Genomic DNA, 114,163 nt, shown 5'->3' with positions numbered 1-114,163 from the left:
TGGCTTTGCATAGACAAGTTATGAGTCAATGTAATTTGCGTGACAATTGTCACGATGCTTAAACTTCCGGGTTTCACTGCAGTTCAATGAGGGCCTGAGTTCAGTCATGAACTGTGTACCAAGGAATTATTTTCAATCGTGTCATTCAGGTGAACGGTACCAATTGAGGGCGTAAATATTGCTATCAGAACAGTCAGACAGGACCAGTTTTATAGGCTGTGAGATGTAGCCTACTGACATGATGAAAATAGAGACCATGAGCTGACAGTGGAGCTAGGACCAGATTATAGAAATGACAATGCGCTCCTTCACATCCGAAGTGCTAGGCTATATTGGAAAGGATACCGTCCCGATCCCGGGGGGTCACTCCCATTGTGGCCTGTACACCATCCGCGATAATCAACTTTTGAAAAGCACCCTAAACAAGGATTTAACCATTGGCTAAAACGATACCCTAAACACGGATTTTCTTCCTTGCATCAAATTTCATACCCTAAATTTCATTTCCGCGTATTATCAATTGCAATTTTGCTACCCTTTTTTCAATTTTTCATGTTTTTGACACCCTAAACACGTTACGCGCGTATCGTGCCTACCCACGAAAAACTACCCTTTTTACGTGTTTTCATTATCGCGGATGGTGTACAGGCCACAATGGGAGTGACCCCCCGGGATACCGCCCCGTCAAAAATTCAAGTTATGACCCCATATTTTTCCCACAACATGTGACCCCCACAATATTTGGGACCCCCTTCCGAAGAAAATGATAGCCAGCCCCTTACTAAAGATGCCGCATAGATGCATACACAAAACAGCTGCCTCAACACATCCGCACTGCCAGGTAGATAGCAACAACATCATCCTTTGCTGCTACTAGCAAAACATGTATCATTACAATGTATGCTGCTATGCTACTAGCGCTATCTACCCCTGATGCATCATAATTTGGCACAACGCATGCTGCTATTCGCCAGCGAAGTGTTACATGTAATCCGATTATCACTATGTCACAACTGGATCACGCTTTTGAGTTCTGCACCACGATCGAAATGATCGCAACACAAATGGCATGTACCATCAGTTCCAAAAGGTGTGTGATCATGCTTTTGAGTTCTGCACCACGATCGAAGTGATCGCAACACAAAGTCTATGGCATGTACTATCAGTTCCAAAAGGTGTGTGATCCAGTTACGAGGGAGTTACGTAACCACTTCGCTGGCGAAGCACAGTAGAGCTCAGTAGGCCTGTGCACCATTGTCACAATAGCTCGCACTGTTGCTGATAGCAAAGTACTGATGTATCATTGGCACTCTGTATGTTGCTATCTACCCCAGTGATATGTGGCACAATGGTATCATCTACCCCTGACAGTGGCGGCGCTACGGGCTAGGGGGAGGGAAGGGGTATTTGCCCTTGCCCCTCCCCCACTTTTGATGCAAAAACCCCAAGATTACGTAAATTTCCACTTTTTGCAGCAAGTTTGCGCCACTGACCCCTGATAGCAAAGTATGTAGGCCCTATCATTGGCACAATGTATGTTGCTATCTACTCCTGATAGCAAAGTGTGCATCATTGGAACTCTCTATCCCCGATAGCAAAGTATGCACCATTGGCACAATGTATGTTGCTATCTGACCCCTGATAGCAAAGTATGCATCATTGACACAATGTATCAGTGTTGCTTCCTACCCCTGATAGCAAAGTATGCATCATTTGCACAATGTATGTATCTACCCCTGATAGCAAAGTATGCATTTGACACTCTGTATGTTGCTATCTATAGCAAAGTATGCATTTTTTTGATACTCTGCATTTTGCTACCCCTGATAGCAAAGTATGTATCATTGGCACAAAGCAGGCTCAATAGAGCATTTAGCCAATAAGAATAAGCCCTGTGCATGTATCACGCACTGGTCAAGTGGCTATTGTAAAGTATTCAGGGGTAGATACCAATGACGCATACTTTGCTATCAGGGGTAAATAGCAGCATATAGAGTGTCAATGAAACACACTGTGCTATCAGGGGTAGATAGCAACATACATTGTGCCAATGATACATACTTTGCCATCTAGGGGTAGATAGCAACATACATTGTGCCAATGATGCATACTGTGCTATCAGGGGTAGATAGCAACATACAGAGTGTCAATGATACATACTTTGCTATCAGGGGTAGATAGCAACATACATTGTACCAATGATGCATACTGTGCTATCAGAGGTAGATAGCAACATACATTGTACCAATGATACATACTTTGCCATCTAGGGGTAGATAGCAACATACAGAGTGTCAATGATACATACTTTGCTATCAGGGGTAGATAGCAACATACAGAGTGTCAATGATACATACTTTGCTATCAGGGGTATATAGCAACATACAGAGTTTCAATGATACATACTTTGCTATCAGGGGTAGATAGCAACATACATTGTGCCAATGATACATACTTTGCTATCAGGGGTAGATAGCAACATACATTGTGCCAATGATACATACTTTGCTATCAGGGGTAGATAGCAACATACATTGTGCGAATGATACATACTTTGCTATCAGGGGTAGATAGCAACATACAGAGTGTCAATGTACTTTGCTATCAGGGGTAGATATCTACCCCTGGTGGCAAAGTATGCATCATTGACACAATGTATGTTGTTATCTACTCCTGACAGAGGGAGCACGGTGGCCTAGCGGAACGGGCACTGACTCATAATCGAAAGGTTGCGGTTCGAGCCCGGCGACGCCATCGTGTTGTGCCCTTGAGTAAGGCACTTTATCTCGATTACTCCTCTCCACCCAGGTGTTTAAATGGGTACCGGCATTCTTAAATGCTGGGAAGGTAACAGACTTCGCTGTAGAGGAGGTGTAGCGATCCCCTATAGCAACATTACATGGAGGAGTCTGGCCCAATCGCCAATGAAAGAGAGATGGGCACTCGATCACTGTTTATACAGGATCGACTCCTTTACTTTTTTTTTTCTTCATAGCACAGTATGTATCATTGACACAATGTATGTTGCTATATCTACTCCTGATAGCAGAGTATGTATCAATGGTACAATGTATGCTGCCATCTACCCCTGATAGCAAAGTATGCATCATTGGCACAACACAATGTATGTTGTTATCTACTCCTGATAGCACAGTACGCATCATTGGCACTCTGTATGTTGCTATCTACCCCTGATAGCAAACTATGCACCATTGGCACAATGTATGTTGCTATCTGACCCCTGATAGCAAAGTATGGGTACAACATTGACACAATGTATGTTGCTATATCTACTCCTGATAGCAGAGTATGTATCAATGGTACAATTATGTATGCTGCCATCTACCCCTGATAGCAAAGTATGCATCATTGGCACAACACAATGTATGTTGTTATCTACTCCTGATAGCACAGTACGCATCATTGGCACGATGTATGTTGCTATCTACTCCTGATAGCAAAGTATGCATCATTGGCACTCTGTATGTTGCTATCTACCCCTGATAGCAAAGTATGTATCATTGGCACAATGTATGTTGCTATCTACCCCTAATAGCAAAGTATGCGTAATTGGAACTCTCTATCCCCGATAGCAAAGTATGCACCATTGGCACAATGTATGTTGCTATCTGACCCCTGATAGCAAAGTATGCATCATTGACACAATGTATCAGTGTTGCTTCCTACCCCTGATAGCAAAGTATGCATCATTTGCACAATGTATGTATCTACCCCTGATAGCAAAGTATGCATTTGACACTCTGTATGTTGCTATCTATAGCAAAGTATGCATTTTTTTGATACTCTGCATTTTGCTACCCTGATAGCAAAGTATGTATCATTGGCACAAAGCAGGCTCAATAGAGCATTTAGCCAATAAGAATAAGCCCTGTGCATGTATCACGCACTGGTCAAGTGGCTATTGTAAAGTATTCAGGGGTAGATACCAATGACGCATACTTTGCTATCAGGGGGTAAATAGCAGCATATAGAGTGTCAATGAAACACACTGTGCTATCAGGGGTAGATAGCAACATACATTGTGCCAATGATACATACTTTGCCATCTAGGGGTAGATAGCAACATACATTGTGCCAATGATGCATACTGTGCTATCAGGGTAGATAGCAACATACAGAGTGTCAATGATACATACTTTGCTATCAGGGGTAGATAGCAACATACATTGTACCAATGATGCATACTGTGCTATCAGGGGTAGATAGCAACATACATTGTACCAATGATACATACTTTGCCATCTAGGGGTAGATAGCAACATACAGAGTGTCAATGATACATACTTTGCTATCAGGGTAGATAGCAACATACAGAGTGTCAATGATACATACTTTGCTATCAGGGGTATATAGCAACATACAGAGTTTCAATGATACATACTTTGCTATCAGGGGTAGATAGCAACATACATTGTGCCAATGATACATACTTTGCTATCAGGGGTAGATAGCAACATACATTGCATCATTCATTTTATATGTGCTATCAGGGGTAGATAGCAATGATACATACTTTGCTATCAGGGGTAGATAGCAACATACAGAGTGTCAATGTACTTTTGCTATCAGGGGTAGATATCTACCCCTGGTGGCAAAGTATGCATCATTGACACAATGTATGTTGTTATCTACTCCTGACAGAGGGAGCACGGTGGCCTAGCGGAACGGGCACTGACTCATAATCGAAAGGTTGCGGGTTCGAGCCCGGCGCGCCATCGTGTTGTGCCCTTGAGTAAGGCACTTTATCTCGATTACTCCTCTCCACCCAGGTGTTTAAATGGGTACCGGCATTCTTAAATGCTGGGAAGGTAACAGACTCGCTGTAGAGGAGGTGTAGCGATCCCCCTATAGCAACATTACATGGAGGAGTCTGGCCCAATCGCCAATGAAAGAGAGATGGGCACTCCGATCACTGTTTATACAGGATCGACTCCTTTACTTTTTTTTCTTCTTCATAGCACAGTATGTATCATTGACACAATGTATGTTGCTATATCTACTCCTGATAGCAGAGTATGTATCAATGGTACAATGTATGCTGCCATCTACCCCTGATAGCAAAGTATGCATCATTGGCACAACACAATGTATGTTGTTATCTACTCCTGATAGCACAGTGCACGCATCATTGGCACTCTGTATGTTGCTATCTACCCCTGATAGCAAACTATGCACCATTGGCACAATGTATGTTGCTATCTGACCCCTGTTAGCAAAGTATGGGTACAACATTGACACAATGTATGTTGCTATATCTACTCCTGATAGCAGAGTATGTATCAATGGTACAATTATGTATGCTGCCATCTACCCCTGATAGCAAAGTATGCATCATTGGCACAACACAATGTATGTTGTTATCTACTCCTGATAGCACAGTACGCATCATTGGCACGATGTATGTTGCTATCTACTCCTGATAGCAAAGTATGCATCATTGGCACTCTGTATGTTGCTATCTACCCCTGATAGCAAAGTATGTATCATTGGCACAATGTATGTTGCTATCTACCCCTAATAGCAAAGTATGCGTAATTGGCATCTACCCCTGATACTGATAGTAAAGTATGCGTCATTGGCACTCTGTATGTTGCTATCTACCCCTGATAGCAAACTATGCACCATTGGCACAATGTATGTTGCTAGCAAAGTATGCATCATTGGCACAATATTATGTTGCTATCTACCCCTGATAGCAAAGTATGCATCATTTGCACAATGTATGTATCTACCCCTGATAGCAAAGTATGCATCATTGTCACTCTGTATGTTGCTATATGTAGCATTGATACTCTATATGTTGCTATCTACCCCTGATAGCAAAGTATGTATCATTGGCACAATGTATGTTGCTATCTACCCCTGATAGCAAAGTATGCATCATTGGCACTCTGTATGTTGCTATATGTAGCATTTATACTCTATATGTTGCTATCTACCCCTGATAGCAAAGTATGTATCATTGACACTATGTATGTTGCTATCTACCCCTGATAGCACAGTATGCATCATTGGTACAATGTATGTTGCTATCTACCCCTGATAGCAAAGTATGTATCATTGACACTCTGTATATTGCTATCTACCTCTGATAGCAAAGTATGCACCATTGGCACAATGTATGTTGCTATCTACCCCTGATAGCACCTGGGCACCTTTAGACTATGCCATAGTCAATTTTTGATAAATAAAACATGTTATTAATCATGATGAAAGCATTTAGTTGAACTCAAAATTATACTGATAATAGTGATATTTATTACATCAAAATACTAGTATAAAATTGTTATGAAAAAGTTTATATAATTATATTAGTGACAGTAAAAGTAAAGTATACGTATACATAGGCTTATATTATTGAATGCAACATAATATGTCATAATTATATTAGCACTTCAATACTGAACAATTCTGATTTTAGAATCTACCAGTTTATTAATCGCGAAAGTCCCAGTTAAAAATCGACTATGGACATTGCATTTTAAACGGAACTTTGATCCCTAACACAACACTGTCAATCATACTTGTTTATCAATCCAATTTAACCGCACGCACAAAGCCTGGAAATACAAGACACGCTCATGTTCCCGCCAACACAAAGGCCGCATAGTTGTGTACCATGTAGTTATTAATGGTAATGGTAGGTGCCCGAAGGATTTAAAACATAACAAGATCTGGGCGACCAATCACAAGCCAGGTCCATTTAAAGATGCATTACATCATGGCCAATTTTAGTAGGCCAGAAATCTGACAATCTCATCCATAGAAGCTCATAGACAGCCGTGTTAAGCATGCAAACCGCAATCCAAAGTCAGTAGTCCACTTGGGAAGCTAACAAACAGAGGGAGTATGGTGACTGAAAAGATGATCAGTTGTGAAAATCTATCAATTGTGCACAAATTAATTAAATCATAGTTTTAAGCTTAGATGCATTATCCAGTGTATGCACAAGGCAAGTGGACTACGGAGTAGTTTAGGGCACCTTGGGAGAACAATGCCAGTGCATTGAAAGGTTAACCCAGGTTAAATAAGAAATAAATAAATAAATAAATAGCACAGTATGTATCATTGACACTCTGTATGTTGATATCTACCCCTGATAGCAAAGTATGTATCATTGAAACTCTGTATGTTGCTATCTACCCCTGATAGCAAAGTATGCACCATTGGCACAATGTATGTTGCTATCTACCCCTGATAGCAAAGTATGCACCATTGGCACAATGTATGTTGCTATCTACCCCTGATAGCAAAGTATGTATCATTGACACTCTGTATGTTGCTATCTACCCCTGATAGCAAAGTATGTATCATGGACACTCTGTATGTTGCTATCTACCCCTGATAGCAAAGTATGTATCATTGACACTCTGTCAGGGGCGTAGCAAGAACATTAGGGGCCCATGGACAAGGAGCAGTACGGGCCCTTTTAACCAGGGCGGGATTTAGCCTACCTTATGAGGCCCTGGACCAGGCTAAAATTTGGAGGCCCCGAACTCACGCGCCGAGGAAGGCATGTGCATTTAAGTCAGTGGCCAAGTTTTGGTTTAACTAAAGGGGTACTAAGGGGGGACTAACATATTTTGTTCAATCCAGTTCTTTGAATGCGCGCGAAGCGCGGAAAATTTTACAATTTTGTCCTATTTTGACCAAAAAACATGCTGTTATTGGGGTTAAAAGAAACATGCATAGGGCAATTTTGGGGCCCCAAAATTTGGGGGCCCAAAATTGCCCTGGACCCGGGCCCATATGTCCCAATGGTATAAAAATCCGGCCCTGCTCTCCATTATCAGCCCTTATTTAATTTTCGCTTTTGTGCTCGGGCCCCTGAGCCCTCGAGGCCCATGGACTTCGTCCACCCTGTCCCCCCGCTTGCTACGCGCCTGCACTCTGTATGTTGCTATCTACCCCTGATAGCAAAGTATGTATCATTGACACAATGTATGTCGCTATCTATGCTGATATCACAATGTAATCATTCTATAACAATTGCTTTGCCTGTACTTTATTATTCAACACACTTTATTTTTTTATTCCAAGATTCAGATAATATAAGTATTAATTTTATTTCCATATAAATATAGCTCATAAGACATATTGAGGGTTCAGAACCAGAAAACTAACTTACTATGACCAGCTCTCACAAAATGAGCATAAAGTTGGCTCCTTGCTTTGGTCTTCAAAAATCAATATTTCCTCCACACCATCTTTTGTTTTCTTTTGAATTTTGTCATGATTAATGGGCTGTATCTTCTATAGTGTCCTGGCGACTTTATGCTCATTTTGTGGGAGCAGGTGATTCTGAGTTGAGGCTTTCTGGCTCTCAACCCTCCATATATACAACATTGCATTGCCTTCATAAATTAACTTCATAAATCAATTTAATTGCACATCAAGAATTAACATACAATTGTATAGCTCATAAAAGGCATGGCAACACGATAAAAAATACCACTACATGCATAACAATAAATCATTAAAATAAAAATTAATTACAGGTCAAATTTAATTGAAACAAATGACAACATTAATTAACATAGCTCATGCAGCTCATATCCATATAACTTATTTTTTGTGTTATTACTTATAAAAAATTCTGGTACAATATATTTCACAAAATGTACATAAACTAGTGTGATGAGAGTTCATACAGTACCATTAATATTGAGTTGTGGTTAAATATCTTTTATACATCGTCACTCTGCTTCGATAAGTGCCCACCTCATTCTTCATTTTTTAAGAACAAATACAAAATATTATTCAAACATACATTTAAACATTTTATTCATCAATCTTTGCACAAGAACAAATGGTAATGAGACAAATTAAAAGAAATAATCAGAAATGATTAGGGTGATTACGTAACTGAAGCATGCTTAAACCATATTTGTGACCCCTCAGCACAACTGAGCCCGAAGTCGCCAATCATCATTTTTGAGATATTCAACCAAAATATTCTGCTTGAAATTAGCTTTAAAATGATGTATATCATGTCTATAGTACTTGACATTTAAGTAGTGAAAAATCAATAAAACAGTCAATAAATCCTTTGTTTCCTATTGTTTATTGTTAAGTTCAATGGAGCATATCTCAATAGTGGCACTGGCGACATCCGGGCTCAGTTATGCTGAGGGGTCACATTTTGTACTTGTTCTCAAAATAACAATGAGTTGAGCAATTATTGCAGCAGGGTGACGACATGTGATTCTTACTTTGAGCATTAGTTATTATAGGATGTATCAAAATGATTGGTACCCATCAGTTTTGATGGTGATTAACAAGCCTGCCTCTAGTAAAAACTGCAACCGATGGGTACCAATCATTTTGATACAGCGTGTATCCCGGAAACAAATAAAAAACATGGCTGTCTGCTTCAAGGGTAAAATAGTTGGCACACTATACGCTGGCGAAGTTACGCAATTAATCGGATTAATTACCATAGCAATAGGTGAAAACAATTTTGTACATATCGCGCTGCACTACAAGCAGGTTACACTCAATCACCTGTGTATGTCTGCAACCATAGATTGAATACAATACTGGTCTTTTCAAAGATACTAATCTTACAGGTGCAAGTGATCAGCATGATATGATTCAATACAGAGGTACAGTGTGAACGTACCAGTGCAGCGTGGTATATTCAAAAAATTGTTTTCACCTATTGCTATGGTAGTTAATATGATTATTACGTAACTTCGCCAGCGTATGTTGGGGTTCCGCATTGCCATTTGGAATTTAAATCAAGCACTGCCCATCTTCTTCCCTATTTCCTTCTATTCTTCTCCAATTATGTTGGATGAATGGAGAACCAAAAGTCCAAAAAGCACTTAAATTAAGGAGAGGAGTTGGTAATTTACACAAAGTACTCAAAAGTGTGTCATAACATCATATTTGGTCTCTTGTTAATTGTGACCTATTTAATAACATTTTTTGATTTGTAAAATGTCAACACAGAAGCACTAGAAACTTCCCAAGAAACAAAAAATGTTTTCGCAAACATTTAAAAATTAGAAAGGGTTACTAGAAAATATTTAAATGTCAGGTTACCTAAAGGGTATAAAACATTTTAATAACGTTTTTAAAAACATTTAAAAGGTGCTGCAAAACATTTGAATGAAATGTTCAGTTATAAAATATTTTTTGTTTAAACGTTTGGATTGGTTTTTTACAATAACAGTTTGACAATATTTTAAAAATGTTGTTGTATAGACTATGAAAAACATATTTAAAAGTTGCTGCAAAACATTTGAAGGAAATGTTAAGTTATAAAATATTTTTTGTTTAATCGTTTGGATTGGAAAATGTTATTGTATAGACTATGCCATAGTCGATTTTTGATATGATGAATGCATTCCGTTGAACTTGAAACTATACACATGTTTACCACAAGTAAAGTATTCAATAAATGGTCATAACAAAGGTTTATATAGTGACAGTAAAAGTAAAGTATAAGCATGCAACATAATTATAATGAGGGTTCACTTACTGAACAATTTTGGGATCTACCAGTTAATTGATCGCGAAACCCCATGTAAAAAATCGACTGTGTACTTTATGAATTTTGAGCATGACTTTTTTGCCCAGGGACTTTGTTCCTAACACACACTGTCAATCATACTCTTCATCAATTTGTTATCAATCCCATCTAACCGCAAGCACCAAGCATGGAAGTATGAGAAATACTTCCATGCACCAAGTGAAAGTGTTAACTTTCGCGCCAACACAAAGTGCCGCAAATTCCACTAAGTTGTGTATGCTGTAGTTAGTGGTAACAAGTCACAATTGATAATTGGTGTGTGTTACTTCCTTGCATCATAGGCATATTCTGCATGGTTGACTTTAACTCCTCCCCAGTCTAATATCATCTTATCTGGGTTTTCATCCCAATGACCTGGTAGCTTTACCTACAAAGAAAAACAAAGTATGAGACACAACATTACTTTCATGACAACTGTCAAACAATATTCTAACTTTGTCACAAACATAATGTAAGTTTTCAAAGTTACAAATATTTTCTGTACAATTGATTGGTAACATAGTTTCATTCTCGTAAAAATAAGACTTCTCTTATTTGGATAGCAAAAGTGCAAAAATTGGATTTACAAAATCAGATAGCTATTGGATCATGATGTCCGGCAATTTGGTTCACTGTCACATCAATATAATACAACTGAGTCAGATTTAATTAAGTATTTAATTAACACTATAGCGTGTGGGTGTCAACGCGAAACTCGTACACGCTATGTGAACCAATCGGATGTGTATAGCAATAACGGGATTGATCGATTTTAAGCCCTAGGTAGTTCCATGTAAAATGTAGGATTTTATTTGATTAAAATTTGGTATAGCCTACTTATGATATTTTTTATTTAAATTGAAGTGTTTAAGAATGAGAATAAATGTACTGTTTTTAGCTACTGTTGTGCATTGTTCGTCTCATATAACACAGGCAACATCATTATTTTGGCGTATAATGATGTCGCCTGTGTTATATGAGACGATAGATGCACTCCAACTGCTACAAACAATACCTTTATTCTCTCAACACTGTCCATAATTGGCTGTCACAACATGCACATCTAATGACTTTCCTTTTGGAACACACAATCAACATAAAAAACATCTCCACATCAGGAAGAAGGCTGAGGTTGTAAAATGAATTCCAAACCCGGGGGTGCCACTCATATACCATTGCATGTTGTCATCACTGACCAGACACTTTTATTTTTCACCCAAAACACTGACATGCCCAAGGGCTGAAAGGTAACCCTTACCACTGACCTGCTATGAAAAAGGATACCCAAATCACTGACCACAGCCATGGTGCAAACAAAGGTACCCATATCACTGACCTTACATGTCCCAATGACCCTTTTCACTGACGAAGGTAGAAAGCAATAGGCCTATTTACCTAGTGTATTTCCAATCCCTTTACATACAATTTCTGTTATAATATGAAATAGCCTGGAATATCATCCTTAACACAAAATTGTGGTCATACACAACAAACAAGCTGCAATCATTTCATTGGTATCCAATTAGTACAAGTACATCCTGGGAAAATCATACACCAACAGGTTATTTGTAGTGGAAAAGTTTTATTTCCTATTCTTGGCAATAAATACATGAACCATATTAAATTCACAATACTTTTGCATCTGAAATATAAAGCACTTTTTTCCCCCGTTTAACTTCGGTTTTGCGCGGGTGACAAACAGCGATGGCAAATGTCACTTCACGATTTCCAAAAGGCATGGTTCCTGTCATATCTGGTTCAGCAGTCAAGCGTATGTCGTAATCCATTCCGATTACACAGTATCTGTACCTTGTACAAAATTAAGTAGTCTCTACGCCTGTCTCTCACGCAGCCCGCTCGGCAGCATGCACAAACATCACCGAGTTTTAATCATGGTACAAGACCGGGCACAAGACTACAGGGTGTCCCAGAAAAAATTACCGAGTGAGTAAAATTGAACGTAAGTCGAGAAATATACATTAGAATCAAAATATTAAAAATGTAGCGCATAGCCTATTTTATTGTGCATCACATACGAAAATTTTATTTGATTCGTTTGACTGGTTGGTAAGAAATTAACTATTACATAATGCGCGCATCAATGCAGTTCATTCCAAGTTTGATCAGCAGGCGCTTTTTCATACTCGCTCACCGCTTCCTAAAGTTTGTGTATGTCATTAAATTTAGTCCACATTATCTATTTTATAATCCGACGGTGTTATATTTTTCATGCTTCCACTGAAGATCAATAACAGTTTGTCCGAGAAAACTTTGATTTCTACAATTGGAAGCTTTCTAACTTGAATTCTTTAGGTTGTGCAAATATGTTATATTTTAACTTTCCAAAGAACATTTTGTGCCAAGAATGACAATGATCAAGTGCTTGCAGTTTTACGTGTGATTTTTGATACCATGCAACATTAATTTTTTGCATTACAATTTCTTGGAAATATTCCAAAAACATTAATGTGTGTGAGAAATTTTTTAAGCCAGCTAGAATTCTCTTTACAATAATTCTGTATGCAACATTAATATCAACATTACCGAAAAAGGATATATACAAGTTCCGAGCATCATCGTACATGCAAGCTTTCATATTCAATATCGTGCAGGTTTTCAAATTTGAACCAAAAAATTAGATGTTTTGAAAGAAACAGATTGTTTAAAAATAACGAAAAGGATTTCACCAAACAAAATATGAAGCCCAATGACAGTGTTAACCACTAGTGCGCATTGTGTTGAATGATCTCTCTTTCAAACTTGGAATGAAGTGAATTGAGGCATGCTTTATGTAATCGCTCATTTCTTCGCAATCAGTCAACCGATGCCAGTAAAATTAGCGTACAAGATGCGGAATAAGATGGGCTACACCCTGATTTTTAGATTTTTGGATTCTGGTGTCTAATTCTCGACTTACGTCCAAATTCATTCGCCCGGTAATTTTTTCTGGGACACCCTGTATATATTACACTTACAGATCCGGAAGTAAGAAGTTGTTTACAATCAGGAACGAAAACAGCGGCTGACGTCAAATGCTGGACCTTGATTTTTCATGAACCCAAAACGCCGACATATCTATTGTAAAAAAGGTACCCTTTTTCCCAGAAAACACCAAAATTGAGACCCTTTTTTTAGCGTCCCGCGGACGTGGCCTATGCCTATGCTTAAAAGATACCCTTTTACATGAAATTTTGGTCGGTGATGACTTCATTGACGGTTCAACTGGCACCCCCGGGATTCCAAATTAGAGAACATTGGTTACAGACTACTACAAACTATTCGCAAACAGGTTAAGTCCCAGCATCACCCGTTAATGAGGGCTAATGATTCCATGAAGTGCCACAGACAAAACTGATACGCACATGCCGCTTATTTTTACGGTCTTTTGCGTACACATGAAACGCTAGCATGATTGTTAGACATGCACAATAGAACCATCGGCCCTCATGAATATGCGAGAATTTACAGCATACAAAGCATGGGGACTTTGGCTGTTTGCAAATAGTCTGTAGTAGTCTAGTTACTATTGTTACGAGTCGTACTTGACTCAAGGCCAAAATCACCTTTTACCCGAACTCACACGAATGCACAACACAAATACACTGTTTATTTAAGCTAACAAAATCTAAGTCTTTAATTGAAAACAGAGTATGATTGGTACATATAATAACAATATCGCATATACAATAAAATCACACAATGACAGTTTTACTCTATGACTACTTAACCAGCTGTCTTCTTGTTGGTGATCCTAGAGTTATTGCAATGTTCTGGACGACTGATGTAATATATCCTTATTAAGCTTGTCCTGCGAAGTCCAGTGTACACTTGCGCTTATAAATCCTTATGTATAAAATCCTCATACTGAAAATGATGATGCTTTCTCCAATCTCCTTTGCACTGTTATCTCCACAAATATATCTCCTTGCGCTGCTTTCTCCTCAAATATATCTCCTTGCGCTGCTTTCTCCAAAATGGTGTTTCTTTCACCAATCACTCTTTTCCAGGGAACCGGTTTCTTTAACACAGCTCCACTGTTTCTTGACAGATGCGTGGCCTTCACAAACCCAGCAAACTCCAGCAATTTGACAGAAGAACTTTGAATCCTTTGATGAGGAAGAGCACTTTTGTGTGCTCGCTGTCTTCTTCGTTGCTGTATTAAAATTAGCTCAATTATTGGCTATATAAACTGGTTAAATGTACTTCTTTTTTTTGAAGCACGAAGACCATCACACACATGTGGAGTTTTCAATCTCACATGACATTCTGTAAAGTCCCAACAAAAGCCTTCAGCTTTTTATATCAGTACTCATGCTAAAAAATCCCATCATCTATTAATAAACCATTACTTCAATCACATTTTCACAACATTGCTGCAATCTTGGGATTTCCCAATATTAATTATACACATTCACCTTTCACATTACATCACTTCCTGGGGGGTTTTCCTGATGGTGCAATAATGAACTGGGGCTTTCCAAGTTCCAAACATAGCTCTGACTTTGTTTACAATAATTTGGGGGAATTCCAAAATACAAGGGGGTTTCCCATCTCATGAAATACTTTCAGCTTGTAAACAAAGTTAAATAATTAAATTAAATCAAATTACTCAGGGCACATCACACTATGACAACTGAAGAGTCAAGCACCTACCTTGGAATGTTTTTCAGCATCTCTTAATTCAGTTTTCTTCTGTTTGCTCTGTGCTGTTTTGGCACTAGGATCCCCACAACCCCACACCTACACACAAGTAAACATGCAAAATATAGAAGAATACAGAGTATTAATTTTTCTGGAGATGTGTTTTAAAACTTCAATGTTCCAAATTGTATGGTCTGATATGTTTCCAATAGTTCCTGACAATCATGGGGTTGATAGAGCATATTTTTAATTTACGAATTATTATGTCAATTAGTTACTTATCATTAGAAAAAGTTTGAAGCCAATGATGCTCCAATTGTATTGGCTATGGACGGCGATATGTAAATTGGGTGATGATGTCACAGCTCATTAGAGTTTGTCACTCGGTCTACGGCAACTTGTTGTAATGTTTTCATCCTTGCCAAATAAAATCTGATGAATCCCACTGGCTACTGCTTAAGAGTTTGAAATTATTTAAAATCTTGAGTATTTTCTTTTCTCACCTCCATACACTTGATACGACTGGTTTGGAAGTTATGTGTGACAGTCTCGAAGCCTTCCTCTATATGGAGCTTCCTATTTCTACTATCTCGTCCAATCCATACACCTTTTGGTATATTCCTGGATTTGTCATTAAATACTACCATATTATCACCATCTAAGGAGCAAAACAAAATTGACATCCAAGTTATTTATTTTGAGAAACAAATTCATTCATTCATTCATTCATTCATTCATTCATTCATTCATTCATTCATTCATTCATTCATTCATATTTAAATCTAAAAATAACAAACATAATCTCAATTATTTACATGGCAAACATAGGATGTAAGCATGTCAGATAAATAAAATTAATTTTGAATATGGCCCAAATAAGCACATGACAACATGCAGGTACTTTTCAATTCAGTTATTTACAAGACATTATAACTGATCATATCTCAGAAGCTTTGATGTCGTTGTAGAGCACGACATTGGGGCCTGAATATGTTTAAAGCAAAACCTCCTACGTAACCTCTTTGCAGTTTTGTTTTAGACATGTTCAGGGGCCACAAGTACATAGAATGTTTTTCCTGACCGATGATGATGTGGCTTCCACTTCGATTAACCATGAGTAAATTGGGCCTCAATTTATTTGACAGCCTAATATATTACACATGCAAAAATCTTATTATGTTTATGGTGTTGATAAAGAGCTACACAATAAGTAACTTGTGCAAAGACAATGTAAAACTTAAATATTCTACTAATTCAACAATTCCAAGGGATATGCTGGAATACCAGTTATAATATGACTCTTGTAACTAACATATTGCTCACTGCAAATTGTACTCAAAATATGTGAAAACAAATTATAGATATAATGGTACTATTTACCTTCTAATATTTGGAAGTCTGGGGATATTCTTATGATGTGACAGTTAGCACCACCCCAAGGCTGGATACCGTCTCTGTATGTGTAAATAGAAGGACAATATGGGCATATCAAATAAGGATAACTTCTGAAATGAGCAACTGAATACAGCGACTCTCTACTAAATGCTACTACATGTAGGCTATTATGTCTTTCTATCATTATTACCTATACAAGGCATACTGAGCTTTCAGGCATGTCTAAAGTTTTCCGCTCTCACCGATGAAATAGGTTTACAGATCAGAGCACCCTGGAAGTTGCAAGTTAATATTATAGGTATGCCCATGATGCTTGCATTCGTAATTCCAGTTTACAATCACTTAATAATAAAAACTTAATGTTTTAGATTTGTTTACTTTGGTAAACATAATATGGCCTCATTGTGGTTACTATTTTATGATTTGTGTATGATGGAGATAAGCTTCAACACAACTTGTGTGAGTCTTTGCCCAGCCACTGAAACTGGCTTTGATGTTAATCAGTAGAGCTAGAGTGAAGACATGCTCACTAGCAATTGGTATATTTTGAGTTCTCATGTCTTTGTACGCTACCTATTTGTTTTGATGTTTACTAATTCACTGCAGAGAAAAGCAGTGTAACTTGGTTCACCTCAAGTTCGGTAGTGACATACGTGCATATTTTGCTTGTCACAGTATCGAATCACACACATAAAGGTTTATTGCTCTGAGTGTACATGCACGTGTACAGGGGCGGTTTGTCGGTACGCTTGTGGCGCAATCCGAAAAAGCATTAACGTCACTACAGAACTTGAGGTGAACCATGTTATAAGCCCTCTATGTAACTCTTACACATACCTCCATTCTACATCAATAGCTACTGCATACACATAGTCCCCATCACAGCGTAGTATAAGTACAGTAGGCCCTCTATAGCCAAATACATGATGCTTAAACCTATTGAGACTTAGTCCATGGTCTTCACTGCTATATAATATACTCCAGTGATATTCTTCTGCCACTTCCTTGAGAAATCACAAAATAAGGGATATTAAAAAGAAAATTAAGGCACAACACTAAGATAATTTTTCAGATGTATTCTTCTTTCACCATGCAAGTCTGGTAATCAGATCAATGTCCTTTTAATGCTTGACCTGCATATAAAGTTATTGTACAAAATACACATTGCCAGATTATTTATTCTTTGTGAATCATTTGATTCTCACAGAATATTTATTGGGTGGACTCTGATAATTTATGAGAGTCAAGAATACAATTTTATTCCCACAAATCTCAACACAATTCTGCCAAAAATTTTAACCTTGCACTGAAACAAAATAAGTAAAATTCCCTAGTATCTTTTTTTATCTGACCTAGGCTTATAAATCTGTATATGACTACTTGAATAACTGGTCACAACATTAGTCAATATACATAAACAGGATTGAGTTTGCTGCAAATATGTTTTGCACTCAGGTCTAATGACTGGAACACACCAATCTCCACCAGACAGTCAAATAACATCTCTGTTTTTTAAATCAATTCTGGCGATTCACAATACAATACGCTGCCAGCGGTTGCTCTTGCTAGTCTAATTTTTGACCTTCAGGGTTAACATCGCCGTTCTAGCCAACATTGAATTTTCACACGAGTGTGATAATAATTATGTTGGAAACAGCTCCACGAAGGATTCCGTGTGATCAATAGATAGAAAATGGATCTACTAAAATTGTAAATTACTGTTTTGCTGCGCATTCGCGTGTAACATCGTTATATTGATGACATTTAAACACATAGTGACATTATGTTCCTGTGTTGTGGGCTTTGGACATTTTCCCATTATGCACTGCATGTTTTCACCTTTCACCCAGCAAACGCTGGGGCGCATCTTATTTTGAATCGACCGAATTCTCAGAACTCATTTGCACCCAAATGTTTAGATTGTCTAGGATGTGCGTCATATATAGAGTGAAATCAGACTTGACAGAAATCAGTCAGAATTCGAGACTCACTCGACTACACTTTCAAATTTTCCTTATAGAGATTGTAGAGTGATTCAAGTCATTGTGGGGGTTTGATGTAAAACAAAGATACAAAACCAGTACCTTATTTTTGTCACCACTTGCTGATGCTGATGCTCCATCAACTTGTTCACTTTGACCTTGTGATTGAGAAAAGCATGATGGAAGAGTAGAAGTCAAAATCCACCACCTCGTCATAGATAATAAACGCCCTTCAAAGATTTCAGAATTGGTCACATTTGTACTATGTTCCTGTACAAAGAAAATGATATAAAGTTAGGAAACTTAACACTCCAGACACCATCACAAGTGAGGGCCTATTATTGCACTGATTACTGTATAAGTGGTAATTTTCGCGTACAGTTATTTTCGCGATTTGGAGTGAGAGACACATTTTCGCGAATGTTATTTTCGCGATTGGCTAGTCCTTCCCTCTACGTGTAATACATTATTGCATATATTCGCGAGGTGTTATTTTCGCGTTTGGAGCTCTAATCGTGAAATTCGCGAAAATAAAACCCTTGCGAAAATTACCACGTATACAGTTTATGCAGAATCTTAGCTAGGATTTGACAAGTGCCCACAATTTTTACCTAAACTGCCTGTTAAGATTTTACCCCGAAAATATAAACCAGACCACTGCATCTTTTGGGGTTCAGTCAGTTCAAATACCGTATTTCGTCAAATAGTCGCCCCCCTCAAATAAACGCCCCCCACCACTTTTTTCACCAAGATGTTTCAAAAATGCCGATATTTTCATGCTATCTTGTGTAGTAAGCTTACCAAGTTGCACACATGGTCGATATTATAGTGTCACTTTTTGGCGAAAATCTGGATTGGAAACCCGGAAGTGAACCAGAAGGCAGTGTTTCTAGTTCATAGTTCGTCATTTTAGCGTGAGTTTTAAGTTTACCTAATGATTTTAATGGGAATTATCGTTCTAAAATTGACCTTGAATAAATGCCCCCCATTTGGAAAATGTAACGCCCCCGGGGGCGTTTATTTGACGAAATACGGTAGCTATTGCTATAGCCTTGATTTATTAGTCTGGTCTTGTTTTGATTTCACAGAACTAAATTCAAGCAATATTTTTAGAATTTAGCATATCTAAAATGATGGGCGGACAGGTGGCTAGCTAATACAGTGGCCTAGCGTCATAGGGGCATTGATTGCAAAATTGATAAAATCCCATAGGAAAATGGTAAAAAAACGATTGCAAAATTTAGAAAAATAAAACAGCTTGTGTCCCCCCAATCAGACCCGGTGCCCCCAATCAAGGTTGGTGCCCCCCCCCCCAAATATGATGACCCACTACGCTACTGAGCTAATACACTGATTGTATGCTAGTTTTTCATGTTTTGATTCAAGTAAACAATCAGGACCTTATGCATTAGTTCACATATCAACTACATCTGGGCAAAATTATTCTTATTGTGAATTTTTCAGGTAATCTTTTTGCTTAAGATCAATCACCTCTAATGCAGCCAATGATATGGGGGCATTTACCAGAATTCACTTCACATAACATTGGACACACAGCAAACACACACATCTTTGGTTCCTTTCCCCCACCAGTGTATTGCAACCCCACATTGCAAATACTGTAGAGTTTCAGGTGTACAAAATCCTCAAGTTAAAAGTCCCGTGTTGGGAAATCCTAGGTCCTCATTTACTAGTCTTTACAAATGGTGCTGTATGTGTCTACACCATCTGATGTAAACAATTAACGGGTGAGATACTTGAACGGAATACTGACAGAGTCTGGTAGGGGATGTAAAATCAACCCATATTTTCAACCAGATCAACAAATCATAATTTCCCTTCCTTGGCAATATCAAAAATCTAGATCACTCTAAAATGCCTACCTCATCTTTGCCTCTGTAAATGTTTGTCAAGAAAAATAGGTGCATAGCAGCGACTAAATTTGGACAGTTTGTATCCATCCATGATAAAGCTGATGACTGACTACCTTTTGATACAATGGTATGAGCCAGCTCCTTGATAACAGTCTGTTCAATTTCTGTCCACTTGTGGAATGTTCCATTAGTTCTCATGGAGATGATGTATGCAGTTTCTAACAGTGAATGAACACCTACGAAATAAAAGAAACATTGAAAAAAGTTAGAAGCACATAGAATTAGGCATTGTTAATATGTGATCTTGTTTAACATTTAGCAGCATAAGAATTCAAAATTATCTGATTCTTGACATTTGCTCTTAGCAGAAATGCCCCCAGTCATAACCAAATTACAATTTGTAATTGCTTCAAAATTCAGCATACATTTTGGAAGGTCATTTGGGCAGTTTGTTCCATTTATTTCTATTAGCATACATCACAAATGCAAGTGCTGAGACCCTAGTTAACAATTCTGTATACCATGTAATGATAAATATAGAAAGCTACAGCAAAAAGTTGATGATGGCAAACTTCAAAAAGTGTAATGGCAGTGGATTTCAGGGGGGGCAAAATCAACAAATTTTGTGCAAAATTACTGCAAAAAGTGAAATTTTGGGTTTTTAATGGGGGAGAGCAACAAGATGGGGACAGGGACTTCTGATTTCCTCTCATTAGGATCCATATTTGCACACAACTCATAGATTGTGTTTTAATACCCAAGTAAGTTCTGCTTACATTTCCATTGTTATACTAACTTACTTTAAAATCAACAATATTGACCACATACAGATTACCTTAGCTTTTTCAAGGTACTTTAACTTAGCTTTTGGCTAATACAAGGTTCTCCCATATTCAAGTTCTCCCACAATCTATTTCCTCTTGCTTCAAGATTGTCCAGAGTAAAGTACTTTCTTTCTGGCGATGATAAGTATGCTCCAGACAGTTTGTCCTACACCATCTATCCATATTGACATTATCTAATGATATAAGTGGACTCATTTGCCTGTTCAGTGTAACCACACTTTTATCAACTCCTTAAAATTTATCATATCCATCAGTGTTGTAGGTCTCGAGACCAGGTCTCGGTCTCGAGACCATCTCGAGACCTGGTTTTGCAGGTCTCGGGTCTCGGATGTCAAGGTCTCGGTCTCGGACCTCAAACGTCTCGGTCTCGGATCTCAAAAGTCTCGGTCTCGAACGTTCTTTAGTTCGAGACCTGTCGAGACCTGAAGAAAAAGATATGATTTCTGTTGTTGTTCATTACTTATTCCTTACCCTAAATTTCAATGAATGTTGAAGAATTTGTTAAAAATAAAGATACAGAAATCATTTGTTATGATACTGACGTATGAGTTTAGGGATTTAACAATAAATGGAGTTATAAATGACTCATAAGTGAGATGTTCGGATGTGGGCTTCCAATTACAGTTCATGATTAAACATAGGTGGGCAGGTGGCGTCCTCCAAAAAAAAGCATAATAGAAGAACAAATAGAGCGATAGTTGCCCTGTGCAGTGTGCATCTTCTTTTCAGCACGAAAAACGCTGTGTTTTGGACCCAAATATGGTAAAATTGCTCAATTTTGCGCGTTTTGCGAACTGGCCCATTGTGTAAAATATACACTTTCATTTGGGTTCAAAAAGTCCAAAATTGCTTCGTAAAGCAAAAAACATCCCAGTAAAACCGAACAAAATATCCTGTCCCAACCCCTCCCCTAAATGGATGGGTCCTTTTTTCAAATTCTTTGTGGAAAATAGCCCAATTTTGCCGTCACTACATGTAAAACAACATTTTTGACATTTTCACACAATTTCGAGGAAAAATTGTAAAAATTAAGAGAAAAAGTGTTAAATTTGGTCCAAATTTCTTGAAAAATTGGAACATTGATGAGTCCCCTTTCAAATTCTCAGCGGCACACCCCTACCCAAACCAAACTTGAGTATCCCCGGAATTAAACCGATGTCTCGGTCTCGGTCTCGAAACTTAGAGGTCTCAGTCTCGGAAGGGGTGGTCTTGGTCTCGGAAGGTTTGGTCTCGGTCTCGGTCTCGATCTCGGATGGGCAGGTCTTGGTCTTGGTCTCGGTCTCGGACATAGAGGTCTTGACTACAACACTGATATCCATTGATACAAATAGAAATTGTTACAATACAGCATACTTTACCTTTTTCTGTTAGACCATCTGTTCCACAAAACACTCTAATATAAAATTCTAGTTGAGACTGAGTACTGGTCAATGATTGCACTTGTAGAAAAGCTTGATAACACTGCTGTCTATTGATAACTTCCAGTGATATGGAAGCATGTTCAGGGTTAATGTTTGTCTGGGCTATGTGGTTGAAGAAAGTTTCTGCTAAATTTTCTGCAAAATCTGGAAATTGGTTCTGTGTATTGGAAATATGCAAAGTTTTAAAGTTACTTTGGGTTGTCTAAAAATCACAACATACAACCAAAACTTAATTCTTTTAAATAAATTTAATAATATGTTTCAAAACCTGTGACCATATAATACTGAACTATAACACCCATCCACAAGCCACTGGCAGCCAGCTTGCAAAACTGATATCATTTTAAAAATACCCAGGCATCTGGGAAGTGTATTACAGTATTATACTGCTTTAGTTAATTACAAGTAATCTAAATTAAAGTAATTTTGCAGTCAGTGAAATTGCTAATTGGAAAACTGGACCTGCTTTTCATCTAATATTATTTTTAAGTCTTATCCTTACTTTTCTTCTTAAAATGTCAAAAAGGGAGTATTTTCCATAACAAAATAATACTGTATTCTCAAGTATATATACCCCTGTGAGAAACATTTCAAGTACGGTAATGAAAGCAGTCCCAAGCTTTACCAAATCTCTGTGATGAACTAAAAACTATGACACAGTGCTGTCAACTTTTTGGAATTGCTTGGAATGAGATATTGTCGAACATGGGCATACAGAACAGAAATATTGTTTGCTTACTGAAATTGTTAATTGTTGACCCCTAATGTTTTTCAGCAGGACGCTTAAGAACCTAAAACCTGGAGGTTGGGAGTTTCATCCACCAACAATATTTTGATATGCATGAGCTTTTACCACCTTGGTGTGAGTGTGTGAGAAAGTTCCCAATTGCATGAAAATGTTTGAGACTCACACCCTGAATGTGTGAGAGTTGACAGTCCTGTATAACAATAAAAGGTTCACTCTTCCATGCACCATTATCCCTCTACTTCAAGCAAGTGTCTGAAGATTGCTTCAGCTCGGTCAAAAAACTAAGATCCAACTCAAATGTAGCTGAGCAGATAAATAACACTCTGTGATTTTTACTTACCACAAAAGTAGGCTTCAGTATTTCTGACCCAGGCTGCTCTTCTTTTGTAACTTTCTACAAAAGGGAAAAAGTCAAACATGATATGCCTTGCAAGCAGGGTATTAGCTAGAAATTCAGGTTTGCCTGTCATTTGAATAAATTTGCCTGTCCCAATTTGACCTTACTTCTACAGCCCATTGGGGGTTCAAAGAGATCATATATGTGCTGCTATGGCCTTGTTTTACAAACCTGGTCTACTAATAAAGGTCAATAGACTTTCTAAACACCTACAATTATAATGTAGCATCTGTCAAAGGCATTAATTTTGCCCGTCCCAGGAGCAAACTCCCCGTCTAAAATGACGGCCAGACGGGTGGCTAGCTAAGACACTGCTTGCAAGTAATTTAGTCACATTTACTACTTTGAATGTAACATATTTTTGTAACACATAAAATGAAATGTTATTTAATAAAATTGTCATTAGGTGTTTTTTCATATCGTCAGCCTGCTACGCTAATTGCCTAAGTCATTCTTACATGTTTCTCATTTGCAATTTAGATTTTCTTAGTAATAAACCCATAAGTAATCACATTTCCAGCTGCATTTTTTATCAACTTGTGGAATACATCTCTTTTGATGCATTCCACAAGTTAATGAAGAATGCAGCTGGAAATTTGATTAATTATGGGTTTATTACTAAGAAAATCTAAATTGCAAATGGGAAACATGTAAAAATGACTTTGGCAATTAGCGTAGCAGGCTGACGATATGAAAAAATTACAAAAAGGAAGAAAACCAAAGTGTTGATAAAGCTAGTAGTTACAAGTGTCCATACAGACAGACTCTCCAACAATTACATAAATGCAACGTTTATTTGGTCGTATCTCTTGCAGAAAATAATGTGTTTGTTTTTTTTTGCTTTTTTTAGATTTTCTGATTGAATGAATCACCTCTAGTACCTTTAATAACAGGTATCTCAAAGTTTTGACGAGAAAACAGTTTCACAAAACAGCTATCATAATTTAGGATAATCTTTGAGAGTAAAAATGACACAAACCCAAGGAGAATAACAGTTTTTGTATTGTCAATAGTACTCACAGTCACCCAGTAGTATGCAATTAAACAACAAAAACTACTGGACAATGGATTGCATAAGTGATAAATTGAATGGACATTATTCCATTGAAATAAGATCAGGGATACATAAGTTCAAATTTCACTAAATTAAAACATCCTCATCCTGATATCTGTATTTGAATTTCCAGACAAAATATGTGATGTGAGAACTAACATTACTCAGGTATAAACAGTGATCCTTTATATAAGAGTGGAAACAAAATGTTTGTACCATTATGATGTACCCAAGTACTTATAAACTACCGTACTTAATAGACAGTAAATCACAACTTACTGATAAAAATAAGTCAAAGCGATGATCCCTTACAACTTCTTTAGCAGCTGCTGAATTTCCTGATTTACTTGCTTCACCACCCATAGTTTATTTAGTGACTTGCAACTGATATGAAAAGAACAATAATGTAAATATTATAAAACAAATTCTCATCTATACTTTGAGACAAGGCAGGAAGATGTGCAAGGCCAATTCAACTAAATTCAGCTTCAGTTCAGGTATGAAAAATGATAGAGCTGAGCTTTAATTTCAGGATTTACTTACTTTCCTTGCCTTGGACTTTTTGCTTGTGTACTACTTTTCCTATTGATTCTCAGACATATACATTTGAAAGCTACAAGTGTGATGATGCCTACAACTCAAACAAATTATGCCAATCATGCTTTTTAAAGCAACATTGAATGTTAGGCCAGCAGCCAGGAGCCAGTCGCTAAAACTTAAAGATTCTTAGAGATTCTGTGAAGTATGCACACGCCTTGAGCATGATGATACACACCTGTGACTTCAGAATTAAATATAGGATTGAATGAAAATGATTGCATGAGATGACTGCGCGTGTGCGCCGCACGAAAAAGAATCCCTAAAATTTGCATTTTTAAAAGTACTTTTACTATTATGTCGAGGGTTCAGAACCAGAAAGCCTTAACTCACCTTTTGGCCATTTTGGTACCAAAATAATCACACACACCCACAGATTCTTCCAATCATAAAACCAGGGTCTTAGCTAGAATTTCAGGTTTGCCCATCATTTGAATAAATTTGCCTGTCCCAATATGACCTTTAAAACATTTACCAGACTTTTTCAGCCCATTGGGGATTCAAAGAGTTCAAATATGTGCTGCTCTAGCCTTGTTTTGCAAACCTGATCTACTAAAAAGGTCAACAGACTTTATAAACACCTACAATTATAATATAGCATCTGGATCTGGATCTGGATTGGTTACTCCATATAAGCAGGTACCTGCATCTCAACAGAGGTCAAAGGCATTAATTTTGCCTGTCCCAGGAGCAAACTCCCTGTCTAAAATGACGGCCGGGTGGCAGCTATGACACTGCATAAAACTTTAAACAAATCAAACTTCATATTGCAAATATAACACAGTTCTACTTAGCCACATCTCAATAGAGCCAATTTCAGTCAGCCAGAAAGCCTCAAGTCTGAGTTGAGGCCTCAACCTGGACCACTTAGGGAACGCTCATAAATACCTTGGTGGGGGGGCTGGAAAATTTGTAGGGGGTCAAAAAGTTTTGACCTTCCAAAAGGGGGGGGTCAAAAAGTTTTTGACATGGCAAAAGGGGGGGGTCAAGAAAGTTTTGACACCCATAAAGGGGGGGTCCAAAAAGTTAAATACAAATTTAGCGCGCTGCGCACATTGTCACAATAAAGCTCTTTTCATCCCGATCATAGGCGTAAATAGAGTAAAATACAAAATTTTTATGCGTGTTACGCAGCAGAAAGTGAAGCATTTTTTAAAGCTCCGGTATATATGTATGTAAAGCAACTGGCACTGCAATTGTTTTTTCGTCTGTGCCGCAAAATGTCATCTCCCCACACCAAGAAAGCTGGATACACCCCTGATACATCCATGCAATAACTTTTGAGACCTTATTTGAAAGCAATTTATTTATATTTTATGATGTCCTGACAATTTAGGCCTAATAAGGCCTGTAAGAGTGACACTGATAAATGATTAATTTATTGCTGATCTGTTTGCTTGAATTTGTAACAAGGTTGAAACTGTATAAGTTTAATCCACTGTACTAGTAAAATAAAGCATTACCTATAGTGGAAACAAGAGTGGAGTATTTTAAGTACTAGTATACCTTCATTATGTGTGTGTGTGTGTGGGGGGGGGGGGTAAAAAGTTTGGGTGTTTACAAAAGGGGGGTCAAAAAAGTTTTCAGTCCATAAAGAGAGGGGGGTTCTAAAAGTTTAACATACAGACAGAGTGGGGGTCAAAAAGTTTTGACATACCGAAATCAAAATTTTCCAGCCCCCCCTACCAAAGTATTTATGAACGTTCCCTTTAAAGGTTAACAATTATGTTGAAGTGCCAGGCACTTCACACTAATCCATACTTTATTTGAGTGTAGTTACAGAACTATAATAGATAATTGAATGGTCATTAGCTTATATTGTAAAGAGATTAAAATAACACATTCTATCCACCATTGACAACATTGAAAGCTAGAAGCTGCAACTCCGAGATTGCAGATTTCAGTTAATGCCAGAAAGACGTAACTCAGAAATACTGGTACTAAAGAATAAATCTTAAATTCCATAATTGACATTTAGAATGAATAGGATACAACATCCGGTTATTACAGGCCCAAACTTGAGTTAAATCAGACACTGACTTACATTGTGAGTTGTACGTAGGTTTAGTTCGCAAAAATATTAAAACCTGTTTTTCTCTGAATGGCATTTTGAGTCAAGGCTTTCTGGTTCTCAACCCTCCATGTATTAATCGTCCATTGTGTTGAACAAGGACAAGGTCAAGGACAAGGTCCGACGGTTTACATGTATGCTTAAAATTGTGACGTGAGTACGAGTGTACACCAGGGGTAGCGCTAGGTTGCTTTTTGGGGTTCCGGACCCACCAAAATAGAGTTCGGACCCCTTGTTTTTAAATTTTCTTTAAAGTTCAGGGGTCCCTGCGGACCCCCCAGTTTTTCAATCTAGCGCTATTGCAGACATACTATTTATGCTGCATTTGTGCAACTCGGACTCGCCAATCTCTACTCCGGACCCCCTACTTTTTAATTTTCTGCAAGTTCGGGGGTCCCTGCGGACACTGGAGTGTTTAGTTCTAGCGCTACCCCTGGTGTACACAAGGAATACGCTTAATTTGGCATTTAATTTAGTACGCAAATTGGGTAGGAATTTAACATCTTCCGACAAAAACTTTATGAGGTCATAAATGATCAAGATAAATGGAATACAGACATGTCATGATGATGGCGATCTATTCCTTTAGACCACCCTCGCTATAGGGACTAAATTATTACTTTTGCATCAAGGTTTACTTTTGCATCTAGGTTAAATAGTTGCCAAACACTTTGAAGTCAAGGTTTAATGTATTGGAAGTAGGGCAGGGCTTCGATAAAGAGGGAAATTATGTGGTCAAAAACAAGGATAAAACAACTTTTTGTAAACAAGTGAAAACAGCTATTCTGCTAGGAAGTTTTTGTCTCAAAAAACAATTTAAAAATTATCAGAAAAGCAAGAAACATACCTTCATAAAATCAGCATCACTTCCATCACATAAAAAGATTATCAGATGAGTGGAAAGTGGCAAAGAATTTGTGAAACGAGGGAATTTTTTAAAGAAAAATTCATCATGTTTTACGAGTAATTCGCCATCTTGAATAAATGCAAAATTGCTTGAAAATGCTAGATACGCTAGCGTAAATCACTGTCAAAACAAGCGTACATCAAGTGCTCGTGCTACGCGAAAGTTTTGGAGTTTGGATCACCGGCCATTCAGCTCAAAAATTGTGATAAAAACGTTGATTTTGGAACAAAATAAAGCTTTTACAACGAAATAAAAGGTATATTTGTATAGCTAAGAACATGTTTAACCTCGATGCGAAAGTTAAATTTGATAAATTTGTAATTTTAACCTATAGCTCGGGTGGTCTAAAGAAAAGATCGCCAGTGAACATGAGTGATTTTAAAAAGTACTAAAAATTATTTGATTCGTGTACATCGTTGAACATCATCAACATGCTCTTGCGCATGTTGCGTGACTGTGCGTAGTAAGCTGTTGTACGCAGATAACCTCGCTAATATGGACGTGTAGAGTAGCGTTGTGCACTAATGTATTAGCATGATTAGTCGCGGAGTAACAAGTGTAGTTGAATGTTCCACGATGTAAAGTTGTTTTTTTAAAACTTCCGTGGTCGGGGTACGCGCTGGTGAATAAGCCCAATCGGCATTGGAAGTTTGCAATGCATTGTGGGACAGTTTTTGCAGTTTTAGGACACTTTGTCCTTTGACCTATCGGGAAAATTGCTGTAATTATTAATAATTTATTTATTATTGTCATAATGTTATCATTAAAAATATTTAAATAATTAATTCATTTAAGGGGGTACTACACCCCTGTGGTAAATTTGTGACTATTTTTTTTGAATTTTTCTCAAAAAATAATAACACACTGGTAACAAAAGTTATGTATAATATTGGGGCAAGGAATCCAAATACTACATGTACACTGAAATTTCAGTGACTCGAGACAAGCGGTTCGTTATTTATGATAAGAAATGAGGTACATCCTATCGGGTACCTTATTTCTTATCATAAATAACTAACCGCTTGTCTTGGGTCACTGAAATTCCAGTTTAGTAATTGGATTCCTTGCCCCAATAATATACCTTCTGAACCTTCTGAACCTTCTGAAGTTGTAGTCAGCAGGGCGAAAACCGCAAATCGCTAACTATTTGGTGACCTGCAAGCTAGAGGTTTTTCTTGAATATATCTAAAGATGGGGCTGATATAGTGGTTTGAGTGAGGGAATTCCATGCCCTTCCAGTTCTTGGGAAAAATGAGTTTTTATAGACGTCCTTCTTGATGAATGGAATTTCAACATGTAGGTGGTGGTTTCTTCTCAAACCCGCAGCAGAAGAAGTTTGAATATAGGCTTCTTTGTTGATTCCGACCAACTCATTTTGGATTTTGTAAAACATAGCTAAACGATTTCTCTCCCTTCTGACAGCTAGAGTGTCCCATCCGAGATCTTCCAGCATCTGAGTGACACTACTTTCTCTTTGGTAATCCCTTGTGCCAAATCTTGCAGCTTTTCTCTGCACACTTTCAATCTTCTTTATGAGTCCCGCCCTGTATGGGTCCCATGCACACGCAGCATACTCTAAGACTGGACGCACTAACGTTTTGTTACCACTGTGTTATTAGTTTTTGAGAAATATGCAAAAATAGACACAAATTTATCGAGGGGTGTAGTACCCCCTTAATAATAATGTTTTTTAAGTTTGTTTTTATTCTAGTAACACGTTTTAAATTATAATTTTGTACGCACAAAACCCGAATTTTTCTGAATTTTCCAGATAGGTCAAAGGGCAAAGTGTCCTAAAAAAACCGGAAGTTACAATAGCGATTTGGCTTATTGAGATCGCGTAAAAGTGACAAGGTCGCCTACTACGCGCCGAACAGACAACCAATGTGTCAACCGACTTGTTGTCAAGTGCGTTGATCAGCCAATCAGCGTGATTGCTTATTTTTTCTGTGTGTACGCTCGTAGACGCTTGGCGCACAGCTCGGACCACGGAAGTTTAAAGAAATTAACTTTACAAGAATTAAATAATTTTTCTATATTAAACATGAATATCGATAAATGAGGTAAGCTTAAATTTCAACAATGGAAAGGAAGTGTACACACTGCTTTTCCAGCACCCTATCTAGTAAATAGGTTCAGGATGCACACCAGGAAGTAATATTTTATACTTGTCAATACATAATTACTTGGATATTACCTAAATACAACTTGAGTACACACATCAATCGAGATGAGATTTGTTTACATCGCCGGCAAATAACCTCAGCTGACCTGAGCTGCCGACATCTTTAAAATTACCCACAAGTCTAGAGGACCGAATAACTTTCAATTAGCATCTACATATTATACCGCAAGCGATCAAAAACAACAATATTGATCAGAAGATGTTTCTAATTATATTAGTTTATCAGTTATGATATCATTTGTTAATCAGATATTAATTTCTTCCTGCAATGGGAATATTTTACCATACGATTTTTTGCACGAAGTACGATATTAATTATTACGCGGAAGACCATTCATGAAGTGTGTTGTTCGGTTTGTGAATGTCAATTGGTTTTCGTGAGAGACGATTTTGCGTTGGGAAAATAGATTTGTATTTAGCGTTTTTCGTGTTAAAATGGCATGTTGCTGTAAAAAGAAGTGCAAATTATCCACTAAATATATTCCTGTAACTGTAGCCTACACACTTTTGATAGGAACTACAGTGCTTTTCTTCGCTTTTCCGTAAGTATTTTGTGTTCATACGAAAATGAGCGAGTCTTGTGTGTTGCTGTGAATTTTTCTCATCATGTTCTGTACTGCTGTCGATGCATGTTGTTTACCTGCTTAGCTTTGCAGTGCAATGAGTGTTTTATAAATTTATGAACAATTGAACTTCAAAATTGTGTTTTGAAGTCTGTGTATAATTATTTTATTCTAATACTTTAACTTAAAAGGGAAATCTCTTGTTGTATGTCAGCCAATGAAAAGTATAATACAATAAAAAATGTAATAAAAAATACTCGATTCAATCAAAATCTGGGAATCACTGCCACTGGCATGACTGGGAATTCCCACAGCCTGCCAATCACATGATCATGACATGATTATCAGAATCGTATAATAAATTGATGTCTGGATAACCCCTCAATCATGTTACTTGCTGCTACGCCCACGCCCACGTAAGGATCGAATATCCCGTGAATCCATCGTTCCTACAGTCACTGACACTGACAAGACATGACTGAGTGAGGGCCGATGACACACATTCGATGGGTGTAACGGCCTGCCCCTGCCCCTGTTAAACTCGATTCAGATTCAGATTCCAGCACTGTCCGAGTGTCCGCATCGCAACATGATTGTGTGATGCTGCGATGCTTTTTACACCACACCATCGCAATATGTGCCCATCCACCACAAACTGGTCGTAAAGTCGGCATTTTCCATTTTGAGATGCAATCAAAAACAGTACATGGATTTCTATGTAAAGTATATTAGGAATTTTACCTTTTAGGCTTTGATGCCCAATAACTTCACTTCCAGATGTCCGACGAAGCTGGTTGAGGTGCTATTTTAAAGCTGAAAGCGCATTCTTTCAAAATCTGCAATAAGCAGAAAATGATTTAGAGCCGACTTTACTACCACTTCGTGGTGGATGGTCACATATGTTGTGATCGCGATGGAAGTATTGCTGTCCTGTTTTCATTCTACCATGTCCATGTAGTGTATGCTGACCTTAATTTTCTAGCACTAGTAGCCAAGCGATATCACAAGAACGTGATCAAGTTGAACAAATTTCAATTCCATTGTGCGATGAGAATTTTCACCGCGGAGCTCGTAAAAACCTGATAGGCAAAATATTTAATTCTCGATCAAAAAGCCAACTTGGGTACGCACATATAGTTGCGTCAAGTGTACTACGCAAAGACCAGTGTCCGAAATTTATTAAGGAAAATATGGCGGTTGTCCCGAGGACAACTAAAGCATGAATTCTGCTTGTCCTCAAAACATTTTGGTTGTCCAACTTGTCCCCAATATATATGTCATGTTTTTGAGTGCAAAGAATCCAAAGAATGGTTGTCCAGGGGATAAGTACATAGCACAATATGGTTGTCCCCAGTGATTTTTGGACAAGAGGATAAGTGCTTATTTCGAACACTGGCAAAGACACACGCTTACGGCGCAAGCACGTCTTTTGAGAATGGTCAATCACTGTTTCCGGACGCGCGATCGTGCTGTTCCAAGTAAAGTATGCTGACGCAACAATAGGCTACGGTAGCCCGTAGGTACGCAGAAGATACATCCTCTCATGATCGAGAATTAAATATTTTGCCTAAATAAAGCTCATCTGACTTTATGCTATAGGCAAAATATTAAATTCTCGATCATGAGAGCAAACTTGGGTACGCACAGATATTTGCGTCGAGCGTACTACGCAAAGACCGGTGCTTACGGCGCAAACACAGCTTTTGAGAATTGACCAATCACACGATCGTTGCTAGGCAAGGTCAAGGCGCGATCGTGTTATTCTATGAAAAGTACGCTGACGCAGAAGGTTCATCCTCACATGATCGAGAATTGGTTATTTTGCCTATAATTCAAATTGATCTTTTCATAAATGTTTTTGATAAAATTTAAAAAATAAAATAAATCAATAGACCGCAGTATGTGATGCGATCAAGCAAAATCAGTCAGAACTCAGAAATATTAAATTTTCAGTTTCTAGTAAGAGGCATTTACAAAGTTGCATTTTGCAGACCACCCTATTGAAATTGAACAACCAGTTCCAAAGATATGACTTGAGTTTCCAAAACAACAGGAAACAAAAGGACATATCCTTTGTGTGGCTACATGTATATCTCAAAATCAATTTTTCCGAGTTCCAACTGATTTTGCTTGATCGCATCACATAGAATTTGATGGAGCTTTCTTTTAAAAAAAATACACTTATGGACTTGTCTAGTAGGAGCTCAACAAGAAGCTCAATTAGAAATTGTCAGCTCTAAAATCACAGGAACAAGACAGAACACTTTGAGGCGCTTCCTTTGGAGTGATTGAGCTCCTGTTACGTTCGCTGCCACCATGTTACGTGTTTGCCGGCTTCTCTTCTTAGTAAAACTATGAAATCACACAATTATCACACCATCAAGCTAAGTTTTACAATAATTCTTAGACTTAGAGAGTCCTTTATTCCTCTCCCCATCCTCTCTCCTCTTTTCGAATCTCCTTCTTATTATTTTCCTCCTTCACCCTCGCGCAGCTCTTCCTCCAAATCAAACGCAAATGCTCACCGCGTCGCTCCCCGCACAACGCACAGCGTTACACCGCGGAAACCCTATTAATATCATGACAGCCCCTAATAAATAAAGGTCTGGACTGGTGATCCCATCCGATTGTTTGATGTGTTAAGCTGTGACTGTGTTTAAATGAAAGTTATGAAGCAAATAAAAAGTCAAAGCCTTGCCTCATTAATTTATTAATCTGGACTATTCTGGAGTGCACATTGATCAGGGCAAGAGAAGGTTACATGAGAAGTCTAGCTGCAAATTTGCTCAACAATTCGAGGCTATAGCTACAGACCTGCCAACTAGTATGTTTTTCCCGTATTTCATACAGGAATTCGTTAATAAACATTGTGTGATCGTAATTTTCAGAACTTTATGCAAGTTTTTAAAGGTTGTGCTGTATAGTTTTGGTCATGTTATTTGCATATTTATGAATATTAATTAGCTTATTTGCATGTACACCCTTGTAACTTTGATGTAAACACTTCTTTGTCACCTATTGATCACATGCCAACATGTGTGTGGGTCATGACCTCATATTGTGGTCTCAGTCAGATTCCCACTGTATCATTTTAAAAGAGAAAATTATAAGGATGTTATGGGTTTGGGTCATTAACATCTGTTGAGGTCAGGGAATTTTAAGAGAATGTCTGCACATTCAGGCCAGGGTTTGCGCCAGATCGCGTCTTCGCGTCCATGACGCTTTTTTTGAGCGCCGGACGCATTAATTTTGAAATTATCAAACCTTCTGCGTCCGACCGGACGCAATAAATTTCAATGTCAGTCTTCAGAATGCAAGAAAGATCCCTGAAATTCGCCAATTGATCATCAAACTAAATTATGCAAATTATATTATGCAAATTACGTGAGTTCGTGGATCTCATACTCCAAAATTAATGCCAGACAACTATGACGTCATAGAAGTAGCAATGTTTATATGGGTGTATAGTTCAGTGGTGAGACGAAAATATTGTGTATCCTGCCCTGCGTGACAATCTTCCAAAATTATACAAGATTTTCAGGATTTCATAGATTCCTCACATTATTTTAATGCTTCAGCTAGTAAATTTGTGAGTTTCCTCTACTCAAAAATGTAGAACTTCTCTTGATTACTGAAGGAAAATTTGTGTTAGAAAGGACACATGAATAATCAGCTTAAGAAGTTAGGGTGCCGAATTTTGAACCACATTCGGCCTGCAACACTGCGATTGCATAACGTTGCCTCTACCGGCGCAGATAGTAAAGTTTGACTGTTTCACATCATCTAGTAAATTCAGTCCTTCCAAATGACAAAATTACCCAGTAATAAGCTTAACAAATGTTACAATTTTCCATGCATGGGTGGCCATGTGGTCGCAAAATTCTTCAAAACATGATCAGTCACAAAATATCTCCTTGTTTCTTCAATTCTTTATTGTTCGTCTTCAGTACGGTACTCTTAATGTGTTCATATATCACATTACCCAAAAAATTCCGAACAAACTTTGTGACCCAGAAAAAATTACCCCGGACCCCGAAATGTTTGAAATTGGGGGTTGAAGGGATCCAATGGACCCAGTAAATTTTGACCCAGCGCTAACCCTGATTCAGGCCTTATATTAAGTATAGGGCCTACCTTGACCAGGAGCTAAAATGAGCTTCTGGTCCCACAGATAGCTCCTGGTCCTAGGCTATAGTTTGAATTGTGAAATATTGGACACACCAGGAGGCAAAACTGAGCAACCATGGGGTAAAAAAAGTCGGGTGCCTGGTTAATATAAGCCTTGTGCACATTTATAAGTTTGCATGGTTATGATCACATGATGCACACTGATGTACACAACACCAGTGTTGCCAAATAAGTCACATTACATGTGCTCACCGGACTGTGGTGAATGACTCTCAAGTAGCCCAATTTTAACTATAAAAAAAACCCGACATAAATCACTCAACTGGGCAGGAGAGCACTTCTGGTACTTACTGGCTGATCAATAAAAGCCATAATGTGTGATTTGCTCCACAGCATCACCCTCAATTTTTTTTGAATTTCTACTTTTTCAACCATTGTAAATGGTCTTTGGTGTACAATGTACATAAATGCCCTGCGAAAGACTAAGCCTGAAGTGCTTTAATTACAGTAAATAACGCAATAGCACTTACTGTAATACCAATTTTCGTCGTTTTACCTCATATGTTTGGCTCAAAATTAAAAGGGGGCAATGCAAGCAGTAGCTATCAGTGACAAACATTTTTATAGGAATCTATTTTTATGCAAATCACCCATTATTGCCAAAATGATAATCCTGTTGTTACTGCAATTTGGAACTTCAGCAGGGGCTATTTTAACGTGCCTCACTGTCACGATCGTGCAATGAGATAAAAGTGTTGATGAAGTAGAGTGCGTTTCAAAAATAAAAAAATTGACATTTTTACCTGAATGTGACCATAAGAAAGGCTCTACCATTGTCTACTAGTATTAAAGCATATCTACTCGGATTGTTAATTGTCACTGCACGAATATTTTATCTCGTCACGTACGTGACAGTGAGGCACGTTAAAATAGCCCCTGAACTTCAGAGACTACAACTATGTCACAGTTTTTGAAACAAGGTGTCAATTGGGATGCCTCCACCATGGGGAGACTTAAATTCGGAATGATATTATAACAGCTATTAAATGTCAAACTGTATGAGTGGTAAACAAACAAACATAACCTCATGATCTCCGTATGTGACATTGGATACCCTCATCCAATGCAGCTACGACCCAAGTTTGGTTGCATTTACATGTAGCATTTAAACTGTTCATATGAGACCAAATTTTAATTGAAATTTGTAAATAATGGTATTTTATAAGTTGACCTCAAATGACCTTTGACCTCAGTATATGACCTTGAACACTACCAATAGTTGAGGGTTCCCATAATGCAGCTACGACCCAAGTTTTTATAGAAAATCGGATCAATATTAATTCGAGCTATGAATTTTAAATTATTGGACGAGACATAGTCAAGTCCAATATTTTAAAACTCATAGCGAGACCAATAAATATTGGGCATATAAACCGTAAATCATCCAATTTTATCATTATTCATTATGTTTTGGATCCAATATTTTCACACACTTGGATTCATCAAAACATAATAATGGCTACATTAGGATTTAAATGTTCATATGAGACTAGATTTGAACCAAAAGTCTTGGATAATGGCAATTTACCAGTTGACCTCAAGTGACTTTTGACCTCAGTATATGACCTTGAACAACACCAATGAGGGTTCCCATAGTGCAGTTATGACCCAAGTTTGATATAAAATTGGATTGATTGAACCCATATTTATTGGTTGAGCTATGAGTTAAAAAATATTTGACGAGACGTAGTCGAGTCCGATATTTTAAATTTCATAGCCAGTCCATCAATATTGGGCGTAAAGCATCCAATTTTATCATTATTATGTTTTGGATCCAATATTTTCAGGGATTCATTAAAACATAATTATTGCAATAGGATTTGAACTGTTCAGACCAAATTTTAATTTAAAAGTTGACATCAAATGACTTTTGACCACAATATATGACCTTGAATACCACCCCAAAAAAAAACCCAGAGTTCTTGACCTTGGTCCTATCCTGAAAATCTGAAGTCAATCTGCCAGATCAAGTCCCGAGATGCAGCATCTGGAGGACAGGGTTCGGTTTTTGCCATCAGGAGGTACGGAAGCATGAATAGACCTCAAATGACCTTTGACCTCAGTATATGACCTTGAACACCACCCAAAAAGAAGTAGGTAGAGTTTTCTGACCATGGCCCATCTATCCTGAAAATCTGAAGTAAATCCGCCTATCCAGTCCTGAGATATTGGAGGTACGGACAGAAGGACAGACAGAAGGACAGACAGTGCAAAAACAGTATGCCTCGTGGTGGAGGCATAAAAATCCCTTAATGATTTGGCTAAATAAAAGGAAAATACATCAAAATTACTGTTGTGGCCTCACCCTTGCAAAAGTTGCCTGATACAGAGAAAGCACCCACACAGCACATTATGTACTGTTACATTAGTCAAAGAACTCAAGTGCGGCATGAAGGAGTATGTTCACGTTTTGAAAATTGATTTTCAATTACAGCGAATCGGTATATCCAATTTAAAGCCACAATGTATGATCTATTCAAATGATTTCAGTTAATTATTTTCAAACTTGATTTTTTTGACATCCCTGTATTTTTAATGTTTACAAATGTCCCAACTTACATTACATACATTTTTAATTGGATGTTCAGCCAATTGTCCTTTTAGTTGTAGTAAAAAAGGGCATTTTGTGATCCACAGCCTCATCCCCACACATTCCACAAAAAGAGATTTTATACTACTGGAAATTAAACCTCTGGCTAAATGGTTATGTACAAAAAAATCTCGCAGATTAATTTGTTTAGCAAAAATATTGTCAAATTTGCTCAAGTCACAGGAGGATAGTTGAACTTGTTCGCAGTGGATTTTAATGTCAATCAGGGATGAACGTTGTTTGCCTCTGTTTTTCCAGATTTCGGTTTTATGAAAAAAGTATGTTGTTATTGTTTTCTTACTTTTTTTCACCTTTTGAAATTGAATGATGATATTTCATCATTTTTGGGAGGGGGGGATACCCTTGCAGCCTATCCCCCAATCATTCACAAAAAGATTGTTCCCCAAATAAGCAATCTGTGTGCTCGCTTCATTTGAATCTTTTCCACATTTTTGTTCAACAGCTACTTGCATCCATTATCACTCTTAGCCTCAATTGTATCGTACTATGTACAAATGTATGTCGTGGATAAAGAGCGAATAAAGTTCACCTGTCCCCATATTGTACTGCAGAGCTATTCCTGACCTATGACAAGATACTGATAACCCCTGAAAATGACCAAATATCATTTCCCCAAAATAGCACAAGGTGTAGCACCCACTGAGTTTTTGTCTGCTGATATGGAATTCATCCTGCACTAATTGCATGTATTTGATTTTAATGATAGTGAAATTGACATTTCATTGCAAGAAAATAGTTATGCCATGACTCCATTTTAGCGTCCCTACGGCTAGGCAGTGGCATTTCAACACATGGAGAGATGAAAGAAGAAAGCTCTTTTTATGTACCTGTTGCCTTTTGTGCAGTGCAGAATTTGTAAAAACATTTTTCATATACATTAGAGTATGGGGTGAAGTTAACATTGTATGTGATATGAGTAGGTGTGTTATTCCCTACTATTGGCGTTGTTTCATTTGTGATGAATATGTGCATGATACTAATGTGCATGATTGTATTTTGATGGAAATAAATAAAATATTTGAAATATGTATAGGATGTATGTGTGTGTGTTTTAAATTACAATGAACTATCAAAAGTGTTCATGAACAGGTAGCTATCAGATTTAAAGTACAGTGTACCTGATTTATTACTACATGTATGCTATTTCAAGCATAATTTTCAGCAATAATTTTATGTAGGTTCTGAAATCATTAAATAACTCAGTGGTGGGTGATGTGATAGATAGCTTTTACTTTGTAATGTGACTGACAGTACTTAGGTTAACCCAGGAAAGAAGAAAACATGTACATCAATCCTAAAGTTCTTAAATCACTAAAAAATAAACAGGGAATCATACAGAGGTATATTGAAGCTACATGGAACATTAAGGAAAATGAGATGAATAACATGGAAAATATTTCTGTTATAGATTGCAAAACTGGTTTAAATTATTTTCCCATTTTTTTCCAAATCTTGTAGTTGACATATTAACCATGTGTGGTAGGTGGACTTTGGTAATATATTAGATTGATAAAAACAAATGTGATTGCATTGCATTTGTTGGCAATATAAACCAGGCATTTATGGTCTTTTCATAGTTTTTCAAGCCTCCTAACTACCTAATTCTTTCTAGGGCCTGTGCTCAACCTGTGAGACAAGCCTTGAATTATATATTTAATTCTGAGGTTTTTTAAAACTAATTAAACTAATTAAGTGCAATTTTTACTCTAACCCCAGAAAGAAAATCTCCAATAAATTAAAAGTAATAATTGCTTGACGAAAGTGTGGGCATTTGATAGCAGATTGCTAAGTTAAATGGAATTGAAAAGAAATTTAATTTATTCATACCAAACAAGTGTGAAATTAGTGCACAAAATTAAATTTAGTACAATTGTTGTGGTTTATTTTCTGACTTAGATTTCTTGATTATTTTACTAGCATCTCAACATTTGAAAATGACATAAGACAGTTGTTTGGCTTACAAACATGTACTGGGGTAATTGGTGCAAGAAAATGAGATTCATAACATTGTGTATTGATATATACTGCACACAAAAAGTATCCGTACACTTGAAATAACAACAATATCTTAAAGACACTAAACCTAAATGACCAAATAAATGATGATTTATGGTACTTCATTTCCACCAAGTTATACAATTTGAAAGGAATAGAATTATTAGGAGAGCATTTCTAAAGTGACAAATTTAAGACATTTCCTCCTTCAGGGCGATTCCCACTGGCTTTATAATGGGCTCATACCAGCGTGACAGATCAACACTTAACTTGCTGTGCTCATAATTAGCGTGTTTTGAGAGAAAAGAAGTCTAAACATTTGTCACTTTTGAAATGCAATATCTTTTCATTCAAATTGGTTTAAGTTGAGAAAATAAAGTCGCATCGTGCCGCATGAGATATCAAAATACGCAGAACAAAATTCTCCATCTATTGACTACTACATGTATACTACTTTATTTGGTAATTCAGGTTAAGTGTCTTTGAGATATTGCTTTAAAATTGTTTTAAGTGTATGTATACTTTTACTTTTTGTGCATAATAAATATGGAATGGTGTGCTATGCATGTAGTTGGGTGCAGCACTTAATGCTAGTTGTGACTGACACACGCTTATGTGAATTTGAATGAGAATTTATAAGCTAAACATAGGGCCAAACACACTGTAGACCTATTTATGCATGGCAATTTGTGACACGGGCCTTTTGGTGTGTGGGCATGCAACCAGGGTCTTAGCTAGCCACCCGTCTGGCCATCATTCTAGACGGGGAGTTTGCTCCTGGGACGGGCAAAATTAATGCCTTTGACAGATGATTTATTATAAATTGTATGTTTTGAGAAGCTAATTGACCTTTTTAGTAGACCCAATTTATAGGACAAGGCCATATCAGCACATATTTAAACTCTTTGAACCCCCAATGGGCTATAGATGGCTGGTAAATGTTTTGAAGGTCAAATTAGGACAGGCAATTTTATTCAAATGACGGGCAACCCTCAATTTCTAGCTAAGACCCTGCATGCAACGCAGGTGAATGGAAATCGTCTAAAGAGGAAAATAAAATCATCAAGGATTTGTTGGTACTGTTATATTGCCATTTGCCAAAATTGCAATTAAAAAAACCCAAAATACATTGTCAAGTCCAAATCATAAACTTCTGTTAGATGGAGATTGGAAAAACAGGCACATATACGGAGATCACGAGGTTATGTTTGTTTGTTTGTTTACCACTCATACAGTTTGACATGCAAAATATTGAAATTGTATGTATGTTTCAGGCATATGTTTCCATTGGGCTGGGTGTGGTTCTACACAAAGTACTTCTGGGCAGGGTATCAATAACATACATTTTCACTCATACATGTAAATCTTGGAGAATTTTTGAAGTGTGTTCCATATTGCTGGGAAAGATGTAGTACACATGTACAGATGGCGGAATTCCAAATTTCTGTCTGCAAATATCTTGGAAATTGTATGAAATTGGGACCTACAAAGGGGTCTTTTTCATCAATGTTTACATTGTAGTCAAAGGCACATTAAGCAATTCATGCTTGGCAACCAAACCATTGAGGGAAATGATATGTGAATGTCTGAGTGAATAGTTTTATGAATCAAGACAATTGATCATTCTAAATTTCTCATACAACTATTAAAACATTATGTGGAGAATCTTGGGAGAAATGAATCAAGCTGAAAATCCTAGCTGATGTGCATATTGCATAATGTACCAGGATTTACAGGAATCAAATACAATTATTTGATTCGGAGACTGATAAGCAATATCTCACCTTGTGATGTTGACGTCAATCATGTGGGTAATTCCTTGTCCCCACCTCTCCGCTCATAGAAGATGTGATAGAGATCAAACACAAGATATGGCGTCAATTGGGTTTCCATTCACAAAGCATGCATGCCATGGTGGGTAATGGATAGAATTATTAGTGCTGCAGTGCCCTGGGGTGCCAATCCGGGGTGATGTGGTGTTTCAAGCAAAACAAATTAAAGGGGATGGACTTGACATGCAATTGCATACACAATAAATAATTTGTTACCACTTCACAACAATTTTTTTTTGCCATAAGGCGAGGGCAAAATAGAACAGAGATATTTTCAAATATTTTGGACACACCTTAATTTTATTTCACAAACTGAATTGTTAAAATGAAGCTGGGAGCTTTGTTGCTCTGTGCTTCTTGTTATTAGTTTATTATGCATAACATGCCCATGTTTTAATGTGATGTCAAATATGACTACTGCTGATAAATGCCATATATGTGATGCGATCAAGCCAAATCAGTCGGAACTCGGACATACTGATTTTGAGATATAGCCAAACAAAGGAATTATTTCCTTTTGTTTCCTATTGTTTTGGAAACTCTTTAATTGCTCATATCTTTGGAACTGATTGCTCAATTTCAATGAGGTTTTCTGCAAAATGCAGCTTTGTAAATGTTGTTACTATTCTATTAGAAACTGAAAATTTAATATTTCCGGGTTATGACTGATTTTGTTTGATCGCATCACATATGTATACGTAGGTACATGATTTTGTTTCCTGTGAATAATAATCTAATATGGCAAATCCCATAATATATGCTGGTGCTAATCTGCATTTGGGTTCCTGGACCACTAGATTTCACCACTTGAACCCAAAATTATAGTAAAGAGTCTGTGGACCCCTCTACAAATCCCTATGTGACAAGCTACATACATAATCTACCTACCTATGCCCATATGGTGGGGCAATCATTTAAAAAACCGATACGTGTGTACATTAGGCCACAAAAAAAAATTTGACCGCCCGACCCAACTTTCCCATTTTTGTCTCGCCTGATAAGGCAGGAGACTATATAATCACTTTTCCGTATGTGTGTATGTATGTGTGTGCGTGCGTGCGTGGGTGTGTGTGTATGTGAAAAATTTGGGTAAAGTTTTGGTTAAAGTTTGCCTTCCGCCTATTTTCTCGGAGACTAGGAGTCGCACATTCCTCAAACTTGGTGGGTGGGTGCACCTTGACCCGAGACAGAACCAGTTTGTATTGGTTAGTGGTTCAAGGTCACTGAGGTCATCCAGGGGTCATCTTAGGTGAAATTAGTAAAAACTGTCGTATGGGTATGAAACCTGGTGGATACAGTCAACATTTAAAGCCAAATTTTTGGAAGGTCATTTCGAGGTCACCAGAGGTCATCTGAGGTCAAATTAGTAAAACTGTCGTATGGGCATGAAACTTGGTGGGTACAGTCAACATTTAAAGCCAAATTTTTGGAAGGTCATTTCGAGGTCACCAGAGGTCATCTGAGGTCAAATTAGTAAAAACTGTCGTATGGGCATGAAACTTGGTGGGTACAGTCAACATTTAAAGCCAAATTTTTGGAAGGTCACTTTGAGGTCACCAGGGGTCATCTGAGGTCAAATTAGTAAAATTGTCGTATGGGCATGAAACTTGGTGGGTACAGTCAACATTTAAAGCCAAATTTTTGGAGGGTCATTTCGAGGTCACCAGAGGTCAAATTAGTCAAAACTGTCGTATGGGCATGAAACTTGGTGGGTACAGTCAACATTTAAAGCCAAATTTTTGGAAGGTCATTTCGAGGTCACCAGAGGTCAAATTAGTAATAACTGTCGTATGGGCATGAAACTTGGTGGGTACAGTCAACATTTAAAGCCAAATTTTTGGGAGATCATTTCGGGATCACCAGGGGTCATCTGAGGTCAAATTAGTAAAAACTGTCGTCTTGGCATGAAACTTTGTGGGTACAGGCAACATTTAGAGCCAAATTTTTGGAAGGTCATTTCAGGTTCACCATGGGTTGTTGCAGGTTCATTTACTTCTATCAAAAGTAATCGCGAAAGCAGGCGGTTGCGAAATTCATTTACTTCTACTGAAAGTAATCGCGAAAGCAGGCGGTTGCAAAAGCAGGCGAGACTCGTGGTTCGAGAACCGCCTTGTTCCACTTGAGGGCAACACAACAATATTTTTTTTTTGGCCTTAGGCTGATGCTGAGAAAAATTAATTTTGATCAAAAGTTTTAAAATTATGCAAAGGGTATTTATTTCACTTAAATGCACAAAATTAGAGGGTGCCCATTGAAGAGTGTATGTGTACCATGTAATGTTGTATAATTTATGTCAACATATATTGTTTTTAACTTTTGATGAAGAGATTAAAACCATTTTGTTCCTAAAACCCTGCTCGCAATAATGTGTTTTTTGATCAAATGGAGCATTTAATTATGCAAAACTTATTCTTATCCCCCTCCTTTACCAGGGACTGCCTTTTGAGGATAAAGGAGAGTGATTTTTAGCTCTCCTTAGTTGACCATTCTCTCCTTACATTATATTGTAAATGCTCTAAACAGCTCTCCTGGAAGGCTTCGGAAGAGCTATTTAATGCTTTCCTGCAAATTCCAAAAGAGTAAGACAGTCCCTGCTTTACAGATTTATAGTGAAAACTGTCAAACTGAATTTGCATTTCTTGAGATATAATGCCATGTTGATGAAAACAATGTAGTACAAGAAGTTGAAGTTGAGCAGTTTTTGAGTACACCTTTTGGCCACATGTATCTCTAAATCAATTTGATAGACATTTCCATTTTAACCATTTTAAATCAGCAACATTGAAAAAAAGTGTATTCTCAACTAGACTATACAATCAATTGAAAGGTTCCAAGCTCTTTGGTATGTAACTGCTGTGAACTAGTGGGTGATGAGATGACACATTCTCTCTTTGGATCTTATTTGATACTAGTAGTTTTGAGATTTGTATAGTTAAACTTGCCAAGCACATTCCCCTTATTGACTGAATGAAACAAGTCTGTGAGTTTGGCAAATACGGGCAAAGACACAAGATGATGCCGTACATTTTAATCAGCTGTGTGGCTAAGTAGCGCCAAGTGATTGATCATAGAAATAAAAGATTATGGCATGTATCTGTTCTTTGACAAAATATCTATGCCAGACAACATGCTATATGATATTCCCATTAATACACACAGTATACCTGAATTGAAGCCGGGAACTGAAGTTCATTAAATGTTTGTAAATGTGTTTATTTTGTTTGCAAATTTAATTATGTTCCAAGTTCTTGCCATAGGATTGTTGCCAATGGCAGCGTTAAAAAAAGTGAAGACTGCTGCCCATATTGATTTTGGTGTACCTGGTATATGAGTAAAATTTACATAGGGCTCTTCCAAGTTCACATTTTCACACTGCCAAGAGTGCCAACTTTACTGACAGATTGTATATCTAGGAGCATTCAATATTTTATGCAAATGATGAGATTCATGTGTGTATTTAAGGGAATGTCGATTGTTGGGTTAAGATGTTAGGGAAATTTTTCAAAAATAGAATTGTAGGAAGTGCAATTTACTAATTTTGTTCAAAATTAATTATGATAAAATATTTGTAATAGGCCAAATGATAAGTTGAATACAGCTACAGCTGGGTATAAATTCAAGACAAATAATGATGAACTGAGGCTGTTTGAAACCTTACTTTCATTCCATTGAATCCTCCTCTTAAAATATAAAATACTCGTGAAGTGATAAATTATGAGTTTACAAATTCCATTGTAAGATTTTAATAGCTGTGTTGAATAAATGCATTGCTTATGTGTATTCTTCACTAGCCGTTTAAGTGTTTTAAATGCACTTACAATACAAAATTACATAAATAAATGCATGTGCAATTCCAATAAGACGAAAGCACTTGTTATCCCCATAAAATTTTGAGCGTGCCTTATAGTAGTTTTGAATTACCCAGACACAAATACCCGGGTACTTAATTCACTAGGGGGAAACTAAATTTAGTTATAGGGGACCTAGAGACTTACGAATTATTATCACAATGAAAGGCGTAGAAAGATCTTTATCCTTAATGTCCCTCACATAAACCCAATGCAAATGTAATTAAAGAGAAGAGTTGCGAGTAGTTTATGATGCTATCGCAATGTGTCTTTGGTGCCACCTTTTGGTTAATCCTGTCATAGGCCCGACAGGGTGATAATACACAAGTTGAGCCGATTGATGCCAATAAAATCAGTGCCTCTAAGGTCCACCATGGCGGCATTGCTGAAGCATACAGGCTCTAGAGAACTGAATAGCTTAGGGGCCGATAACACTTTGATTTTGTAGTATGTAGTCGTGAATATCTGTACAGACTCGCAGTTATTCCAGGTGTGCGGCTTAAAAATGTAAGGAGTTGAGAAAATTCATGAGGAAAATGTGTGTACATGATACTGCTGTTAATTTTTTAACACTCCGCATGTGGTAATACAAGTCCGGATGATATCATCATAATGCGGCACATGATGAGATGGTTTGATAACTAATTAGCAGGGTAAGGGATGCGCCACTGTACATGCAATACTCCAGTATCAAAACAAGTACTGTTACCCGCAATATCCGCTGCATTCCGCTGGAGATTTACAAAGAAAACGTTTCAATTTCCCAATGTGTCTAGGTGCAGAGACAAAATGGGATTTTGGACTGGGTGTGGGGTTAGTTGATCAGCATGGAAAATGAGCGATGAGTGAGCACTACGTGAGTGCTGTGTTGAGATTTCCATGAAATGGTGTGTAGAGTGTTAAGAAAAGCATCTCATAATTTTATATGATATTAAGCTTTGAACATTTCTTGATTGAAATCAAATTATTAAAAAGTACCGGTATTGTAATGCTTAAAATCACAAAATCTACATATTATTTTAACATCAATTTAATGATAAGATTGTGTCAAAATGATCACATGGAAAGATATTCCTGATTATATCTGTTGGTTCACATTCCCTATAAAGCAGCGTACAAGTGATTTTAATTTTATCCTTAATCTGTCAACAACACTTAGATTTCTATTCATAGCAGTAATTGCCAGCCATTATTGATAAATGATGTTTATAGAATTGATGTATGACAAATTTTCCTTCATGTACAACCAATATCTACTAGAGGGGTTGTTATTGTCGCATCTTGCCGCCCACTTAATTTGAGCTATGCACGATGGACGTCGACAGGCTACTTCCAAGTAATATGGTTTATTTGTCTCTGTACATGTACCTGACATGTTGTCAGTTGCAACGTACCTAATGGACCATCCGTCAGTACATGTTCTCTGGCATTTTGTTACTTGTTGATGTTTACTACAACTCTGTAATTGTTAGTTTGTTTTAACACTACATATCTCAGAAAACAGTACAATATAGCAAAATCTAGGAAAAGAGGGGTCAGCATTTTTTACTCATATTTTGAAGTTTCATTAGGTTCCCTAAAGTATTCATGAAAATGGTGATGAAAAATTCTCATATCCCCCCTGAGCAAGATACCAGACCCCCCTAAAACCGCCCTAAAATTGGCTTCTGCTAACCCCTGACAAATTTGAAAATATTGAACTTTGCACACATTTCAGATGACATGTGTGAATATAACACAATGGTTTATCACTTTACTTTTTCTGTCATGTAATATTACATATGTTTACTATATAAAAATGCACAGCAAGCTTTAAAAATGTTTGGAATGTTCCATTTTCAGCATGAGGGGTGAGACTATATTCTTGTATTTTTAAAATGTTGAAAATGCCTAATTTTCCCCAATCTTTGAGGGAAAAAATAAAAACCTTCATATCTTTTTTTTTTATTTTTTTATTTTTTTGTCATAAATTACCCCACCCTTCATGTTTACAAAATGCATTCTAAATCATGGAGACTTCTTTAGTATTTTACTTACATATCCACCAATTCAGGGCACTTTTAACAATTAGTCAAATGAGGCATTTTGTTACTTACACTTCTACTTCCATATCACTGCATATAGTGATGACTTCAATTCAAAACTGCAACATTTTGTTTATCTCTATGCCACATGACTACAGTGACACAAACATGTGATATTAGCCAGGGTTAGTCCATTATTTCAAAGGGGTGTTTGTAGAAAACTGGGGTGTCATGGTTTTTGCTATATTCCACTGTGTAAAATGGCTGATATTGAGCAGCGGGATTGAGCAGATAATAGCTGTATGGTATGCTAAATGCTCATATCTCTACAATATGATGCTAATTAGGAGAGTTGCATTAACTTGGTCAAACTTGACAAATATTGTTATATCAATAAGCAACAAAAGACTTAAAAATGTTTTTTTTTAATATCCAGTCTCCATGTTCAAAATGCCTTAGTTCCTAATCTTAGGAACTGCATATGGAAATAACTTCAATTAAAAACTGCAATATTTTGTTTATCACTCCATACCACATGACTACGGTGATACCAACATGTGATATTAGCCAGGGTTAGTCCATTTTTTCAAAGGGGTGTTTGTAGAAAACTGAGTTTATCATGGTTTTTGCTATATTCCACTGTTTAAAATGCTGATATTGAGCAGATAATAGATGTGCGGTATGCTAAATGCTCATATCTCTACAATATGATGCTAATTAGGAGAGTTGCATTAACTTCAAACTTAATATGGTTATTTATATATCAATAAGCAACAAAAAGACTTAAAAATGGGGTTTTTAAATATCCAGGTCTCCATGTTCAAACTGTTCAAAATGCCTTATTTCCTTATTTTAATTTGTGTGTTTTTATAGGAAAATATTTTATTGTTTTGAAAACATTATTCCACTATTGCTGTTTGCACAAATATGCAGTCATATCATTGAGACAACCATTGCATCTTACTTACATGTCCACCAATGGGGAAAGAGTTCTGACTGGGGGCATTTGTTGCGGATAGCACCCCCCCCCCCCCCGCGTCACACTGAAAACAAATTATATTTTAATTACAAATACACATTAAAGATTAAAAGCCCATATCTTAAAATCATCTGCATTAAAAAAAAGTAGTCCACTTCTGGCATGTGTACCTCGTAAACTAAAATATCCTCCATGACTTGTATTTCTTTATTTATTAGTCTGAAATTAAGGGTGCGGATAGCGGCGTTTCATATGTTTTGTATGTGACCTGAGAGCACATCAGGCATATCGAGCTACATTCTGAATACGAGGAATGTGCTTCCGATATCAACTAATTTTGATTTTTGAAATTCACAATATACCGGTAATACAAATTTGATGGCAAACGATATGTACTTCAAGTAGGCCTATAGGCCTATAATATGTAGCTGGGATGACAAGCCGACGCCGACGATCAATTAAAAATTTTGACCTTTCATATATAGATATTAAAGATATACATATTTTCCCAAAAAGATCAAAATGTTTTTGGTATATTTGAAAAAAAAACACTATTATATCACACATTTCCAAGAAGCAAAACTATTTGATATCAGAAGGTTCATGTGCTCTCAATTCCGACAAAGAAATATGTGAAAACATCGCTATCCGAGCCCTTAGTTAACCTGTGAAAATTTAAAAAATAAAATATATGGAGGTTTTTATTTTTTGCATCAAAATATTGGTTACAAATCACATTATTCACTGTTTCTCAAAAAGTGAAAAGTAGGAAAACACCCTCCCCAAAATGGAACAAACCATTCGGATTTTGTTACCTTTTCTCTTATATTCGTAGTCTTATTAAGAGTAATTTAACTTAACACATGCAGATCATATTTTTGATTGAGAAGGGTTTTCTATATCTTTGTTCATCATGAAAATACCAATTTTCTACCTTTGTTGATGTTATTGGACCATTATAAGCTAACTTTCTTGAGAAACACCTCTGTATTATAATGGAATACCCCACACATCAAAATACCCTTGAGTGTAATATTAGACAATAAAAAGGAGAAACAAAGACTTCAAATAACCACTTAAATTCAATATATTTACAACATCTGCATTCTAGTGGGTAAAAAACACATTTTTCCCTTTTTTTCAAAAAAGTGAAAAATAGAAAAACACCCTCCTAAAAATGGAACAAACCAATTAGATTTTTTTATGTTTTCTTTTATATCTGTTAATGGTAATTCATCAACTTAATACTTATTTTGTTATTGTGAATGGTTTTCTATATCTTTGATCATCGTGAAAATACTCATTTTCTAGCTTTTTAGATGTTATTGACCCATATAGCAAACTTGAGATGTTCTCTGTATTGTAATGGAATAGCCCGGGCTTCAAAATACCTTTGATTGTCACCTTAGACGTTATAAAGGAAAAACAATTTCTTTTTATTAAAAATACACAATCAAGACTTCAAAAAACCAATTAAACTCAATATCTTTAGAACATCTGCATGCTAGAATATGGAAAAAGTAGTCCACTTCCGGGGCTTCTATCTTGTAAATTAAAATACTCTCCATGATTTTTATTTCTTTATTTAATTAGTCTTATATGAAACTAGTTTACATATGAAAATAAAAAAAAATTAAAAGGTATGAAGGTTTTTATTTTTTCCGTCAAAAAGTGGGTAAAAAACGCATTTTTCACTTTTTCTCAAAAAGTGAAAAATAGGAAAACACCCCTCCTAAAAAATGGAACAACCCAATTAGATTTTTTACTTTTTCTTTCATATCCGTTAAGATTAATATGTCAACTTAAAACCTGCAGAGTATATTTTTGATTGTGAATGGTTTTCTATATATTTGATCATCGTGAAAATACTAATTTTCTAGCTTTTTAGGCTTCATTATAAGCAAACTTGAGATGTTCTAGGGTGATACCTCTGTATTATAATGGAATAACCCGGGCTTTAAAATACCTTTGATTGTCATCTTAGACATTATAAAGGAAAAACAATTTCTGTTTATTAAAAATACACAATCAAGACTTCAAACAAGAGCGATAACCGCACCATAGCTGAACCATGTGGCTTCAGCAGTATATTGTGGTAGGCCTATACCACTGTCACCCGGAGTCTATAATGGACATAATCTTGAAATGCTACTGAAGGTATGACCGCCCGAGTGGTGATAATGAAAGAGGAAAAGTGAAGAATATAAAATAAACTAGAGCAACTGTGCCCTTTGCAAGGACACAAGGTAAGTTAGGCGGATGACTCTGACGATCTGATCAAGCAGCAATACTGTGCTGGATATTATTAATTTTAATAAGACTGTTTCAGTCTGTAAATGTAAATTCATTAATTGCCGTTTTAATATACCTTGAACGTGGAAAGCTGGCATTTAGACTTCTGCATGACACCCTTAATGGCCTTAAATGAATTTTAAAATATTTTCAACATGTTTAGAATGTCATAAGGATCATTGCGTTTAAATTTCAGCTCAATCGGAGCATTTTGGAAAACTTGACCTTTGACCCCTTAATGACCTTAAATGAATCTTAAAATGTTTTTAAAATGTTAAGAATGTCATAAGGATCATTGCATATAAATTTCAGCTCAATTGGAGCATTTTGAAAAACTTGACCTTTGACCCCTTTATGACCCCCTTAATGACCTTAAATTAATTTCTAAAGGTTTTAAACATGTTTAGAATGTCATAAGGATCATTGCATTTAAATTTAAGCTCAATCGGAGCATTTTCGGTTAAAATGACCTTTTTGACCCCTGACCCCTGGATGACCTCCGACGTTTGGAAATATTTTTATTATATTCTTTATATTTTCCTCTTTCATATGACACCACTCATGGGGTCATACCTTCGTGGCATTTAGAGATATGTCCATTTCAGACCAAATGGTTAGTCAGTTAGTAAGTAAGCTAGTAAGTAAGCTAGTAAGTAACATTCACTCATATAGGCTGATACCATTTCATGGTTCAGCAAAAACCATTTAAACCCAATATCTTTACAACATCTGCATGCTAGAATATGGAAAAAGTAGTCCACTTCCGGGGCGTCTATCTCGTAAATTAAAATACTCTCCATGATTTTTATTTCTTTATTTAATTAGTATTGTATGAAACTAGTTTACATGTGAAAATAAAAAAAATTAAAAGGTATGAAGGTTTTTATTTTTTCCGTCAAAAAGTGTTAAAAAACGACTTTTTCACTTTTTCTCAAAAAGTGAAAAATAGGAAAACACCCCTCCTAAAAAATGGAACAACCCAATTAGATTTTTTACTTTTTCTTTCATATCCGTTAAGATTAATATGTTAACTTAATACCTGCAGAGTGTATTTTTGATTGTGAATGTTTTTTTTAATATATTTGATCATCTCGAAAATACCCATTTTCTAGCTTTTTTGTTGTTGGAAAGGGTATCTCGTACCAGAGGGGTCGTAAGATTTTTTCAATGTCACCAGTGTGCATAACTTGGGACACTTGCTCAACCATCAAAGCATGAAAGAAATCTGCCTACCCTCGTTTAACCCGGTCTGTCTGCTTCTACCAGACATTCCGTGTTAAGATTCACTTGTGTTTAAAATGGAAAACTTGTTAAAAAACCCATACATTGGGTTATTTCAGTTGAAATCCACACTACTTCTGTGGAAGATTTTGGAAATATCTTCCATAGTGGGAAATTTTTTTTTCAAATGTAAGTGGTCAGGGTTAATCATTTTGAAACCCATACTCCCCCTGTATTATGATTTTACCTATACATGTATCTTCCACAACTAGAGTGAGTATTTGAAATGGAAGTTACCCAAATTGAGATCTTACGGCAATATTTAGTTAGTATGCATATATACAAAATATACCCACAATATTCATCCATCATCATCAGTGTGTCATATGTTTCAGACCATGATCCAGATTTGGATGGGCAGTTACTAATTTTACAGTTGGCTTGATATCAAGGCTCCCGCTGGATGCGAATTCTTGCGTCCAGGCGCATTTTTGTATTGCTGGACGCAATGTTCAACAAATTTCATCAACCTGTTGCGTCCAGTCGGACGCATGTTGATTCAGCCCAAAAATTATGGATTATAAGCTTACCAAATTAGTGTTTGCAATGATCCTATTTCGTAACTTTATCATCATAAAAATCATGAAAATTTCTAAACCTCCATCGTGCATAAATTAATATTTTAGCAGCATATTGATTTGACCAATGGACCAATCAGCACACGAGTTATTGACCTTCCACATTTAACCACACCCATTTTGCAACACTGCCGGGTCACCGGTTAACCAGTCCATGAATGAAAATTCTTACGGCAGCGAGACGTGATAAGCTTTTGCTCAAACACGAGAGGAAAAATACAACTTTTTAAACTATCGTACATTGTCAGCAAGTTTGCATTCACATAATTTGTTATTGACAATAATATTTACATAAATCTTTAAAATCTCATAAGGAATCTGAAAGGAAATAGTCAAATATTTGCATCAAACTGCGATGCAATACCGGCAATCGGGGGCTTTGTAAAATTTTATTCCCTGTTGCCCAACACATTAACATGTACGGACGCACAAAAATTTTGTGGGACGCGCATTTCCCGACCAGGTTTTACAGTTGTGCGTCCGATGTGGGAGCCTTGCTCTAAATTACGCATTTGGTATTTGAGCCTGGCTGTGTAATAAAACTCAAGCAAAAAAATGAAAAAATTGCCTCGTCAGCCAATTCCTCTCAGCCAATTCCTCTCAGACAGTTCTAGCCTCATCAAACATCCTATAGTGTGTCCCCTCTCCATCGGACCATCTCCTTACAGTGACCTTAATCCCAAAATGTGCCCCCATGTTTCCATCACAAAAATATTAGATCATAAGATCAAATCCTAATTTAAAAACAGTAAAAATTATCTTTCAATATGTAATTTACTGGTTGGTATACTGTGTAACCACACTAACCGTACGAAGCCATGCAACTGCCAGAGATAGTAAGTGGCACACAGAGATAGCATTTCAAATGCCCATCCATCAATTTGTACAAATGTGATGTTATGCCTTTGGGGGATTTGCAATAGGAAGACACTGGTAGAACAATTGTAGCCTAAACAAAGATGATTCATGTGAGCTAATTACCATAAGTCGGGTTAAATTTCATCAGTAGTGTGCCCATTTGTGTTGTACATCACCAACATCATACAAATTCACTTACCGTACAAATTTATTACTAAATTACTATTAAACACTATGGCGTAGATTCGGGTTTTTTTTTGCAGCGTGATATTAAATTTTTGGTAGAAAAGAACATTTGTATGCTCTATGGGATTATCTTAAACTGGCTTTAAAAATGCATCTCAGGGTGGAATCTCAGAAGCCAATAAAGTATTTTGAATCAATACAGAGAATGGACAAACTTGGATTCTATACCATAAACTCGCTATCATACCAGAATTTTATCAGGCTTGGAAATATTGGCAAATGGCTTTACTTTCAAGTAACCTAGCCAGCTGTATAGCATAACTTTATTGTAATTCAACAAAGTGCCACCAAATAGGTAAGATTTTAGTGCAATAAAAGACTATATAATTTGAGACTGAGCTCTGCTGTTAGTTACTGATATACTCTTTCAGGCTATAAAATCTGTTCAAAACGGTCACATATCGGAAGATATTTTGACAAATAGGCATTGATAATTATATATGAGTATGATCTCTCATAAATATAACCATTATGACTAAGCTGTAGATGAAGTGATCTGGATATTTGATATCAAAGGCGACAAAGATTTCATTCCACCAAAGCCAGACTCGTCAATTATGTAATGCATGTTAAAACATTGATGACTTTGAATTTGCTATGGAACTGGTCTGCTGTGTGCGAGCTACATGTATATTGCAGAATAGCTTTTAGCAACAAACCAATCTTAATTGGTTAGTAAATACCAGTTACACACATCACAGCAAATCATTAGCCAGGAATAGATTGTCAATCAGTGCCCATAATGAGTTATATTTCACGATTTGGACACAAAACATGCAAAAGGGAAGGTCAAGATTTGATTAGATACATTATAATGGGGAATCTTATTAAATGGTGTCAAAACAATGCACATTTTGGACTAGTTAGATGTAAAATTTAAATGAATTTAACAATTCTAGGAAATTTTACTGTCATGACAGATTATTGTCTATGAGCCAAAATGTGTTATTGTCTAGGAGCCGAAATGTATTGTATGTCAATACCTATGTTTTCAACAAGTTTGTTACGACATTGAAATTTATACATCTAATGAAAACTCATTACATTCATGTACAGTGTTTGTTAGGGTAGGGTAAGGAGTCATACAGTAATTAGTGAAAGGGGTAATTTACCGTAAAAAAGGCTTGGAGTTTCCATTTTCATATTTTCGTATTTGCTGAAATTAAATACTTTTACTGGGAAAATATCAAAGTTACAGTGTATTTATAAAATAATTGTTTGATAATTAGCATGTCATAGCAATTCTGCTTGATATTGATGCTGTAAAATATCTGTAGCTCTGAAATTACCCTCCCAAAGCATTGCTCTTGGTTAGAAAGGGTCATTAACCTAAAATGAAAGAGTTTAAGAAATGTAAGATCATGAATGCTCTCCACACGGAAACTGAATCTATAGACAGTTTTTGCATTGTGATTTTCAGCTCGTCTTTTTTCATTCAACAATGTTTTAATATTTTTATTAACTAGAACTTGTCACTGCTTAAATGCATAATAGCATTGAAGCTAAAAAAAAGAAGAAGGTATTATTTAGGAGAAAAATAGTTATCATTTTATTGAGAAGAAATGAAATTCATTTATTGAACATATTGAATGAGATGACAATTGAGAGCACACACACACAAATGGGCAGTCGTAAGTAGCCCCAGGCTTAGAATGATCTCATAATAGCACCAAATTGCCATCGCCATCCCAGTACCTGTTTATATCAGTTTATCGGATAGAACATGGAAAAGTGACAAGTTTACCATCCATCACAAGGAGCAATGTACTATTTGAGTGTGTAACGAGAAGACGTTAAACGCTTTTGATGTACCATTATAATATTTCCTATACACAGTACACCATCAGTAGTTAAAGATAAGTATGTAGGGAGCATGTTAGAGCTTGCAGTTTATATTTTGTAGTATTGCAGAAATGACATTTAAATTACACAGCATTATTTAAACCTTTGCTTTTGTTTCAGTGTTGTATAGTTTAACTTGAGATATATATGTATCGGTTCAGAGTGGTCAGGTATACCTGGCTACCTTTTAGGGGCAAATAACAAGCTTTTAACAATTTTGGAATGGAATGATAGCATGGGTATTTCATTTTGATTTCCAAATGTTAGTGCTCACTGTGTGTGTAAATTCATTTGAGATACCTGTGATGTGTTTGCTTTATATGGGTTGAAATCGCCTTGAGGGACTGCTCTCTCTCTCTCTCTCATTCAATTTATGTGTCTACATTTCTCTCTGTCCCAGTGTCTGTACACTAACTTTTGTAGCTGGCATCCTCTGTCCCTCTCTCTCTCTCATTCCTTCGCTCCATTGCATTTTCTCAGTTCTTTTTCCCCCGTTGATTTTCATAGCTATTGCAAACTCGGAAACAGATAGCGTAAAGAGAAAGATGCCGTTTGTTAATAAGGCACGGCTGTTGGAAATCCGATGCAAGTTAAATGGGAGAAATAGATATTGCATAATATGGTGCTGCATGTACATTGCGATATCCTCTATTTGGACATTTCTAAATTTTAGCTGAATCATGTATGGGGTGTGTTTGGGGGGGGGGGGGGAAGGGGTGTTTGCACTTTGCAATGTGTATGAGCACTTTGTACATGTATGTAATATCTCGCCAACAATTTACATTATTGCATGGAAGTGACAAGCTAAGCCAAGAAAATAAACATAGAAATTTCTTAAATTTTGAATATTGCCTGTAATAATGGAACTGAATCAGCCTTTAGAACCGTTTCCTAAGCATTGTCCCAGTTCAAGCTTCTTTGACTAAATTTTAATGTAGAATATTGCTATCGCATATAATGGAATTATGATAGCATACAGAATATATTGTGAAAATTATTTTCACAGTCATTAGAATTGAATTATCTACATTTTGCAGAATCAGTGCTAAAATAAACATTGCTGAATGCATGAAATTAGCGAGTCCCCACACTGTTATAATAGACATGGTAAATTGATGCGAGCAATGCAATGTGAAGTGTTGGCAAATAGGCGTGTATCATGTGTACATTAGTGCAGCTCTCTCTATATACTGACATTTCTACAGAAATAGAATTTGTTTAAAATGCACGAATAAATAAAATTAACTCGCAGTTGTTGCTATTATTTGCTTCCAGTGATGTGATTATAATACCCTGTGTATTGAACTTCATGCTATGCATGGGTTGCACACAATTGTGTTTTCTTGATCATCGTGTTGCATGATCAATTAGAGTTGCGTTCTGGAGAATTGTGATTGGCTCACACAAAACCAGGAATATGGTCAAATTTTGTATTTTGAATCGGCAGAAGAAGATAGGCACAGGTGTAATTTTAAACCAAAATGCTTGAAATTTATGAAATGTTTTTATTTTATTATGTAAGTGTTTGAATTGATGAATTTGCTTTATACATCGATCTTAATCTTTAAAAAGATCAGACTTTAAAGAGTGTGAATAGATCCAATTGAAAATTTTGATGGAAAAATTTTACAATTCCAAACTTAGAGGGACATTCAGAGATTTTGAGTTGAATAAGTTTTGCACAAATTTTGTTTTATGAAGTCCATAGTTTGAGTTGTGTGTAAGAGCTGAAGGAAAATTATCGGATCCAGTCATTTTCAGAAATTGCAACTTTCATTTGGTATTTTGTGTTTAAAAATCTATGTACCATATCATAAAGCAGTTAAGCCTCAATCGGCCTCAAGACCTTGGCCTCTGGTGCATTGGTGTTTCATGATGGGAGTTCAAGTCTCCGTGCAGTCTCTGTTCTTGTGAATAATTGAAGCTTTAGAACTTAAAATTGCCCTGTGCAACTGCTTGTTTGGCTCAGTTTATACCCATACAAGAACTCAGGTGCTGTTCCTGGCTGCAATGGTTTATTTTGAAAGGGCGTGCACTTCTTGGCTGCTAGTCACTGAGACAGGCACAGAATGTTGCTAATGGTTTACATGGTGTATCTTGGTCCACAGTGGTCAGTAAGTTCCTGTAAAGTGTACTGAGGCAAGCTTGTGGGTTTATGCCAGTGCATAGTTGCACTACACTACATGTATAAATCCCTGCACATTTTTTGAGTAAAAAATATGACATTTTGAAAATTTCAGTCAACCATCCCGCACAATCTGTGAATGTGCCTTTTTTAAAACAGCTCAAAATGGGCCTTGCCGACATACATTGTATTCCTGGGTTTGTGTAAAAGAACCACCTTGCACCTTTTGGTTCCTGTTCAAAGATAGCTTGAGTTAAACCTATATTTTCAAAGCTTTTAATACTAGGTACATGAAGATCGTATTATTATTTGATCCTGACAAAAAACTTAATAAATCAACTTGATTCAATAAATTACAATATTATTATTGTCAAAATATGATGAGATATGGATGTCACCTCAGGGTTTGTAATGAGCAATTAGCAGGATCATGACGGGAAATCTTAATTGAGTATACAGCAGATCAGCTAATTTGGCAAGCATTTTAATGTCATAAATTGCAGATAAGGGAGCTGTTTCAGTTGCAAAAACCATTAAAAACGATTATGCACTACATTGAACCCTGTGTTTTCTTGCGGCACATAATAATGGGCGTTTTCAAAAAGCCATGAAAGTTTATACAGAATGATTTACAGCAGATTTACAGAGAATAATGTCAGAATGTGTTTTTTTGATTTATTTAGAGCTTGAGATGCTTGGCTATTATCATCTTATATGATGGAGACATTGAGGCAGTGTGTGAAAAGGTTGTGTAACTTCATGTGCAGGATAGGAGTATAAATATTTGGGTTACATATCCATTCACATGGCTCATTATACATGATACAGGCATCACCAGAAGTATCATTACAATTTACATAATTGCAATGTAATACCAGTACATTTTTAAAGCCATTATGAATTTAAAATGCAGGCATTCTTTTGCTTAATATTAAATGATTAACCCTAACTGAACCTGTTTTTTTTTTTTTTGCTATCGGAAGGGAAAGAAGTTAAGCGAAAAAGGAGAGAAGATGAACAAAGAAGTCATTTAGTACCTCGGGATTCGAACCTCGCATGCCACGCAGAAGATCACCGACCTCTAGCCACGGGGGTTATGCTGGCCCAGCCAGCGATTCCCTGGGTATATATGACTTAGGCTGGTTGCGTCATCGCATCAGGTTGAATGCATACACGCCCAGTGGGTTTTAATAGTGAGCTTTAGTGAGACTCGGTTCGATTAGGGTTAAAGCATCAATTTTGGCCCCACACAAGTGTGGGACTTATGTTATCATCCAAATGGTTGTTGCGCCTACAGGAATGCGCTTAACATTATTTGCCTATGGGCCCAAGTTGTACGGAAGACTGCTGAAAGACAGCACTTTCTCATGGGTATTTCTTGGAGGAAGAAACCCTAATTGGACTTGCTGTTGTGCATTAATTAGGGCACACATCCCTCTATCATTAATGTAACTGCGAGTTAAGCTGAAAATGAAATGAAAATCATGAAAAAACCTTTTCCATGAATTTTTCAAAGCTCAAGAAACCTAATTGTTAACAATTCCAAGTATTTAGCAAGTCAGAATGTTATTGATTGAATGAGAGCAAAATGCGCATTATATCTGAAGTACGTTGTAGGTGCACTGATTACCATAGCAACAGTGTCATTATTGCAATTGATCAATTTCATACCGGCCACCCGAGATTCAAATATAGTTCTATGACAATTAGCGATAAACATGCTAATTTAGGTTGTCCGTTAGCAAATAGATTTGGCAAATCAAGTGCATTGACAAGATTGAAATTGATGTTTAATATTAGAGTGTATGTGTATAGTTGCATTGCATGTAAATATATAATACATTTTGTAATATCCATTCGTTTTTAGTATGCAGTGTCAGAAGAGCGAGTATGGTGTATCCTTGAGGGACGGATCTGCGGTGTAATGAACGAAAAGTGAAATTTGTTTCTAGATTAGTTTCTACTTCTGCAGTTTCAAATCTAACTAGCCTAGTTGATTTTGCATGACAGAAATTGAGCTTGGGGGAAAATGCTGCATATGAAATTACTATATAAGTCTGCCTCCGTGGTTAATAATATATAGACTCAGTGGTTAAACAATGTGTTTTATGCAGTCACACATATGTGCACACACACATACTCATACTGTATAACTCTGTGGAGAGATGACCTGGGCCCTGGAAGTTGCTGAAAATTTATGTTTCATGCATTTGTATTGAGAACCATTGGCCTCATAGAGACATTTTAGATGGGCCTTGGTTGTAGGAAATATGTTTGAAAAAAAATTTACAATTAGTACAACAAAGGAGTTCCCAAAAGGTAATTTCTTTTAAATGAATTATAGCTTGCCCCTCTGTGTGCTTTTAGGTCCCTATGTTAGGCCCAAGCACAAGGGACATTACCCCTTGTCAATGGGCCTGGACTAGTAGTGCAGTAGTACATGTAGACACCAACACAAATTCATCGCTCTTGGTCTCTTAGCAGTAGGGATAGATTCTATTTTGGTTATAGGATTACGGAACCATGCTTGCCAAGTGCTTTATAAAATGCAAGATTACTTGACCTCTAGTAACGATAAGAAGGGGATATGGTCATATGGAATATTCACAAACCTTCCTTCCATCAGCTGCTATGTACACGCCTTGAGCTAATGGCAGACACAATTGGATTTCTACTAGTAAGTGGAAATCAAATTTAAATTTCTTTAAAGCATTCATGTTCTTTGCCATCCACAATTTGCACTAGTAATTAAAATTGAAATTTAAGCTAGATAAGGTATTCTGCCCTCAAGTTGGTGATGATAGCAAGTAAACACCCAATGATTGGATGATAATAGCACAATTTCAGACTAAACTGAAACAAAATTGAATTTATGTGCATATGGTTTCAATGTGCAGGATTCTATGAATAGAATACCGAATTTTAACCAATTATGAGTTTATGATTGTGTCTGTATGCATCCTATGTACAAATTTAATTGTGGTGTGGTACGGGGTGTGCATATCATTAAGTAGTTATCATACTTGAATTATCTGGCTGTGATTGGAAATCGAGACTCTCTAGAGAGACCTTTGAAATTTAACATGTGGTGAGCAGAATTAAAGAGAAATTTACTCATCCATGCATACATTTGACCAGAAAAGAAGCAATTTGCACTCTTGACAGGTTCGGGAATTGATGCACACACACTGCAGGAGCAGCATCGAAAAATACACATACAATAAACACACAAAATGCCAGGTCTTTCTCAGATTTTGTAGAAAGGTGCTAGGACAAGTTACAAAGTAAAACATGGAAGAAGTAAAAAAGAAAGTACATTTCTGCAGATTTTTCATGCAGATGATTTGTTCCTTCTCCAGGGCCCTGTGTTTGCCTTCTCTGTAGCTAAGCAAGGGGATGTCGATTCACTCTTTAGATTGGACAAAGGCTCTATTTTTACTGGCATGATCTTAATTGTTTTATATGCTTGAAATGTACCCATTCTTTCTTCTTCATAATTTGAGACCAATGGTGCTGGGATCACCCTCCATCTACCAATTGCAAATTTTCAACCACTCCATATCATGGTGTAATAAGGGCTGCTGCTGAGTATTTTAGAGCTCAGAGCTGTGATGTGGTTTATTCAGCATTATGTCTCATCCATGTAGATTGTCTTCTTTCAAAACACGGGGAGCCAGCATGTAACACACATCTATTAAAGCATATGTCCTGTATCAGCATGATAAATCCATGTTCTTAATATATGCCCAATTGGTTAACACCTGGTTGATCTTCAGGATAATACATTAAACATATTATTGAAAAATATTCCACATCACCCTCTAATCTCAGAGGTGCTCATTTGCTTAAATTAGAGCTGTAGGAGCAGTGATGTGGTTAACATGGCATCATCCATGTTAGACGTCTCTCAAAACACAGGGAGTCTGCTCACCTCTTTACAGTACTAAATGTTGGAGCAGGTTTCTCATTTATCAGTATGATCAATCCATGCTCTTAATCTGGCCAATCACATAACACCTGGTTGATTTCCAGGATACTCTGTATTAAAACATATTGTTGCAAACCGTTCAGTGCACAGTTTGCATTGATGATGCTGTATAATTGCTCCCCCAGCAGAAATGTTGATCTCTAATTACACCAGACAGATGTCTATGATATGGCTTGGTAGATAGACAGAGATGAACCAATGATGAGATCATAGTCAACAATATTTAGTATTGGCATCCAAAATTGATCTCTACTATTTTAAAGGCGTGTCTTAAATAGAAAATTTTGCATTCATTCAATCATGATAAGAGCAATACAAACAGAGCGCAAGAAAGGGATGATCATAGTAATTAGCATTCGATTGATGCGGTGTAGCAATGCAAAATTCTCCACAAAAGCGACGCAAATTTCAGCTTGTATAGCATTTTTTTACAATGTTAACATGCTAATATCTTAAGAACATTTCCTAAATAATGTTTTTACTAAAATTGCAATGCAATTTTTTGCAAGTGAATCAATAGCTGGTCTTAAAAACATTGAGGCAATAAGTTGTGTGATGAAAAATATATTTCTGAAGCATATGAAACGATGATTTATAAAATGGCCTTTTCAAGCCACATTAAACACAAATATATGATCCAGAGATGAAATTTTGATAGCTTTGAGAACACAGTATATTGGATTGGAATGTGTTTGGTTAAGAATACTCAGTAGCTTCTTGCCTTCACAGTTGATGAAAAAGAGGGAAATGTGCTGAGAGGCAAAAGACAGAGTTTATAAATACAGAGTGTTTGATTTGGTGTTTCAACTTTAACATTTTGCTTTCATGAGCTGATGTTGTTTTGAATGAACTGCTGCATGATGAATATATTGTGGACAGTGCATGGTTGATATGGTTGTGCAGTGAAATGAAGGGCGGCTTATATGCTTTATAAGGCTTGCAATATTGTTTGTGTTAGTTATTTTTCATCATGTATCAAGTGTGACAAAAATATGCAGCTATGTGGATATGTGCTAGTACATTGATACCATCAATTTATAATTCATTTGCTTATGTTGAGCAATGTTACACATGACAAATGTTAAAGATACTGTCGAAATGGAAAATGATATTTCAAAGTTACATATGCAAAGTGATTTGCTTTTAGCTATTTTAACTAAACTAGAAAAGGGTGAGACTCTTGATTTATTGATTTGTGAAAGTATACTGTTTGTGACAAAGGAAAAAATGGAAGAGAAGCTTGTTCACTTTCTATTATGATACGTGTATACATGAAGTTTATTGGAACTTCATTAAATGCTCTTGAATATCAAACACAGAATGGAAATGTATGATACAAAAATGAAACAAAAATGATATTCATTGTTTTCAAAGCACATGAATTGTAAACTCTCGTCAAAGACAGGTTTTGCTTGTAAACACAAAGTATTCTGAGCTTCTTGGTCCAAAAATAGTGTAGACTTTAGGGAAAACAAAGGGGTGACCAGTTACAAATTCATTGCACTTGGAGATTAGCGCCTTAGTGCAAATTCTTTTTTTGGTTTTTGGCGCTCTATAAATGTCAGTGATTGATTGATTGATTGAGATAAGGCCAATAAAAAAATTGTTTGTTTGCCCCTAAGAGACCAAAATTTGGAGGGTTGGTAGGTTGATCTCTTTTTCTTTTTTCATGGGCAATTCCACCATTTTGACATACGGAAAGTAAAATCACATCTTACAGTGTACATGTAACTGAAGCTATTGAGCACCTGATGTGGTGTTTTGATTGTATTTTTAGTTGATTGTACAGTAACATACAAGAGTGTTTCTTAGAAATTATAAGTACACTTTTGGGAGGGAAAATGTGCAACAATAATTATTATGAAATTTTATGAGTTAAAAAAAAAGCGACCCAAGATTTTCTTATTTTTTGGGTCGGTTGTGAAGGGCAAACAAATAATTTTTTTTATTGGCCTAACCTAAATGGGAGATGGTTAGTTGACATGAACACTTTCTTTGGCAAAGGAGCAGACATCTAGAGAATTGTGGGTAATGCTAATTGGGTTAGGTGTATCTGGTGGAAATGAATGTAAAGTACATGACCCAATTGAGATGAGAAATGCTTGCCGTACATTATAACATTGCTATTGGTTCTGACAAGTATAATTTGTAAAGTATTTTGGTTAATTTTGGGAAATTGGGAGTATAAGATCATTATAGATAAAATAAAAATAAGATAAAAATAAATTATTTTTAGTGCAAGATGTCAGCTGAAGTAACATGTGCAATACGGTCATTGCAAATTGCTATGTGCAATCATTACAGATAGCTGTGTGCAATAATATTGCAATGTGCAATCGCAAAAAAAAATCGCATTTCTAGCAGGTTTAGCTGTTTCGTTATCAACAAAATGTTAGTATTCAAATTTATTATATTCATAGGCAAATTATTCCTATCTTTATCCCAGGGGCCACTCAAGTATGATAGTGTGCGCATGTGTGACCAAACTTTTTGAAACACCCCTAAACGAGGTTTCATCCTACCAGCAAATTTAGCCCCTAAATAAGGTAATTTAATATAGAATTTACCCCCTAATGAGTTTTTGGCTAGTAAAAAAGAAATGTACCCTTTTTGGACTTGTAATTACAAAAATTTGAAAAGGTACCCTAAACAACTTGTTCAGTTTCAGAAAACTACCCTTATTCTTGAAAATCAGTGTTTTTTAGACCCTAAATGCGTCATGCGCATAACTTGCCTTACCTAAAACAACATCCCTTTTACTTGGTTTTTTTGGTCAAGTATGTGAGTGCCCCCGGTATCTTTATTTAACATAATGAAGAAATGCGACGGCCTATATGCTTCATGCTAGCAGGGCATAAGACAATGCAACACAAATAATGTAAGAGGATGTTTATTTTTACAGAATACTATTTTCGTCCTTACCATGTGAGTTAATATTTAGTTTTGTCTCTCTTTTTGTCTATTTACAGGTTAAAATACTTAGTAGAACATATACACCCTGCCGTTGCTGCCTATGACGCTGTCCTCTTCAGCATTGTACTTATCAACTTTCTACTTGCCACATTTGTAGATCCAGGTGTATTTCCAAGGAGTAAGTATACACAGTTTTACCTTACCTGTGCTGTATACTGTGTCATTTGCACTAGGCAAATGCCAAATTCAAATGTCATTTCATATTTGATTATGTCTGTGAGTTTACTGGGTGATAAATTGAACTGTGATGAGCCCTTGCTTTTCTTAGTCGGTCGATTTGTAGTGGTGTTCAAGAGTACAGATTAGATACTCACATTGAAAATTTATTGACAATTTCAAATCTGAAATTTTAGTGTGTGCATTTGCTTGATTATTTTAAACAGTTTATAATAAACTAGCAATAGCATTTATGAAGAAAGTTTAGAAAAGATGTTTTGCAATGTTATGGAGATTGAATTTTGTTTCGGGATTTTATGTGAAACCAAATCAAATCACTCCCAATCTGAATGAAGTTGCCTTGATATTTACATTCATGGACACACTGAATTAATGACAAGATGTAGGACTTGCTATTCAATTCCAATTTGATTTGGACGTTTGTCAAGTGCAAATATGTACCCTGTGAGCCCTGAGATCTTTTTGAATTTTGTAGTTAATGTGAAATTGTCAGTCTTACTCAAATTGAGGTATTCTATAGAGACAACCCAACTGTTTGATGAAAGTACTTACTGTAACACATGGCTGTAGTGCAGTAGCTGCTTTATTTGCCAATCTTGATGCGCACAATAATTGTCGATCTAAAGGAGCTGGTAACTGGAAGTGTCCTCCAACATCACTGGTCCAGACTCTTGGGGTTTGATATTTAAATTGAAATAAAATTTTTGCAGAGTCCCCATGTTTGAGAAATCACTAAAAATACTGCATCCTAATTTTTTCCGATACCGGTAATATATGCTGATGGCTCAGATAATACAATATTTGTAAGTGTTGAATAATTATCCTTTTTGACAAATATGTGATTGTTAAGATGGGTTGCCATGTCAATAGACAGCTACACCATGTTAAGAATCACTACTCAATGATTTGCTTGGCATTATTTACAGGTTTGATGACAATACTCCATTCTGCATGAGCATTGCATGAAGGAGTGCACTCCCACAAACAAACCCCCAACCAAGAATATCTCCCCTATAATTTACTCTTTCCGTATTCAGAAGTATGATCATTTAACTGATAAATACTTAAACATATCTCTGTTCAGTGTTTGAACTTTGTAATTTTTCCCAAGCAGTGAATTTCTTTAAAGTGAAACCCTGGCTTTGAGAAGTGTAAGGCAGCTATCACAGGTGTGGCTTATCTGCACTGACATACCCAGTATGCTAAAGAGATGCCAAATTCTATGTGTAGTGTGCATGATACACAATGCTATATGCTGCAGGACAGAAGATTTAACTGACAATTTTAAAATAGTCTTGTTTTTTTGTACGAGACAAACCTTTGCAAGGCTTTGGATAAAAAAGTGTGACTTTGAAAAATAAATATATGAAGTAAGACTTGTGGAAGAGGAAAGCTGTCCCTTTAGGCTGCACTTGTTTATACATGTATAGTACATAGTTACTGTCTACTGGAGCACTAGCTAGTCTAACTAGTAACACCTTATTATTCTGTTCCCCCATGCAGATTACGACGCAAAGGTGAAACTGCTTAACACCTAGAACCAACCCGATATACTTTTTCTTCATGGTTCACGGTGTGCAGTTGCTCCACTCTCACATTGTATAAGTTGTAGACATCTAATGTTGGAAAAAGGAAATCGGTTCTACTTGTGGGACTTCTCAACTAGAGAATATTTTCTTACCACCCACTCAATGCACATTAAACCCTAACCATGAAATGCGATCCAACTTTATGGCTCATCATGCGTAACATTTACATTTTTCCCGTGTGTTTTTACCTGTTTAGAGCTCTGCAAGACATCTGAAATTTTCAATGTTGTACTTTTGTGGTAAAGGCGAATGCTAATCAATTTTTGGCCACAGAGGTTCGGAAGTGTCAAATCAATACATAGTCTAAGACAAAGTACTTTATATTAGTTGTCCTGGTACATAATGGCTAGCTGTAAAATGTGCCTAAAATATCTGTGTATTGCAAGATTTTTTTGGCCGATCCTTCATATAATTTTGTGTAAGAAAGCCTAAGCTAATCCTAATCTTAATCCTAATCTTAATCCTAATCCTAACCCTAAATTTTGTGTATAATTATATGAAGGAGTAACCATTTGTTTGCTTTAATTCCAAATATTTTCAGTGGGGGTATGGCTATATGGCCCCTTAAAGCATTTCCCTCTGGTTTTTAATTCTTGAAAGTCCACCCACCTCTTGACTACAAAGGTGCTGTTCATATGTGCGAAATAGACTATAAGAGCAAATAATGCTAACAAACCAGTTTCAAATCTGCTTCATACCCACCAAATGGTCTAATAGTCTAGATCAAGTCAACTCTAAATGTAATGCAGTCAACTGCTTAATTGGAGTATGAAAATCTAGATCCAGAATGGGCAAAAACAAGATATTATCAGAAACAGGAACAAATATTTAATTGGCTTCATTTTGATGACAATTTCCTAGAAATTAAACCTTAAACCCCTCAATACAAGCAGTTTTACCTTACTAATTCTTTGCTTTCAGAAAGTCAAGCCTCCCAAATGTCAATTTCGATTTAACTAAGACCTCTCTGGTTGCAACCAATACTCTCTAGACACATGTGCATGTACAATAATGGACTTGATTTCTCAATCAAACCTACTGTTAAAAACTTTCCCACTCACTACAGGGACAGAATTTTGTCAGAATCAATATTTATTCTTACAACTTAAAAAATTTAAATAAAATTTGATTCTCACAAATTTTCTTTCTAGAATTTGAAAATGTGTGATCACTTTTAAGAATAGATGGTATGTGAAATGTTGGAATATGTAGAGGTTTGTAGAGTTGAGAGGAGGTGGGGAAATGGCCAATCGGGTAGAAAAATAGTTGTGAAAAGTGAGTTATTGGGTGTGTCATAAGTGGAGATGGCCTATAGGCTAAGTTCACTCAATTAGTTAACAAGACATCATGATATTGCAACCCCTGAAAAATCTTTCAAAAGGCCTTCACAGATTTTTTCTCAAGAGATGACAGAATAAGTGTCAACAAATTTCTACATCATTCCTATTTGATGTACAGTTGTTTATTTTCCTTGCTTTCCTGTTTTTCCTTCCTACAGCCAAAGGGGACGAGGACAGAGAAGATGATTTCCGAGCGCCTCTATATAAGACAGTGGAGATCCATGGCATACAGGTGCGCATGAAATGGTGCTCCACCTGCAGATTTTACCGTCCTCCCAGGTGCTCCCATTGTAGTGTGTGCAATAACTGTATTGAGGTAGGTGCATATATAAACATTTTGTATGTAAAGCTTTTATGTTATGAACATTATAACAAATATAATTGAAAGAATTTCTTTTAGTGGCATTCTGTGCAACATGACATGATCTTTGTGAAACCACTTGTGTCTGCTTGATTAGTAGTAGTCAACCTTTTGAATAAAATGTGTCGTTGCAATAATGGTATTTAAGTACGTTTACGTGACAAAAGGGAAACAGTCAGCTAGGCTAATGAAAAATGTCAGTATACCATTTTGAAGTAAGGTACTAGTTTTAATTAACTCACATTGAATTTTAAGTGTAGTACTATATGTCGCTTGTAAAGTAGGGCTTTGCCAGTTAAACTGCAATCCCATCAGGAATGTCTATCCATATATTTGTTGGTTGTTGCACTATGAAAGTGAGAAAAAGAAAGCAGGATTTGGAAATCAATATTTTTGATGTTGATCCATCGATATAAAAGAATAGATGCTGATAACAGTTAAGCATTTGAGATTTAGAAAATGCTGCCGAGTGAGCATAATGAATGTGCAGTTGTGCACAACTATGCATACTGTTTTTTGGTTCATTCCACAGACACTGAATCCTTCTCCCGCCCTCCATCCCTTCCTTAAGCAGGTTTACGTGTGCATAGCACAACATATCAGAGGTTAGTTATATATGTCAGCATTGATTTTTGAGGAGCAGGGATGGGTAGAAAGTGGAAAAGTGTCCCCAACATTTGTGTATGTATGATTATAGAACCATATTTATCAGCAGCTTATGATTAGTACTTGTGATTAATTTTCCTGAATTGAAGCAAATAACTTCTCCACTTCATTCTAAAAAGAGTTTGTCTCTGGCATTGCATACATAACAGTGTTATAAATAACATATTTACACATTTTCTATTTTCCAGAAATTTGACCACCATTGTCCATGGGTAAACAACTGTGTTGGTCGCCGTAACTACCGTTTCTTTTTCTGCTTCCTGTTATCATTGACGGTGCACATGGTGTCGGTCTTTGGATTTTCACTTGTCTATGTTTTACGCAATTTCAAGGAGGATCCATACTCCAAAGAAAACATAGCTTGGTATCCTTTTTACTATGTGTTTGCAAATAGTCAATAGAAAATGGATGGCATGTTGTTGAAATACTGAAAGCAATTATATTCTTATTTCAGCTTGATATAACATACTTACATTTATCATTGCTTCAAAATCATATCGCAAAATGTAGCTGCAAGTTATTATATATTTTTAAGTGCATTATGGAAGAAAAACAGGAATTATACTACTTATGGAGATAAGGATTTAAGCATTTTAAGTTTCATTAATAGCTTTATTCCAGCAAATGTGGATGTAAACTTGAAGTAGTAAGTTCTACTTGAGCGTAATTAGTAATTTAACATTAGGTAGATGTAACATCAATTACATGGGTGGTACCTGATTGGCTTAAGCAGACAACTCACAACTGCATGATTTGCTGTGCCATGTCATATGCTGCATGCTTACTGCTATTATCGATTAAACTACACTCGCATTAAAGTAGCATCGGATTGGTTTGATAATTTGCCATTGCTTACATATTATTCATTTAGCTGCTACTAAACATGATTAACAGTAAATCCGGTATAGTTTATCTAAGCCCTAGGCTACAATACACAACCCTATATATAGCTCATCTTATGACAAAATGGTCTTATCTTTTATATACTAGTCTTTACAATATGGTTTGGCAGCTACAATCATAACAACTAAAAGAACACAACATGCTTTCCTTTATTGTACGTAGATCAGTCGATAATATAAAATTTACTCAAAGATTAGAAATTATTACATTATGTATCATGTATGTTTGATACTTAGTATATTGTTTAAATTTTGGTGTCAATCATCAGGACAGAAGGAAGTAAAGTGTTAGGGAAAACTAGAAGAATAGCATATCAGTGCTGTAATATGGACATGTATACACAGATAAGCCACATGTGTATTTGAAAATAATATAAGAGTAATAGCTTAATAGGAGACATTTAAATTCATATGGCCCCAGATTATGTTAATAGGATCTATGCAATCATATTTCTGACTTTTTTTCTTCAAAGATGAACTTACTAGATAATGTATTTACTGAGAAGAAGATAAACATTTGTTGATGAATCAATTTTGACTTTGAATAATAATGACTTTCAACAATAAAGTAGGTAATTGGGTTACACATCCTGCACAAGAACAAATCAACACAATGGGGAATGTTTGCTCGCTACAAGGGATAACTGAATATATTTTTATAAGAAAGAGTGACGAGTTATCCAACCCAAAGTGTTAAACAATTGAACTAGACAATGTGTAAACAATATCCCGTACTGAAAAAAGCAAGGAAATGCACATATTTCTGTTAACACTACTTATAAAGTGTGCTGAGGCTTGTGGATCAACGTTCATGCGTGTAGCCATTGTGCCTGTGCGTAGAGCACTATAAATCACTGCACTTTTTTTCATTACATATAGTTAGGTCCCTGGATCTTTCAATGATTTTTTTCTTAGAATTTTTTTTTTTTTCTGGGAAGAAATTTTAAACTATAGGTTATGTGCCCTACCTGCAGCCTGGTAGCTGTTCATATCAAAGGTTTCTCTCAAACCCTTGATAAAATTTTTAAAAACGGAAGTCAGGGAAGCAAATCATAGATTAAACTAACCTATATTTGATTTTAAAGATGAAAAGATAAATACAAAAATAGAACAGCTCCCAAGAAGTTCAAAAACTGTACAAATGTTTATTATTGCCATCTGGGCTATACTGCATACAATGTAGCCCTTGACAACTTTGGAGACAGACTGTGTGACTGTGATATACAAGTTTGATACAGATTACAGGGCTATAAACGAATACAACTTCCTGTGCAAAACAAGCTCCATATTTCTGTATTAGCTGTAGACCATGGTAGTTAACAATGAATAGATCTTGTCGAAATATGAAAATTTTGTTTAAGAATACGAATCAAGTTGAATCTTCGGTAATTCACCTTAAATTGAAAAGCATAATTATCAGATTTCTCACATTCTTGTCTATTTGTGAGACAAGTTAAATCTTCGGTAATCCACCTTAAATTGAAGAGCATAATTATCAGATTTCTCACTCACTTTTCTATTTGTGAGGCAATTCAAATTTAAAATGTAAAGTGTTTTTTTTACTATAATTCTTACATTAAGATATGCAAAGCATTTCCTATTCTTTTTTAATTGAAATGAGAATACGTCCAAAATGTTGAATTTATATGTGATATCTGCTCATCAGAAAGTACATTATCAGTAAGTTTTGTCTAGTTTATCATCATATTATTTAACCAGACATTGAGTTATTACAATTCATCATTGTTCTGTTAATTATTTTGTTGTCATTTTGTTGGTTGTAGAATTTATATGAATGATGTAGTCATATAGAAAGAAGTTGTTATTTTTAGAAACACAGCCAGATTCCTTCTGTGTGAACCCTAGTGTGAGTCTGTACCTCCATGGTTAAACTCTGAGAGCAGAATCGAAGTGTGGCACCGTGGTGAGACTTTGCCTCTGATACAAGAGCTTCCCCATTCATTCCTTGTTTGAGAAAGAAAAACCAACTCCTTTTGTGCTAGTGCATTTGGATTGTGAGACAAATATTGGAATGTTGCTTACTAAGTTTCATCATGGTTATCCCTGGCAGTTTGAATATCGGGTCTGAATGGCGAATCCAGCCAATTTGAATCAACGGAGGGTCCTTTAGTTAACTTTTTGTGTTCCTTGCTTATATTCTATCAATGTGACATTGGAGTCCAGCCCTTACACATATAAACACAGAAAGAATCTGGCTGTTTAGTTAACCCCTCTGGAATGCATGAAGTAATCAAGTTAATGTGGTTAAGGGATATTAATTAGTTCCACATGGGTGCAAGCAAACCAGTTGCTAACCTGTTAGTAGATCTTACCTGCTTGAGCATCTTGAATCCTGACACACATTGTCAAACAGAAGGGAAGCAATTATCAGTACAGTCACAATCATTATTGAATTTTTAAAAATCAGCGAGTATCATTACAAGATCAGTTTTGGTGTGGTTCAAATTATAAAAAGGTTAATTAAATGATATTTGCTGTAAGATAATGTTTGGAATTTTCAAAATTGGTAAAATTATAAACAAACAAAACAAATGCATTTTGGCCATTGTGTGAAAAAAAATGCACATGGAAAGTTGTATTTTCAGTCTGTTCTATTCTAAAGGGTATAGAACTTTGATTCAGAATTCTATAGCAGAACATCACACTAGCTTTGGTTGTTGCGATATCATTCCTGGATTTAGCTTGGGAAGATCAGTGCAACACTTTCATGTGGTGACTGTTATGCAAAGGTCTTTTGGAACTTTCAAAATTCAAATTGGGAAGTTTGTGGGAAGACTTTTTACTCTTTCATATCAGGGGTTCTAATAAAGGATAGACAGCTATCCTCATCCTGGTAAATCTGGGGACACTGGTTTTTGGGAGATTCCTTATGTTAGTCATCCCATGTCACAGCCAGCCAACCAACCAAACCAGCTTCAATCCTCTCAATCCGTCAGACATGTTTGCTTGTTGACTTAACCATTGCATCTTTAATCTCTCAGTATCGTGGCCATGTGTGTGTGTGGTCTCACCTTTCTTCCCGTCCATCGGGCTCACAGGCTTTCACATCTCACTAGCAACCCGTGGCAGGACTACGTATGAACAGGTAATACATCATTTCATTTACATAACACTCAAACATTGATCAAGTCATACATACAGGTACTGACTTTGACATGATATTTGTTATCATTATTTCATGATATTGACATCGATGACATTGATGTAAGGTGTACCCTCTTGCTTATGACCTCTGGCAACTCATGCATATTCATAAAAAAAAAAAACAACATTTTATCGGTGAGGTTTAGTATGTTTCTTGGCTAAGTGTGGAATTGTTTTGTTTCCTGAAATTTGCAGGTTAGGGACTGATATCACAGAGACTTCAGTGTACAGGGGTGTGATTCTTCAGGATTTGTCCTGATGTCAGGATTTTTTGTGGCCAAAATGTACGCAATTTTATTTATTTTCAGCCGTTTTAGTGTATTTTAGCCCAATTTAATGTTGTTTTACAGGATTTTTTTTACTATTTTCAGAATATTTCACAAGCTTTGAATCACACCCCAGAGCACAGTATAAGTGCCCACACAAATACCACAGATTGTGTAATGATGAACTTTGTTACTGTGGTTAGGCATTTAGGATGTGTTATGGGTTCATGTGAAATTAGGCCTGGTTAAACAATGCATTCCACATTATGGTCACATGAAAAGAATGAAGTACAAAGGAAACTAAACTTGTGCACTATAGAAAGATATTTTATATGTGCAAACCAGTAAAATGGCTAGACACTTGACAAAAAGATCATCCTCGGAACCAATGATAGCTGTCACTAAAACTAGATTTTATATCTGAAAGCAAACTGCATATGAAATCATGGATTCTGATTTATTCTAATAAGTTGTACATAAACAAAATGTCCGAAAACTGTCAGTCACCACTTCAAAGTCATTTCAAACAAAACATACAGGGTTGTCATCAAGCAGTTCAGGTATCAGTTACTTTTTCTTATGGAAAAAACAATCTTCTGAGTTTTGAGTTTTGAGTTATTGCTACCAACATAGAATCATTCACATTCACATTCATAATGTCAAGACTCAAATTAAGATTGTAGCAGCTAGAATGTCACATCATGAGACAAAGTACACAGGTGGTTTAACTGCTTGTCTGGTATGGGTGCTTTTTCCAAGACAGTACAAAATAAGTTACTTGATAACCTTGTTGTGCTTGATAGCCTCGAGTTGTGCTTTTAGCCACAAGTTGTGCAAAAAAAAGAAGAAAAAAATACAACCTTGGTTGGTATACATATAACACGTACTGACTACATACAAGGTGGGGGATGAGCATCCGTCCACGCTTTGCATGTTCCATGCTTTCTTATATCCTGATATGAATTACATAACTAACGGTGCATGTTTTGTGGTTATTCTGTTGGAATGAAGGTAAATGACTAGTGTTTGTTTGTAGTGTGCATGCCACTGTAACATTTTGAGTATTTTTAATTGCAGTTTATAATTATGCTTTTATTCTACCAGGTCATCTTTATTTTATTTTGAAAATGTTTCTTTAATTTTTCAAGGAATAGATTAATTATATTTTAATTTCAGCTCGTAATACATTTATGTAACTAACTTAAACAAAATATCACATGAATATGGTCATGCTTATTTCTGCTAATATTTACAATTATTATTATTATTATTATTATTATTTGTTTCTTTTATATTGGCAAATACTTCTCTACACTGGTCTTCGTTTTCAATATATCTGTTATTAATGAACACAAATGACTTCAATTGTATTAATACAGGGACGTGTAAGTGTTCTGTACAAATAGTTTATCTGTGTGTGCATTCAATTGATCAGTGAGCACATCTCGAAATTTTCAGGGGCAGCATTTTAGGTTGACAGTTCCTGTGTGGTGGTGGTGGGGGGGGGGGGGCATGATCAGAAGGGGAAACAAGCACCAAAGAGTCTACCCTGCAGGTCATTTGTTAAACAATTTCGAAATTATGCCTTTTGGAGTGGTTTGACTTTTAAATATGAAGAAAAGTTGTGCCAAAATTCAAATTTCTCATCACTTCAAGTAAAAATGACAAAAGGTTTGCATTTTTTATTTATTGCAGGGAGTAGGAAACTAAGGGTAACCATTATAAACATGCAACAACATCTATAGAGACAGGCAAATCTGTGCATATATCTCCTTAAGGTGGTACTATACCCCTGATAAATTTTGTGACTATTTTTTGCATTTTTCTCAAAAATAACTACACACTGGTAACAAAAGTTATGTATACTATTAGGCAAGGAATCCAGTTACTACACTGGGATTGCATTGACTCAAGACAAGCGATACATTATTTATGATAAGAAAAGAGATACCGCTAGAATGTACCTCATTTCTCAACATATATAATGAACCACTTGTCTTGAATCACTGAAATTTCAGTGAAGTAATTGGATTCCTTGCCTCTATAATATGTAACTTTTGTTACCAGTGTGTAGTTATTTTTTGAGAAAAATGCAAAATTAGTCACAAAATTTATCAGGGGATGTAGTACCCCCTTAAGTGTACAATTATTCTCACCCCGTTCAGTCAGTATCATATGATTATGAATACAATATAAGTCTCTGCATTAGTATAGAAGTGCAAATACAGTGTTCCATCTTTTCCTTTTGACAGTTCTTTAATATTTTCTCGGATGCATATTTGTTTCCACAAAAGCATTATGAATTTTGAAATGCAAACAATACAACACAAAGCTGCCTATCCAAATATTTGAATAGTCATGATTAAGTTTTCATTTTTCTCGGTAGTTTTAGTAGGTAAATTTCATTTCTTTTCTTTAACATGTAATTATTAATTTATCATAATAACCCAGATAGGTTAACATGTCTTGTGATAATGCGATTGATTTAGGAAATTGGAGTATATTTAAATTAAAATAGCAGAGTATCATGTTTGTTGTAGCTAAAAGTTACATGATATGTACCACCATGTGCCACAATATAGATTATGTAGTAGAAATAACACTAGCTGGTATCACATTTATTCATTTAGTCAAATTGAGTGTATATTTCCATCAAATTAATGGAAATAACTCATCACTAATTTGCCTCACTTATACACTACTTTTAATACCTTTCAGTATGTTTTTGTTTTAAAAAGGTGACGGTTTAATTTTACAGAATGTTTGTGTTTGAAAATAGATCGAAAGAAAATTAAGCATTATTGCCTTTTCAGGAAGTATACAACTGATTATTCTTGGACCTAATTTTAAACAAAAAATAGTTTCTACGCTATTGTTTTTTAATTCCTTGATCTTTTTTCCTGCATCCCAACAGTTACTAACTAAAATAAAAGCATGATATATTTTCTTCTTACGGTATAAATTCACTGATACAATTTATTTCATTGAAGACCAGTGAGTAGTATCAGGCAAGAAGCATGAAATGGGCTATTCCACTTGAAATGCACACTCCCCCTGTGGAAGATTTTGAAAAAATCTTCCACAGGGGGAGTATGATTTTCAAATGAAATGAACACATTGGCAACTCCATTTGAATTTCATACACCCTCTGAGAAAGATTCAACCTGAATCTTCCACAGAGGGAGGGTGAGTTACAAATGGAGCTGCATATGTGTTCATTTCATTTGAAAATCATACTCCCCCTGTGGAAGATATTTCCAAAATCTTCCACAGGGGAGTGTGGATTTTCAATGGAATAGCCCAATTTAAGAGAAATGTCCCCAGAAAGAGCTTGAGTAGGATGATGTATGTTGTGCTGCTACTGCTGCATACTTTTCATTTCAAAATGTCTTGTTTGTGACCCTTAACTATTGGCCAAAAGTTATGTTATTCTTGGTGTGGACTTCTTGACATTTATTCCGGTTATTGTGCTCAGTGTATTTCACACTTTACTGGTCGCACGAGGTAGAACTACAAATGAACAGGTAAGAGGTCAGAGGTCATGAAGCAAGAGTTGAAAGTTCATGGGTTATAATAAAGAGTAAGGTCAGAGGATGTGGCCAAATCAGGTTTTTTTTCTGACACATCTCAGAAATTGTGAGTATCACAGTTATGTTTATGTTTGTCATGTCAAATAGGTGATAATCTGTCTCAATGTTTTTATTTTCTAATTTTCATTGAGCTACTAAAATTAAACTCAAGGAATTTTATTGTATACAAAATAGTTCAAACTAGAGCGATAACCGCACCATAGCTGAACCATGTGGCTTCGGCAGTAGGCCTATATTGTGGTAAGCCTATACCTACAATTGAAGCATTTTGAAAACTTGACCTTTGACCCATTTATTTCCCCTTAATGACCTGAAATGAATTTTAAAATATTTGCAACATGTTTAGAACGTCATAAGAATCATTGCGTTTAAATTTCAGCTCAATCCGAGCATTTTGAAAAACTTGACCTTTGACCCCTTTATGACCCCTTAATGACCATAAATGAATTTTAAAATATTTGCAACATGTTTAGAATGTCATAAGGATCATTGCGTTTAAATTTCAGCTCAATTGGAGCTTTTTGAACAACTTGACCTTTGACCCCTTTAGGACCCCTTAATGACCTTAAATAAATTTTAAAATGTTTTAAACATGTTTAGAATGTCATAAGGACCATTGCATTTAAATTTAAGCTCAATCGGAGCATTTTTGGTTAAAATGACCTTTTTTGACCCCTGACCCCTGTATGACCTCTGACGTTTGGAAATATTTGTATTATATTCTTTATGTTTTTCTCTTTCATATGACACCACTCATGGGGTCATACCTTTGTGGCATTTAGAGATATGTCCATTTCAGACCAAATGGTTAGTTAGGGACCTAGTAACTTAGTAACCTAGTAACATACACAGTTATAGGCTGATACCATTTCATGGTTCAGCAAAAAGATAATTGTAATTCCAGCTAAATACTGTATGCGCGGTGGTTTTATTTTCACGCATTTACAAAAATGGACATCCAGGCGCAAAAAAATAACAACACATAAAAATGGTTTTTTTATAAAGTTACTTAACACTAACATAAATTAGATAGATTCCCCTAACCATTGTGCAAATCATGTTAAATTTGCCTTATTTTCAGAAGGAGGAAATGAAAATTGCTTTGATTTTGCTGAAAAATGGTTGTTTGATGAGAAATCAGAAAAAGAATAGTTTGTGCTATGTATGATGTTTTGCTACAGGTACCTCAGTAATACAACGAAATAGGACAATACCCATCAAATTCTATTGAGACCCTTTGACTGTGACAATTGTTATGTTACCTGGATAAGAAAGCACTAGATTGGCCAACTATTCTTTTTCTGATTGCTTGCAATAAGACCAATAATTTGAGGTAATTTTCAGCAAAATCAAAGAAATTTTAATTTTTGTCCTCTGTGTGGCTAAGAGACATATGTCACAGTGGTACTTTTTTGCCTATAACTCGATAACCATACATCATAGATTGGTCAACATATAGGCTACTTCTTCTGAATCCGTATGTCCAGAGGATCACAATGGTTTGGGTTTAGAACAAGTTTGAGTAATTTTAAACATGAGCCTATGTGCAAAGTTTTTTCCACTAAATGGAGGCGCTGTTAAAATGCATTCACAGCCTAGATTAATCAGCACCACAAGTACTATTACTCTGAAAATATGACAACTTTAACATGATTTGCACGAATGTAGTGCATATGAACTGAAATATCTGAAACTAAAATTGTCTTGTGGCTGACAAGGGGAAAATCTTTACAAAAGATCTTTAAAGAAATAAGTGCATCATGACTAGCATATTGACTGTCTAAGTAGCCCCATTTTCAATGCAGCATCTGCACAACTTAATTCCTTAAAATACATGAATATCTAAATAAAATTACCATCTTAACTTTCTGGGTTAGGATTAGGGCTATAATGATTTAGACGTCAGATGCAAATTCCCAATTTTGACTTGCATTTTGTCATTTTAATAAGCACCCAAAAAGTGACCGAATTAAGTGCCCGGGTGCTAAGTGGTTGAAGACAGTAATTTCTTTCATAACTGATGTAAACAAAACAACACAACAACAAAAGCTTGCTACTCAAAATTAGCTATACCATGACGTGGTGTCAAGTAGCACATCTTGGATTCGTCCTGCGATACCATTTTGAAGCATAGCTTAATCACTAGTCATACAGTGTGACATTTGACTAATCCTACTCTATGACACTGATTGGATGCTATAGTGATTTATTACACACATGTGTTGTGACAACAGAAATGTAAAGGATTTTTCATTATGTTTCTGAAAACTATGACCTAGTTACATATTAACAAATTCTTTGAGTAATCAGTCCTACCTTGTTAAACCATTTATCATGTTTGGCATATGTATAAATTTACATTATCAGAATTCGGAAGGGTAAAACAGAAGAAAAGAGAGACTACTTGTCTAATGTGATGAGTATTAAATGTCAAGTTAGAAAAGGAAGGAGTTTTTTCTCGTTATTGGTGACAGTTATCTGACAGTGGCTTTCATCTGCCTTTAACAGACAGCTTATTACACTTAATGGCCTCACTGTGACCTCCTTTGTAGGAAAAGCATATATGCGAAATTATCATGTTTAATTTTATGCAGAAATGTTGCTAAAAGGCTCTTAGCAGTATGACTAAAATGAGTGTATGATTTTGTGTATGCATTGCAGATTCAGTGCAAACATCATTGCTTATATTTTCAACAGTAAAACATAGCCTAGTGTGAAAATTACAGAATTATTGTTGCCATGAAAATATTTGTGTTGCAAAATATTGTATTGATGATATTTTATATCTAGACCAATACAAGATACACAAACAACTCTTTGAAATGTGTCTGTTGCGTTGGACATGTATGTATTGAAATGTTGTCTCCAATGCAGACGCATATTTATGCTTCACTGCTACATGTACGTAGCATTTAACAAATTTCCTGGGATGTTGTCATGGTTTGATGGATGCAAATTTTATAAGAAAAAATCTTTCTGCCATTGGTAATCATTATGTGAAGAACTTACTAAAATTGCTTAAATTGTATGTCCCGTGTCTCATAAATACTGAGATACTAGGTGATGCTTATGAAATCATAATAAGAAGTCTGCTATAAATTTTTATTGGCCAAATTATCATCATTTGTTACAAATCTGGTCTGACCATTGATAGTGAAAGTAGATGAAATTTATCATGGAATCAGTTTTGCCATAAGGATTCTGATATGGATATATGTAGCAGTCATCATGGGATTGGTTCATAAATTGCAGTAGGATGATAATATCTCTCCTAGTTAGATGACACCGGCCTTATTGCATTAAATAACCTGTGATACTTATTATATGGACAGTGGGATATAATACATTATTGTATTCATAGTCCTGGAAGTGCACTTCCTGGCCGGGGACATTATATCTCGCAAAGACGTAAAGAAATCTAAAACTCAACCCAGTGGGAAGATGAGTTTGAGATGTTAATAAAAGAAGCAAGAGAAATGGGCTCTCAAATTGAAATTATCATTGGAAAGATGCATTATGATGACGTTATCACGAGAGAGAGAGATGATATGTTGTGCTGGCTATATGTCTCAAAGATAATGCAGATGTTTTATGTGATATTGTTATTATGTTATATAAATGCACATTTAATTGGAATTAAATATAATTCTTAAACCGCCCTGATGTATTTGTGAGCATTTATAGTGCATATAATTTTGTTTTCCTTGTCAAAATTTTCTGGATATTTTGACTGGTAATTATATGATTGCAAAGAAGCTGTAACACATAAATAATTTCAAATTGTCTGGTGGTTTTGGATATGAAGCCATTAATAGCCAAGACAGGCCCAAAATGTAAACATCGATCATCGCTTATCTATCCATTATCATCATCCCTGTTTTAAGAAATATTGGAACATATGGTTATAACATCAACAAAGTGAAAGGTTGTTCGTCAGTCGTCAGGCAAACTCTACGAAAAAAAATATGGGTCAACATTGTGATAGAAATATGTTTTCATATGATGTTGTCAATACAAAATGTTAAATGTAGGAGAAGTAATCAACAGTATTATTTTTATTAATAATATTATCGTTACTATTGTTATTGTTTTTTCCCTATTATTCAGGTGACAGGCAAGTTTCGAAGTGGACACAATCCATTTGATAAAGGCTGTTGGATTAATTGTATGCAGGTGTTCTGTGGACCACAACCATCAAGGTAATGAAATAAACACACACGTATACAAACACACCCCTGTCAAACAACTGTTATACACAGTTGTAGCATATTTGCCCGCAAGCAGATAATATCCCAGTTACTTAAAATATTAAATGAGCAGACAAGTTTTGTTATTAAATGTAATGTGATTTCTACTATAGTATTTGATGCAAGCAGCTGTTTTGGGTAATCCAACTTAAAGCTACTCTAATCCTTGATAGTGTGTCCTTATGATGTTAGCCACCAATCAAGGGAGTGTTCTGTGCAACATGAATGCAGGCACTGTGCATTCATATAGATGAGAAATATACAAGTGCCTTAGGAACATGAAACAGACCAACATGGAACAGAAAGTGTGTATATGTAGGGGTGTCTGTGTGCATGAGGTGCATAGTATGTGTGGGGTGTGTCCAGAGGATGATTTAAGCACTTCCCAGCAAGTCTTGCGGTTAGCATAGCTGTGTGAGTGAACATGACACCACTGCCCGCCCACTGCATACAAACGTGCATGGTTAAATTTGAATTTGGACAGATATATTTACAATAAAAACACCTTTAAAAAGTTGGTCGATTTCACATTTTATGTTATCTACAGAAGGTGTGATTTATCCTTCATGCATACATCACTTTAGATCTGAAATCGACCAAGTAATAATGATACACGGGCAATTCTAAAACAACATCTTTTGCACAGAGTTCAATGGGATTTGAAAAGTAAAGTGGCAGGTGAAACTCTAGTGATAACGCTTTTACAGTGCATGATGGGGCTTCCTTAAATCATCCTCTGGGGTGTGTCTATGTTCACAGTAGACTTCAGGTCCACATTTCATGAGCTTAAGTGGACGTTAGTTACAAGACCTATAAATTCCAGTGGGTGCTACCTTTAGAAATAATTTAGCTTATTAGCCCCCTATTATAGGTTTAATGTCAGGTCCACAGCGTGGCAACTAATTGTCAGATTTGTGTGTAAAAGTCCCTGCCACTGTCTACAATGTAACAAAATCAGATGCATGTTTTGTTTATTCTTGCAAAAGCCATATTCTTTTACATCCAGAAATCACATAAAATCCCCCCAAATGTAACAAATTAACATTTTTATTATAAGAAAGAAGACAGATTTTTTAAAAGTAATTCTCACTTAAAAATTAGCAAAAACAAAAATGTAATTTTGCACTTCTGATCAGATAAAATGTAGCATGCCAATAGTGGGTTGTCGCCATGTACAACCCACTATACATATGTTCACCTAGAGACAGCAAGAATTAAGGGTCATATGTGGCTCTACTGTGCCGCTGGGCTTTGAGTTACGCTTTTTGAATATCATATTTTTGCTGAACCATGAAATGGTATCAGCCTATAAGAGTGAATGTTACTAGCTTACTTACTAGCTTACTTACTAGCTTACTTACTAGCTTACTTACTAAGTTACTAGCTTACTGACTAACCATTTGGTCTGAAATGGACATATCTCTAAATGCCACGAAGGTATGACCCCATGAGTGGTGTCATATGAAAGAGGAAAACATAAAGAATATAATAAAAATATTTCCAAACGTCCGGAGGTCATCCAGGGGTCACAGGGGTCAAAAAGGTCATTTTAACTGAAAATGCTCCGATTGAGCTTAAATTTAAATGCAATGATCCTTATGACATTCTAAACATGTTTAAAACATTTAAAAATTTATTTAAGGCCATTAAGGGGTCATAAAGGGGTCAAAGGTCAAGGTTGTCAAAATGCTCCAATTGAGCTGAAATTTAAATGCAATGATCCTTATGACATTGTAAACATTTAAAAAATATTTTAAAATTCATTTAAGGTCATTAAGGGGTCAAAGGTCAAGTTTTCCAAAATGGTCCGATTGAGCTGAAATTTAAACGCAATGATCCTTATGACATTCTAAACATGTTTAAAATATTTTTAAATTCATTTAAGGTCATTAAGGGGCAATAAAGGGGTCAAATGTCAAGTTTTCAAAATGCTTCAATTGAGCTGAAATTTAAATGCAATGATGACAGTGGTATAGGCCTACCATAATATACTGCCGAAGCCACATGGTTCAGCTATGGTGCGGTTATCGCTCTAGTTAATGTAACCCTCGGGTTTTATTGTCCTAAGTGTATTTTATTTGCTTCTGTACCTTTCAAACTGTCACTTTTATCCTTATCAAGGATATTTTTTCCATTTCATTTTCTGACACTAGGATAATGTCACAGAATTCGCTGCTTTCATTATCTGACATCCACATTTAAAATGATTTCTTTTAAAAAAGATTAAATAGATTTTACTCAAAGGAATCACTTTTATAGTGCAGTGTATGGTAGAACAGAAGATAGAAATAATTTATGGAATATGAAATTTACAATTGAAAACACCTGTGCAATTATGTAATTTTGTAAAGCTTTTTTTATAAATATTATATGTTTCATTAGAATCCACGTAATAACTATTATGACATAAAAGTGACACAACTTGTACTCTAGCTGCTCATTCTAAAAAGATTGTTACAATTTTTGGCAGAACTAGAACTTTAATGTGCCAAAAATCAGTGGTTATTATTAGCACTAAAGGAAATCACATCATCTTCTAACTCTGGGGTTACGCCTTCTATACTTAGATCATTTCTAAAGAAGCAGACCTTTTGACATTATGAATTGATAATGATAGAGTTAAACACAAATTTAACTCTCACAGTACATGCAATGTGCATATAATGTTTGTATTCACAAATCAATATGCAATGTGCAATGTATGAGCAATTGCCTACGCATGTATGTACTAACTATCAGTATAGTTTTGGCACATACTTCAGCCGTGATTCAAAGACATTTTTTTCATGTGCAATTTATTGGCTTATTATGCAGCTAGTAGCATGACTGTTAATCCAATGCGTGAAATATTGTTCGTTGTGAAATTAAGTAAATGTTATGAGATAGATGAATCGTACTTATTTCACAGTATCTTTTATAATTTGGTTGCATACAAGTCAGCATTTCCCAGCAACTGGGTGTATCATAATAAAGATGACACTTGACTTACAGCCCGCATAGCCTTTGGGTGAAAGGGATATTCTGATCTTGCGATATAATTTGTTTAAATTTTTTGTTGTATTATTATTATTTAATTTTGAGCTAAGAAATATTAGTTTTAAAGTACACTTATTTTGGATTTTAAAATGTTCAATATATGCAACATTGTGTACCCACACATAGTTCCTTACTGGCTCAGAATTGCACATAATGGTGTGAAAATTCATACAGCACAGAAATATCCATTACGTTGTATACGAGGAGGATGTTATGGTCTAGGGAGAGGTGTTGCATATGTATGGTAACCAATTATGAAGAGGATATTGTACATTTGAGGTTTCCTGCTTTTATCATATGTATGTGAATAGAAATTGTAGATAAACATGCAGTTAGTTCCCTACTTGAGACATGGAATACAGACGCTATAGTATGTAGACTGACTGTCAAGTATTGTATTTGACCGTATTAGAAGGGGTTGCTTTATAATGGCTATTGAAAGGATAGTTGAACTGGACATTTTTTACAAAAACCATGTATCTAGAAGATATAAATAATACCCCTTAATGTCATTGCCATTGCAACTCTATGGAGCGATGATTGTGCTGTGATTCAGCTATCCTTTGTTATTCTCTTTTTTCATGCTAGATGTAGTAAAATGGGGTGCTTTTGTACATTTATATTTATTTTCCTTAAACTGATGCACATCATAATTGTTCTTAGGGGTCCTAAGTAGGGAGGGCAAATCAGGTAGAATACTAAATTAAAGAAGTAGTATCCATGCTGCTAAAGAAGTAGTATTTTAACAGAGGCACTTGTAGGCACTAATAGGTTGAATATTCTGTCAAGATATGACACTGGTCCAACAGCATATAAAAATATTAAATTTATATTTGCTACAAAAGCAGAGATATACACTTGTTTGCCAACTTTCTTTTAAAGTGCTATGACCTTTTGATTGAAGCAACATGTTGCTGCAAACATTCAGCTAGGATCAAATTAGATGAAGACCACCAATTTGAATTTGAACTAAATTATAGTATCTACATTTTGTTTTTGGAAGCATTTTTTGCAGCACTAACTGGAATATTGTCAATTTTACATGTTAATAAATTTGGAATTGCTGCAGTATTGTTCATATTAGAGCAAATCATGATGTAAGACAGTCTATGTTAATGCCTTATTAATGTAATGTTAACCAATTATTTTATCGTTTTTGACAGATATATCGGCTATAGAAACAGAACCATCACATTAGCAGCTCTGTACATGCCAACCAATCATACAGAAAACAACATGGTATCACAAAGTCAAGTACATGTAGACATGACGGATGGAACAACTAAGGTTGTATCACATCCCAATAGCAACTCCAAGGTGAGTGTACAGGTGGATTTGTATCTTTGTTCTGTTTAGCTGTTTATATTATGCAAAAAGAAATCATACTGAGAAAGACAAGACCATGTAGAAATGAAAGATGAAACTCTACTTCCTGTCAAAAAAAACTGAATGTTGTCACCACTCTATACATGTCTATTCATATAAGTTACATAGACTTTGTAACAAGACGTACAGCATTTATGCTCTACTGACCTGTACTGACACTTCGCATTTTGATTTATTTTGAGACAGTAACATAAGACAATAGGGGCCCTGTTGAAGTGGAATGTCTTGTTTCAAATGGGCTCATTATATCTAATTAAAGTATGGCATGCTTTCATCTGTCACATTTTTTTTTTGACAGGGAGTATACAAAAGAGTCACATAGCAATAGTAACTTGATCATGAATAATGCAAGTGGATCTTTATCAGTATGAAAGAAACAGAAAATTTTGAATTTATATGGTCAAAATGCTACCATGACCACGAGTAAATCCCCTCAGTTGCGTTTGATGGTTAATGCATGACAGTCATATACATAGGTAGCTTCAAAATAAATTGCGTGCCTCAAGGTCGGATTATTGATCTCAGTGCTTACTGATCAGAACCTCTTGACAAGAAACTTGTTGGATGTAGTCAATGTTATGTGATTCTAGGTTGAGCAGTGACATACCTACTTAATGACATCAGTTTTGTATATCTCTCATGCTTAAAGGGGCATTTCATGATCAACAGCCTAATCCTTCACTTTTCTAAAAGGTTGAGATTTTTATACAATTGGAAACTGCTCTGGCCAAATAATATTTGTGTTCAAAAACATACTTGCAGATTCTGTTAATAGAATGAAATATACAACACAGTGGCTTATGGAGCCTATGTGATGCACATCATGCATGACTTGCAAATGCAAAATCACAAGCTTTTTTTTGTTTGTGGATATCTACTGAAATAAATATACCATAGAAGGAGGATGCTAGAATCACAAAATGTTCTTTTGATACTCACAATCATTATCATGATTATATCATAGTTGGGATCATTATTGACTTGGGATCATGTTGGTGTAACCAGTGCTGGACAACACATCAGTATCACTTTCCAAAAACATCAACTATTATATACATATACGAGACACTGACCCATTACATTTTTCTTTCACATTATCAATGTATGGCAAATTATGCCTTTGTTGATATAAGTCATAGTTGTAGACAATGGTAATCTGAGACGTACCTCATTTCTTCCAGTCCAATCATTTCACTTGAAACATGCATTGCATAATTATGTAGGGTATGTTATGGGAAGAAATCCACCACACTCTGTCAGAATACTCTTAGAACCAGGTTTGATACCTAATTCTAACCCATATCCTAACCCTAATCAGAATAACCCTTATCCTAACCCATATCCTAACCCTAACCAGTAACAAATCCTATCCCCAACCTCTCATCAACCTGTAAAACACACAATGTGTAGGGTATTTTAGAATTCCACTGTGTATCCATGAAATTGTGTAATATAAAAAGTTATTACCCCCCTCCCCCTTTATTACGAGACAAAACTCAAAATCTATGCATCAAATTTAAAACCTGAAATAGCAAACACAAACCCAGGTTAATTCTGCAAATTTTGATACCTCATTTGTCTTGATAGCTCAACATTTGTAGCCATGGTGACTCTTTGAATAAAAAAAGATGCATTTTCAGAAGTTGCACTAAAAAGCTACTCAACCCAGTGTACCATTACATTCTATACATGACTGGTCAAGGATGATCCGTGACCAGTGACGACCAGACACTCTAGCAACAAAAGCGACGTTCTATGGGTTTGGTGCAACTTTTGAATAGGCATCTTTTTCATTCAAATGGTCACCATTGCAAAAACTTTTGGGCTATTAAGACAAATGAGGCATCATAATTTGCAGAACGAAACTGGGATTCCTTTTGCTATTTCAGTTTTAAGATTTGATGCATAGATTTTGAGTTATTATCTCATAATAAAGGAGGGGGTAATTAGTTTTTGGTATGATTATATTTACATTGTATACATGTGACTTGAGGCAAATAGAAGACTGAGCTACAGCTGAAAATATTCGTGTACAGACAATGCATATTTACCTGTTGATTTGACCCATTTATGTTTAAGCTGTCATTGTGCGATACGTGTGATTTAAATACACCAGGGGAACCTTGCAAGTCATCTTTATCTCTTGTTTTCATCAATAATATTCAGCAAAATTTTCATAAAATTTGGGAACAACACCTCACTTTTGTTTGTCATTTCCGGTTTAATGCTCGAGTGGGAATACTAGGCATATCATGTGGTAAAACTGAGCACTTGTTGTACAGCCAATTTGAGATTTTTATATTCAGTCGATTCCTTACCTATTTTCCAATCTTTATCATTCAGGAAACTCAACAAAATATATATTAGCATTTATATGATACTAAAACTAATCAAATACTAGCCAGAATGACAGTTGGACTGTATTTCAAAGTCAATTTTGCCAACCTGCTACTTAATTTGTTTGACCATACTCCATATCCACAAGGGACGGGTAATGTTTCACACTGTCCTTAAATAAGGTTGTCTGGGTGGCTGCAGGAGGATAAATGCTTGTGAAATAGTATACATATAGGTCAAACAAGGGATACCTCTCATACATAGTCATTGCAAGTCTTCAATTTAAAGCAATTTTGATTTATCCAAGTTGGGAAATCAGTTTGAGTAACAGATTACACACATGAATATGGCCTTTTTCTTAACAACGATTGTATATGTTGTTTAATTGAGATTGACTTATGGTATGGCGAAACAGAAGTTGAACTCTCCCAGCATATTGAATGAAAGTAGAATTTGTTTCTTAAAAAGCTTAAAAAAATGTCAAAAGCAAGACTCCTCAAATTGTTTTATATTTTAAATAATTGCTGCATTAATTTGACATAATTGGGATTTAAAATTAGACAAAAAAAAATAGTTTCCTAAATAGTATATTTCACATAGGCCTATATTGTGGATGAGATGTAGGTAATTGTACAGACCCATTTAGCCGATTTTAATTGTGTAGTGTGAGTTATAACACAAGCCATATATGGGGGACTGAACTGGGTGGAGTAGCCAATGTTAGGGTAAGCAATTTAACAACAAGCATGCACAAACATGCAGAAATCAGGATGGCAGGTAATCGTCATGGAAACTACTTCAGACAAGTATTAGAATATATTGGAAACAGAGCAGTCGGCTGGTACAATGAAGACCAATTGTGACACAATCTGATCCATGGGGGCCAAAGGCAGCAAATTTGAAACTGAGATAAAGGCAAAAATATGGAGTAAAAAAACAATAAAATACATAAGAAAATAGACATCAAAAACTTTAGAACCAATTATGCTAGACCGTTGGTGTTTTCAGTAAATGATAGCCTATTGTATGTAATAATAAAAATACCTCCTTTGGCCCCTATGGGCCAGATCGTGTCACAATTTAAAGAAATAAACTTGGAAGTTATCTGCAAATTTCATTGTATGTGAAAATGTTCCATTCAAGGAATTTGCAAGAAAATTCTGTATAGTGGGAAATTTTATAAGGAAATTTCATAAAAGTTTTCATAGTTAAATTCAGAACTGCAAATTTAAAAGCCCGCAAATATATTTTGTATCCATGGTCTTTAACAGGTAACTGTACATGTTTGTATCAGAAATCTTAAGAAAACTCAAAACTGCTCCAAAAAGTTCAAATCGCAAAAAAATTAATACAGCGGAAATATAACAGTTCACAGTATTCACTTTCTGACATTGTTTACATTCTCACTCTCTCCATCTCCATGTTTACAACAACATATTTTTGCATTTCTGTTATGAATAATTGAATCATTTTAGTCTTTTGGGCTAGTGTTATTTGCATAGAGACATACATGACATACATATAGGGCAAACAAAACCTTTGTGATAATGTCACATTTTGCTCATGAATGTTTAAATACTATTTCCTGACAAGAGGTGTCCCACAGGTGATTACATATTATAGTCTGAAAAGTTGTACACTATACTATTCAGCAAATTAATTCAGCGGTCTGCTCTGTGATTACCGCGTAAAAAGAACTAGGTCACGCGATGCTACGCAGCTTGACCAGGGAATGAGGTGCCGATGTGATGCTGACGCGATTCAATTAGCCAATCAGAACCCCACTTCCGTATACACCATATGCGCCAAATTGGCAGACCGCTGAAGAACTGTGCTGAAAACTATAAAAACAGATATGAAATAGACAGGTTTAGGTGTGTGCTTGATTTAAATCAAGTCAATTAAGAGAAATAGTCCTTGAAATTTGTGGTGTATTAATTTCATGAAATGTAGTTGTCTATGTAATGTGATGCCATAAAACAAAATGAGTTTTTCAAGTTGGGCAAGATCTTTTTTTTCTCTCATTTCATCTGAATATCAATTTTACAAGTAAACAATGTAATGGAAACCATTGAAAATCTAGATTCAGGGTTCCTGAGATTTAATAATTTCTGGGATTTAACTCAAGATTACTGAAATTATTCTGTTGCTTCCAAGAAACAAAATAAATAAATACAAGAATTGCCAAAAATTGCATAAACGTTCTGGCCATATCACAGAATCAATATCAAAGTCATCAGACTCATTTTGCTTCCACAAAGGTCATAATGCTACAATTACTACATACTGACAATAACATGGTATTACAGTATATCCTTGTAGGTTGTGGTGCCTCTCAGCTCAAAGGGCCTTCTGATTTGTAGGTATTGTCCATATGTACCTTTATTAGATTATGGGCGACTTAAAAAAAAAAGACTCCAAAGTGGGACATTTTGTCCGAAAATTCATATTCGCTCTCCAAGTGATTTTTGTGTGCTACTTTGAAGTTAGTATGTTAAAGTTTGTGAAACAATTGAGGGACAGTCTGAAAGCATCTATTTATTTTTATGGCACATGTACTACAGAATATACCCACTTTGTAAGAAAAGTCACATAAAACTTTATTTGTTTTTTAGGTATCTAAAATAATGGTTATCAACACTACTGTAACATTTAGAGGTAATCTGTGACATGGTTAAAGACAAACAAGCCCTTTAAAGTATATCTTTACCATCAAAAACTGAAAAAGTATCATTTTTCATATTAAAAACACTGATTTTTACTCACTTGAGGGGCAGAAGTTTTCATTCTCAAAAAAATTAACTGTAGTTAAACTGTTTAACATACCTACATTATAAACAATACCTGTCAGAAACTATTCCAAAAGTTTCAAGTTCATAGCATAATGCATGACAAGGCACTGCAGGATCCAAAATGTATTTATACCATATTTGTACATTGGTGTTACACTCCTGACGTGCCAACTTTGATAGGAAATTGCTATTCTGTGGATATCAAAATACTTGTCTTGTTTAGAAATCAAGCATTTAGATTGTCCAACATAATATGAAACATAAAAAAGCTCATTCGACAACAATTATTATGGGTGTCTTTGAAATTTTTTGTCCCTTCTGCAAGAATTTATCTCAAGTTTTTAATATTTTAATGATAATTCAAAACAAATATCAGTAACACCATGTAAACTTGCCTTTAAAATGTCAACATAGTCTTGTTTTAACCATTCTGAAAATATGGAGCTAATGCTTCATTCATTTCTAAGATAGTTCAACACCAAGACACACAATGTACTTTGTTCACTTTGTGTTACCCTCCTGACACACCAAGAGTGGTAGATACTAGCAACTCTTGATGATCACAAACATTTGAAATTGTTTAAAAAAATAACTGTTAGGGATGTTAAAGTAATGCTGACAATCATAAATATATTAATTATACATAAATTAGTTATAAAAAGTACAAATATGTGGCTAAACATAGGGCCTGTTAAGGTACTTAGGCAAGGTGATTGCTCAATTTCATCAGCAATAACATTGTCAAAATTTATGATAAGAAAATGTAATTTACAAACATCAATTTAGCATTGAATGAAAGGTAACAGAACACCTATTCAAAATATGGAAACTGGAATTTTCAGTTGTTGATTATTATTCTTTCTTGAGTGATTTTGTTGCTAAATTAGAATTTGACCCCCTTTTTTGAAAATGTTGACTTCATTGGTAGATGACACATTTTTTGGTACTTACACAGATATTTGGTAAAATTATAATATAAGGGTACATGTTACTGGAACAAATATCAGGAATCAAATTGAATAGGTCTTACTTTTGCTATAGCTTACAGAAATTTCATGTTGAATTTCAATGTCCACAAAAAACGTTACTCTCCTGACCATTTTTGGCATCAAAAATTCTCATATTTTTTTTCTGAAGCAGCCATAGAAAAAATCTTCTGGTAATGAAAGGTGGGCATCATAACTCATATTTAAGAATAATTACCTGCTCTAAAAATCATTTCAATTTACAAATATAGGGTGGAAACTGAAAGGAGTCATTTTTTTGAAGTCGCCCTTATAACTTCCCACTGTTATTGGTGTGACCCGATCAACAGCCCCCAATTTTTCTTCATCAAAACTGAAATTTTGGTATTGAAAGAAAATTTGTATTTTACCAATTACCCCAGTAAAATTTAACACTCTAAATATATGTTTCGTTTAGATGGTGTGTACAAAAATGTGATGAATTGTGATAACTACATCTAAAAGTATATACTCTCCTATGGTATGGGGGCGTTGTTGAACACATTTTTGCTTCTCATGTCAAATCTGCTCAAAATTTGGAAACCTATTGTTTTAATGGTAGGTCTCAATATAAGATAGAATAGGAAAAAATCTGATGCCCCTTTAAACCTTTATAGAAAATTACATGAGCCCAAGATTAGGTATAGAATATATAACTTGTGATAAATAAATATGTCTGTGCCTTGTGCTAATACTGTAATCTGTGTCAATAAGCTGGGTTCATGTACATCATTCATATTGTGTATGTTGTTTATGGTTGTGAACAGCTTGCAAGCCTAGTCACATGAATTCAAATTTACATCATTTTAAGTTGGTTGTGGTTCTGAAGATTCTTACTGGGTGAAATCCTTTTATATTTCTGTAAGATAAATGGCTTCAAATATTATGATTTAATACCTCCATCAAATATGACTTGATTGAATGCAATAACCTAACATTTAGAATTCATAAAGAAGACGGAAATGAAAAATGAAATAAAATCTAGCAGTTGTTGTGTTAACCGTCTGTTTAGCAGTCAGTATTTGATGATGGTTGATATGTTTGTTCTACCACAAGATACTGTTGTTAAGTCCAAAAGGGAAATGAATGTATTTTGCCAATTTGTGTAATTTCCTGAACCAAATCCTTCTCAAGGGACTGTCTGCTTTGCATAGTTGATATTTGTGATATATAAAAACAAACATTGTTGATATTTAGTGATTGCTGTCTCTGTATAATTGCTAGCCGGCTGACAGAATGGGCAAATAGTCTGTACTTAAAAATCAGTAACAATCGTCGTGTTAACTTATACATTTATTGAGCGTCATTGAGGAGATAAATTGTGCACTACATAAAGGTCACAAGGCATCAGTACACAGTTGACAAATGAAGAATAAAACATTACAATCATGGAAAAACATGTTGGCACACTTTGACTGCCTTTTGATAAGTCTCCTCCCCCACTCCCACAGTTCAATGTTGGGCAAAGCCACATTGTCATCAGGTCCATAAGACCCTCCAACAATGAAAGATGGGAAGTGGCAAGGGTGTGATACAGGGGAGAGTTGTCTACTCAAATTCATGACAGACCTGTATCGCTTGCCTTCGTATTACTGGTATGACATGCAGTTGAAATTATTTTTTGTCAACCCCGGGTGCCAACAATTTTTTTCCATGATTATAGATCTATACTACTTTTTAGATCATGTTGTATACATACATTACAGGTTATATTTTGAAATACCATATTTCATCATTATATCAACTAGACAGGATCGGAGTGGGTAATTGTTGTACTCGTATGTAAAGTACCATTTTCCTGTTGATTGGGTCCTCACCAAACTTCAAAATATTTTGTGTTATCCAGAAATGAAATTTTGTGAAATGTATTTTAAGGACATTTTATAAATCACTATGTTCCGAATATCACTGGCCTTGGACTTGTAATAAACATTTCTGACTCGTATTTTATAGTGGTCCTGTAATGATCTTGTTGAGAAGACAACTTACTTCCCTGTTTTGGAGACTTCTATTGATGACATCAGTGAGGAGGAGGAGGAGGAGCCAAAGAAACATGTGGAAATGGAGGAGGAGGATGATTGGGCTCCATATCTGCCAATCAGGGTGGGCCCCCATTGATTCCTGATCAACCAATGGTGTAGCCAGTGTGAGTGGGAGGCACAGATATTTCAAAAGACTTTCCCTCCCTCCCATTACATATCAGCTTTGTCAGTCATGGGAAAATATACCTATTTAACTTGCATGTGACACCATGAAGTGACATATTATGTATGGTTGTCAGGTGTCTTGAGAAATAATATGGGACATGTGCTGCTTTCACATTGATATGGTATGCTATATGCATAGGTTGGTATGTACTTGTGTACATGTAGTAAGCTTGTCACAGTACTATAGAGCACATTTCCTGAACATTTAACTATATATTGGCATATACTCCCAAAGTTCTCTTCTTGAGGTATAAGATAGTGACAAGATCAAAAAATCTATCCCTGACAATCTAAATCTGTGGTGGAAAATTCTTACCGGTTTGCATCATAATTCTGTGGCTCCTTTATAGATGTTGTGGGTTAATTTCATTATCAGTAACTGCCTCCCTATCATATATATAAATCCTGGCTATACCATTGTATGATCATTCTATGAGCACTCACTCATGTCATGGTCCACTACTGGTTGCTTACATTTAATATATCCATGCTTATAAATCAGTAATCATACTTGCAAAACAAATCATGGAAACATATAATGGAGTATTAACTTGTACATTTATCCCATCTTGGAATTGGATACTAACCAAACTATGGTCACATCTGAAGCTGATGTATTCTGGAGTAGCCATTTGTCTTATGATGTATTATCTTCATGCAAGCATACTCAGAGTTAGCCTAGTATCAAGACCATACTTTTACAGCTTGCAGAATAGAGAGCTCTGTCCAATCCCAGTCTTGACAATAGGCTAATTTTGTCTATACATGCCTACATGAAGGTTAGACCCTTATGGGTAGTGGTTAAAGAAGAATAAAGTTCAGGTCTGCTAAATTCTTCCTCAAATTGCATTTATTTTCAATTTATATCGAGGGGGAGGCTTTGTTTGAACAAAAGCCAATAAACTTCATTAGCATCAAATAGCTATTTCATAGAGTTAGACTTGCCAAGCATGGCTTAATATTTAAGAATAACAACATACCACCGGTGAAAAAATTACACAAATTAAGTGTAACTTAACTATTTTATGTGTATTAATGTTTGTAAATAAACATCCACATAATCATACTGTTAATCCATGTAAATATAACTTTCTCATTATATTCAAATTAATCAAATTTATTTCCTGTATATTGCATGTCATAATTATTATGGCTTGGCACTCTAAGCTTATATGTATTCTTCTCTTTAAGGTAATAAACTCCAGTGTCTATTCTGAGAACGCTTCTACAAAATACTACGCCTATGTACTGATGCTTAATATTTCATTTGCAGGACCTTACGGGTGATCCTTTGTTAACATGCACTTACATAACCAACACATAGCTGCACTGCACCCACATAGGTCACCCTGAAGGCAGCTTAAAACATGAAAAACCGTAACTCTTCAATCTCAAAAGCAAATATCTGATCCTTATCATTCTGCTAATCCCAGCACTGATCCTGACCCTAAACCTGATTCTTATCCTAAAATGGTAACCTATATTGTGTCTCGTCTCAAGTTAAGAGTAACGCCATGTTGGACTTGGCAATGGCAGTTTTGAATCGCACATGCTAACCCAATTACACTAACAAATCGCAATTAGGTTAGGTTAGTGCACATGATTCGAAACTGCCAGTGCGAAGTCCAACATAGCGTTACTCTCACCTTGAGACGAGACACACTACATGTATAGCTAATCCCAACACTTAATTCTTTTCCTAAAATGGTAACCCTACCCTAAACCCCAAACCCTTGTAGACAGCAACCCTTTATTCTATAGTCTTGCTAAAAACACTTCACCCGGTGCTGTAAACTGTTTAACTTACACATACTCATGTTACTGTTTGCAACATGTAAAACACATTGTGTTTCTTGCATGGGTAAGGTAACTTCTTTTCAACACTATTCTTGATCAAAGGTACAATTGGTGTATGAACTCATGGTGTAGACTTCTATAACCAATGTTATGTTATTTACACCGTAAACATGTGTATGCCTAGTCACCAATGTTAACTTGCAACAACAAGTCTTGTGGTTTTGAATTTTGTGTTATGTAAGATGCTGTTTACAGCAAATCTCCTCCCATGAGGAGAGTGCCAAATTAGATCTGATCATTATCCATCATCAGTGATTTATGGATACTTTCTTAATTTTGTGAGATTGTGCTTTCCCAATAAAAGTAGATTAATAATACCTGTTTGCTTTGATCATTTAAGTGTTGTATGTAGTACATATAATGTTCTTGAATCAACTATTAGTAGACAAGAAGTGGCCATAATTACAATGATATTAATTTCTTGTTGATTTTTGTTGTTAATTTACAGGTGCCTCTATCTCTGGGTTATAACCATACCAACTATCACCAACAGCGAGCAGCTGAGGTGAGGAGCATAGCAGAAGAGAGCCAAGGTGATGATTGTGAAGCTGATCCTCCACCTCCTCCAAGGTCGAACTCTGGATCACATCTCAATTTCTTCCAGCTTCAAGAGAATGCCAGACAGACGCCAGAAATGAGGAGAACACCTTCCCCTCACTCGGCAAGGCGTACCAAATACAGCCGACATGACCAAGGTTTAGGTGAGAGTAAATCCGCGTCGCCATCTCAGGGCAGTATGGAGATGATAAATAGTCCGTCGTCACGGCGACAGATGCCGCCAAGAGCCGAATGGGATTCAATGAGCAATTCACAAGGCAGTCTAAGCAGTCCACTGCAAGGTAATGGTGGTATAAACACTTCAGCACATATACAAAGGCGAGCAGGAGATGCCAATCCGCATAGTAAACAAACAAATGGTGGCAGCAGCCATAGACATTACGCAAATAACACTAATAGTACCGGTAATCATACGCCGATACAAGTGGGTAGCACAGGAAATATTAGTAATCATAGTAATTCAATGTTAGCAAGTACTGGCAACCATACGGTATCAGCACCGCAGATCAGCACTGGTAATCATTTGCCACCGGGGAATGCCAACACCGAGGCACCCCGTATACGCAGGCCCATATCATTTGTCACCGCCCTCAAAATGAGTGAAGAGGCAGACGCCACAAGAAAACTCACCAGAGAAGCACTGCCAATGGCGGTCATAGGAAACATAAAGGGGAAAATAGCAATCACGTTTCAGCTAACGCTAAAAACTCTGTGCATAATCATTCAAGGTCAGCAGGAGAGACCTATCGAGATGATCATTCAAGGTCAGGTGAGACCTATAGAGATGAGAGAACTCCTGTCATGAGTTACGAGGTGTCTGTATAACACATGCACCCCTCAAACTACCATATGGGCTGCTGTGAACGTTATAAATTTGATATTTGTTATTTATTATTCGCCGGTAATATCACTGAATATAATAGTGAGCCTCTCTCATTGTTATTCGGCCATTCTATCCACCAACATATCCACTATAATGATTTCTATATCAAAGTGGTGAATTCCTTATTTGTTCCAGTGATCGAGTGGTGATGGAGTTAGTGATAAACTGATCAAGAAGCGGCAGACTTGATATTGATTTCACCAATGCTGTTTTGTAGTAGTGTGTTTCTACTGAGAATATTTAGGTCTACCTGTTATCCAGCAAAGTAGGAACTGCTCATTACTGTCATATCCAATCAACATGGCACTTTTAGGTTATGGTGATGCATACTGCTAAGCATACAGGTAACAGGCTCTTGGTAGAAACAGCCTGGATAACATTACACCATGTTGGTAACAGTACAGCCATTTTGTCATTGGAAGCACACTATTATCACCTGCAGAGATAAACTTGGAATGTTGCGTCTGACGTCATTCTTGGGGTGGATGGCAAGTTATTGCACTAAAAGGATGCCTGCCTCACATATAAGGACCCAGATGGGCAAGACAGTCAATCATAGCACGTAACTGCTTTGAGTGACAGGTGACATCATGCGCAACGTTTGGAGTTTATCTCTGCGGGCGAATATAAAAGATACAAATGTCTTGAACAGATTGATCTGGTTTGCAGAACTATAAAATTGTTTTTATTTTCCAAAACTGAGTAAAGAGTAGATCTTTGAGTAGATCGTTGAGTACTTGGTTTAGGAAAAATGAAATGGTCAAAACAGGAGCATTATTCAATGTATTTGTTGCTATTTATACTGCATAAGTCTGCTATAAGCTATAATGTTATTTAATTTAGATAATGTAATGTCAGGATGGGAAAGAGTTGCAATCATGTTTCAAATGTTATTGTTTTGTCTGATCATATTATCATACAACATGCATCCTTTGGTTTTTGAATTTGTTTTATAAAAGAAACATTCATGTTGTTATGGAATATCTTGATGTACTAAGTTGATTAAATGCAGCAATTGGACTTAACTGTTTATATGGTAAGCATACATGTTAAAAGTTTGGATAGATGGCTAGGTTATCTACACAAAATGATTTGCAATTCTTTATAATAATAAAGTGCGGTAATCATGGTAAGGGCTCATATTGAAATACCCTACCACGTTTTCACACAGAAAGAAGGCAGGATTCCCCTCGCTAAGCGCGCGCCTCAGGAAAGCTCGGTCATAGAACGGATGGATTATATGCATCAGTGATACACCCTGCCCAGGATTTTAACAAAAGAAGGCTAGCACAGGAAAGCTGCAGGATGGCGCACACCTTCCTGTGTAAGGGAATTTCAATATGAGCCCTAATGGAAAACAGACCAAATATGATATGCGTTTGTGACATAAAAACTTCAAATAAATGCTAGTGTTATATTCCAGTGGACAGGAATTAAACAGAAATAGTACTTGTACGTCTGCAGTATATCAATAGGCGGTCAAATTGTGTTGCAAGATTTTTGGCATATTATATGTTTCCTTTTGTATATTAAAAATGGTATATGCCAAGTGCTACCTATTACGGGCTCCTGTTTTGAGAGTGCTGTCACCTGAACCACAATTGGAAGATACGTTATCCAAAGATTGAAACTCAATAAAAATGTGGTTGAAGTACATGTAGTCTTTGAAGAACATTTGCTGCAAATTGTTAAGATATTTCATCGTTTGTAACTGAGACTGTATTGGCCATTTTGGTTTTGTGTTTGAATTTGTTTGATGTGCAAAACTTGCATTTCAAAAACCAAAAAAACTCATGTCAATTTTGAATGAATTAATCTAGAGGATTAACCCCTTGCAATCACTTCCACACATACGTGCACAAATACACTATTTCAGATCATGTAATTGTCATCACTTCACCAAAGGAGAAAAATGTAAATATGTACATACAAATTGTGAATCTGAGATGTAAGGAATTGCCCACTGATGATTGTGACCCTCCATGCCAAAACCAGGCAAAAGTCACCAAGACACTTGTGATATTGCTCAAAACAATAGTACATTAGAGAATGTTCAACAAAAATGTGTTTTTTTTCCAAGGGCAAAACAGTGCACTTAACTAGGCATCAAATTAATCTTTATACTAATGCATGAACAATACAGCTGCAATATTAGATTTGCAAACTTTTGCCTGATTTTGTCATGATTTGTGCTATTCCAGTTTAAATCAATACACCCCCTATGGAAGACATTACCTTAGTCTCTCATACAGTGGGTGTGAATTTCAAATGGAGTCATCCATTCAGGTACACCCATTTGAAAGTCACACTCCCTGTGTGGGGGATTAGGGTTATGTCTTTCATAGGGAGTGTATGGATTTCAACTGGATTAGCCCATTGGTCACTTATGGTTTTTGATTTTTAGTTGTCAAAAAGTATCTTTTATTATTTATTTGTGTTGAGTGTGTATAATGTGAGATACATTTCTAGGTCTGATGAAAGCCTCATTCATTTGTACTTTATTATATGTGACACAATCTGGTCCATGGGGACCAAAGGTGGCAAATTTGAAATTGAGATAAAGGCAAACATATGGAGTAAAAGATAATAAAATACATAAGAAAATACACATCACAAAACTTGGGAACTTTAGAACCAAGTATGCTAGACCTTTGGTGATTTCAATATAATGATATACTAATGTTTGTATAAGGTAATAATTATAGTACCGGTAACTCAATGTTCAAAAATGCCTCCTTAGGCCCCATGGAGCAGATCGTGTCACATGTTAAAATGATTGTTTTGGAAAATGATACAATTTAAAAAGGATATGAAGTAATTGGTTTTAGCATTAAAGTTCTGATGATGGCCTAGTGAGGTTTATCATTTTCTTTGGACAAGTATAATATATAATTGATGCCAAGATTTTTTAACTCCTTTGTTTTGGAAATAGAAAAATAGTTTAGAACCGCATTGTTTGTTTTGAAAAACAAAACAAAAACGCCTTTTTATACTTTAATGCAATTGTGGTGCAATGGTGTAATGTGAAATTTAAATTGCATTTTTCTTGTGAAGTTGCTACCTATTGCACAGTACTGTATTTAATAGGTCTTGGGGAAATTTGCTTTTAAATTACAGTGTGTTAGTTTTGCAAGAATGTTACTGTAACCTGTCAAACACTGTTGATTCTGCAATATGGTGACCTATTTTCACCTGCACTGACTTTGGGGGAATTCAGCATAAGTGGAGCACTGCCTCAATGCTGTCTGATACTTCTGGTGTAACCCAAGGAGCATCTGAATAGGGGGTTGATGCTATAAAATTAAATTTTGGGTTCCTCATCCAGAGGAATTTCATGAATTGGTGAGGACGGGAGTATTTTTCCAACTCAAATTAGGCTTCCCAAGCAGTTGTCCTTTATCAATGAAGTTGTGTAAAACAATGAGGGACAAAATATGGATCAACTCCAGGAGACGGATGCGGGCAGGGACGAAAACCCAAAGATTAATTTTATACAGCCTTACACTCACAATTCAGTGGGCATTGCGATCCACTCATTAAGCCAATTCTTCATAATTCACAAAATATTACCACCAAATTTAAGCACTATACTTAAAATGATGTACAGACTAAATGAACAATCATAATTAAATTATCCACACAAACTGGTCTTGTTAATGCTGTTGCATCATATATTGTTCTCAGTAAAATAAATAGCCCATTGCTTCAATATTAGTTCTGAACATAGCAGTTCTCATGGCAGTTCACTCGGTACTGAAGGTTTTACTTGTGGTGATCTTATTTTTGTATTTTACACAATGCATACCTGTTCCGTAGTTGAGAACAACATTTACTTAACTTCAGTGTTGCTGCTACCAAGTAGTGTTTGTCGAGCTGTTTGAGAAAAATGTTTGGATATAGGTAAATCTATTAGTATTAAATGTTAGCATTCAGTTTGGTTTAACATGCTCTCATAATTGTGGATGTTTCGTGGAATAAATGAACAAGAAACTTGGATATAAATTAACACAATTTTTATAATGTATGCAGAAGTGGACAAAGTCTTTTCCTATAACAAATCTTCCAATTAGATATAAAATAAAATGAACCAATACAACTACTAGACTTAAATAATATTTTGTATAAAGTGCCACTGCCCCTCAAAAATTGAGAAGACTTAAAGGAGGATTTCGAGATCCTAGCATCCTCTTTTTATGACATTTTTCAGTAGATATCCACAAAAAAGCTTATTTCCAAAATTTCAGTTGATTCCGATTTTATGCTTTTGCGAGTTATGCATGATTATGTGTATTACACTGCTCCATAGACAATGTGTTGTAATTTCGTTCTGGTGCACCAGAACGAAATTCAAATTTGCGATATTTTTTGCTAAACAAATTAATCTGCAAGAAATATTTGGTACATAAACATTATGCAGCCAGAGGTATCCAGTGGTGTAAAAATCTCAACTTTTTTTGGGAAAAGTGGGGGGATGAGGCTGTGGATCACGAAATGCCCCTTTAAAAAAGATGCAATAGCTGAATATTTTCATGAAATGTAAACCTATCCATGAACTTAAGTGCTAATGGTGTTAATGTGGTTGCTGTAACATAAACTTTTCTCCAATAAATAAATATTTGTTTGATTTTTGGGGTTAGAAAAAAAAATCACTTCTCAATTTGTATACACCTAAGTAGATTTACACTGCCAATATTGTAAACTAGATTACTAAATTCCTAGTGATTCCTTATTTAATAATGTACTGTTGGTGCATTGAATTCTCGGACACAACCTGTACAATTTGAAAGCAAAGAGTGCGTCCACAAGCATTCCTCGCGCAGATGTTGTTGTCAACTACGCACAACTCAAAAAATGAACGCATGACTCAAAAACATATAAAACCAATCAAGCTACGCAATGTTGTTACCAAAGGTCGGAGCTTCTGCAGAATATGCGCATTGGCATATATCGCTCAGCACTTACACTTTTGTCCAAGAATTGAAAACGGCAACAGTAGTACAGGAAAGGAAAATGTCAAGTGTATGATCCAATATTTGTCTGCCATGAAAGTCAGTTTTGAAAAACAGCCAAAACAAGTAAATTAAATACCTAGTTAAAATATCAGCCAAGTTTGACGTTTCAGGTTGGAATTTTCAACATTTCAAACTTAAGTTAGAAAAAGGGAGGGAGTGAGTTGGTCTTCTTACGAAAGCACTGTTATAGGACGACATCAAACTTTTGGTTTGTTCCCTACGCTGCTTTGTATCTATAGTTTGATCAGCTCGTAATAGGCGGGAAATGTTAGGCTTTTATCACTATGCCAAAAAGTAGACCCACGTTAAGAGTGCTATTGGTTGACCTGTCTGGTCTATATTTTGTGTGTTTGAAGGAAAGTAGACCAAGTATAGAACTTAAATTAATAATTTATGATGCTTCTGGCGAGATGTCACAAGAACATTTTCAAAATCAAATATTTTGATATTTATCCACAATGTTATAAGGTCCGCCGATTACGAGCTGATCAAAGTGTATATTCCTAGTTTCAGTAGTGTGTAGAAATATAGTACCATGCTCTCATGATGGACAGTGCTTTAGACAGTGTATCCATGAGATGAGGGTATCATTTATAGTTAGCTGTACAAGGAAATGAACCTGATTTGTTTTTGTTACGATATCAAATGAATGATTGAAAGTATTCTTTGTAATTTAAGTAACATGGCCATTGTATCTCTTTGTGTGGATCACAGGACATTGAGTCTGGAAAATGAGATTGTTTTGTAATCCACTACACATCATTTTATCTTCCACAATGCTCAGCTGATATTATGCCTTTGTGATGTATTATATATTTCTGGTGAAGGAAATAGTGTGCTATTTATTTACACCCATGTTGTGTAGTTCTAGAAATGAACCATCCCTTTTTGTTTCCTTTTAAGGAAATGTATATAATCCATGGATTGTTTTTGTATTTTGTGACATAGCAGACAGTGTTTTCTTAAAAATGCAGACAGAAAGAAATGTATCAATATATTTTGATTTATTTTTTGTGTAAAATAATGTTATTTTTAGAACGGAAGTGAGATGAAACATAGTGTTTGTGTAATGGAATGGGTTATTCCAGTTGAATCCATTCACCCCTTATAAAACACATGACCTTCAGTTTCCACACAGAGTGAATTTCAAATAGGGTTACCTGAATGGATGAATCCATTTGAAATCTACACTCCCTGTGTGGGAGATTAGTCATGTCTTCCATAGGGGGTGTATGTATTTCAACTGAGATGGCCTAATGTGCTGTCTATGCATTGGGTTTTATTTTAAGTATACATCCCATAAAGCATAACTATAATGAAGCAATCACACTGCATCAACTGGTCAATTGCATCCACACAACTTTTTGTATTGCATTCATGCACATGAAACATGTAATGATATTGCTTCAGACTTTGTGCAAGAATATTGTACCCACCAAAACTTCAAATAATGAATTTATTATTTGATATTTTTTTAGGCAGGGTAGCCCCTTAAATGCTAAGGCACTAATTTGCAAGGATCCCTTTTAAACAATGTGCAAAATACTTTTACAATTTGTACAATTCTGTAAATTTTATGTATACGTTAGTATAAATGCAGTAAGAATGATACATTAACCATCAGATTTCATGAAGGAATAATCCTAAATAAGCTTCAATTGAGTGAGGCCAAAGAATTGACAATTACATAGCTAATCAGCTCAATCGATAAGACGTTGACTTAAAATCTTAAAATGGGTTTCGCTAAATGGAGACTATATCTGGACAACAATATGTTTGCTTTGGACTATGGCAAGTGAGGTTGCGGGTTCAAACCCTGGCTCTTGTAGAGAAATCGTGTAAGCTTAAAATTCCCCTGGACATGGAACTTGAAGCTAATTGTCTTGTTGTAACCCGTACGAAACTCGGGGAGCTGATCCTGGTTGCGAAGGTCAATTGTGGAATGTCCAAGGTGTGCACTCTTGAAGCTGCAAAGTCCACAAGTTGTTGTTTTTAATCGGGATGAAGATCATGCCATAGTTTTGCAGCATGACATTGAAGTTGGTTTGATTCCTAGATCCTCTAACTTGCCATTCATAAAAGTAACATGAGATGAGAGGCAACATGGAGACATACCTTGAAATGAATTAAGATAGAAACATAGGTGTCCTCCATCATAATGTTGGAATGTAGATGGTAACTAACTTGTGCATTGCTAGATAGCAAGCGCTGTTTGTCATACCCTGTTTGTCATACCCTGCGTTTTGCCATTGTCCCAAGCTATTCTTAAATCATGTACTTTAACCAAACATCAAATTAAGTACAAGCTAAGTATGTTAGCCAATTTTAATGTTTGCATGATATAATGACTATTTTGCACTCTTGTTGATATAACATGGGGCACAATTTGAATGTCTTAACCTGTATACTTTGATCTGATCTGAAGTGAAGATAAGAATCACAGCTTCCCTCCATCTTTGGTGCATGCCATCAGTGTATGTATGTATGCATGCATCACTTTATCGCTGCTCTAACCTCAATGTGCTGCGATATCTTTTTCAATTTCAGCTCAGACAGAGTTGACCAAAGTACACTGCATTACAAATAAGTTTCTAGAGCTTATTAAATCCCACAATTGTAGAATAAGCACTGCATGTTTTTTCTATCTGTTTTAATGTTGGGAGTGCATAAAGACGTGTGTTGCTAATGGGCTGAACTATGAAAGCTGTCAAGCTGTCCACCTCACCTTGTTTTTGAGTGATCATTTTGTATTCAAGAACTTCGACAATGTGTACATTGGGCCCAAGTCAATATACATGCACCTTTATAAAGTGATTGATATGGGTAGAACCATATTTTTTTGTTTTTGAGAAGCACTGAGAAAGACCATAAATCCACTATCATTCCCTTGATATTTCTGTGTGTTTGTCCGTCTGTGTCTTAGCTATATAGGGTGTACATATATCCCAAATCACAATTTTTGTAGTGGTTGGGGTTTCCTATTTAGGTACGTACCCCTGTCGCTAAAATTCACCCATTTGTGTTTTTTGTATGATGAAGTTTGTTGTTAAGTGCAGTACACTCAATAGTCTTTCTGAATGTGCTATGATATATACAGCCATTACATGAACATGATTTTCATCACAGCAGTTGAGTTCTAAAACAAACCAATCAGATGCCAGGTATAATGAATAGAATGCACATATGTAAAAAGTGTACATAATTTTGTTCTTGTATATTGAAAACTCTGGCTTGGTATCATGAAATAGTAGCATGCACTGTTAACTCCATTTTTAAGGGCAGGTATATAAGGATTATTCAAATGAAATTTAGCATTAATATTCAAATGAAGTTAAGCATGAAATTTTGCAAAATATTCAAATGAAATTTAGCATTAACAATGCTAGATTGATGGTCTTTGAAGTAAAATACAAGATATGGTAATAACCGTTTGTTATAGATACATATTATCCAATTAATTTTTGAGGTGTTTAAGACATAACCAGATTCATCATAACACAAATTAAAAGAGATAGATCATAAAATGTTGAGGTGAGTGGAGGGGAAGAAGGTCACCTTTGATCTCTCATCTTTTCTCTTTCTATCCTATCCACATATCTTAGAAAATAAATAAAATCAAGATCATAAGACTTCATTAAGACTCATACCAGTATCTTAGAGATTATAGATACTAGACCGTGCAATTTGAGGTGGAAGGTTGCATTTTACTATGAGTATAGTTACAGAACAAACATGATCATGAATACGGCTACTGTGAGGCGATTCAGTTTCTTGTGGTCCTGTCCTAATGTAGGTCGAAACCTCACTTTAAAGGTCTTTTCACTTCTTTTGACTCTCGAAAGGGATTCCAACTATTTCAAATTCAGTTTTTCTTCAACAAAAAAAAAGTAAAAAAGAAAAAAAAATTCCATGTAGAAATTGAATAAAAACCAATCAATCAATCAGAGGCAATGATGACCTAAACCCAACTTGTACAGCCTGTGCATTCTTTGCAACAGGTCCAGAGATGGTTGCCCCTTCCCCTTCAATAGGTTGATGACTATAACTGCTGTGATGTGAATTCATGTTCTTAATGGCTTATATACTGCTGATAGAATCACTATTTGCAGACAGTGACAAAACATTTGTGTGGGTATGTATATGACAATTACTTGTGAAAAAATGTATTTATACAATAAATCTACCTAATATATAACATTTGCAGTTGTGTGTTGAATCTCTTTTACAGTTACTTTGACTTGTTAGAACAAAACTTAACCAGCTTGAAACCATACACTCAGATAAAATGTAGTGTCATTAAATGCTTTTGGATGAATAATTTTGCCTCGGAAGTAGCGCATTGGGTAGAAGATAAGACAAATATTCAAGCTCTGGTTTTGGTGACCAACAATGATGAAAAATAAAGTTGTTTTTCCCAAGAACAAAAACCTTTCAAAAGTGGAATTCAGTGGAGAACCTGTTTTTGGAATTAAAAAATGCAAAATAATCATTTTCAAATCCAAACACAACAAATTTAATATATACATTTACAACCATGCAAACATTTTACAGAAAGCATTCAAATGCAGGTTATATAAAAGTAAAACATTTTAATCAGGGCCGGATTTACTTTTTGGGGGGCCCTGGGCCAGGCCAAAATTTGGAGGCCCAAACACACTGCGAGGAAGGCATGTGCACTCAAGTGGCCAAGTTTTTAAATTTTAGAAGGACATTAGCGTGCGAAGCGCGCGAAAAAAATGTCAGTAAGGCTATTTTAGCCTAAATTGAAGCTGAAATTTGCTACATTAAAGGCTAGTGCGTGCGAAGCGCACAAATTTTGCAATTTTGTAAGATATTATGGCCCAAAACATGGTGTTTTCGGCTAAAATGGAAGATGCACACTGTACAGGGCAATTTTGGGGGCCCCGGGCCCATCTGGCCCTATGGTAAATCCGGCCCTGATTTTAATAACATTTAAAAGTGTGGTTTTTTTTGACAGCTTGGTTGCAATACATTTTAACATAAATGTTATTTAATAATATTTTACAAAAATGAATTTTATTGACATTTTGACAACAGCATGATCTTCAGGCCAAAACAAAAAAAAGCCATTCTAGCATGTATGTAGCCCTATGCACTGGGCCTTTTAAAGGCTTTGCTTTTAAGGTCATATCATATGACATTGAACATGATGACATTTAATATGACCTCGTTTGCATAGTTGTGTCAGCCATGAAGCCACAAGCCATTCAATAGACTTACCTGGGTAGGCTTAGGACCTGGCAACTTCCTACATGGTTATTGTACTAATATATTATCATGATAATGGTCAAATGAATCCACAATTAACCAGCCTTGACTGGAGTGGCAAATCTCTGCATAATATGAAAAAATAAATGCTGTAAAATCATTCATATCCCATGTAACATACTGTACATGTACAATGTATGTATGTATGTACACCATATCAGTAACTTAAGCTTATCATCTATGTTCCGGCATATGTGTAGTCTACATGTACAAATAACATAGCTGTAATACTCTTGAACTACTTGAAATTCAACAATATGAGCCACCTGGTTTTTGCATATGGCACACTTCAGAATGGCCAGCCCTATCATGAGCACTACATAACCAAGTCAGAAAAAGGTCATGCCACATTTGTTGGGGAAGCCAAGACTGTAGAGAAATGGCCTTTGGTGATAGCTACTAAGTTCAATGTTCCTTTTGTGCTTGATAAACCTGGAGTTGGACATGTAAGTAATTATATTTGTCCTTGAATATTGGAAATTTATACTAAAAACAAGTTTGGAAAATAATATTCCTCGCATGTTCCAGTGGTGTAAAAAAACAGATAAGGGAATAAAACCTGTTATGCTTCTTCCTTTAGCCTGTACATTTCAGTCTAAACATGAACCAAATTTTGGCACATTTTAAGCATTAATATTGCACATTCTTGGCAGGTATGCGCTCAGGGACTTAGCTAGCGGCCCGTCTTTTTTGTCATTTGAGACGGGCAAAAAAGTGGCAATTTTGGACCATTTTACACTTTTTTATGTCGTTTTGGGCGATTTTGACCATTTTCGACAGGCACTGTTGTTCAAAACGACGGGCAACATCAAAATCCTAGCTAAGTCCCTGTATGTGCTGCCATGAAGTGGGAGGTAGGGTGGATGGGGACAGATCACCATGCAAGGGTGGATCCCTGATGGTAAAATACCGGAGGCTCAAATGAAAAGAGAATGGAAGAAATGGCCGGGAAGTGGCCATCGCATCACACTAAGCAGGTGGTGTCTGAGGGTGATGTGCCCCCTCATAAGTTTTTTTAAACATTTGGAAAATGAAAGACCCAATTGAAGCCATTTGGTGGACCATTTTGGCACTATTATTGTGTAAAATTTTAGTTTGAAAAAGCCGAAAATGTGTGAAATGAAGGTGCAATTGAAGCCATTTGTGGACACGTTTTCACTATTATTGTGTTAAACATAAAGTGGTGTCCAAATCAGAAGCTAGAACGGACACTTATTTATCCATATGCAGGGAATGTCGCCCCCTCAGAAGTTGGAAAATTTTGCAAAATGGAGGTCCAATTGAAGCCATTTGGTGCATTATTTTACACTATTTCTATCATTGCTAATTTAAGCAAAAAAGGGCCCGAACTCAATTTGCAAATAAGACTTGAGACTTGCAATTACTAAAGCACTGCTCAGCAGTTCTGACTTTGGTGACAAAATGTGACGCGCCCCTGGGTGGGACGTTTACATGTGCATGTAGACATGCTAAATCAATGAATTAAAAACAAGTAAATGTTTGCAATAATTAGTCACCCAAAAATTGTCACTTTATAGGACATGCATCCTAGTACTAGTAGTGTGTCTTGTGTTTGTTCTTTCTTGCAACAATTAATTCTGTGGTTATTTTTCTTTCAAAAACAGCATATTTTGGGTGAGGTTTACAGAGTTGATGAAGAGATGCTACATATCTTGGATGAATTTGAGGGTCATCCAACATTTTATCAAAGAATACGCATACCAGTCACCATGGAAACAGTTGTCAACAAAGCTGACACTAGTGGAAAGTCTATGGATACAAAGGACAACAGCACCATCCAAGAATGTTATTTTTATGTGGTGCAGAATTTCAAAGATGAATTGTTGGATTTAACATTCTATGAAAAGTATGATGCTTATGGAAATCCAAACCATGAACACACACCACTGGCAAAAATAGACATGACCCTGGATGAACAAAAAGATTATTTGATAAAATCTGTATTGAAGCAATGAGCCTTAGTAGCACAAATTATTAAATAAAATAATTCTTCAAGTATTTTTAAAAACATCTGCATCAGTATGAAAAGCAGTCATTGGATTGAATCTAAATTGATTTCCTGAAAGGTGTGTATTCAAGGATTGCCTGTTCAATTTTTGCTGAACCATGAAATGGTATTAGCCTATATGAGTGAATGTTACTAGCTTACTAAGTTACTAGCTTACTAGCTTACTAGCTAACTGACTAACCATTTGGTCTGAAATGGACATATCTCTAAATGCCACGAAGGTATGACGCCATGAGTGGTGTCATGTGAAAGAGGAAAACATAAAGAATATAATAAAAATATTTCCAAATGTCAGAGGTCATCCAGGGGTCACAGGGGTCAAAAAAGGTCATTTTAACCAAAAATGCTCCGATTGAGCTTAAATTTAAATGCAATGATCCTTATGACATTCTAAACATGTTTAAAACATTTTACAATTTATTTAGGGTCATTAAAGGGTCATGTTGAAAATATTTTAAAATTCATTTAAGGTCATTAAGGGCCATTACAGACTCCGGGTGACAGTGGTATAGGCCTACCACAATATACTGTCGAAGCCACATGGTTCAGCTATGGTGCGGTTATCGCTCTTGTTCACATATTTGTACATAATTATGATTTTTATGTAATAATTGTTTGAGTGGTATTTTGTTACATTACCTACGAATAGGCCTACAATTTTTTCATAGCACTAGATATATCTTTAAAAAATGGAAATCACTAATAAATGCCCCATTGATACAAACTTTGATATCCAATACTGAAATGCATTGAATTCAGACAACTTTATTAGGGCGAAGGGTTACCAACTTGCGATTCGCTGATGATATCGACCTCTTGGCAGGACAACCTGAAGAACTAAGTGACCTCACAAGAAGGCTAGATGACAGTGCAAGGCGACTTGGCATGGAAATCAGCGCTGCAAAGAGCAAGGTCGAAGTAGAAGTTCATGTTGGAGGGGAAGTCACTAGTCAATTAAAGTCACTTTAGTGCCTTTGTTTCTTACATCAATCCTCATTCAACCGCTGTGAACCGACATTATTTAATACATGATAGGGTCTCTAGTATCAATAAATGCACATAAAGAAAATAATACATTCAAAGTGCTTTATAAAATGAAGATTTGATTGCGATATCCACCAAAAGTCTAATTCTTACCCACAAATACTGAAATGTTACTTACGAATACAGCATAATACATGACATGTGTAATGAAGTGTCCCTACCAATGGAAATTAATTGTCAAAAACTTTAAGCGGTACCCCGGACAATATTATTACCCATATACGGATTCATTCCACAATTATTTATTATGTAAATTTGCTGTTTAACTACTTGTATATTAAAATGAAGTGTTCGAAATCTTGCTAAAAGCATCAAAAATGTTTGATCTAAGGTAATAACATTTATTCATTTGGACGTACCATCTGAAAAAGATCTAAAAACTACCAATTTATTCATTCATAAACATAATGGCAAAATTTGAACCTCTAAACTCAATATAGATATTGTTAAATCGTTCATGTTACCTACGAATATCCTGGTTTCTTCACCTATCATTTTATAAAGCATTAGGTGTATGCTTATAGTTCCTAATATTATACAATATGTAAATTGATTCATACTCATTTGATAAATAAAATACAAAAAAATGTATAAAGTGTGAAGGATGGCCACAAAGCGGCCATCGTGCCATGGTTGTGCCACATACGTCTGAGGGAAGATGTGCCCTCTGAGAAGTGAGAAACTTTTGCAAAATGAAGACCTAATTGATGCAAATGTGTGCCAAAAAATATTTTACATTTGATAATTGACATTTAGACAACATTGTGACCTTTTGGGGCAAAAAAAGAAAAGAAAAAAGAAGTGTATGAAAGCCATCCTAGCATGAAGCCCAATGGACTGGGCCTTTTTACAAGCTATGCTTTTGAGGTCACATAATGTCATCCTAACAACATGATGATAATGTAATATGACCCATTTACATACAATCATGTAGTTCATGTGACAAACCTAAAAGCTAAAGCCATTTTATAGAACCTCCGCAATTTGCCACATATGAACTATCAATTGAAAACTTACCATGCCAACAGCCAGCCTTGACTAGAGTGGCAACTCTCTGCATACTATAGCCCGGGACTCATCTTATGTACAATGTGTCACATGTATAGGCCTACAGCTAGTATCAGTAAGCTTATGTGGCATATGTAAAGTCTACAAATAACAAACTGCAAACTCAAGATGAGCCATCTGGTATTTACGTATGGCACCCTTCAGAATGGCCAGCCCTTTCATGAGCTGATGACCAAGTCAGAAAAAGGTCATGCCACATTTGTTGGGAAAGCTAAGACCGTCGAGAAATGGCCTTTGGTGGTAGCTACCAAGTTCAATATTCCTTTTGTGCTTGATAAACCTGGAGTTGGACATGTAAGTAATTATTATAATCTGGCCCGTACGCAGGGAGGGTGCGGCCACATCACCTCCCCAAATTTGCAAATGTGTATAAAAAGTCTCAAAATTTAAGAATTTGAGAGCGTAACGAGCAAAACAAATCTGGGTTTTACGCTTTTTTTGGTCAAAAAAGGTCCAAATTTTGGGAAGAAAGTACACTTTTCACAAAATTGCCCCCCCTGGAAAAAGTCCAATTTTTCAAAATCAGCACCCCCCAAAAAATCCATGGGTAGGAGTTTCTGAGTTCAGCGCACACCCCTGTCCAAATGTGTAATTTGAGTACCACAGCATTATTTAATGATCCCAGCTATCCCTACCCCATTTTATCAATTTCTTGTGTGAACTGTGAAATGTCTTTTTATTAAAATGTCATGAATATTTAGATTGGTTCTTTCTTTGCATGTTCTTCTCTTCTTTTTTGGTAAGTTTATGTAATTGTATGATGCTGTCTAGTAGGCATTCATGAGTCTGTATGACGACTTTGGTAACAAAGCAGGATAGCGTATCATGGGGCCTGCAATTATACACTCCTGTGGAAAAGATTCAACCTGAATCTTCCACAGATCGAGGGAGGGTGAGTTTCAAATAGAGTTGGTTAATGTGCTAATCCTATTTAAAATTCATACTCCCCCTGTGGACGATATTTCCAAATTCTTCCACACAGGTAGTGTGGATTTTAAATGGAATAGCCCGTTATAGGTATAACCTTTTATAACCTTTATTGGAGATGACCAAACCCGAGATCAGTGGCGTAACTAGGGGGGGCAACATGCCCCGGGCGCTACCCTTAGGGGGCGCCAAATTGACCAATTCTGCATCGATTCTGCGCCTCCAAGCAATAAAAGTCAAAATTTTGGCGCTTTGCACGCATTTCAGCACAAAATCAATTAAAAGAACATTTTAAGACAGATATTAGTTAGTGGTAGGCCTTATTTGTCCAAAATTTCGCGCGCTCCGCGCGCAATTGTTTTAAAAGAGCATTTTAAGACCGATATTCAACTTCTATTAACCAAAATTAATTAATGGTAGGCCTTATTTGTCCAAAATTTTGGGAATGGGTTACATGTCGACCCTGGTCCAAAATGAGTTTACATATGTTTCAGGAAACTGAAAACCCCATGTTGATATGACTTTTCGTTGCGAAGGTACGTCAATTTATCAATCGCTGAAAACAATATAAAACAAAAGAATTTGAACACTTTCTTTGGCAATATCTGAAAATCAATATTAGCGACATCCGACTCATTTCCCTTGATCGTGTCACATTACCACTTTCATAGGACATTTTTCACCCCAGTAGTATTGTTTGTTCTTTCATGCAGCAATTATTTCTGGTATTTTTCTTTCTAAAACAGCATATTTTGGGTGAGGTTTACAGAGTTGATGAAGAGATGCTACATTTCTTAGATGAATTAGAAAATACTTACCAAAGAATATGCATAACAGTTACCATGGAAACAGTTGTCAACAAAGCTGACACCAGTGGAAAGTCTAACAGCGCCATCCAAGAATGTTACTTTTATGCATTGCAGAATTACAAAGATGAATTGTTGGATTTAACATTCAATGAGAAGTATGATGCTTATGGAAATCCAAACCATGCACACGTACCACTGGAAAAAGTAGACATGAGCATAGAGGACTTGAAAGATTATATGAACAAATCTGTTAAGCAATGAGCCTTATTTACAAATCATGAAATTGTTATTCATTGCAGTGTAACATTTCACCTCAAAATAAATTTTTATTCAAATTTGAAAAAGATCCACATTCCAAAGTTGAACCAAAATCCATTGAAACCTACTTTTGTTTCTGTGCCTTTTCATTCATCCATTTATGTAAACAATTTATTATGTTGCCTTGGATTGACTGCCTTGATTACACACCCCCCCCTCTTTTCATTCATCCATTTATGTAAACAATTTATTATTGGAGTGACTGCCTTGAGTACACCCCCTCTTTTCATTCATCCATTTATGTAAACAATTTATTATGTTGCCTTGGATTGACTGCCTTGAGCACACCCCCTCTTTTCATTCATCCATTTATGTAAACAATTTATTATGTTGCCTTGGATTGACTGCCTTGAGCACCCCAACCCCCCCCCTCAAATGGCTACCATGAATCAGGTATGCAACCAATTATGAAACAAGCCAAAAACCT

At 35.9% G+C, this 114,163-nt stretch overlaps 4 protein-coding genes across 6 annotated transcripts; 3 read left to right on the top strand and 1 right to left on the bottom strand.

The window, feature by feature from the left end:
• Positions 1-10,321: 10,321 nt before the first annotated feature.
• Positions 10,322-30,767, bottom strand: LOC140152766 (uncharacterized). 2 transcript variants are annotated; one of them, XM_072175267.1, is made up of 12 exons: positions 30,667-30,749; positions 26,077-26,235; positions 25,174-25,278; positions 23,784-23,837; positions 22,633-22,852; positions 20,439-20,665; positions 18,658-18,825; positions 17,411-17,577; positions 16,559-16,632; positions 15,682-15,836; positions 15,191-15,277; positions 10,322-10,925 (listed from the first exon to the last, which is right to left on the bottom strand). In XM_072175267.1, exons 3-12 carry the CDS (start codon positions 25,255-25,257, stop codon positions 10,821-10,823), a joined length of 1,341 nt encoding a protein of 446 aa, XP_072031368.1. In that variant the 5' UTR covers positions 25,258-25,278; positions 26,077-26,235; positions 30,667-30,749; the 3' UTR covers positions 10,322-10,820. The 2 variants fall into 2 exon arrangements, with proteins under 2 accessions (XP_072031368.1, XP_072031361.1); XM_072175260.1 differs by lacking the exon at positions 26,077-26,235 and having other exon boundaries at positions 30,667-30,767.
• Positions 30,768-30,914: 147 nt separating this feature from the next.
• LOC140152754 (uncharacterized) lies at positions 30,915-101,146 on the top strand. 2 transcript variants are annotated; one of them, XM_072175240.1, is made up of 9 exons: positions 30,915-31,196; positions 64,874-64,995; positions 68,142-68,299; positions 69,199-69,374; positions 76,765-76,867; positions 81,041-81,132; positions 85,380-85,533; positions 93,689-93,838; positions 96,248-101,146. In XM_072175240.1, exons 1-9 carry the CDS (start codon positions 31,090-31,092, stop codon positions 97,160-97,162), a joined length of 1,977 nt encoding a protein of 658 aa, XP_072031341.1. In that variant the 5' UTR covers positions 30,915-31,089; the 3' UTR covers positions 97,163-101,146. The 2 variants fall into 2 exon arrangements, with proteins under 2 accessions (XP_072031341.1, XP_072031349.1); XM_072175248.1 differs by lacking the exon at positions 93,689-93,838 and having other exon boundaries at positions 30,919-31,196.
• A 6,296-nt stretch (positions 101,147-107,442) lies between these two features.
• LOC140152734 (putative gamma-glutamylcyclotransferase CG2811) lies at positions 107,443-109,987 on the top strand. The gene is made up of 2 exons (XM_072175216.1): positions 107,443-107,987; positions 109,167-109,987. The coding sequence occupies exons 1-2, from the start codon at positions 107,799-107,801 to the stop codon at positions 109,515-109,517; spliced, it is 540 nt and encodes a 179-aa protein (XP_072031317.1). The 5' UTR covers positions 107,443-107,798; the 3' UTR covers positions 109,518-109,987.
• Positions 109,988-111,201: 1,214 nt separating this feature from the next.
• Positions 111,202-113,902, top strand: LOC140152745 (gamma-glutamylaminecyclotransferase-like). The gene is made up of 2 exons (XM_072175228.1): positions 111,202-111,976; positions 113,356-113,902. Exons 1-2 carry the CDS (start codon positions 111,791-111,793, stop codon positions 113,677-113,679), a joined length of 510 nt encoding a protein of 169 aa, XP_072031329.1. The 5' UTR covers positions 111,202-111,790; the 3' UTR covers positions 113,680-113,902.
• The last annotated feature ends 261 nt before the right edge of the window (positions 113,903-114,163 follow it).

Source organism: Amphiura filiformis, chromosome 1 (genome assembly GCF_039555335.1).
Source record: "Amphiura filiformis chromosome 1, Afil_fr2py, whole genome shotgun sequence".
Taxonomy (NCBI): domain Eukaryota; kingdom Metazoa; phylum Echinodermata; class Ophiuroidea; order Amphilepidida; family Amphiuridae; genus Amphiura; species Amphiura filiformis.
This window is presented reverse-complemented; position numbering and strand designations above follow the sequence as displayed.

Bases quoted from the DNA above. Each gene is read 5' to 3' on its own strand.
- LOC140152734 (XM_072175216.1), top strand. From the start codon at position 107,799: ATGAGCCACCTGGTTTTTGCATATGGCACACTTCAGAATGGCCAGCCC. The intron at 107,988-109,166 runs GTAAGTAATTAT...TTTCAAAAACAG, and splicing joins ATAAACCTGGAGTTGGACAT to CATATTTTGGGTGAGGTTTA.
- LOC140152766 (XM_072175260.1), bottom strand. From the start codon at position 25,257: ATGGGTGGTGAAGCAAGTAAATCAGGAAATTCAGCAGCTGCTAAAGAA. The intron at 20,666-22,632 runs GTAAAGTATGCT...TTTATTTCGTAG, and splicing joins AGATGGTCTAACAGAAAAAG to GTGTTCATTCACTGTTAGAA. The intron at 18,826-20,438 runs GTAGGCATTTTA...TTCTTTGTACAG, and splicing joins TTTACAGAGGCAAAGATGAG to GAACATAGTACAAATGTGAC.
- LOC140152754 (XM_072175240.1), top strand. From the start codon at position 31,090: ATGGCATGTTGCTGTAAAAAGAAGTGCAAATTATCCACTAAATATATT. The intron at 31,197-64,873 runs GTAAGTATTTTG...GTCTATTTACAG, and splicing joins GTGCTTTTCTTCGCTTTTCC to GTTAAAATACTTAGTAGAAC. The intron at 76,868-81,040 runs GTAAGAGGTCAG...CCTATTATTCAG, and splicing joins GTAGAACTACAAATGAACAG to GTGACAGGCAAGTTTCGAAG.
- LOC140152745 (XM_072175228.1), top strand. From the start codon at position 111,791: ATGAGCCATCTGGTATTTACGTATGGCACCCTTCAGAATGGCCAGCCC. The intron at 111,977-113,355 runs GTAAGTAATTAT...TTTCTAAAACAG, and splicing joins ATAAACCTGGAGTTGGACAT to CATATTTTGGGTGAGGTTTA.